The sequence below is a fragment of the Carassius gibelio genome, chromosome B7, assembly GCF_023724105.1.
Source record: "Carassius gibelio isolate Cgi1373 ecotype wild population from Czech Republic chromosome B7, carGib1.2-hapl.c, whole genome shotgun sequence".
NCBI classification, from domain to species: domain Eukaryota; kingdom Metazoa; phylum Chordata; class Actinopteri; order Cypriniformes; family Cyprinidae; genus Carassius; species Carassius gibelio.
The window spans coordinates 39,479,183-39,600,218 of NC_068402.1; the positions used below are offsets into that span (position 1 = coordinate 39,479,183).

The 121,036-nt window shown below is 37.7% G+C and overlaps 3 protein-coding genes, 3 long non-coding RNA genes and 1 pseudogene across 9 annotated transcripts; 3 read left to right on the forward strand and 4 right to left on the reverse strand.

Annotated features, from left to right (window-relative positions):
* Positions 1-57,624: 57,624 nt before the first annotated feature.
* On the forward strand, positions 57,625-63,305 carry LOC127962343 (E3 ubiquitin-protein ligase TRIM58-like). Of its 2 annotated transcripts, XM_052561916.1 has the most exons (8): positions 57,632-57,704; positions 58,595-58,634; positions 59,148-59,797; positions 60,500-60,595; positions 60,767-61,000; positions 61,195-61,342; positions 62,024-62,050; positions 62,163-63,305. In XM_052561916.1, the coding sequence occupies exons 1-8, from the start codon at positions 57,639-57,641 to the stop codon at positions 62,708-62,710; spliced, it is 1,809 nt and encodes a 602-aa protein (XP_052417876.1). In that variant the 5' UTR covers positions 57,632-57,638; the 3' UTR covers positions 62,711-63,305. The 2 variants fall into 2 exon arrangements, with proteins under 2 accessions (XP_052417877.1, XP_052417876.1); XM_052561917.1 differs by lacking the exon at positions 58,595-58,634 and having other exon boundaries at positions 57,625-57,704.
* Positions 63,306-71,651: 8,346 nt separating this feature from the next.
* LOC127962346 (E3 ubiquitin-protein ligase TRIM21) lies at positions 71,652-79,902 on the reverse strand. Of its 2 annotated transcripts, XM_052561919.1 has the most exons (9): positions 79,784-79,902; positions 78,529-78,663; positions 78,013-78,035; positions 76,261-76,857; positions 75,841-75,936; positions 73,692-73,925; positions 73,468-73,609; positions 72,684-72,710; positions 71,652-72,571 (listed from the first exon to the last, which is right to left on the reverse strand). In XM_052561919.1, exons 3-9 carry the CDS (start codon positions 78,022-78,024, stop codon positions 72,003-72,005), a joined length of 1,677 nt encoding a protein of 558 aa, XP_052417879.1. In that variant the 5' UTR covers positions 78,025-78,035; positions 78,529-78,663; positions 79,784-79,902; the 3' UTR covers positions 71,652-72,002. The 2 variants fall into 2 exon arrangements, with proteins under 2 accessions (XP_052417879.1, XP_052417880.1); XM_052561920.1 differs by lacking the exon at positions 78,013-78,035 and having other exon boundaries at positions 79,784-79,895.
* A 2,716-nt stretch (positions 79,903-82,618) lies between these two features.
* Positions 82,619-83,869, reverse strand: LOC127962606 (endonuclease domain-containing 1 protein-like; annotated as a pseudogene).
* A 1,467-nt stretch (positions 83,870-85,336) lies between these two features.
* On the forward strand, positions 85,337-88,289 carry LOC127962414 (uncharacterized). The gene is made up of 4 exons (XR_008154578.1): positions 85,337-85,582; positions 86,482-86,581; positions 86,747-87,697; positions 87,839-88,289. It is a non-coding gene; the product is annotated as an uncharacterized LOC127962414 (long non-coding RNA).
* A 138-nt stretch (positions 88,290-88,427) lies between these two features.
* LOC127962421 (uncharacterized) lies at positions 88,428-89,056 on the forward strand. Its single transcript, XR_008154585.1, has 2 exons — positions 88,428-88,556; positions 88,677-89,056. It is a non-coding gene; the product is annotated as an uncharacterized LOC127962421 (long non-coding RNA).
* Positions 89,057-90,916: 1,860 nt separating this feature from the next.
* Positions 90,917-93,812, reverse strand: LOC127962417 (uncharacterized). Its single transcript, XR_008154582.1, has 3 exons — positions 93,346-93,812; positions 92,526-92,625; positions 90,917-91,811 (listed from the first exon to the last, which is right to left on the reverse strand). It is a non-coding gene; the product is annotated as an uncharacterized LOC127962417 (long non-coding RNA).
* A 2,270-nt stretch (positions 93,813-96,082) lies between these two features.
* Positions 96,083-115,892, reverse strand: LOC127962350 (calsequestrin-1-like). Of its 2 annotated transcripts, XM_052561924.1 has the most exons (12): positions 115,386-115,890; positions 105,569-105,601; positions 103,448-103,541; positions 102,435-102,535; positions 102,261-102,372; positions 102,097-102,170; positions 101,574-101,704; positions 101,413-101,458; positions 101,270-101,324; positions 101,098-101,198; positions 100,656-100,730; positions 96,083-96,341 (listed from the first exon to the last, which is right to left on the reverse strand). In XM_052561924.1, the coding sequence occupies exons 1-12, from the start codon at positions 115,620-115,622 to the stop codon at positions 96,105-96,107; spliced, it is 1,296 nt and encodes a 431-aa protein (XP_052417884.1). In that variant the 5' UTR covers positions 115,623-115,890; the 3' UTR covers positions 96,083-96,104. The 2 variants fall into 2 exon arrangements, with proteins under 2 accessions (XP_052417884.1, XP_052417885.1); XM_052561925.1 differs by lacking the exon at positions 105,569-105,601 and having other exon boundaries at positions 115,386-115,892.
* Positions 115,893-121,036: the final 5,144 nt, after the last annotated feature.

Consider the following 121,036-nt stretch of genomic DNA (forward strand, 5'->3'; position numbering starts at 1 on the left):
TATTCACAAATGTGTTAGCTATGGAATTAAATATCTGATATTCCGATTGTCAAACACATGCAAGTTAAAGTGTATTGTTGTTTAAATACCTTTATAACGATCGAGTTATTTGAGCTGTATGTGCGATATAATTTTTGACACAAATTTTGAAATAGGCTTAAATCAAACACATTTTAATTCAGATTCTGTATATATATATATATATATATATATATATATATATATATATATATATATATATATATATATATATATATATATTTATATATATAAACGGAAAACGGAAAACAAAAACAACGAAAAAAAAAAAACAGCTGGCTGATCTGTTAACTAATGACTCATGCAGCCGTTCGCGTGGTTGTTATTTTTTTAAAGTGGAAATGTAGGCCTATTTTTACTCTGCACGTGACTGTTTTGAATCCGTGTTTAGACCTGTGTTTCCCCTGTGTCCGAACCGACCCGCACCCGTATCCGACAGAGTTGGATATTTTTCACCCGTTTCAGCCAAATTTGCGGGTCACCCGTCGGGTACCCGTGAGTACCAGAACCCGTGCAGGACTCTAGGGTGAAATATAACAATTAGGGGGAGAGCCAAACATTAAGATACTGGTGTGATCTGTCTAATGATTTTAAATGGACCAACCTACCTGGGACTTAAATTCCAGCATGGGAGTCGAAGGCGAAGATCCTTGGTGGAGAGCCAGACCCATTGACCGGGAGTGTAATCAGGGCTTAGCCCTCTGTGATGATCGGCCTGTTCCTGTACTCTGAGGATGGTGCGTTGAAGATGCACATGAGCAGTATTACAAGTTTCCTCACTTCTCTGAAACCATTCGTTTATGGCAAGTAATTCTGAGGGTTCTCCGGACCAGGGAAACAGGGGTGTTTGGAATCCGAGTACACATTGAAATTGTGTAAGGATTCTGTGCATATTCAGCCCATAGAAGAAATTGACTCCAGTTGTTCTGATTGTGATGGCAGTAGGAATGCAAGAAGCATGCAATTTCCTGGTTAAACTTTTCTACCTGTCCATTTGACTGTGGATGATATTGGGAGGGAAGACTGACGTTGATGTTGAGTTTTTTTCAGAATGCGGACCACACCAGGGAAGTGAACTGAGGACCACAGTCTGACACAATGCCGCCAGTGAGTCCATTAAAGCTGAAGACCTGTTCCACGAGTATCTCTGCTGTTTCTAAGGCTGTGTGTATTTAGTATTAAGAAGTTGTTCTAGAGCTGCTGGAACTACAGGCAGGGGATAACAGAATTTTACTGTCACCTTGTTGAATGCGGTAATCGATGCATGGTTGAAGACCTCCATCCTTTTTCTTTATGAATAAGAAGCCTGCTGAGGCCAGTGAGGTGGATGGTCTAATGTACCCCTTAAATAGTTCCTAATCAATGCATGCTTCATTGCTTCAGATTCTGGTTGTGACAGAGGGAAAATTCTACCTCTGGATGGGGTTGCTCCTGGAATCGTGTCGATGTCGGTTAGTGAGGAGGCAGTTGTGAGGCTTTGGTCTTACTGAAAGCTTTGGTGAGGTCATTATATTCAGGGGGTAATCCCAGCACAGGTGAGTTAGCTGTAGATTGGGCTGTTTGTGAAGAAGGATGAGATCGAGTGGTAAGAAGATGATTATGGAATGATCAGGAATTTGACCATTGAATAATTTGTTTGGTTGTCCATGATATCCGAGGAGTGTGTCTCTCTAGCCAGGGCAGACCCAGGATGATAGAATTTTGAGGATATTTGATGACGAATAGACTAATGGTTTCAGTATGAATTATGCCAGTTCGGAGACACAAATCTTTGTTGTGATGAATTTGACTTGTCCTGAGCCCAAAGGACATCCATCTAAGGCTTCCACTGCCACCCATGATTCACATGGAATAAGAGGAAGATTATGAGCATTGGCAAACTATGTAAATGCAATTTCCTGCTATCAATGTTATGGTATTAATGCATCCTTCATTACACTTAAGTGTTACTGAAACTTCTAGATATTTTATAGATTTGAAATTGGATCTCACCACAGGGGAGACTCGAGAGGTAGGATGAGTGGGGCAGTAAGCTCTCAGATGGCTGAACAAACCACAGTAGAGGCAAAGACGATTTTGAATCCTCCTCTCTCTCTTCATCAATGAGGTGAAAGGAACCAATCTGCATGGTTTCTGACTCGGCGGAAACTGTGGTTGTTCAAGGATGCACGGGTAGGTTGCAAGGTCACGTCGTGCTCGCATCAGATTGTCAATGTGGATGGAGTCCCTTGCTTTAAAGCAACTTGAGTGGTTCATCCTCCCATCCTGATTGTGCTGCAAGGGTGCGGAATGAAAGTTGATAATCCGCAGCTGTACTTCATCCCTGTCGGCGGAGCAAGTAATTGCTCTCTAGGTTTCTCTCTGCCTGCTGAATACTCGGTGGAAAAAAAATAATCGCAGAAACATTTCAGAAACCAATCAAATGATGGAAAAAACAGACGTTTCCCCTCTCAAGCAGCAGTGGCCCAATCCGAAGCTTGTTCAGTCAATAGCGAGCACACAAATGGAATATCTTCTGTGGGGTATAATTGAGGTTGTTGATTAACAAACATGGAACATTGTAAAAGAAAGCCCTTACATTTCCCTAATGAGCTGTAAAATTTCCAGGAAACGAGAGTTGGCAGACACAGAGTATGGGACTGGGAATTGTTTGAGATGGCACAGTTGGTGTAATGTTGTGCTTGAGTGTTGTGATGCAAAAGGCTTTTAGCATCCTCACCTCATCTCCTCCATGAGTAAGGGGAGTCGCTGCAGCTGTTGTTGATAAGACGCCAACATGTAGGCTCGGGCAGAAACCTCACTGGTGAGCTCGCAAAGAGCTGCTGGATCATTGTTAGGCAAAGTTTTCTGTAATGAAGGGTCAGAAGTGTGCAGATCCATTTGCAGCTTTAATAAAGTAATAGCAGAATCAAACAGGCAGTAATCAATCACCGGCTTTAGGAACAACAGAGACAATCCGGAAGAGCAAACTGTAATGGAGCGAGGGTCGAGGCAGGTGGCAGACAGGAAATAGTGAGTAGAATCCAACAGTATGGTCACAAAGACAGGCAGCAGAGAATCACACAATATCAAAAAGTCCAGGGTAATACACAAGTGATCAAAGTAACAGGAAGAAACACTAGCCGGGGCAACATAAGAGTTCACAATAACTAAAGCCGGGCATACACTGTGCGATTTCGGCAAGGTACCAACTCACACTGTACGAGTAGATCGCATGCAATGTAAAGCCAATCAACCGAATCAACAAGTAGGATCCCTCAGAACCTGGATGTTTGTGGCTGTTTCAGAATAAACATGCTTTCCCGGGATAAACGCACTGCTTTGGTGATATGCTCAATTCTGTGTGCTGAAAAAAAAAGGCCTCGGCGTATCTGGACGAACAGGTGGCTCGGAAGACATGGCCAATATGGTTTATCCATTTTGCAACATGAACTGGAGATAAGCAGGTGTTTTCTTCCTTCTTTTATTTGTATTTTTCTTTGCCATAACTCCATATGTTTTCCCTTCATCACTTCAGTCCACACTAAACGCCATGTTACCATGGTTAAGTTTATGGTTTTAAGCACGCGCAGTGAGGGAAACGCGGAAAATCGGTTCGTAGCCCTGCTTCAATAGTGCGATACCTCACGAGTTTAAATAGGGGAGCTAAGGGAAACACCCGTGCTAGCAATCAGTCCCAGGCACGAGGATTATGATAAATGAAGTCCAAGAAAGTTAGTACTCAGGAGAGGGTTTCCTCTGGTGGCGATCAGAGAGAGCCACCGAAGCCTGATTTGTGTCATACTAACATCAGAGCTGTGAGAAACAACCAGGAGTGAGGAAGAATGAAAGCCTGGAGGGAAAAGAGAGCAAAGAAGATGGTAGGTAAATGAAAAGAAAAGCTAATAAAAGTTTTTTTTTCATTATTATTATTATTATTATTATTATATAAAATATTTTTTAAGTAAAAAGTTCTGAAATTAAAAACAGTTAAAAGTTGTTTTGATGATAGCAGATGAATGATTAAATGATATTTAGGAGAAATAAAACACAGCACTTTTTTATTTCCTTGTATATTGTAACAACAAAACAAGAAGCTAACATTTTAGTATAAGGACCAATCTTGCTATTAATTAGTTTAGTTATTATGCATATCATTAGAATATTTGCTGTTTATTAGTACTTATAAAGCATATATTATACACAACCATATTCTACATCCCTAATCCTAACCAATACCTAAACAGCTACTTTATTATCTATTAATAAGCAGTAATTATGAATTTATTGATGTAAACGTCTTAGTAAGTTAATAGTGAGAACTGGACCTTAAAATCAAGTGTGAAAGAGTTATATTAGAAAATAGCATGTTAGTCTTATAGGCACAGACCTGTAGCGAAACTAACCACACATTTATGTATTTTCAGATTCTTATGATAAAGATCTATTAGTGAAACCACCGTCAGAGCAGAGATGAGAACTATAACCAAACTGAGCACAAACCAGCAGATAAAACTGATAATCAGTGGAAAACTGACAACCAGAAACCAGTCAAGAGCAGCTTGTTCTCACTGTTGAACAAGACGTCAAAAACTGAAGCTTCTTCAAGCACTTTGTACATCACAGTTTCTCCAAAACAATCTCCATTTGTAAATATTTTATGTTTTCGCAAAATGGTGGTTAATGCGTTTGAATTTGTATGACATGCTTTTACTCCAGTAACCATTAAATATTCACGGCTGGATGTTCGCATTTACTTTTTTCTACAGATTGTAGTCTTAATTATTCACATTATACAAATTCAAAAAAAGATAAACTGCCATTCATTTTTTGATCATACCAGAATTTTTTTTTTTTTTTTTTTTTTGTATGCAAAAATTATGTAGCCTAAATTTGTCCTTAGTGTGAATAATAACTAAATGCAGGTGAGCTGACTCTCAGTGAAACTGTCACCGTGAACATCTTCTAAACAGTATTTCATCTTTTGAGCCATCACAAACAAACAGATCAATTAAATTATAAAAAAATTAGGTAATTGAGCAACCTCTCACCTCTAAACCAAACCTGCATGAGTATGATATTTACTTTAATATGATCCAAAAACAAAAAACTACCAAAACATCTGAAATGGAGATAAAATGGTTTACTTAAATAAAGGACAGAAAAAGCACCAGCAAAGTGAATATAAAAATAGCCATTATATGACAATCTGGTTTCCTGGATGTGTGAGAGTGACGATCAGCTGAACATGAAGCTCCACAAGATATTATCCAAGTGATAACTGACCCAACATAAAAAGAGCATAAAATAAATAGATATCATTCAAAACATATCACCAATTAATATACAGAAAAACACAAGTTTGCAGAGAAAACAGAAGCAGTGTACAGTTGATATTTAACTGAGAAAATTCCCTCTGGTGCCACCAAGTGGTTCAAAAGGAGACCACAGACTCTTGATGCCCCCCATAAAAAGAGTAGTACTATTATATCCTTAGTCTCCTTAGACCCTGATTTATGGCCTGATTTATGTACGTCCAGTCAGCATTGACTGACAGGTAGTCATATGTCAAAAGTGTACATGGTCAATTTGGATTGATTTATGACTAAATGGCCTGTCTGTCACAGTGGTAGCCATGTCACTGGGTCCTGTCACCCTTGATTGACATGACAGAGGGGTGTGTAAATCGAAAGCTCAAACATGTCTCAGATTTGACTTGTGTTGTGTTTATAACTGGATATATGATGGTTGTATCTGTAACCAGAGCTGTGGGGGTTTCTGTGGAGTTATTTCCTGACCTGTTACCCACTTCCAGTCAGGAGGTGTTTGGGTTCTTCCTGGAAAAAAAATGGCTGAGTAAAAGTGAGTGTATTGACGCCTTGACAGGATCAATGTTTGTTTGATCAAAACGGTATATGTTAATACCTAGACACCAACAGTGTGGCTATGACTGGTCTACATCCACCTCTGAAAAGGAGGAGGATGTCTGGAGTCTTTCCAGGTGAGAATTTTATTTTTATTTTAGGAAATGCAACGGGAAAAAAGGAAGTACCGACTTAACATCTTAGAAACATCAATGTGGTCTTTTATGTAGGACACTAGGTTTTATGACTTCTATCACAAGTCAAAGAGAGAGAGAGAGAGAGAGAGAGAATTATTTAAATCAGCAACTAACCAAGCCAATGAAGGGACATAATTTAATGTTATCTGAAATTAATAAAATCAAACAGGCAGTCATTAATGTTAAGAAAATACTATCCATAATATGTGATGTGTAAAATGAGTTGAAATCTCACGTTAAATTTAAAACCAACTTTAAAACACACACACACACACACACACACATTGGGTTTCCATGTTCTATGGGACATCCCGTAGACGTAATGGTTTTTATACTGTACAAATTGTATTCTGCATCACCGTACACCAACCTTACACATGAACCTACTGTCATGTCCACTGTCTGATCACCCCGTTCTCCGGTGTGTGTGTGTGTGTGTGTGTGTGTGTGTTTCTGTATATGTCTGCATTTCGTGTGCACATGGTGTTTTGTTTTGGTTTTTATCGTTCGTCTTGCACCTATCTTTGGCATTCCTCCCTCCCCCTCATCACCACAGTTTCCGCTTCTAATTCGGATCGAGGGTCGCCTTCACCGCCGTCGTCAGCGCCTGGCAATTCGTGCACCCTGGAGGACTTAGGAGTCGTCATCAGTTTCCCCCACAGAAACCACTGAGCCTGAGCCTATGCAGGTGGGGCGCGTTCGGCTCACTCCCCAACAAAAGCAGCAACGCCTCGCCCTAGGACTATGTCTGTATTGCGGCAAATCAGGTCACTTCGCAGTGGGCTGTCCACTAAAAGTCAAGGCTCACCAGTAAAGAGGGGGATCCTGGTGAGCGCTACCCCTTTATTACATCCCCCCTCCTCTCGCACTCTCCTTCCTGTCTCTATTCAGTTTGGTGATGTCCTTAACTCCTGTACAGCACTGGTTGACTCGGGAGCTGAGGGCAACTTTATGGACCTCTCTCTAGCTACCCGTTGGGGAATTCCTTCCATTCCTCTTCCCGAACCTTTTCCTGCCCGTTCATTAAATGGCACTTCAATAACCACTGTCTCCTATGCCACTCCCCCTGTCAATCTTATAGTCTCGGGCAATCACCGTGAGGTGACCACGCTGTACCTTCTTGAATCCCGGAGTGCTCCCATAGTTCTGGGGCACCCGTGGTTGGTGCAACATGGCCCTCACGTGGATTGGTCCAACAACTCTGTCCTGTCTTGGAGTAAGTTTTGTCTCGCGTCTTGTCTGGGTGCTGCCTCTTTTCCTGTGTCTGTGTGTCCTGTCTTGCAGGTGGAGGCTGCTGATTTGAAGGGGGTCCCGGTGGAGTACCACGACCTGTGCCAGGTGTTTATTAAGTCCCGGGCCACCTCCTTATCGCCCTTATGACTGTGCCATTGAGCTCCTCCCAGGCACTTCTCCGCCCAAGGGTCACTTGTTTTCCCTTTCAGGCCCTGAAAGAGAGGCCATGGACAAATATATCAATGAATCCCTCAAAGCCGGTCTCATCCGACCCTCTTCATCTCCTGCAGGTGCTGGGTTCTTCTTTGTCAAGAAGAAGGACGGCTCCTTGCGTCCTTGTATAGATTATCGAGGCCTGAATGACATCACTATTAAAAACAGGTACCCCTTGCCTCTTATGTCATCTGCCTTTGAGTTATTGCAGGGAGCCAAGGTCTTCACCAAGCTAGACCTTCGGAATGCCTATCACCTTATTCGCATACGTGAGGGGGATGAGTGGAAGACAGCTTTCAACACACCCACGGGACACTTTGAGTACCGGGTCATACCATTCGGTCTGACCAGTGCCCCAGCTGTCTTCCAGGCCCTGGTTAATGACGTGTTGAGAGAAATGGTGAATCGCTTTGTCTTCGTGTATCTTGATGATATCTTGATATTCTCCCCATCTCTGCAGGTACACACTCAGCATGTTTGCCAGGTGTTACAAGGCTGCTGGAGAACCAGCTCTATGTTAAGGCGGAGAAGTGCGTCTTCCATGCCCAGTCGGTTCCGTTCCTGGGGTTCGTTGTTTCTGCGGGGGAGATCAAAGCCAACCCCTGTAAGGTAAGGGCCGTTGCCGAGTGGCCAGCTCCTGACTCTCGTAAAGCTCTGCAGCGGTTCCTGGGGTTTGCCAACTTCTATCGGCGATTCATCCGGAACTTTGGTCAGATTGCTGCACCTTTAACGGCACTCACCTCTCCCAAGGTACCGTTCAAGTGGAATACTGGGGCACAGGAGGCCTTTGATAGATTAAAGTCCCGTTTTATCTCTGCTCCTGTCTTGTCTATTCCAGACCCTGAACGTCAATTCATTGTTGAGGTGGATGCCTCCGATGTCGGAGTGGGCGCGGTCCTATCTCAGCGGTCGCACGAGGATGGAAAGGTGCATCCCTGCGCCTTCTTCTCCCACCGCCTGAGTCCCCCGGAACGGAATTACGACATAGGTAATCGGGAGTTGTTGGCGGTCAGGCTGGCTTTGGGGGAGTGGCGTCACTGGTTGGAGGGCGCGGCTCAGCCCTTCCTGGTCTGGACGGATCACAAAAACCTCGAGTATCTCCGTTCGGCCAGGAGGCTGACCTCCCGACAGGCTCGCTGGGTCCTCTTCTTTGGCCGGTTCAATTTCACACTGTCTTACAGGCCCGGGTCAAAGAATGTTAAGCCCGATGCTCTTTCTCGTCTCTTCGAGGCTCCTGGGGGAGGGGAGTCAGCAGACACTATCTTGCCCAAAGGGGTGGTGGTGGCATCCCTCTCTTGGTGACATCGAGAGACGAGTAGAGGAGGCCCTACTTAATGGGCCTGTGCCGAAGGGGGGCCCAGCGGGTAATCTGTTTGTTCCCACCAAGTTGCGCTCTGAAGTCATCCAGTGGGGTCACTCATCCAGGCTAGTCTGTCATCCAGGAGTCCGGAGGTCGCTGGCTGCCATCCGTCAGCGATTCTGGTGGCCATCCATGGCCAAGGATGTCCGGCAGTTCGTGGCTGCCTGCTCGGTGTGTGCTCAGAACAAGACTTCCAATGCGCCTCCCGTTGGTCTGCTCCACCCATTGCCCATCCCTTCCCGCCCCTGGTCACATTTGGCCCTTGATTTTGTCACTGGCCTTCCGGAATCCAAGGGTAACACCGTCTTTCTTACGGTGGTGGACCGTTTCTCTAAGGCGGCCCATTTCATTCCCCTTCCCAAGCTCCCCTCAGCCAAAGAGACTGCTCAGGTGATGGTTGATCATGTATTCCGGATTCATGGTCTTCCGGTCAACGTGGTCTCTGATAGGGGTCCCCAGTTTGTCTCTCGGTTTTGGAGGGAGTTCTGTCAGCAGATCGGGGCCTCTACGAGTGTGTCTTCAGGATTCCATCCCCAGACCAACGGGCAGTCCGAGCGGGCAAACCAGGATTTGGAACGTACTCTTCGCTGCCTGGCATTCCACAATCCCGGCTCCTGGTGTCAACCGCTGTCCTGGGTAGAATACGCCCATAACTCCCTTCCTGTTTCTGCCACAGGTATGTCCCCATTCCAGTGTTCTGTCGGTTATCAACCTCCCTTGTTTCCCACACAGGAACCCGAGGCTGCGGTCCCGTCTGCTTTGGCCTTTGTCCGACGGTGTCGACGCACCTGGAAGAGGGCCAAGGCGGCCTTGGCCCAGGCTAATAGGTGGACTAAAGCAGCGGCCGACCGTCACCGATCTCCTGCTCCCCGCTATGTGTGTGTTTAAAGGGTATGGCTCTCTACCAAGGACCTGCCTCTCAGGGTAGCCTCACGCAAGTTGGCACCCAGGTTCATTGGCCCATACCGGATCACGAAGGTCCTGAGTCCGGCGGCGGTGCAGCTCAAGCTCCCTACCACGCTTGGTCGGGTGCACCCTGTTTTCAATGTTTCCAGGGTTAAACCTGTGTTCTATTCCCCTCTTGTTCCATTTGCCCCAACCCCCCCTCCCCCCCCGTCTAGTGGATGGCTCCCCGGTCTATACGGTGCGGAAGTTGCTAGATGTCCGACGTAGGGGTCGGGGCTTTCAATATCTTGTGGACTGGGAGGGCTATGGCCCAGAGGAGAGGAGCTGGGTTCCAGCCCGGGACATCTTGGATCGGACACTTGTCGAGGACTTCTACCGGCGACGAGGTGAGCCCCTTCCTGCGGCGCCTGGTGGCGTCCGTCGGAGGGGGGGTACTGTCATGTCCACTGTCTGATCACCCCGTTCTCCGGTGTGTGTGTGTCTGTGTGTGTGTGTGTGTGTGTGTTTCTGTATATGTCTGCATTTCGTGTGCACATGGTGTTTTGTTTTGGTTTTTATCGTTCGTCTTGCACCTATCTTTGGCGTTCCTCCCTCCCCCTCATCACCACAGTTTCCGCTTCTAATTGTTTGACTCCGCTCACCTGAATTCAATGTCTGTTAATCTCTTGCTCTATTTATTCCCGTCTGTCGCGCCTATCGGTGCCAGATCGTTGTTCGTCTATAATCCCCGTGTAGCCACTTTGTCTGATCCTGCCAAGCCTTGTTCTGTCGTGCCTCTGTTTGCTGCTATTGGTTTTGTTTTGTTTTTCTATTTTCCCCTCCCTCATTTCCTAGACCGGGCACCGGCATTTTCCAGAAGAGTTTTTGCACTGTCGCTGGCTCTCGTGGCTTCCTCCCCTCTCCGCTATCATCGCGGCCGCGCCGTTGGGCGCCCCCTGCCGGGTGTTTTTGCAAGGACATTGAAGTCTCTTTTTCTGTTGGACATTTTTCCTAATTTCCCGGCATGTTTCTGTTCATTGGAGGAAGTTTTTCTTTTGAATTTTTGAATAAATTGGTCCCGCACTGTAACCTGCATCTGTGTCCAGTTGTGTCCCTGACACCTACCCCTTACAGAAAATTTCGTTCATTTTAAGATTTTCAAAAACACTTCATCCTGTATGATTTATACACTTGTTTCCTCACGGGGACAAAAACAATCCCCAAGGATTTTGGATATTGCCATCATTGTTCCCACTAACATGGGGTATACCTGAACCCCACACACAGACACAGACACAGACACACACACACACACACACACAGTAAAACTGAGTAAACTAAATTTTAATTATGAGCAAAATCGTATTTGTTTTTACTTTATGTTATGTAAGAAATTTTTGTAATTTAATAATCTATCCTGTAGATTGTGTGTACTGTAAAAGAACAAATATACATTTTACTTAAACTCAGTAAAATAATTAAACCTACCATTTTAAACATGTTTAAAAGATTACACACATTGTGTGTCACTAAAGCAAGGCACACTGTCTATTGTCTTAAAAAAAATTAATAACCTGATGACCAGCATTGTTTCTTCATATAATTTATGCACCCAAGTGCTTTTCTCACACAAGTAGAAAACTCTTTGGATGTGTTTGGCAAACACATCATTTCTACATCAGACTGAACTTTTCTCATTCGACAGAAATACTATTTTCTAATTATTTACCCAGGCCTATAACACCTTGTGTAAATGATCTTACCTAGAACAGAAAACATACACTTTGACTATTTGACTATTTTGTAGGCATCATGTAATGTTAAATGGTTTACTAAAAAAAATGTAAGCACCAGCAGCTGTGATTTTCAAAATGAAAGAAATGTACAAGCTAAGGATGTTTCAACTATTATCATCATTACCTTTTTACCCTGATATTAATTTTCTATGCAAGTGAAACAATATACAGTTCTCATACTATTTGTGTAAACAGCTGTGCTAAAACATTTATGACTAAAGATTGTCAAGGATGTGTCACATCTAAGAATCACAATGTTTTGTAAATTACATTTTTCTTACACCTCAAGATTTAGCCATATCAAGATTTTGGATGGCCGTTCACAATTTGTTTGTTGGACTGTACGTTTTTAGGCGATCTTTGTGTGGTGTCATCATGATAGCAATAAATTAAAATTAAGAAATTAAGTTACAGTTTTTCTCTTCGAGATATTTCTTTTAGTGCAACTTTGTGTCTGTCCAAAAAGTGTGATCGCATGAAGCATCGACACAAAAATGAAGTCTAGCTGTTTTACACTTACAACTATTACAACTTAAACAAATCAAACGGTACACTCATTTAAGTTTGAGCGCGTTAAAATTTCCACTCTCTTGTTGAGATACATTTTATCCATAACCTTTTGTGTATTCAAGTGATCAAATCACTAAGAAAGAGAATTTAGCAAGAAAACTAACGTTTACAACGCATATAGAATTCAGAATACAATTGTTAAAGTATTTTTTTTTTTTTTTTTGTTAAATGTTGATTTGTAAATGATATTTTTATTACTCCGTTAGATTTAGTCATCGTGTTCGGATAGCCGATGACACAATTCACATTTTGTTTTAAGACTCCTGTAAGTTCATGCTAACTCTCGCGTGGGAAAGAGAGCGGGGTGAGCGCATTCTATTCATTTAAGAAAAATGATTAAACATTTGCCCGAACTTTTTTATTATTTTGACAAAACACAACACAACAACATTAAAGAATGTTATCAGTTCCTACGGCCATCTTCTTTGATTCAAATAAAGCAACATCTCTGGTGTACGTGTTTATGTGCTAAACATCTTTGTTCTGCCAGATTTATTAGATGGACTACCGTTGTAATACAAACACATTTGAGAACTACGATGTTCTCACTTTTGTAACGGTTATAGAAAAGTTCAAACATAACTTTTGCATATGGATTATCTATGAGCAAAACTGACAAAAAAAAAAAATCACTGAATTATGAAATGCAAAAGTGTGTACGGCATTTGGCAAAACAGGATTTTAGCTGTAATGAGCACATAAGACAAAAAATGTCAATGTGTGACTTGTAAATATATATAATTTTATTTAATTTATTTATTCATTTTTACCAGAGATAGTTGACTGATCTGTTTACATGTTGTTTTGCAGTTTTCTGATGAAGAGTTTTCTCTGACTGTGGTCAAACATACAGTGCCTGTTCATAGGATTTTTTACAGCATAACTACAGCATAAAAATATTGCCTCTACATCTAGAGCTCTTGTTCATAAAGCTGATGACGATGTTCAAATTTTTATTTGTCGTACTCATTTGTTTCAACATTTCCGCTTGACATTAAAGAGTAGGCCTATGTGTACAACCCTTCGGTCAGATTTTTTTTTTTTGCTAAGATTTTTCTGCTTTGTCCATTTTTGGTGGATTTGCTAGAGGGACTGTGTCACCTTGTTGTAATGTGATTACATTTAAGATACATAAGATTGCACTAAATGCCCTTGAATAGGTTATAGACATACTCTTTTATACAGGAAATATGTATCAGAATAACAAATACCTAATAGTGAAATCCTCTCTTCTAAACTATTGTGAAAACTTTTAATGTTGGTCTGGCCCACCAGTCATGTAGCTTTTTCATTGTTTTTTAGATAAAGTCTTTTCTCAGCGTTTGGTCAAACAGGCAAAAACATGAACAAAATAGAGAACAAGATGATTAAATTATTGTCAAGAGTGTTTAAACTGAGATTGTGATGCACTATAGAGCTTTTTCTGGTCTACCTGTGTCACAAAGACACAGCCACTACCTCAACTTGAAAATGAGTCTTACCATCTTCTGTTCTGACAGTTATACTTAATACAAACCCGTCTATTACACTAAAGTTAGACATTAAAAGTCAAGGATGCCACAGGAACTGTTTCCTTTGTCTGTCTCTCTAAACATCACACTGGTAAATAAACCAGAGGTGACATGTAGAAAGAATTAATTGAAAGGGGCATGTTTTAGTCCATTATAGATGGTCTGCACAAACACATGTTTTAGATGTTTTAGGTATTCATCAGACTAACAGGTTTGATTCGGGAAACACACACGACTGGAGCTGTGTGTTGTCATGACTGTCTTTATAATTGATCTACTTTTACTTTTAAAACAACACATTGTGAAATTACGGTCTTCGACAGCATGAGTCCCTGAAATGTTGTAGTATATCTTTATTGTTTTCACAAAATATCTAAACATTTATCTATCTTAAAATATTAGTTATTACGCGTTTACAAAGTTGTCATGTCTGATGTTTACATTTTTAAGAACATTTGATATAATTTATAGTTTTTTACATTTTATAACATATATTTCACCAAACCTTGAGGCCTGAAAAATAGGTTTAGCATCAGTCGACATTTTAGCTTTTAGTCAGAAAATGCAAGTGAGCTGAGATTTCATTACTGAGATAATCTACATGATGTGAAACTAGATCACAGTTACATTAGAGTTTTGGGTTCTAGCTTATTTTGAATAGTGTTTGTTTCTGTTCCACATGTTTAACACTGCATTACTCCATTGTGAAGACATGTACTGTCTTAAGTGTTTTTCACTGTAGTAGTCCAACTCTGAAACCAGACAAAACAAAAATTAGCTTGAACCTTAGTTGTAGCAGAATTAAAATGTTTTCTTTTTATCTTTCCTTGATTTGTTCGTATTGTTCTGAACCATGGTTTCATTTTTAACATCACAATTTGTATTGTATTGTCCTGTGTGATTGTAAAAAGTTTTTTGTGTGAGCGTCTGTTTTTTTCTTTTGCAAACAGTACTGCTGTAAAGTTGGCGAGCTCTTTGTGTTCTCTGCTTTACTGTGTTTATATACGTCAGTATTCTTTAAATTTGCTCGATTAAATTAAGTATTTAACACAGTTTTGGGTAATGTGTGTGCGAATATAGAATGCGGCACAAGGATCTTTAAAATATTTTTTCTTGAAATATCCATGTAACACTCAGAATCGAGACTGCTTCTTTTAAATATAAAATTAACACATTTTTAATGTTTCTGTTGTTGGTTTATCTGATGGCTTTATTTTATCTTATCTCTCATATCTGAGCTCTGACCTTTGAATAATCTGACCTTTTGAATAATCTCCATAATTGTTAAAAGTATTAACAAAAATAAATGAAGTAAGCTAATTTTGTATTTTTTTTTCTCAGTAAATTAGATTTTCGTAGGAAAGTTAATTTATTTCAGTAATTCAACTCAAATTTTGAACTCGTATTAAATAAATTCAATGCACACAGACTGAAGTAGTTTAAGTCTTTAGATATTTTAATTGTGATGATTTTGACTCACATTTAACAAAAACCCACCGACTAACAATATCAACAAATTAGAATATGTTGACATTATAATAAGCTAATCAACTCAAAACACCTGCAAACGTTTCCTGAGTCTTCAAAATGGTCTCTCTTTGGTTCACTAGGCTACACAATCATTGGAAAGACTGCTGATCTGACAGTTGTCCAGAAGACAATCATTGACACCCTTCATAAGGAGGGTAACATTAAACATTAATTGCCAAAAGAAGCTGGATGTTCACAGTGTGCTGTATCCAAGTATGTTAACAGAAGGTTAAGTGGAAGGAAAAGTATGGAAGGAAAAGGTGCACAACCCATGAGAGAACTGCAGCTTTATGAGGATTGTCAAGCAAAATCGATTCAAGAATTTTAGAGAACTTCACAAGGAATGGACTGAGGCTTGGGTCAAGACATCAAGAGGTACCACACACAGACGTGTCAAGAGATTTGCTGAACCACAGACAACGTCAGAGGCATCTTACCTGGGCTAAGGAGAAGAACAAATGGACTGTTGCTCAGTGGTCCAAAGTCCTCTTTTCAGATGAGAGCAAGTTTTGTATTTCATTTGGAAACCAAGGTCCTAGAATCTGGAGGAAGGGTGGAGAAGCTCATATCCCAAGAATATATATATATACAGTACAGACCAAAAGTTTGGACACACCTTCTCATTCAAAGAGTTTTCTTTATTTTCATGACTATGACAATTGTAGAGTCACACTGAAGGCATCAAGGGCTATTTGACCAAGAAGGAGAGTGATGGGGTGCTGCGCCAGATGACCTGGCCTCCACAGTCACCGGACCTGAGCCCAATCCAGATGGTTTAGGGGTGAGCTGGACCGCAGACAGAAGGCAAAAGGGCCAACAGGTGCTAAGCATCTCTCGGGGAACTCCTTCAAGACTGTTGGAAGACCATTTCAGGTGACTACCTCTTGAAGCTCATCAAGAGAATGCCAAGAGTGTGCAAAGCAGTAATCAAAGCAAAAGGTGGCTACTTTGAAGAACCTAGAATGTGACATATTTTCAGTTGTTTCACACTTTTTTGTTATGTATATAATTCCACAAGTGTTAATTCATAGTTTTGATGCCTTCAGTGTGAATATACAATTTGCATAGTCATGAAAATAAAGAAAACTCTTTGAATGAGAAGGTGTGTCCAAACTTTTGGTCTGTACTGTATATATATATATATATATATATATATATATATATATATATATATATATATATATATATATATATATATATACAGTGGTATAACTTTGCTTTAAAAAGTGGTGGGGATACCGTGCAACTAATTTTACTAGTTTTTTTTAATGAATAACCTTGGAAAACCTTGATTTCTGCTTTGCAAAAATACATCAATGCTGAGGGGGTGCTAGATCAATAACAGGAAGCTGGTCAGTTCAGGGCTCCAGACTCATTTTACACACTGGTCGAACTTTCTGAGTTGGTCGCAAGAGCACGTTTTTTATTATTTTTGCTACAACATGCTATTAATCAATGCATGCTGATTAAATGTTATCATAGTTTATAGTTATCATATTAGTATCATACGTTTATAGCGGTTAACCCTTTTTTTCATCAGAAGTATTATTTGTGATTTGAATTTTGTGAACTGGAGTTCCTCTTTTGCAGTGTTATAAGCCCGGCTTCGGATGTTTTCACTTTCGACTTCGGTATCTTTTCAGGTTTTACAATAAAAGATAATTGTGTGTTTTTCTTACATCTATACATACACCTTTCACCTTTAAAGACAAAACAATAAAGATGGATTCATTGGATTCATTTTCATTGTTTTTTTTTATTCATTGTTTTTAATTAAAATGCACAACAACAATAAAACAGTAAGACTCAATTACTTACAAAACATGCCATAGGCCTACACTACAAGCTGTATTAGGCTATATAATTACTAATAAATTACAGAACGTTTAACAAACACAGAGGAAATCAAATGAAAATAAATAAAAGAGAGCTTCCATAGCATAATGTGAAATAAGCAGCAAAGATAAGCTTTTCAAAAAAAAGTAAAACTAAATTCGCTGCCTGTGACATTGCTTGAAAGGTTTTTTCTCTCTCTCTCTCTGGTGCGGTCTTTTACTTTAGCATGAAAACCATCAGTATCATGAAAACACATCTTCGCGCTCCTGCTGACTCGGAGAGAAGGGGGAGCACATAGTAACAAGGTTAGTTGTAACCTTTTTATATAGTCTATGGTTGTTACACACATGGTTTAAATATGTTTTAGTTTCCATATCAACATTATACATTAAAAAAAATGTGCACCAAAATTCAAAAATCTTTTGAACATATCACTGAACATTTAATAAAATTCTGGCTTAAGTAAATTTGTAATCTCAGTTTTCTTTATTAATGTATAATGAGATAAATCTGTTTAAATTTGTGCGTTAGTTTAATGACCTTTTCATTGAACAGTTTTAAACCTCAGTTACTGTGCGCTCTTGAAGAGTGTTTCATGGTTTTGACTGTAGTATCTGAACAAGACACGCAGATTGATAGCTGAATGGAGGACGACAGAGTTTAGAGAGAAGAGAAAGAGAAAAGAGTTTACGTGAACTTAAATTTAATGACTTCAATATTATTCTGTACCTCACATTGAACTATGAAACCGCTTCAGAACACTTGAAATATAGTGCACAAAAACGTTTTGGTGTTTTATGTTTTTGTGCCTTTCATGGAACAATAACACAGAATAGTACATGCACAATATGGGATTTGGAAAGTGCCAGGATCAGAGCTGATACCGATCCCGAGTATTGAGAGTGAGGAGTCACGTGCCGATCTGGGTTGATTTGGGCGGGGTCTGAGCCAGTCGGCCATTACGGTAGGAGACGCTTTTGGTTGACATGGGCAACGCCTTCAGAACTTCACATATGCTGAGACTAAACATTCAAGAGCTCTTTAATTTGTGTGCATTTATAAGTTCGGCGGAACAGAGATGGATCTACAAATATGAGAAAGAAAAGGAAGTAAAGCAATGCAAAAAGATAAGGCGAAAGAAAAGGGACCTTACAGGAACAAGCTTACACCAAGCGCAAAACAGCTGTATTTGGAGAAGCTCTCAGGCATCCAATATATCAACCCATACGAGCGCCCTGCAGCGGCACAGAGACCTGGACCATTTACCTCCACGCACACATATGGACATTGTGAATTATCTTGTTTACGTTGTAAGTTACTTCACAATGCAGGAGTTTAAAAGCCAAAAGTCTTTGTAAAGTTACAAGGTTTTCTGCTGTGGCTGGGTCCATCTACAAGCCTCGAGTTGGTGAAAACAGCATTTTACTGACCAAAGTAAGTTCTTCACATACATTTTAGCGTGTTGTAATTACATTGCATTTAGCAGACACTTCTTGACCAAAATGACAAAGTAATTAACTGCGACTGTTTCGTAAACACTAGATTGTAACAAGATGTTCAATGTAAACAAATGTTTCCAACTTGTTTTGATGTAGGCTTAAGCTGTGTATGTTTAGATATTTAGTTGTAATTTGATTTTAGCCCAATGACACATACTGTACCAGGTTTTTGTGTTGGGTGTTGGGGGCTTTAAAGTGGACAAACCAGTCCTAGGTTAGCTAGGTTAGTTAAACGTGTGATTGCAAGAGGTAAATGTCCTGGTTAGATTAAAGCCATTAACAGTGTGAATGCAAGGTGTATGAGATTCAGACAAGGCTGCAGACAGATGGTAATCTAAAGTGTAGACTATAATTTGAAATAAAATGGGCACATATGTATCGTGTGAGGTCTGGAGCAGTGACTTCCAGGCATGGTAAAACAGTGCGGATTTGCGAGAACCTACTCTAATACCGAGTTAACAACACACATTGGGAATCCTGGCAACATGACGGAGAGGGTGATATCGAAGGGAGGGGCTCTGTTCAATGACGACAACTCCTCATCCTCAATATGATCGATGCATCCCTAAACAGAACATGCACCTTCAGCAAGCACTGAGAACAGTCTGGAGAGAGAGACACGAGATCATATGAGACAGCAGCATGAGTGATTCTCCAATAACTCCCTGCGTTAAACACTGACCCAATGAGAAATGTGATCGCTTTCTGAGTTAATGTGACAGTCTGAGGTGTTGTCATCCACAACAGAAAGAGTGAGAAGTGAAGATAGGCGGAGTAACTTTATAGATGGAGCGTATCGCAGAGTGTTGAAGCCCTGTGATTAATCTTCCTTGTGATAATTTATCATCTTATTCTGCTCTGGTGAGGGAATTTTCATATATTAATCTAATATCATTCTGAAATTAATTGTTATAAAGCTACCACGTGTAAAAGTGCTAAATGGGTCACGAGACGAGAAAGAGTGATTTATTAGTGCAGCATGTTTTATATCTGTCAAAAGGTGGTATTAATGTGTCATTTGACATGTATGATTATGCAGGGTGCGATTTGCTACTGCGGTCAAGCCAGCCGCGGTTTGAAAGTACACGGTCAAGCCAGCCGCACTTTTTTTTTTGTTTGTGCGTCTAATCGTGCACTCACGGTACGGGTGCTGGGAGCGGTCAAAATAGATGTAAAGAAGCTGTCGTAACGGCGTTTCCTTTATACTTTTCTGATATTTTCAATAGTTCACGGGTGCCCACCCCTCCCAAAAAAAATTAATAAATCAAATCTGCATAAAACGTAATTTAACCCTTAAAAGAACTTAAAGGGACATCAGAATATTTATGTATTGCTATTTTATGTCATGATATAAATAATGCATTTTTTTAATGACTTGAACATTGAATTAATGTTTGTGAATGCATTGTTTTTGTACATTAACATTTGTATTTTACATTAATATACATAATTTATCAATATGTGTGTGTGTGTGTGTGTGTATATATATATATATATTTATATATATATATATATATATATATATATATATATATATATATATATATATATATATATATATATATATATATATATATATATATATATCAACATTGATACAATATGTATTGCGTATGTGTGCGTTGTTTGTGTGTATATGCTGTATTTATTTTCAAGTTAAAACTATTATACAATTTTTGTACAATTTAAAGGCAAATCACTCCAAAACTCAATGTGCATTCTCACTCTTTTCTCATAAAGAGCACTTACTCATAAAATGCTTTTCTTAAAAGGTTTGCTCCTTTTTCCAATTGATAACTTTTATCAGTGACCCAGAATATTACAGAATTAATTTGTTAAGTTATTTTACTGTATAGTGTTGGAGAAAATTAATGGCAAAATGACTCCAAAAAAGTGCATTTTAGCACTTCCACCGTTACCCATTTTCATACACTCATAAAAATATTTGCTTTATGGGTTTGCTCTTTCTTTCAGTGGATTCCTATTCACAGTCACTCTTACCATTGATGTACTAATTTTCAAATATTTCTACTGTATAGTTTTGGAGAAAACTAAAGCCAAATTCAACCCCAAGCATCTAAGTGCATAAGCTTTTTACACCATGTCCCATTTTCAAACATTTATAAAAATCTTTGCTTTATAGGTTTGCTCATTCTTTCACTTGATTCCTATTCACAGTCACTCTGACCATTACTGCGTTAATTTTCAATTATTTTTACTGTATCGTTTTGGAAAAAATCATTGGCAAAATCATGCCAAAATCAAAGTTTATTCTATCTGTTGCACCATTACCCATTTTCAAACACTCATAAAAAATCTTTGCTTTATAGGTTTGCTCATTCTTTCAGTTTATTTCTATTTACAGTCAATCTGACCATTACTGTATTAGGTTTCAAATACTTCTACTGTATAGTTTTGGAGAAAACTAAAGCCAAAATCAACCCCAAGCACCTAAGTCCATAAGCACTTTGCATCATGTCCCATGTAAAAAGCACTCATAAAAATCTTTGCTTTATAGGTTTGCTCGTTCTTTCAGTTTATTTCTGTTTACAGTCAATCTGACCATTACTGTATTAGGTTTCAAATATTTCTACTGTATAGTTTTGGAGAAAACTAAAACCAAATTCACCCCAAGCATCTAAGTACATAAACACTTATCCAGTTTTCAAGCACTAATAAAAATATTTGCTTTATAGGTTTGCTCGTTCTTTCAGTGGATTCCTATCCACAGTTAGTCTGACCATTAATGTATTAATTTTCAAATATTTTTACTGTATAGTTTTGTAAAACATAAATGGCAAAATCATGCCAAAATCAAAGTGTATTCTAGCTGTTGCACCATTACCCATTTTCAAGCACTCATAAAAATCTTTGCTTTATAGGTTTGCTCATTCTTTCAGTGGATTCCTATTAACAGTCACTCTGACCGTTAATGTTTTAATTTTCAAATGTTTCTACTGTATAGTTTTGGAGAAACCTAAAGCCAAATTCATCCCAAGCATCTAAGTGCATAAGCACTTTGCATCATGTCCCATGTTCAAGCACTCATAAAAATCTTTGCTTTATAGGTTTGCTCGTTCTTTCTGTTTATTTCTGTTTACAGTTAATCTGACCATTACTGTATTAAGTTTCAAATATTTCTACTGTATAGTTTTGGAGAAAACTAAAACCAAATTCACCCCAAGCATCTAAGTACATAAACACTTATCCAATTTTCAAGCACTAATAAAAATCTTTGCTTTATAGGTTTGCTCTTTCTTTAAGTTTATTCCTATTCACAGTCACTCTGACCGTTAATGTTTTAATTTTCATATGTTTCTACTGTATAGTTTTGGAGAAAACTAAAGCCAAACTCACCCCAAGCATCTAAGTACATAAGCACTTTCACACCATGTCCCATTTTCAAACACTCATAAAATTAGTTCCTTCATAGGTTTTCTCATTCTGTCAATTGATTCCTTTTACAGTTTTTTAAATAATTAAATCATGCACAATTTTGAAAAACATATACAAATCTTTAAGTCTGGACTAAGCCATTTACAGACAGTTGACTGATTGTTTTCATGTTTCCTTTCAACTTAAATTCATAATCCAACTACAGTAGAGATGTTATGTTTTACCTTAACACCTTAGAGCATTTCTAATAAACAACATTCATAGTTTCATTCAGCCTGTTCATCACAAGAAATTGTACATTTATTTCTGAAAATGAAGTTAAGACCAAGTGATTCATTTAAATTTTTGTTAGAAAGTGTAGTTTGCTTTATATCTTTCATATATCTAGTGAGATACTGTAGGATATATATATATATAAAAACAATTTGTGTATTGAAGCAATTTTATTTTATTTAACATAAAAAAATTAACTACACTAACAAGTGCAACTGACTTCACAAACTGTTTAAACAGAAAAAAACAGACATTCACAAACATAAATAAAAAGATGTATACCTGAGACTGTGCATATAAAGAAAATTGTAAAATACTTAAAGTACTAATAAAATTACTTCACACTTAACATTTGCAAAACTTAACTTTACATGGCTATATTAAAATGAATTGAAAACAATTTAAATACTACTGAAACAATAACAATTTAAATATTTAAAGCAATGTATATAGTAAATAGTAATGTAAATAGTAGTGAACCATACTTCCCATACACACATTTTACTTCCCACATTGGCTTAGATTTTGCCAGTACAATTGGGGCAGTGCCAGTCATCATCCCCAGTAATTGCATTTTGGGGTATCTGTGCACAGTTCGGATGATACCACCTCTTGCATGAAGTACATTCAACCATGACTTCATTGCAGTGTGCAGTCCTGCATAAGCAGTACACATTCACAAGTGTTTGTGTGGATTTTGCCTTGTTAAGTCTTGGCTCTGTTTTGAAAAGCATTCGTCCCTTCTGGAAAGAAGATACAAGTTCTGCTCTCAATCTACCCTCGCGTAACTGGCAGTTTTCTGGCCTCAGGTTACAGCATAATACAAAAGCAAATGCTATTGCAAACAAGCCACAGTTGCTAGAATTTGACTGTTGTTGGACAACAGGGTAAGTAACCAAAAATTGGTCTTCCACTGGCCTAAGCAACCAAGACAGGATTTGTTTTTCTTTGTTGTACATCACGGTTGACAGACTGTCGTATATGCAAACCTGATTTTTTGGGCAAAACAGGTTGCTAGCAGTTACCCAGTGGTTTCCCCCAGTGTGTAGAATTTGTACAAACTGCCCGCTTGGAGTACCCACAACACCTCCATTATGTAAAACACTGAATAAAAGAGTTGACTGAAAGCCATCGATGTGTGGGTACTCATTTGCAAGCAAGACGCAAAATCAATGTCATCACTGCTAAGCCAATGGTGTGGATGGAGTAAGGCAGTCATCTTGCTACCTTTTGGGGACTGTGGATTAATTTTTAATCTTTTTACTGAGATATTTTTGGAGGGGTCTGCTCCTTGCCAGCGTGGACCATAATTCTTGTTAATAGATTTTTTTGTACTGCCATGTTTGCTTGGGAGAATGTCAGTTTTCCGTAAAAGTTCCTGTGTAAAAAAAAAAAAAATATTTATTAAAGTCTGATAGATAGATACATTTAAATATAGATAGATAGATAGAGAGATAGATAATATAATACTTTATTACTATTATAATTTATTTTTTACTTTATTATGAACTATTCACTTTAACTATTCACCTTGTGAAAATGTTAATTTATGAGGACATACCTTATCTGGCTTGTTTCCAGTCAAACTGGGGTCAGAGACTGTCTTCTGTCCTTCCACTGGCTTCTGGCGGCCTTTAACTACAGCCTAAACAATTCACATCACATATAAATAAAAATAAATAAATAAATTTCTACTCCGAATACAGTGTTTGAAACAAAACTGAATGTATTCTACATATTATAATATTTATGTAGTATATTTTAATGTATAATACATAAAGTAGTCATGTTTTATTTACAATGGTAAGGAACAATGATGCATAACAATAACTTATATAACACTACAATACCACTTTGGCTGTCTTGAATGGAAAAGCCTTCTTAATTGGCGACACATAGATGCCTTTTTTGGAAGGCTACCTTTCTCTCCAGCGTTCAACATTTACCCTGTAAGTCTTAAATAAAGCAGATTCATCGTAATAATTATTTACTAAATATGTACATGTAAGTACCTTTACTGACAGTAAACATTTTGACAAACTTACTTTTCTCTTGCGTGTAGAGTCAGAGAACTCTTTTAAGAGAGCATTATGAGTATGTTGATAAATCTGTACAAAATCATCAAGTCTTGTCAGACGGCGTCTCTGGAATCTAATTTTTTTCCATTATGCCTTGTGTCTTGTTGTCCTCAGTGTAGTTCTACATTATTTAATAAAATAATGAATTAATTACATTTAAATACTACACATATTATGCATGCAATTTAAAAAAGGTTATGTATTAATTTCATAAAATGTTATCAAACACGCACTTGTGTGGCTAACTGACTGCAACGCATATAAAACTTGGACAAACTTTTGTAGGCAGGTCCTTTTCCATGGCGACCAAGATCACCTATATTAAAGTAACAAATTTAGACCTTGAAAAAGCATTATGATGCATACACTGAATACGATGATTACACACATGAATACACTCTACATATTATTTGCCAAGTGAACACACAGCTATGAATAAAATATGCCTCATAGTATTTCCTTTCAGTACAATGAGATAAATATATGTCAATGTAAGATGATAATTTTTCATTTAATATAAAGGCTGATAATAATTTCTGTATATGTCATTATGTAAACCCCACAACCTCACACCAGTCAATATTATAAAATAAATAACCACTTACCCAGCATGAGACCAGACCACAAAGGTGCCTGAGGTAGGAAGTATTTGACCAGGTTTGGCATGAATGTACGTGAATAATACTCATTTGGCTCCCCTTTTTCATCTACAGGTGCATTTGCCACTATTTCCTCAAAATGACTCTGAAATGTTGTGGGTCCAGTGGTGATCTGCAAAATAAAAACATATATGTTCAGTTTCTATGTCATGAAACAGACATCTGGATTATGAAGTGTAGTTCCTACTGTACAAGGAAAAGGGATGCTCTATCAGTACTTGATGCCATACAGATCAGGAATGACCATGTGTCATCACATAAAGCCAATACTACATGATGCTTCCTGTTGTGACACCTAATTTATCACCAGTACCCTAACATGATTGCACCTTAAAAGTATGATCATACCCCAAGATGAAACTATGGCATTACTACATTGAAGTTAACCAGAAACATACAGCTTGCACTGTACAAATCAAACAAACCTCCAAGTCATTTTCTGCATGGTCACTTCCTTCATAAAAGCTGATTGTTTGCATGCAGTTCTGAAGATTTTGGAAGTGTTTTTCCACGTTTTCACCACTCTGAGGGCTTGAGAACAGTACTGTCATGCTGGTAATTATGTCATCCATTTCCATCAGTGTGGCAGCACTTGTCAAGAGGCCAAAAAGATGCATAGACAGCCTGTAGTGTTTGGGGGAACTGACAAAAATTATGTTAGTTTCAGCGTGTTTTACATGTAGAATTGATACAGCTTAACTATATGCAGTTAAACTTAAATAAAAATAAAAACCAAACCAATATCCTAACACTACAGTAATTATAGTTATTTAATAGCACTCAGTACTTAAGTGTAATTACCATGTAACAAATGTAACAAAGACAATCATAAAATGTAACCTAACTTTTCTTTTAGGACAAAGGCAGCTGTTTGTCTTAAAACAAAGACTAGCAACTACTTTGAACTCTTTTGGTAATACCAACTTTTTGTAGTTTGTTATTGACCTTGTTAATTGTTTAAAGAATAATTTCAACTTAATCAATGACCATATGACTAAGCATTTATGACTACACAGAATTACATAAACATAAATGAATAAATAAAACGTACTGTTTCCTGCAGAACACTTTAGCATTCTTCATGATGTGGCTCAGGCAGCGATGAAGAATTGGCAGTTTGATAACATCTTTCAACTGTCCTGTGACAATGTCATAGTACATACTGATCAAGGCATCCAAAGGAAGTTTGCAAAAACTGTAGGCAACAACTTGCATCAGAACAAGCGACCCATCGCACATAATCATCACAGGCCTCCTCACAGATTTCCTCCCAAACAACTTGTAGTAATCTGTTTGAAATGACTCCATAAAAAATAACACTGATGCAGTGGTGTGTTGGCAGGTGACGTATGTTGCAACAGGTATAGGGGAGCCTCCTTTGGTAGGATTCCTCACCACCAGCTCATACACATAAAAAGGAGCAGATTTTCCTTGTGGTCTTTTAACAATGCTTCCTGTGGCGTCTAGATACACAATGTCATCCCTGCATCGTTGATGGAAAAGTCTTATTGTGTTTTTGGACCACAACATTACTCCTCTTGGGTGCAAGAGCACCTTTTGAAGAACTTCATTTTCATCATCTGTTTTGTCCTCCACCATTTTTTCCAAACTTAGGATTTAATTTTCATGCCTTCTGCATTTCTTCCGTGTGTTGAAGGCAATGTTTTTGAGTACAGCTGCTGTAGGTGCCTGGTCTCTACATCCTGACTCAAAAACCTCAGGTGGTATTTTGTCCAGACACTGCAAATGTAAGGCTCTTGGAAGCACTGATTCCAGTTGTTTTGCAAATAATTCTCTGTTATCAGCCCGTATGGGTCGCCTTCTCAATTCGTCCATACTGTGACACACCACCTCTCCCTGAAGTGTCACCCAGGCCTTACTTTCATCCTTTACAGTGACCTCCACACAAACGGGACAATCCAAAAATGTGCAGTAGCCTAGGCACTGAAATACTGGTCCCTTTTTTTTTGGACATTTTATTTTTCACTGTGTGCCTTTTAAAAGCAATGCTGCAGTATGGATGGACAGATTGTATTCCTTTTGAGATTACGTTTGTCCAATGCAAGTCTTTAAACTGATGTCCGACCTGTCGTTTTCTCAGATCTCTCCACTCCTTAGTGTCAATAAAAAAAAAAAAAAACATGGTTCTGTTGGCAGCTTATGCCAAAAAAAGAGATCAGCTGGACCACTATTTTCAGAAGATGTTTCTGATGCTTGACTACAATCCTGTCTTTCAGTAAGCTAAATGAAGAAAAAAAGTGTTTAAATACATTAATACATTAACTTTAGTGCAGTGTAAAAAAACTTTTCTTTGTCTTTTTTTTTTTGGCAAATTCTACATTTTGCATATACTTCAAAATGATTCTGAACATCCTCACGTCATTTAAAATTTAAGAAAAATAATAACAATAACAGTAATAAGAAATTGGCCACTACAAAATGCTACACAGACAAAGGCTTCACCTTAACTGAAGGAGACTCAGCCTCCACAGCATCCTTGGCCTCATACTCAGTGTTGCTGTCAACTGTCAATCAATCAATCACCTTTATTTATATAGTGCTTTAAACAAAATACATTGCGCCAAAGCACTGAACAACATTCATTTGGAAAACAGTGTCTCAATAATGCAAAATGATAGTTAAAGGCAGTTCATCATTGAATTCATTGATGTCATCTCTGTTCAGTTGAAATAGTGTCTGTTTTAATTTGCAATCAAGTCAACGATATCGCTGTAGATGAAGTGACCCCAACTAAGCAAGCCAGAGGCGACAGCGGCTAGGAACCGAAACTCCATCGGTGACAGAATGGAGAAAAAAACCTTGGGAGAAACCAGGCTCAGTTGGGGGCCAGTTCTCCTCTGACCAGAAGAAACCAGTAGTTCAATTCCAGGCTGCAGCAAAGTCAGATTGTGTAGAAGAATCATCTGTTTCCTGTGGTCTTGTCCTGGTGCTCCTCTGAGACAAGGTCTTTACAGGGGATCTGTATCTGGGGCTCTAGTTGTCCTGGTCTCCGCTGTCTTTCAGGGATGTAGAGCTCCTTTCTAGGTGCTGATCCACCATCTGGTCTGGATACGTACTGGATCCGGGCGACTGCAGTGACCCTCTGATCTGGACACAGACTGGATCTGGTGGCTACGGTGACCTCGGAACAAGAGAGAAACAGACAAATATTAGCGTAGATGCCATTCTTCTAATGATGTAGAAAGTACGGTGTTATGTGAAGTGTTCCGGTTCCAGTTTACCTAATTAATGCAGCCTAAAAATCCTTTAACGGATTTGGATATTAAAAGCATATTAGTATGTTATGTGTATGCCAGGTTAAAGAGATGGGTCTATAGCAACTGTAGCATCAGGACTAACCTGAGGAGACCACTTATATGTAGAGAGGAAAAATTTGTATACTACAATGTTAGGCCAATACAGTGTGCAAAGGGTGTTTAATTTACATTATGCAATATCTGATTTGGTGCATGCCTCTTAATATAACAACTACAAACTAAGTAAATTCTAAAATCTAAAAACCTGCAGCCTTGTGGAAGTTCATGCTGTACAGATAATGATTTTAATGATATATCCATGTCTGCCTATAATCAATCCCTCAATGAAATATTAAAACATTTCAAGCATGCATTTTCTTCATATGTAAATCTGTTATGAGGAGGGGTTGGGATGAACTTAGATGCAGACAGGATGTACCAAACACAGGATTTATTAAATACAAAAGGGGAAAACAAAACCCACGAGGGGGAAAACAACGACTAGGGCTGAGACTAAACAATTTAACAAGACTTGGTCAACACGATAAACAAAGACTCTTAACACAAAAACACTAACTTCAGATACACAAACACAGGACTCACAACGTCGTCTTCTTCTAGGATACAGGAACAGATAGAGACACTCACGAAATGGTAAACAATCACATTGTGGAACAATGAACCGACAAAAGACAGCACACTAGGGGAACTAAATAGGGGAACTAATTAAGACACAACAGGTGGCACAGATAAGGCAATCACGACAAGACTAGGATAACAAGGGGGCGGGGCAAGGGAACGAGACAACACAAGCACATGGCCCAAAGACAAGGCCATGTGCTTGTACACAAAACACGGGTCTGTCATGATCCTGTCTCAAGACTACAGAAAAGTCAGGACATGAAGGCAGAATCATGACAAAATCAGACATTTTTTGGTAATTCCCATTTTTAACCATTTAATTTTTTAAAGTTTACCACCTTTTCACATGAAGATTCAGACTGTTCCTCAGCACTGTCATCCTTTAAAGCTGTAGTCAGATTCTCCCAGGAACCCTGACAGTAGATATTACCAGAAAAATAAAGTAACCACTTGTAATAAAAAAGGCATTTCAATGGAATTTATTTTTATTTTTAAGTAGCAGAAAATACCTTCCAAAGATGTGCAGTGGTTTTACAAATTTTTAGTCGATTCACCAATGTGTTGGGAACTTCCAAGTCTTTGCAGACATCTCTCCATAACTCAGCTTCATTATAAACACTGTAGTCCTTAATTCTGGCCCCAGGTTTAGCAAATTTGCCAATGCTTTGCAATATTTGATCCAGGCTTTTCGAAATTCTTCTTGACTTTAAAAATAAATTGAAAAGTCATGCAAAGGTTTTAGGCAAACCACAAATATATTATATTTGTATTATTGTTAATCAGTTAAAAACGTGTCAAATTAATGTAATACTTACCTTTCCGAAGGTGGTGAAGGTGCAGGTTCTAAATTAAATGGACATACATATTTGTTTTAAAAAGCCACAAAATCAATCCATGGTGCATGCCTATCTGCCATGGCTCAATTATACATTTGCATTTTTGAATTAACCCCACAGTCCTCTGTGCAGATTTAGTCCGCTAATCCTCCTTGTCAAATATAACTTTGAGCTAAAGTTACTTATTTATTCTTTTTTTTTTTTTTGTCCAAAAACATCATAACATTTTTTTTACTACTGGAGCAAAGTTATTGGAATAAAATGAACAAAAAATGTATATTTAAGGCAATTTGTTCCTTAATGTATGAAGGTATATAATTATACATTAACTAGTTTTCGTTAAGAAAAAAAAAAAAAAAAAACATTTTTGTACTTATTTTGCTATATTATATATAATTTTACAGATACTTTTTGTTTCTCAGTGAGTCTGCATCTATGGAGGAGTGTCACGGAAATAGTATAAAATAATTCCATTGCATTTATTTTTATATTTTTTTATAATCAATTTTGCATCAATACCACAACCATACAGTATTTTTTGTAACCTGTAGAAAAATAATTTACAGATTTTTTTCTTTTAATTACTTGGATACAAACACATAAACCTAATATCATTTGTTCATTGAAGTGAAATCAGCTGTTCAAATTTACACAACTTAACTTTAAAATATTGAGTTGAGTGTCTATTCATTTTATTATAATGATCTACCAATGAATTCACAAAACTTTTCAAAATGCTAACTTTTGCATAACTTTTAGGCATAGTTTTTAGAAACAATACGACACATTGAGTATGAATTGAAGAAACTGAGGATTGAATATGTTCTATTATGAATAAATTCAACATTGCCTGTTATTGGGAGTAAAATAAGTCCACAAAATCCACATTTTGGCTTGCATTATTTGTTTTTCCTATGGTAATTGTTTTCTTTGAGGGTGACAGAGCTGGATGCTGATTAAAAAAAAACAAAAAAAAACAAGGAGGACAGTTTGAGAGCCCAGTGGTTAAGAGGGTCCCAGAACGATATTCTCGTGGAGGTTCAACTACCCCCCACTGAAAGTAAATCTGAGAGATCCTCAGTGGTACTGAGTTTAATCATGGTTTCAAGACGATCACCTTGAATTTACACTCACACCATAACCCGACTGAGGATTTTTTCTCCAAATGAAGATGGAAGATTTACAATAGGCACACTCAGAAATAAGTCCATCTTCTCCTGGCCATGGATGATGCGTGCAGTGACAGGAGACCAGTGTCAGGCCTGGATTCCAGTAACACTCAATTTCACATTTTACTGTACTTTTCAACTGTACTGTTGTTGGGTTTCTCTCTCTCTCTCTCTCTCTCTTTTTTTTATCAAAAATGTTTGCAAAACCTTTGTTGTGAGCTATTTCAACAATCATTTTAAGATTTTGTAAAATGCTTGCAATGTCTGTACTTTGATCTCTCTCCAAATATAGTATATTATTGTGATGTATGCATGCATAGAATCGTAATGAAACCTGCATACCATGTTGTGAACTATTTACATTATTGTACTGACAACTGCACACAGAAAGTACATGATGGGTATCTTGTGTGTGTGTTGTAAAGTAATGTTCCTATTCTGGTTGATAATAAAGTAGTTACTTGAACCAGTGATTCTGCAAATGCAAGGCTTTGAATGCAACATGCATTTTGAACAATGTAAAGAACTGTGTTACAAATAATGACAGTTTTGAGTTTTGTGTCTCCAGTTTTGAAAAATGTCATCGGTGACTAAATGATATGAGAAAGAAAACACTGTATTAATATTAATACAGATTAACATTAATAAATCAATTAATGAAACAATGTGTTACATAATGACTAAAAAAAAAAAAAAAAAAGTTATTTATTACTTGATCTTTTAATGGGAAAATAAAATTAGAAATTATGAAAAATTAATAAATTAAATTATAATGATAAAATAATAATCAATAAATATTTCACAATGAAAAGGAATGTACAACAACAACTACATAAAACACTATTCATTAAATCATATTTAATAAATTTCAAAATGCACATGCAAATTTTAGTTAAAAAAAGAAAAAACTGGATTCACACATTTTCAGGAGTGAATAAGGAATACAGGTTTAATCAGTTATTTTAAAGGCCAATTATGTTTCTAATTTGTCTTTTCATTTCAATGCTGCTTTTCAATTAAGAATCAAATGCTTTAAGTACGTGTATGTGCGCTTTACGTGCGTGCGTCATATATGTAACGTATATTATGTGTGACCATATACGTGTGTCACAGTTCTGCATTAGAAATAGGCTCGCTATGTTAGATCTTACCTCCTTCGAGCACAACTAAGTTTTACAAATCATCACACGATAATATTATGACAAGATAAGGTAAACTAACATGGTATTTTTTGTCAAATATATATTTATAGGCAATAGTAGACTAAATGTAACATTTACATTTACATTTAGCAGATGCTTTTATCCAAAGCTATTTATCCAAAAAAAAAAAAAAAAATGATATTGATTAAACAGCAGATAACCTTTGTAAAGGTTTATGACGCAGTATCTTATTTCATGATACCCTGCATGCTAATTAAATGTTTGATTTCCTGTGCCTGGGATTACTCATCCTTTAGTGCAGAATATGTATACTTCTCACTAACTTCTTATTAGTGAATAAATAACTGACATAATTCAAAAGCAGTCCGGCAACGCAACTAAAAGAAATGTCTTTTACATAAAACAATAAGTACTTTTCGCTAACAGTGCTATTGATCGATGCTCTAAGGGGTCGCACCGTCCCAGAAAAAAAAAGGGACTGACAGCATGTGATAGCCAATCGCTATCCTGGAAAGATGACTATCTGTCAGATTGGATAGTTTCACCTCCACCTTTGTACTGTAAATTAGATTATGTAGTATTAAAACAAGTTTTAGCAATGTTATAAAAGTCATTCAAAAGTAATTATGAAATAATAAAAAGAAAATTTAAAAATGAAATACCCTCTAGTCTCAAATATATACATTATATCTATATTTTTTAAATACTGTAAGATTATTATAGCCTGTTATAGTGTGCTAATGGTGATGGTGATGGTGGCTAATATTATTATTATTTGAGTGTCAATAGTAGAAAATGGTCATGTTCCTGTTTAGATGGTGATGTTCCTCATGCATCTGCATAACTCCTTGGTGTCATTCTGCCACAGCCTCAGCTGCAGCTTACTCCTATGTATGGGTAATAATACTATAATTTTTTATACGCACCTTTCAAAACTCAATGACACCTTATGGGCACAGTATTGACTAATTATCAGAATATTGCAACACAACCCATTTCTAATGAAGAATTTTAAATTACAAGAAAATGAAGTGATATGTGTTATGTAACGTGTTATGAAATTTCACAGTATGCACAGGCAAATATGTAAATTTTAAGCAATACAAAAAAAAGAAAAGAAAAAAAAAAGCAACAAATCCAGCAATAAAGTAATAGATGTACATTATTTTATTATGTGAGTGGATCAGTGTGCAGCAGAGATTCAATAAATGTCCACAGGTGCTGAAGCCACAGTTGACACTGTTGTGCAGTCTGATCAGATGTACGTGGATCCAAGTGCAATGCTGAAAGTGGTATTGTTGTTTAAGATCCACATAGTTGTTCTCTGCAATAAAAAGAGCAAATATTTTATAAACTTTTATCATTTATTACTTTTAAAGTTAATCTCAATACTATACAATGTAACAGCTCAGTCGAGGAAGAGGAGAAACAACGAATTAAGATTAAAGTAAACCTTAACACAGCAAAGCAAAACAATAAACAAAACAGCAACAAAAAAAGGAACAAAAATGACTTTGCAGGCACAATCTAGAACACAACAGCTGCCAGTTTAAGACCAAACTGAAATGTCTATAAAAATCATAGAACTAAGAAACTACAGTATTGGTGAGTAACTAAGCAAATAACAATTTCTCAAAAGGATTATGAACATGATCAGCTTGTATGGTTACAAAAATGTGAATGGGTCATGAATATGGGGCTTGATGTAAAAGGGATAGAATATACTTGGATGCTTGAAGTGACTTTAATGGTAAAATAAGCAAACCTATAGAGGAAAGACTTGTATGAGTGTTTAAAAATTGCAAATGGTACCAGTGCAAGAATGCACTTGTTTTCATTTCAGTGAAAAAATGTGAAACTTAAAGGAATAATTAGGGTGTCATGATCCGGCCACTGAACTTCCATTAATTCAGCACCAGAAGTCATCATCCACAACACAGACTCTCACACTACACAGTACACCCTGGACTACATTTACCATGCTCCACTGCACCAATCACATTCACCTGATAACAATCACACCATGCACTTGAGACCAATCAAACACACACACACATACACACACACACACACAGCACAATCATCAGACACGCTTTATAAGAATTGAACTTTCCCTCACACACTGTAGAGTATTGTTCTGCACATATCCCTCCCCTAGCAATAGCAAGCCATTCCGTTGTACTTTTGTTTAAGTTCATTGTTTTCATAGTCGTGTCTCTTTATCTAGTTTTCATAGTCTTGTTTAAGTTTATAGTTTTCATAGTCTTGTTTAAGTTTATAGTTTTCATAGTCTTGTTTCAGTTTTTAGTTTTCATAGTTTAGTCTTTTTCTTTCTTTGCCCTGTTACTTGTGTTTTGACCCTTAGCTCTGAATTCTGGATTAACCCTCTTGCTTAGCCCTCTGGATATTGTTCGCTGATCAGAGGCCCTTGTTTGCCCTTGGATTATTCTTGTGTCTTGGCCATACCATACCTGTTTGCTCCTGTTTCAACCCTGTCTGTGTTTAGATCATGTCAGGGAAAGAAAGCTTGCATATAGATCTGCACTTCTCATGTCTCTGTCAGTCCATTACACAGGGTGACTGTGAACAAAAATAAACTAACCTATAAAGGAAATAATTTTATGAGTGTTTGAAAATGGGTAATAGTCAGAGTGACTGTGAATAGGAATAAACTAAAAGAATGAGCAAACCTATAAAGCAAAGATTTTTATTAGTGCTTGAAAATTGGATATGGTGTAAAAGTGCTTATGCATTTAGATGCTTGGGGTGAATTTGTTTTTAGTTTTCTCCAAAACTATACAGTAGAAATATTTGATACTTAATACAGTAATCATCAGGACCACTAAGAATAGGAATGAACTGAAAGAATGAGCAAACCTATAAAGCAACGATTTTTATTAGTGCTTGAAGATTGGATATGGTGTAAAGTGCTTATGCACTTAGATGCTTGGGATGATTTTGGCTTTAGGTTTCTCCAAAACTATACAGTAGAAACATTTGAAAATTAAAACATTAACGGTCAGAGTGACTGTTAATAGGAATCCACTGAAAGAATGAGCAAACCTATAAAGCAAAGATTTTTATGAGTGCTTGAAAATTGGATATGGTGTAAAAGTGCTTCTGCACTTAGATGCTTGGGGTTGAATTTGGCTTTAGTTTTCTCCAAAACTATACTGTAGAAATATTTGAAACTTGATACAGTAATGGTCAGATTGACTGTAAATAGAAATAAACTGAAAGAACGAGCAAACCTATAAAGCAAAGATTTTTATGAGTGCTTGAAAATGGGACATGATGCAAAGTGCTTCTGCACTTAGATGCTTGGGGTTGAATTTGGCTTTAGTTTTCTCCAAAACTATACAGTATAAATATTTGAAACTTAATACAGTAATGGTCAGATTGACTGTAAACAGAAATAAACTGAAAGAACGTGCAAACCTATAAAGCAAAGATTTTTATGAGTGCTTGAAAATGGGACATGATGTAAAAAAGCTTATGCACTTAGATTCTTGGGGTTGAATTTGGTTTTAGTTTTCTCCAAAACTATACAGTAGAAATATTTGAAACTTAATACAGTAATGGTCAGATTGACTGTAAACAGAAATAAACTGAAAGAACGAGCAAACCTATAAAGCAAAGATATTTATTAGTGCTTGAAAACTGGATAAGTGTTTATGTACTTAGATGCTTGGGGTGAATTTGGTTTTAGTTTTCTCCAAAACTATACAGTAGAAATATTTGAAACTTAATACAGTAATGGTCAGATTGACTGTAAACATAAATAAACTGAAAGAACGAGCAAACCTATAAAGCAAAGATTTTTATGAGTGCTTAAAAATGGGACATGATGCAAAGTGCTTATGCACTTAGATGCTTGGGGTTGAATTTGGCTTTAGTTTTCTCCAAAACTATACAGTAGAAATATTTGGAACTTAATACAGTAATGGTCAGATTGACTGTAAACAGAAATAAACTGAAAGAACGAGCGAACCTATAAAGCAAAGATTTTTATGAGTGCTTGAACATGGGACATGATGCAAAGTGCTTATGCACTTAGATGCTTGGGATGAATTTGGCTTTAGGTTTCTCCAAAACTATACAGTAGAAACATTTGAAAATTAAAACATTAACGGTCAGAGTGACTGTTAATAGGAATCCACTGAAAGAATGAGCAAACCTATAAAGCAAAGATTTTTATGAGTGTTTGAAAATGGGTAATGGTGCAAAAGCTAGAATACACTTTGATTTTGGCGTGATTTTGCCATTTATGTTTTCCAAAACTATACAGTAAAAATATTTGAAAATGAATACATTAATGGTCAGACTAACTGTAGATAGGAATCCACTGAAAGAACGAGCAAACCTATAAAGCAAAGATTTTTATTAGTGCTTGAAAACTGGGTAAGTGTTTATGTACTTAGATGCTTGGGGTGAATTTGGTTTTAGTTTTCTCCAAAACTATACAGTAGAAATATTTGAAACTTCATACAGTAATGGTCAGATTGACTGTAAACAGAAATAAACTGAAAGAACGAGCAAACCTATAAAGCAAAGATTTTTATGAGTGCTTGAAAATGGGACATGATGTAAAGTGCTTATGCACTTACAGTATTGTTCAAAATAATAGCAGTACAATGTGACTAACCAGAATAATCAAGGTTTTTAGTATATTTTTTATTGCTACGTGGCAAACAAGTTACCAGTAGGTTCAGTAGATTGTCAGAAAACAAACAAGACCCAGCATTCATGATATGCAAGCTCTTAAGGCTGTGCAATTGGGCAATTAGTTGAAAGGGGTGTGTTAAAAAAATAGCAGTGTCTACCTTTGACTGTACAAACTCAAAACTATTTTGTACAAACATTTTTTTTTTTTTTTCTGGGATTTAGCAATCCTGTGAATCACTAAACTAATATTTAGTTGTATGACCACAGTTTTTTAAAACTGCTTGACATCTGTGTGGCATGGAGTCAACCAACTTGTGGCACCTCTCAGCTGTTATTCCACTCCATGATTCTTTAACAACATTCCACAATTCATTCACATTTCTTGATTTTGCTTCAGAAACAGCATTTTTGATATCACCCCACAAGTTCTCAATTGGATTAAGGTCTGGAGATTGGGCTGGCCACTCCATAACATTAATTTTGTTGGTTTGGAACCAAGATTTTGCCCGTTTACTAGTGTGTTTTGGGTCATTGTCTTGTTGAAACAACCATTTCAAGGGCATGTCCTCTTCAGCATAGGGCAACATGACCTCTTCAAGTATTTTAACATATGCAAACTGATCCATGATCCCTGGTATGCGATAAATAGGCCCAACACCATAGTAGGAGAAACATGCCCATATCATGATGCTTGCACCTCCATGCTTCACTGTCTTCACGGTGTACTGTGGCTTGAATTCAGAGTTTGGGGGTCGTCTCACAAACTGCCTGTGGCCCTTGGACCCAAAAAGAACAATTTTACTCTCATCAGTCCACAAAATGTTCCTCCATTTCTCTTTAGGCCAGTTGATGTGTTCTTTGGCAAATTGTAACCTCTTCTGCACATGCCTTTTTTTTAACAGAGGGACTTTGCGGGGGATTCTTGAAAATAGATTAGCTTCACACAGACGTCTTCTAACTGTCACAGTACTTACAGGTAACTCCAGACTGTCTTTGATCATTCTGGAGGTGATCATTGGCTGAGCCTTTGCCATTCTGGTTATTCTTCTATCCATTTTGATGGTTGTCTTCCGTTTTCTTCCACGTCTCTCTGGTTTTGCTCTCCATTTTAAGGCATTGGAGATCATTTTAGCTGAACAGCCTATCATTTTTTGCACCTCTTTATAGGTTTTCCCCTCTCTAATCAACTTTTTAATGAAAGTACGCTGTTCTTCTGAACAATGTATTGAACGACCCATTTTCCTCAGCTTTCAAATGCATGTTCAACAAGTGTTGGCTTCATCCTTAAATAGGGGCCACCTGATTCACACCTGTTTCTTCACAAAATTGATGACCTCAGTGATTGAATGCCACACTGCTATTTTTTTGAACACACCCCTTTCAACTAATTCAACTAATTGCCCAATTGCACAGCCTTAAGAGCGTGCATATCATGAATGCTGGGTCTCATTTGTTTTCTGAGAATCTACTGAACCTACTGGTAACTTGTTTGCCATGTAGCAATAAAAAAATATACAAAAAACCTTGATTATTCTGGTTAGTCACATTGTACTGCTATTATTTTGAACAAGACTGTATATATATATATATATATATATACACACACACACACACATTGATAAATTATGTATATTAATGTAAAATACAAATGTTAATGTACAAAAGCAATGTATTCACAAACATTAATTCAATGTTCAAGTCATTAAAAAAAATCATTATTTATATCATGACATAAAATAGCAATACATAAATATTCTGATGTCCCTTTAAAGGTGCCATATGCAAAAATTGAGGTAAAAATATCCATAACATGACCTACACGCATCAAAAGAATGAGAAGAAATAAGGGCGATGATGTCATTAAAAAAATGTCAAGTTATAGTGCTGCAGAGATATCAACCTTAATTAACATTAGCATTACTAGCCCCGGCCCGACAGGTGTCGTAATACCAGTTTCGGCCATGGGAGGCGATATGCGGGCAGCATAACCACCAGCCAACCTGCAATACACGAATAACTCGCACGGCTTGTGGGCGTGTACTTGAACCTGGTGTCAATCGTGTGGAAAGTACAGCCCACTAGTTCATTTCAGTTCAGGGAAGAGAGTGTCACCCGCTACAGGGAAACAACCGCGCTCGGAAACACAAATCAAATTAACATCGGCACTGCTTTTAATCGCTGGATACAACTGATGGACCTGAAAAAAATGAGGTTCGACTCCAAACTTGCAACATTTCTTTTGGATTGGTAAGTTAGATGCTGTTAGTATTTCGCTAGACGTTTGTTTGTTTGTGTATTTGTTTTCGGGAAGTTATAACATAGAAATGTATCGATTTTGAAAGCGATTTTGTGTTAGTTGTCGGTAGACTACGGCTCTGTGTAGTAACAGCCGCTCCACCTGAACCAGTGTTGCCAAGTCTGCGGTTGTTTTTCATGTCCGCGGTTTGAAGCAATCCCAATACCAATAACGTGATATTTAGCCCCTAAAATGCTAATTTTACCAGGGAAACCCTTCCCAAAAATTTATATTTTAACCCCCTGGAAGCAATTTTTATCGGGGAACCTCCCGGAAACGCGATTGGGCTAGTTTTGGACTAGTTTTAAGAAGCAACTGGGCAGGATTTGTTGTGAAAACCTGGCAACCCTGATCTGAACGCACAGGCTGGGGATATACTTCTAATTACAGGAGCGTCTTTACTGATGAGAGGTGCATGAAAATGGCATTCGATTTTTTGCACAGCCCTATTATTATATCATAACTAACCTGCTCTGTCTAGTCTGTTGGTCTCCGTGTCCTCTTTGCTTCGTGGTTTTTCTGTGCGTGAAAAAATTGATGTGTGGCGTGAAAGCGTGTGAAAAGAGCCAATTGCGTGTGTCTCACGCTGAATGCTTGAGAGTTGGCACATTAGTTCCCAAGCAGAATAAAGGACAGGTTGATTATTGCTGTTTAGCGTTTGTATTAATCTATGATGTGTCCCTGTTTGCGTACAGGGACATAAAAAATAAATTAAAAGTGATACGTGGACCAAGGTGTCTGAGATTGTTCATTTTAAGTAAAGGATCCTAATATTTCGTCCACAACAATATTTAATGAGGTTAACTTATAACTCCTTGTGGTTAGTCTGCACGAGATCAACAAGCTTGTTTGCTTTGCGGCCGCTTTAAATACAAAATAAGCATTCGATCTACGTTAGAGCGTCTGAGCGCTCACAAATCTTTCTGCAGCGTCGTGAGCAGAGCGGCAAGAGCGATTTTTGACGCTCTAGACGCCAGCGGTGTGAACGCACAGTTAGGCTTTCGGCTATGGCTGTAGTGTTGTTGTGAAGGTAGGGGCGGAGCATAGAGACTATGCCGTTTCTCGTTTGTTACTCTAGAGTAGACCAATTCACTTTATTGAGGCATACTGCCCCCATCTGTTATGGAATGTGGAGTATGACTTGATTTTTTTTTGCCAAACATTACAGATGGCACCTTTAAGTTCTTTTAAGGGTTAAATTACGTTTTATGCAGATTTTATTTATTTATTTTTTTGGGGAGGGGGTGGGCGCCCGTGAACTATTGAAAATATCAGAAAAAGTATAAAGGAAACGCCGTTACGACAGCTTCTTTACATCTATTTTGACCGCTCCCAGCACCCGTAGCGTGAGTGCACGATTAGACGCACAAACAAAAAAAAAAGTGCGGCCGGCTTGACCGTGTACTTTCAAACCGCGGCTGGCTTGACCGCAGTGATTTGCTGGGGGGGATGCGTGGCATTTCCCCCTTTCTGGTCAATGTATCCCTGCCTCTGCTTAACTATTTTTATCCCCGGTGGGGATAAATTTATCCCCCCTCAAAGTGATCAATGCTACTATACTAGTGGCGAGACGGATCACAAAACTTATCACGGATCCGTGGTTTGATTAAAGTAAATTTTATTTTAAAATGCGCGTTGGCTGGCTCTGATACAGCTGCCGTGCAGGCTCTCTGTATTCAGACTTGCTCAATGTCCCGCCCACGGCGCTATCTATCAACACTTGCGAGACGGTTGAAGCCGGTGTTCTGTCAATTTGTCCTACGCTGTCAGATTTTCCTACTTCTGTGGAAGATTTTTATTAGTAAGATTTTAATCAATCCAGAATAATCAATGTGAATCTAGCCATTTTTGTTGCTAGTTGTTTTTCCATTATAATCCTATAGGAAATGGATAGAAAGGAATATGCTTACGTGCAGGAATGTACAGGGCTAATGAATAACATATGGTTAGACATACATTAAGGACCTCCCCTCCCTAGGGACTTAGGTAAAGTGTAATCTAAAGGAAAAGTTTTACTATTTGGAAACGCCCTGTATAGGGTATATAATGAGATGCAACCTAGCATTTCGACAGAACTCCTTGCAACGAGCTCTCAACTTTGTTTTGCTTAAAATAAAGTCTTTTCTTCTGAGAGAAAAATCCCTGACTGAGTTTGATCCTTTGGAGAACCGGCAAAATACACCACAGATTTGGCACCCCAGATGGGACTGGAAAGGAGCAGAGTGGACGACTGCTTTTGAGCTGACTGATGAGCAACACACACACAGTGGTGGCCACCATAGAATAAGGTAAGCATTTTTGCTTATATAATTAGTGTGTGTTGTTGACTGGTCAGCTCTGAGTGGTAAGGACACTTAAAATCTGCTCTTCCAAATTTAGAAAAATAATATGATATCTAAATTGAAAAAGGGGTTTTACTCCAGAAGAAATAACTGCATGCACATATTTGGGTTATTAATAGGAAGGCCTTGGAAGGCAACCTCGATTTAAAACAAATATGGTGTAGGCAGAAAGACATGGCATGCTGTGTGTCTGTGTTTATCGGATAGCTGGGCCTAGGTAGGACAGTGATAAACGGATAAGCAGATTAAGGAATCGCGAGGAAAAGTCCCACGGATACCGCTTTGAGAATGTATAAGTGAAATTCTCGATGGACTGAAATAGGTGGGCCCTTAAGGAGCTCTAGGTGAGCTGTGTTTTGTTGTGTGGATGTATTTGTGTCCGGACAAATGAATGGGTGAACAAATAAATTCTGTGTTGGGTGGGTAAAAGTTGCGCACCATTCTTGGACCGTCACTTCAGGGTGGCTGGGTGGAGTTGGACGCAACTAGTATCCACTTGAGAGGGATGAATGTATTATGAGCCTTGATAATAAAAGGACAATTAATGACTGATTATCCCTTAGATAAAGGGAAAAAGTATGCAAGAATAAGCACTCTGGCTCAATAAAGAGTGCAGAAAGTGTGAATGAGGTTAGGAAAATAGCATCAATAAAGTTTGAACCAAGATCTATAATAGATTTTTGCATTTAGGATGTCTGTGTGAAAGGGGAGAAAAATTTCTGAGCCCAGTGCAGTGGGAGTGAGAACAAAGGAGGACGTTTCCACAGTAAAGTTGTATTACATGGGTGGAGCAAGAGGTGCTCTCCCCTCCTGGACCATCACTTGGGAGTGATCAGGTTACAGAGACTGGTGTTGAGAAAGGATAAGTGCAGGAGCCCTAAAACAATAAAGTTAACTGAAGGAAGGTTGTTTTAGAGAAAAATAAATACAAATGATCCAAGAAATGGACTAATATAGAGATGGCAGATATGGTGGAATATAGATATAATAATAAATTAATTAAAATAAGATATGCATTTATTATTTAATAACTTATATTAATAGATTAATTTAAAAGATGCACGTGCTTAAAACTTTAAATCTAATATGTGAATACATCTAAAATTTGTATCTTGTTATCCCTGGGACACAGTATGAAAGTTAATCCATTACGGAGTTTCAGAGATCGGGCTTGTGTAAATGTCAAAAATAAAAGAAATAACTTGTGCAATGTGGAATGAAAGCAAGATTGGGTGACCAAGTTAATAGACATTTTGATTCAAAAGCTATAGGTATTTTATTATAGGAAGGAAACTAGTTGCTTAAAGAATTAAATTTAATTATTTTATTTACAATAATAGGAATTCTTTTATGTTGGTTAGGAAACATTAATTCACAAATACCAGATTATTCTGAATCATGTATGCAAATTTAGAAGAAAAATGATGATTGAAGTCCTTATTTTACCATATGCATGTCATGCTGTTATAAAAAAAGGTTTATTTTATTTTATTGCAGTATATTTAGATAATAAAGGTAGCTGATTTCTGCATTTTGCAAAGAAGAAAAAATGCTTGCTATTTTCCTGCAATGAAGAACTTGCTTAACTAACAAAGAATAAGAGAACTGCTGTTTTCAACCAGATGATTTAGTTTTTATTAAGGGACCACTGAAAGAAGAGGTTGAAAAGTGAAAATTAGAAAAAGAGCTGATTGCTCAGAAACAATTTGGTCAGAAGTTACATAGGTACATTTGATTAATGCAGTCTCTGAGTGTTAAACTTTCAGATGATTTCTGGAACAGTGCCTTGACAAAGGAAAGCAATGAAATGGAGTCTGTCGAGGAATGGCAAAGCAGCAAACACAGCTGCAGAGAGAAGAAGAGGAAGGGGCTGATGGATATTCCCCTCCCCTCTTGAAAGAGAAGAACACACTTCAGCAAGGAGAAGACTGAAATTAAAGCAGGAAAAGGTGAATCTTTCACTTGAGACTTTTCCTGAGGTTGAAAAGAACATTATGAAATGCAAAACTCTGGCAGAAAGCAACCAGAAGCCAGACTGAGAAGAATCAGAAAAACAACGGAGACCGTACGCCACAACATCAGGTCTTTGAGTGCCATCACAGACTGACGACCCAGTACAACAGCCCAGGCTGATGAGGTCACCAGAAGGACTTCCATCCCTTCAGTGCACAGGTCCTGCATATTCAATGAACACTATAGAGACTGCTTCAAATGTTAATTATTTTATTTGATTATTTTATTTACTATGTTTTAATCTTGATTATTCACTGGTCTCACAGCACTTCCTTAAATTCTGTGTTTTAACTAACTTTCTCAATCTGCTTTTCAATAGGTACCAGTCCAGCCTCATGTCTTAAAGAAAAAATAATATTGTGACAGACAGAAGTGAGTACTTGACTCACCAATCAGATAAACATGGAGCTGGATTTGGCATAGTAAGACAGTTTCATTAACCAACTAGGGGAAAGTGCACAACTAAATACTTGACAACAATGCTGAGCTCTTTGGGAAAGAAGAAAATAAATTAATAAATAAAAAAGGGTATCCTGATGAACAATAGGAAATATATATATGGTTGAAAAAATAGAAATATTGGTCACTCCATTTTGTGTAAAGGTAATTTTCTAAGGTAAAACTGAATAAAATAATAATGAATAAAAGATTATTCCAAAGATCCAAAATCATGTAATCACATATACTGTCATCACTGGGGATAACAAAATGGAAATATTGATGGCCATGGATCCAAGATATGCAGAGATCTCCAATCCTCTTCTCAGAGTCGCTCATGAGCAATAACAAAAAAGTATTTGACTAAACTTTAAATTAGACAAACACATGACATTTGAGAAATGATAATTGGCTCTCTCAAATGCTCAATGCCTAGGCCTAATATTCTAAACAAATTCATCTAGGAGATTTTGGAAAAAGGAAGGAAAGAAAGAAAAGAAAAGTTTTTGGCAAAAAAAAAAAAAAAAAAGGGGGAGTGAAAGTGTGTGAAAAAGTATGAATGATGGTGTTGTATGGCATGAAAGAGAGTGTCTGACGAGACACTGAGGCAATTCAATCAATTTGCCCAAACAGCTGTATACAAATTTGAATGTGGGCCCACAGGGCAAACTTATGCCCAGAAAAATAATGACCATGGATGTATTTGGTTAAGTTTCCTGGTCAGTACCTAGGTCTTTGTTGTGGCAGAAAGAAAAACAGTGCCACACATGCGCAGCGTATAACATGGGAAGGCAGAGCGAAGCAAGCTTGCTCTGTCCACCCCACATCTAACTTTCTTTTCAGCATATCATGATGGAGCTGATTGTGTCAAAAGGATGAAATATTATCTTTCTGACTGTTAAAATAAATGCAGTGGGTTGAGTGTTTTCCAGGTCAAAAGGCCTATGCTACTGAGCAACATAGGCCTAGATAAAATATCCAGTGATATAGTGGAACTCAGTTTTCAAAACAAAAAGATAACTAAATAAGCAAATTGCTGAGAATAAAATTTAAATGAATTTAAAAATAGTAAGAATGACGAAAACGAAGTAAAACCACATTCTTTGTTATAATATAACAAATGGGTATTCACCCTTTTCTTGTAAAGACAGCACTGGATTGGTGAAAACTCAAAAAGGGGCCAAGACAGCCCTCAACCCACATTACATTTCCACAGGTCACACCAAGAAGGACGACTGGCAAGATGAACAAATTAGCATGCTTGATAACACTAACAAAAAATTCTTAAGTTTTCCATTTACAGGTGACAGCAGTTCCAGTAAGACCAAGGAATGCTTCGCTCCATCAAAGAGAACCAGTGAGAGTGCAGTTATGATCTCAAGGGAGAGCCTTGCATTAATCAGCAAAACGGTTACAGCGTGACACCTGAGTTCACATCTCTAACCTTAAAAGATGCCAACCAGCTTCAAAAACTCAACACAGCATGAAGTGAGGGATGAAGGGCGTGCTAGTAACGACCCACCCTTGCCAACGAGGGAAAGACCATTGCAACGACTCGCAAAGAGTCTCCCTGGTGAAGATAGAATGAGAGAGTGATGGGACTGCTACTGAGATCAACATACTTGGGTGCAGATATGAGCCAACAAATAGAAAAGAAAAGGTGGAAAGAGAATTTTAAGTAATGGTAGATGAAGAATTGGAAGGTTATGAGAAGGGAAATATGGATGTAGGAAGATTTGAAGGGAAAATAGAGCAATTGGATGCAACAAATAGAATGAAAAGAGCAAAATAGAAAAGCTCAAGATTTATGAATTGAAGAAGGAAAAGTATGTGTTATGTTAGGGGAAAATGCTGTATTTATAGAAGGGAGCATTTAATGAAGAACTGATCAAATTGAAAAGGCTAAGAATGATAGATAAAGAAAATGTTGGAAAAGATAATAAAATGTAAGACTGGTTTGATTTACAGTTAGGAGCATGTGGAGCATAGTTTATAATTAAATAGGGAAAGTTTTTAGGAATGGCATTAATGACAGGATATTTACTATTTTACTGTATACTTCCTATATTGAGGACACTAGTCAAAGCCACAGTTAAGCAAATTAAATTCAAAGATATCAAAATAATGGGAAATTGATACATAAGGTATCTAAGCTGAAGTTCAACTCTTATAATCTTGTGATATTCAATGTGTGATGTGATTTGTATTTGTATGTATTTTTACGCCTTTTATACAAAACTGTGATAACCAGGCAAATGCTGAACCAATTGCACATTCATGCTTTTAACAATGTCTACTATTAAAGAGGGGTTAGGGAGACTGGATCTTTTACTCACTCCATGTTAAAAAAGGAGAGAGATGTTTGGTCCAGTAATCCCTCAGAGTGGAATTTCATAATCTAGTCACTGGTGATAATACAATGTGACTTATTTAGTCACTAGGTAGTGTAAATAATATGACTGGATTATGGAGTAGCACTCTGGATAAGAATAATCAAATGTGAGACTTATTAAGTCTCAAAGGGGAGAATATGTGGAAGATTTTTATTAGTAAGATTTTAATCAATCCAGAATAATCAATGTGAATCTAGCCATTTTTGTTGCTAGTTGTTTTTCCATTATAATCCTATAGGAAATGGATAGAAAGGAATATGCTTACGTGCAGGAATGTACAGGGCTAATGAATAACATATGGTTAGACATACATTAAGGACCTCCCCTCCCTAGGGACTTAGGTAAAGTGTAATCTAAAGGAAAAGTTTTACTATTTGGAAACGCCCTGTATAGGGTATATAATGAGATGCAACCTAGCATTTCGACAGAACTCCTTGCAACGAGCTCTCGACTTTGTTTTGCTTAAAATAAAGTCTTTTCTTCTGAGAGAAAAATCCCTGACTGAGTTTGATCCTTGGGAGAACCGGCAAAATACACCACACTTCCCATTAAAACAGTTGGTAGTACAATTCCGCTGTAGTACAATTCCGGTCCGCTGGGCAGTGGAGTTGCTAACTTGAAGAATTTGTTGCTAGATTTAGCACCTTTTTTCCAAAAAAGCGACTAGCGACAAATCTAGCGACTTTTTGGGCAATCATTACTTAGTCTCTGAGACTCTCTGGTGCTGCCGCACGAGCGCGAGGTCTCTCTTTTCCAGCGCGAGTCTCTCTCTCTGCATCTGCTGTGTTCAGCGAGCACAGATAGGAGCAACACTTTCAGCTAAAAATAAAAAGATGTTCTGTTGCTTCTAACTCTATTTCATATTCTGTTGCTTCTAACTCTATAACTCTGTTTGCCAGTGATGTCACACATTCATGTGCACGCGCTCCACAAACTCAGGATCAAAGCCTGAGTTGACAAAGAAAGTTAATGAACAGCATCATGGTACCAACAAAGCCGGATTGGAGAGGTTTGGATTTGTCAACTCAAAACTAATCCTGTAACTCTGAATTTGTTCAGCTACCATCATGGTACAGGCCCCTGCTTATTAGCGCTTGTTAAACAACTAACTGAGGCATTACTGCCACTAGTGGTAGGATGGTGTATTGTAACTGTCTCATGGTTAACAGTGGTCTTCAATTGATAACTTTATTGGTCCCTCGTGGCCCACGGGTGAAAAACTTAAAGTTTTTTGCCACCCTCCAAGTGGCGGCCGCGGCCCTATGGTTAAGAATAGGTGACAACATAAAAATTGTGACAATTATTCAGGTACTATCAATTAACTGTTAATTTTTGATTCTTCTTCTTGAATCAAACTATAAATAGAGAATTTATCATACTCCTATATGAATCAGAATTTATCTGTGTTGACTATTCACTCATAGGTAGCATCATATTCTCTCTCCAGTAGACGTTCCTGTCTTCTGATACAACTGGTCCATACTGAACATTATTACTAGGTGTAGCAATCAGTCTCATTATGCGCTGCACACTACACACACAGGCACACAGCTCGGTTCCACAGCAATCACACTCCTGTGATAGGACTCATGGTAGAATAAGCTCAGTCCAGCTTCTCGTCAGCTCACCATGATACTCATCAAATGCTGTCCACGTAAAAGCAAAGGAATCACGAGAAATTGGCTTTATGTCTTTTACTCTTTCCCTCTCTGGCACTCTCCGTTCATTCGTCCGTCGCTTGCCCCTCAAGCTCTTACTATTTTTCTGCCCCTCGTTTTCACTCCAGTCACACTCACATCAGTTTCAGTCTCTAAAAGAAGAGAACTCTTAAAAATAAAAGTATGTGAGTACCTCCACATTCCCCTCTGCAAAACTTTGCCATATACAGGAGTCTTCAAGTAGGTCAGTTCCTAGAAATAGAAAACACAAAACAGATTCAGCAAAACAACATTTTCAGCATTTGTTTACATTTTCTTGTGGTGGGCAACATACACATTGACATTTTCATTTACTTGTTTTTGACCCTCTAACCCCAAATTACATAATATAGTAATCTTTATATTATACAGGCAATTTTCCCCATATTTCTTGTATAGAACATCTCAGATCAGGTACCCCATAGATGTCATTTTCTGGAGTTTCAGAATTTTCTGATTCTGCCTCTTGTTCAGGTTCTACCCCTTCTCTCTCACTTACACTACCCTCCTTCTCACATAACACTTCAGCCCCATCCTCCTCAGGTAAATCTGTGCTGTGAAAGTGTGTAGGATACAGAGTCTAAACCATGTCATGTGGGAGAGGGGAAGGTACAGTGTCTAAGCAGATCCCAGGGAACTACTTGTGGGGCCCCCTGGCTCAGTATGTATAGTAAATACTGGTAAATCTGCATGCACTGTTGCACTACCAAATACGGTACGGACTCCCACTTATCTTGGATTTTGTTCCGTCCCCTAAACTTATAGTAGCGAAACAATACTCTGTCACCAGGTGTAATGAGCGCTCCTGCAGCCTTGTGATCATAGACTCTCTTCCTTCTCCTGGAAGCTTCTTGGGCGGTATCTTTTGCAGTCTTCACTGCAGTCCTCAGTCGTTTATGGTGAGTCTTTACCCACTCATCCAAATCATCTGCTTCATTATAAGTCAGATCCCTTCCTCCTAAGACATCCATGGGTAGCCTTGCGTCCCGCCCAAACATTAAGTAAACTGAGGAGTGACCCATCGAAGAATGAACATGGCTATTGTAAGCCATCACTAGTTCAGGCACGTAAGTCTTCCAATCATTGTTCTTTTCTGCAGATAATGTCCACAGCATATTGTGCATTGTGCGATTGAACCTTTCATGATGTGCTTTTCCTTGTGGATGATAAGGACTGGTGCAACTCTTGCTGATACCATACAGAGCTCCTTGATTAAGCTTGCTATAAAACACCTCCCTTGATCTGAGTGTTGCCGAGGGGGACACCCATTGCAGACAAACCAGTATCATACAAGAGCTTTGGTGGTAGTAAGTGCTGTCTGATTTTTCGTCGGGGCTGCCACGGTAAATCTTGTAAACATGCCCGTAAGCACATGAACATTCTCATAGGCCCCTGCTGATCTCTAAAGCAAATTTTGGGAAACACGTCCTTAGCTAAGGTACATCTCCGACATTTGATTACCCATGCCTGTAGGTCATTGGCCATTGAGTGCAAATAATAACTCCCTCAAATCTGTTCAAATGTAGTACTACTTCCAAAATGTCCACCATGCTCATGCACTCCCTCATACACTTTCTCCCATAATGAATCTGACACTACCAACTGCCAAGTCTCCTCTCCATCTATAGGATCCATAGTCACTTGGAACAGCACTTCATGTCTTGGCTTCAGACACTCAAACTTTCTAGCTAGCTTCCTTTGCTGAGGTTCCATACCTCAGAAACTATGTGACAATAACCTCCTGTTCTCAAACACAGTCTTGTACATGTGCAATACAAGGATCCTGTCTGCCGGACTTGTAACAAACTGTAAAGTAGAACTCTGCTAACTGTGCAGCCCAATGCTGCTCTCCTGCTCCAAGGTTGGCTGTTTCCAGCGCGGAGGCTGGTGAACGGTCATAACCTAAAATTTTGCAAACACCACATACTCCTTAAATTTCTCGTTTACTGTCCATTTCAGGGCTAGTAACTCCAACTTGAATGCACTGTAATACCAGTCATTCCTTTCAGATCCCTTTAGACCTCTGCTCATGTAGGCAATGACATGGTCTATGCCCCCCCCCCCCCGATTCTGACTGAGTATTTCTCCAATTCCATTAAGATACCCCTCCGTAGTGAGTATAAACGGACACTGGAAGGTAAGCAATAATTGGAGGTGCTGTAAAACAACTCTTTAGTGTGCTGAGTTTGATCCGAAACTCTTCTCTCAAGACACATGGTCCCGATGACTTGCCTTTGTTACATTTTCCCACTAGAGCATGTAGGGGCTTGGCCAGCTGTGCAAATCCTGGAACAAACCGGCAATACTAACACATAAATCCCAACAGCTGTCTAACCTCCCTCACATTAGACAGTGAAGGCCACACATCCAAACACTGAACCTTGTTCTTGTCCACCTGAACTCCCTTAGAGGAAATTATGTGTCCCAAAAACCAGACCTCTGGCCTTAGATGGAAACATTTGCATGGCTTCAACTTCAGTCCTTGCTGATGCATCCTGGAGAAAACAAGCTCCAACTTCTCACAATGACTCTTGAAAACCACAGAGATCTCAACAATATCGATCAATATAGATCAACAGAATGTCAAAGGCCAGATTACATAATGCTGCTCCCATCAATCGCTGAAAGGTGGCCGGAGAATTGCATAAACCAAATGGCATCTGCGTCGACTCATACAACCTGAATGGTATTGTGACCACGGTCTTCTCGCAATCTGATTCATTTACCGACACTTGGAAGTAACCTGCTGTGAGATCCAGAGTGTAAAACAACTGTGCATTCCCCAAAGCATCCAAGGATTCCTCCACATGGTGAAGTGGGTAGGCATCCTTGAATGTGACTTGATTGAGTCTCCTGTAGTCACAACAGAAACAAAAACCTCCATATTTTTTATCACAATGACTGCAGGTGAGGCCCATGGACTGCGACTTTCCTTCAGTATACCTTGACTGACAAGATCCTACATATGTGTCTTAAACTCTTGGAAAACATGAGGTGGGACTCATCGGTGGTATGGCTTTATGGGCTGTGCATCTCCTGTAGGAATTCTATGTCTCAATGGTGTCATATCCAAAATCTGTCGCTCTTGGAGAAAAAGAAAACATCACTGTAACGTGCCAGCAGCAATAACTTCTCACTTTGCACCTCATACAGTCTATCCTGATTTACTGGCACTGGAATTTACAGTTGCGTGGGCTGATTCTCCATCTTAAAACTGCATATGCCGCTTAACTTGTAACTCGCCATCATTCTCTTCAAATTCCACCATTTGCTTTGGGACTACTTTCTGAGGCTTGGACACAACTGCAATCCTGGATGTCCTCATCAACCTGATAGTCTCCTGGCAGAGATTTAGCACTTTCTCTGTGACTCTTCCTTTTCCTGGGTTCGCATGCACATTGGCTACTAACAGTCCTTTTTGAAAGCTAACAGAATCTGTGCACTCCACCAGATTGTCACAACTTGCTTCCCAGGCACCTTAAAAAACTCTATCTTTCCCTCTGGGACCAACAAATTTATTCACTCTTGCAATACATTAGCATCTGTTCCTTTCCTGACTTTATATCCCACAATACTTACTTACGGTCTTACAACACTCGCTTTTATTTTTTCAAATTTAACAGCAGATAGTGGTATTTCAAAGACATGAGAAAACATCCTCCCTACATTGTTGCATACCTCTGTGTGGAAATTTATCAAGATACAATGCGGAGATTGCTTTATTCTTCCTTCTGTTAATTATGCGTTTCAGGTTAATCAGTCTACAGGGATCTTTTCATTCAAACACAAACCACTCAAATGCGCAATACTTTACATTTTCGGAGAGCTTATTTTGTTGTGATTGTTATTTAAAAGTTTATAAGGTTTCTGATTGTCAAACGAGACGCATAGAATTCTGAAAACTTGTAACTGTACAATTTAACGTAATGTAAATATGGTACATTTGCATTAATTAAAAGATTGGTGTTTGCAATCATGTGTGTTTATCAATATGTATCTGTTTTGTGCAAGATCTGCAGCATAATTCATTATCTGTCTATAAGCAGTGCATGTATATTTTAACATGGATAAAATAAATATTAAAATTATTAATATTTTAGTTATCATTTCATATCATTTTACAGCCCGTTTTTCCATTTAAAAAATATTTTGATGCAAAGTTGAGTGTAAAATATTAAAATATGTTGTGAAAATAATGATGAGACAAACTAATGTATGTGCACAATTGAGAACAGGACCTGAAGATAAATCTCAGCCCACGTCTCACAAGGTAAATATTTCATAAAAATTAAATACAAATGTAATACAAACATTTTAGAGGAATAAATAATTTGCACATTTACGTAATTGGTAAGGGAAAAATACATTATGTAGCTGCTGATTACACACCATGAGTTCAACTTTATTTTCGTGATGAGTAGGGATTAGTGTATTTCATTCATTTACCGGACCATAACACACACAAGTTTAAAATCCACTGGCTCAGGTAACATTTATAGTAAAGTAATATTAGCAGTGTAGATGTTATTTGCATTTGAAATGATATTACAAATCCTGTAAAAATATAAAATAAGTAATATTTGAATTTCACCGGTTCTCCGCACTGCAGTTTTAACACAACTGAAAGAATCTATGCACACACTTGCAAAACCGGAAATCCAAGATGGCGGAGATATGCAACTAGCCCATTGCAACACAACAAACACAAACTAATCCCCCGTTGGGTTGCAATGTGCTTTGGTGGAGTGCGGGAATAAACAATAAAGGTGATGTAAATAAATTAGTAATGCAGGTTTGAAATACATACCGATTTGTAGAGGTGATCCTCTCAATGACTGTAAAAAAAATAAATAAAAGCGAGATTCATATCTATCAATAAAAAAAAAATATTAAATTAGTCCAAATATTACTTCCACTAAGGGGTGGCTGATGGATGGATTGGTGGGAGTTTGATTGATCACGCCTGATCCGGTTATCCATGTGTCCAGCACGAAAGAATCCGTGGTGCCATCACAAAATTTGATAATAAGCAAAAGGCTAAACAAACTGATCAGGGGAGATAAGATGTTCACAGTTTAATTAGGCTACATTGCATCACAAACACAGACAACTTGAATAGCCTACTTAAAGTGTCAAAATCAGCAATAGGTGAATATCGTCCAGTGAAGGTGAAACAGTCTGAGGAGACCAATGAATATTTCATGGTACCGTCATGGAACAGGGTGACCAGAAGTTATCCTAGCGATCAAACGACGACAGAACAATGCAATATTTATATTATTTTTTAATAATATTTTTAATTCAATATTTTTTAAGTTAAAATCACTTTAAAACTAAATATTTAAAGTAAAGTACTTTAAGTAAACTCAGAATATTTAAAGCGATATGTTGATATGATATGATATGATAAAATGAGGTCAACTGGGGGAGCGCAGGTGTTGGAACAGGGAATCCGTTTGTGGACCATGGAGGCTGCCCATCATTCACTTACATAGGCATCACTTCCGTGGGCACATCACAGAATTTTTGGCGATTCTGTGAAACTGCCACAGATTTTGAGTTAAGGGGCCATGTTCATTTGACGGAATTCTGTGAGACCAGGTTGCTCTCTCCCAGCGCACACACCTCTCTCTGCATCTGCTCTGTTCAGCGAGCGCAGAGAGGAGCAGCACTTTGGGTTTAAAAAAAAAAAAACTGCATTTCTGTCATTATAATATTCATTCCGTTGTCAACAGAAACATTAAAATATAGTATTAAAAATGGTTTTATTAAGAATTTGGCAGCATTAAAATGCAGTATGTGAGCACAGGAAGGCAAGACGATCCGATGCACTTACGTCATGAATATGTTAATTAGCATATGACATCATCTAGCAACATTTAGCTACTTTTCAGGTGGGGTTTAGCTATTTTCCATTGAAAGAAGTTGGCAACACCAATACACATACTAATGGTGAAAGGAAGATTGGTACATGTCATGATACAGAATGAAACTGAATGTTGTTTTTAATTACCTGCTTACCTTTAGTTATGTTTTTAGGTAAAGGAAAGGGGATATTTTGGTTTGCTATAGAAAACTGTAGTCTAGCTAGAGTGAAAGAGCTAAATACAAGAAATGGTTAACTTAACAAGCTCATTACAACTCTTGATTCTTTGGCAATAATATAACCTATCTCTATAATAGGCATATTCTAAAACAACATCAATCCCCAAAGAATGTTGTTGTCACTGAACACTAAATGTCATAGGGTCCCTGTTAATGCTATTACCGTTGTATCCTTCAATTCATTGAGCAGATGAGATTGATATTCAAAGATATTATAGCAGAGAGAAAGAGTAGCAGGAGATTGGCAGGCCAGTTGATTCTGAGGGAGCCGGTTTGATTGAGGTCAGTAATGGTCTAAGTCGAAGGATTGTTTTGTTTTCTTTTAACAATAAGCATTTGTTGGCAGGTCTAGGCACTATGCACAGCCTAAACTAAATGATTTCATTATATTTATTATATGCTATCTATATTTTAACTAGGGCTGAGACGATTATAATCGTGATTAATCACATCCAAAATAAAAGTTTTTATTTACATAATAAATGTGTGTGTACTCTCACTGTGTATAAATATTATATAAATACACACACATGCTTGTATGTGAGTGCAAGGATTTTGCAACGCAAGTTACAAATATCTTGGGGGCTAAACCCCCGTCTTCCAATCCTAGTGAAGTCCCTGACCTGAACTGAGATTTTTGTGTTCATGCATTAAAATATAGTTGTTGAATATGGTGAATCTGAACTAAAAAACCTTCCTATATAAAATCAGCAAAAGCACTGATGTCAGTTTCTGTGTGTTTGTGAGTGATTTCACTGGTTTTATTCACATTCTGTTGTTCTTCTAGAATCAGTCTCTAAATATACAACAGATTCTCTGTGGAGATGTTAGAAGAGCTGATCATAACTTTGACTTCATGTCATGTCTCCTGTACATCAAAACCAATCCACCAATCCAGAATCCTTTCATCATGTCACTGAGAAATCAAGTCTCCAAACAATCGAAAACAATCATGTCACTTATGATTGTATGCATCTGTCAGCAGTATTGTTTTATATATTTGATTTCAAAGACAGTGATATCCAGTAGATGTCCTGCTGTTGTGTTCATCTGAATCTGAATGTGTCTCTCTATATATTCTCTCCGTCAGTGATCGTGATTGTTGTTGCTGCTGTGTTGGCTGTTCTGGTTACTGCTGTTATTCTTTGGGTGGTTCGCAAAAAAAGAGCTGGTGAGTATTTAGAGTTTACAGGCATTACGTCAGACAAGAGTTCTTAAAATATATAACTTTATGTATTTAGAGAGGCACAGTTTCGGTTTCATTACGGAAATTTGCTAAGATGTGATGTTAAATATATGGTGTGATCAAATTTTTGGCTTGAGTGAACAATAATCTACAAACTAACAAAGAAATAATAACACTTCCCTGTTTTTCTGTTGATGCCCACAATGGAAATCCAACTTCTCTTAACAGTTTGTATAAAAACAAAATGGTTTTATATAGCTCCAAAAGCAGTTATTTGGCTCGTAATCATAGAGGAACCACTTTTAGTGCTGATTGATTCAACAAAAGTTATGCTCCATAGTTGTTATTTGGCTTTTTATCATAAGGGAACCTCTTTTGGTACTATATGGCACATATTCCTAAAAATAAGACGCTTAATTAGCACATTTGTCAAAATGTGTTATACAGAACCGTTAAAGGTGTCATATATGACTACCATAGATGAGCCAATAAGCTTCTAAATTACACTTTTACTTAAAGGTTGCTGAACTTCTAAAAACTAAATAATACACAGAAGATCCATCCTTCAGACGCAGCCAAACATCCACCCTCTGTTCATCAACACCAACGTTCCCCGGGAAATACAGTAAAAAAAAAAAAAAAAAAAAAAAAAACCAAACACTTATTTTAACTGAAGTATTTGTATCAATACTGTGTGCCCCGTTTGTGGGGTAAAAGGCCCCTCTTTACCACATCATACATTTATAAGATTGTTTAATAAAATAAGTAATTTGAATTATTTATTTTCACATAAAATGTGTTGCTCCATTAATGTCCAATACAAATTTGCATTGTTTAATCTGCAATTATACATTTTAGGTAGGCCTTTAGCCTCAATGTACCCTATATTATATATACTTACATACTATATTTTAGAAACTTCTTCATCAGTATAGTGTGGGTGAAATGCAGCTCAATGGTCAGTTGGTGAGATCAGAGGAAGTTAACACCCACAGGATGAGCTGATGGTGTTAAAAAGAAGAGCTTTAATTATAGAGTGAAGAGAAAGACTGTCAGAAACAGAAAATGGCTGATAAGCATCACATGTTTCTGCTGGGACGGATCATTCTCTGTGCACTTCTCACAGGTAAAGACATCTGTATATGATCTATAAGATAAAATATGTGTGTGATGTGAATAACCATCTGTCCAAACAATTTTCTTTTCATTGAGCTGTTATTCACTATTCTACACTATTCTAATATATTCTTAAAAAAAATCTACCTTTCTAATATTTATATATTCTATTTTCTTTTCATTTTTTATACAATTATATTAAATAAATCGTAACACTAGCTTGCTCTTTTCCTTTTCTATTCTATCAGTTTTTTTGTTTATTTATTATATTATTTAAAATCCCATGCTACGTGTACTGTGTTAACCTAACTGAGAATTGTTATAGCACTTATATATCATTGCTCTTTTTGTTGTTTTTGATTGCTTCCACTGTCCTCATCTGTAAGTCGCTTTTGAAAAAAGTGTCTGCTAAATGAATAAATGTAAATGTAAAGTGTTATCTCAGGGTCATGTGGAGTAAATTCTGTTTTATTATCTAATGTATGTTTAGAATGTTCATATACTGCTGTCACACTCAGAAGTCTCTTGAAAAGCTCTATTTATGTCAAAAGTATTATAAAGTGAACTCTGCTGTATTCCAGAAATCAGGTTATGTGACATGTCTGGGTTAGATTATGAATACGTAAACAGATAATTCAACTTTAGGATGCAAAACTGAAATAACGTTCAGAGTATGTAGCCATTCTCTGCACATTTCTGGCTCTGGAGCAGGTTTTGTTCTGGGATGAGTTTACTTTAGATGTATTCAGCACATGTGCATTTTACATTTTGTTATTGTTTTGAAATGCAATGAAAACTTTATTGGCACCAAACTTTTGAACAGTTGTGCACTTTGGTTCACTTTAGCTCTGTTACTGTTAGCATGATGCTAAATTACAGTTCCACAATTGTTTAACTTGTGAATTAAAGTATAGAATTGTAACATTTGCTAAAAGCCACACTGTAACTCAATCAGTCATTTAATTGTGTTTGACCCATTGAAGAAATGTATGATGTGAGCTGAATGTTTATGTGCGATATGGCAATATGTATAAACAAAATGGATAATTAATGAACTGTATACTGTAGTCTCCTATATATTTTCTGTATTCATTTTTATTATCATAAATACATGTCATATTATCATTATAATATTTGGATAAAGGTTTCTCATAAGTTTCTTTTCAGATCTTTTTAATAAAATTCATAATATTAACTTGTCATTCATGCCTTGAATCGATATATAATAGTTGAGCATAACTGCTAAAGAAAAGCAACTTGAGTGAGTGAACGGTTAATATATCCTGAGACTAAAAGAGCCTGTATGTAGTCAGGGGTGTAAAAGTGAAACCAGGCTATGGGGGAGGGCTAAAGGGGGATATTTCGGGCTAATATGGGGGGGGGGGGGGGTCAGCTGTCCCGCATGTCACTGCTGTCCAGACCAGGACGGTCATTGTGGTCAGTGGCTTTCAACTACAACAGACTGCTGGTGAGTCTTCTTGTAAAACACTGTAACTCAGTCAAAAATGTTAGGTTCAGTGAAGACGTTTGAAGAAACTGCATGTTCTGAATGTCATTTCAGCAAATACATAGCTAAGATGTGTGTAAAATGACGTATGTGCTAATTTAAGCATGCTCAAAACATCTTGAAGGTCTTCTGTTGCCAAATATTATTAATGAATAATTATTGCCAAGTCAGCAAACGTGTTTAATAACCGGCATTTAAAAACGTATAGACTAAATGGTGCTATGGATCCAAAAAGGAGCAGGAGTCTGGGAGGCCTTGTATTTTTGGAGTGATGTTAATCTTTGGTCCTATGAATAGCCAGGCTTTACATATTCCTGAAGTCTTTCTGTTTCAAAGACTGCTGCATGTTGCTAAGAGCACAGGGCCCTGAGCCAGCAGGATTGCTAATTAAATCCAGATGACTTTGTATATTTAGCACACTGCAAAGCTGGCAATAATGCCACCATGTATGCTTAAAGAGGACTGGATAATTCATCTGCTGTTGTTTTTTAGGATTTTGTTCTAGTTTTGTTCTAGTTTTATGGGATAAAGTCAACATGAGTTTAAAACTTTCTTACTTTCTTATAAAACATTCATGGTCTTAATGTGCACCATTTATCATCCATACTACTCCATTTTAATGTTGTGAAAGGACCCTAATTTATAGGGTACTGCTATAGGTAAATCTTAGCAAATAATGAAATGTAATAAACTAAATGTGCAAGGTGTCGATCATCTAGAGTGTGAACACTGTATTTAAGCCCTGTTCCATTCTAACATCCTCCCAATATAACCAATTACTGATGGATAATCTCAAATACCACCCTACTTGATTCCATTTTTGTCATAACATCAGTATGTTTTGCTCTTAGATACAACGCATTATGGAAGTAAAATTGGCTGTGAATGCAGGTTTGTGTTGACTTCTACAATCTATAAGTGTATATCATCCCTGTTGTTTACAAAACCAAATCTCTCCATATTTAATTTTGGTTTTTATTTGATCTTTTGTGATAAATGAACACTACTGGTCCCCCTCTATGTCTGTCTGCAGGGTTTACAACTATTAATAAAATATATTAAACAGGTTGTGAGTAAACTTCATAATTGTACTGGATCATCAAACTGTAATTTTGCAGTAGCACCCCACATCAATCTTAAATGCAATGAATGGGTAAAAAAAGATTCCACTTAAGAAACACTATGTCCATTTAGGTTAATGCTTTATCTTGGGACATGCTTGAGTAAGACACTCTTCTATCTATAGACATTATATATTAAAATAGCCTGTGCATAGCACTTCATCATTTATAACATAAGATTATGACCATTAAATGAAAGTAAATTGACAGGATATATTATATTTATATAGTTGGAAGTCTACATCTATTTGCAGGGCACATGTTTGTCCCTCTGTTTCTACAGGAATGGCATCTCCCACCAGAATGTTAGCAGAGGAGCAGGTGCACTGTTCCATCTGTCTGGATGTGTTTACAAACCCTGTCTCGATCCCTTGTGGACATAACTTCTGCATGGCCTGCATTGGCAGCTACTGGAAGTCCAGTGCCCTCTTCATGTGTCCGATGTGCAAAAAGACTTTCTTCAAACAGCCAGACATCAGCATCAACACAGTGCTGAGGGAAATCGCTGAGAAGTTTAAGGAAATGAAAACCAACCCAGTCGCAAACATTCAGAGGACAACACAACCGGACCCAAGACAGAGCCCTGTGGAACTCCCCACAGAAATTCCTGAACTGATTCCTCCTAATGGACCATGGGTTCAGGTGGTGTCCTGTGATGTGTGCACTGGCCCTCAGCGACAGGCAGTAAAGTCCTGCTTGGTGTGTTTGACATCTTACTGTGACGAGCACTTAAAGACCCACACTTCCCGCTTCACCAAACACAAGCTGATCGAACCTGTGCAGAACCTGGAGGACCGTATGTGTAAGAAACATGAGAGGTTACTGGAGCTGTTCTGTAAGAAGGATCAAACCATAGTGTGTGTGCTGTGCACAGAGATGGACCACAGGGCTCATTACACTGTTCCTGTTGAACGAGAGTGGACCGAGAAAAAGGTAAATGTACCACCTATTATGACAACAGCTGTTTTTATGGGGGCCAATTGTCTTCTTTTGTCCACTATATATAATGACCAAATTGATGACACTGAAGTGCTTGGATTTATTGCAAATCTCAGGGTGGGCTGTCTGCCACTAATAAGCATAACACAAACAGTATGCAATTCCTATAATGCTCACATATCAGTTCACAATTGTGCCCCTATTTCTCTCAATAATAGCAAGACTGAGGTTTTAAAGTAAATTATAAACAAATTAAGTAACAAAATGTAACAGGCTGCTTATAAAAAAAAAAAAAAATTGCATTACTTACTACTTGAAATTTGTTAAAAAGTTCCATTATTCAGTTATTGTCAAAAATTAAATTAAAACAAACAAACAAACAAACAAACAAATAAAATATATTGATTTAAAAGGACTAAATGGCTAAAGGCATATACCCCTTTCCCCTCCACTGAGTATTGTGCATCACTGTGGAGCACAACAGCCAAGTTCCAGATCGCATAATGGCATTTAACCTTAGAAAATGTAAGAACATTAAAATCATGGCAATTTCAGCTAATATGTACATTTTCAGATGGTGTATAAAATACATAATTTGGTATTTGCTACTCACACAAATTAATTCAGTTGTTGTAAATAAAGTTTGTTATTCTAGATGATATTTTCATTGTTTAAACAATACATTGTGATTGACAGGCCTTGTTGAGGAAAACTGAAGCTGAAGTTCAGCAGATGATCCAGGAGCGACTGAAGAAAGTGGATGATATCAAACACTCCATAGATTTGAACAAGGTATGTTTAATGTTTTATGTATGTCTATGAAAAAACATTAAGATTATATATATATATATATATATATATATATATATATATATATATATATATATATATATATATATATATATATATAATTTTTTTTTTTTTTGACTGCATTGATAAGTGTGCATCTCTTCCTGATCACAGAGCAGTGCTCAGAGAGAGATCGAGGACAGCATGCAGGTGTTCTCAGACCTGATCCGAGCGGTCCAGAAGGCCCAGGCCGAACTGGTGCTGGACATCGAGGAGAAACAGAGGAAGACCGAGAGCTGGGCCAACGGACAAATACAAGAACTAGAGCAAGAAATAGACGTTCTGAAACGGAGGAACACAGAGTTAGAGTATCTCTCACAAACTGAAGACCACATTCATTTCCTGCAGGTGGGGTATTTTTACCTCATGCTTGTAATGTTGATCAATTGACACAATCATTTTAAGTGTTACGTATAGGCATAAATGTATCAATGATGATACATCGATCAATAAGAGCCACCACATTCAGGGGATGTTTTATAGAATGTTTTATTCAAGGTCTGCCAATCTGCTATTTTAATGTCCATTGTCTTCTCCTGCAGAACTTCCCATCGTTGATGTCTCATCCACACACTAAAGACTGGTCTGAGACCTGTGTGTACGCGGATCCATGTGTGGGCTCCACCAGGAGAGCTGTGCTCAAACTAGTGGAGACTCTTACTGAAGAAGTAGAAAAACTTGCAGAAATAGGTACGAACTTTCACATCATTCTATTTCTGCACAGATACTTTCTGTTCACCACAGCATGAGGCACAGTTATAGGTCAGGTTGGTTGTAATCATGAAGAATTATGAAAAGAATAAGTGTGCTTATTTGCTATGAATGTGCACTTGTTGTGTCTTTAATATCTTAAAAGTATATACAAAATATAAAATTAAATAAATAAAAAAACCACTGTAATTGCAGATAATATCTTAAGAATGTAATAAAAGGCCTTTTAAATACACTTAAATGGAGACACTTTCATAACTTTTTTTAACACTTAAGTACAATTTTAAAGTGCCCTTTGTAACATAAAATGAAATGTTTTAATTTAAAGTACAGTTTATATAATGTTGTGCTTTAAAATTTTGTGCATATTAATGTGTCTACTAAAATACAAAAACACAAACAGAATAAAAGTGTTATTCGTTACATTTAAAAATTAATGCATTTCAAATGCATCATATTGCAACTTAATAATACAAATATTTTTATAAATGTATGATACAAATTTGAATAGAAATCACACGCCTTCATAAACTACCATCAACCATCTTAATAAAAGGGTATAAATACAGAGGTAAAGAAGATAAATTAACAATTTGAATAAATAATAATATATATGGTTATTTTATTCATTAATCCATTTATTTTTGTCATCATAAACAGAGCTGAAGAGGGTTCAGAAGTACTCAGGTAATGTTTTCTTCTACGTTTGATCTGTAAAACATCACTAGTCCAGTGTATTTATCTAGGCCTGGTCTGTTTGGTTTTTTGTTCACGTGTCTGCTGTGTGTTCCCTATGAAGTGGACATCACCTTTGACCCGGACACAGCGAACCCCTGGCTGCAGCTGTCCGAGGACGGCCATCAGATGCGTCACCTGGGTGCGTGGCAGGACCTGGCCGACACACCTGAGCGCTTCGATACGGTGGTGATCGCTCTCGGCCGTGAGGGACTGTCCTCGGGACGCTGGTACTGGGAGGTCCAGGTGGGCGAGAAGGACGACTGGTACATTGGTGTGGCCCGGGCGTCTGTCAACAGAAAAGGACGGATTTCGGTGAGCACGGCTCAAGGCTACTGGGCTCTAGCCATGAAGAAAGGCCAGGAATATCGCATTTCTTCCTCTCCACCTCTCTTGCTCTCCATCGAGCCCAAGCTGAAGAGAGTGGGAGTCTATGTGGACTACGAAGAAGGACAGGTATCGTTCTACGATGTACAAAACAAAAGTCACATCTACACATTTATGGACTCATTCAAGGAGAAACTCTTCCCGTTTTTCTACCTCTACTGCAGCGATAAGTCCTCAGACACCATGATGATCTGTCCTGTGCAGGAGCACACTAAACAGTGCTGAACAGTGACTCTATACCATTATTATATGTGCTTGAGAACTGCTTTCTTTAACTTTTTTCCTACTTATTAAGTGTGACCCTGGAGTACAAAAGCAGTCACTGGGGTATATTTGCAGCAATAGCTAACAATACATTGTACGGGTCAAAATTATAGATTTTTCTTTAATGCCAAAAATCATTAGCAAAGATCATGTTCCATGAAGATATTTTTTTTAATTTCCTACCATGAATATATCAAAACTTCATTTTTGATTATTAATATGTATTGCTAAGGACTTAATCTGAGCAACTTTAAAGGCAATTTTCAAATTTGCACCCTAAGATTCCCGTTTTTCAAATAGTTGCACCTTGGGAAAATATTGTCTTCCTAACAAACCATACATCAATGGAAATCTGATTTATTCAGCTTTCAGGATTATATATAAATCTCAATAAAAAAAATTAGAATAATAATTGACCCTTAGGATTGTTTTTGTGGTCCTGGGTCCCATATGGATATTTCTACAAAGCAAATTTAGTCAGTTTTTTTTTGCATGACCACACGAGATGAATACAGTGATATTTCTCAAAAAATAAATAATAATAATAATTAAAAAAAAAAAATTATATATATATATATATATATATATATATGTATATATATATATATGTATATATATATATATATATATATATATATATATATATATATATATATATGTTGTATTGCCATGTAAGCAATTATGACAAGCAAACAGAGCATACAAAACTACAAAACAAATGAATTAGTATTATCCATGTTTACACATATGTACTTGTTTGTGAATAACTAAAATGGAAATAAACATGTCAGTGAAAGCATTTTTATTAATACGTTTTTGCGAGTCTAAACCCCTTGCCACAAATCAAGCTATTAAACTACCAATTCAAGTGTCACTTGCTACTAGAAAATGTACAATATCAACAATAAATTGTATCAAATACAATGTCAAATAAGTAGGAAAGGAATGAAGGAAATGCTGAAAAATATTAAATTAAATTCAAAATAATGGATGGTCAGTATAGATGACCTTGTAACCATTGTTCCTTGAGTAGAGAATGTGCCTCTAGAAGCTTGCGTTCTGAAAGTGAATGTGGCTTGATTGTTCATCCCAAAGAAGCATAAAGTCATTTTTATGGACTTTTAAATTAAATGTTCCTCCTGGTGGAATGACCTCCTCAACTCAATCCGAGCAGCTGAGTCCTTAGCCATCTTCAAGAATCAGCTTAAAACCCATTTCTTCCAATCTATATTTGACCCTGTAACTTTATCACTCACTATTCTAATTCTATGATTAAAAGAAAATCTACCTTTCTAATATTTTTGTATTCTATCTATTTTCTTTTATTTATTATATTATTTAAAAGCCCTTGCTATGTATAATGCGTTTAAGTTAACTGAGACTTGTTATAGCACTTATATATCACTGCTCTTTTGTTGATTTTGATTGCTTCCACTGTCCTCATTTGTAAGTCGCTTTAGATAAAACCGTCTGCTAAATGGCTAAATGTAAATGTATATAGGCACTGGGAGAACGTCATTCATGTCTTCATCTGAAGCTTGCGTCCGAAGTGGGGAAGAAAAGCTAGAGGACGCAGTGTCTTGGTCCTTACTCAGGGAACCACGATTACATTCTTTACCTGAGTCACTCCCATTTTCAAGGGAACTTCAAACTGCGTCCTCTAGTGGTCACTATGGGGAACAGTATACCCACACCACCATGCTGAGGGGAGTGCAGCCCAGAACCCTGGCAAGCACTAAGTACCAACTCTACCTTTTCCATGGGAGTTGCCCCTGGGACATTAGACAGCTGTCTGTGACATTATCCCTTACGGCCAAATGCCTAGGCTACATACCCAAACTTACCTGTTAGGGCCAGACTCCTGGTCCCGGGGTAGAGCTCAAGGCTTGGAATTAAGATAGATTCATTTAAAGGGATATGACCAAGAGTGTGAAAGTCAGGACATTTGCCAAGTATGGTAACCCATACCTGCTCAAGGGCACTTCAGCCATGGGTATTGAGGTTGGAAGATAGCTCTGTTCATTAACTCTCCCCACCAACAACTCCTGCCAGCACAGAGACTCGAACCTGCAACTTTTGTGTTACTAGTCCAACTCTCTAATCATTAGTCATTTTGTGCTCAAAATCAGAAGGGTATGCGTACTGCAAGCTAGCCAAAGCCCAGCACATCAGATAAGCGACGGTTCTAAATCACCAAATGCTGCTGGTTGCCAGGTGCTCTGGGGAAATTCAGAGAACTAAATTCTCACGTGAGAGGAGAACTCTGAATTCAGGAGGAGAGTAGTACTTTATTTAGAACAGCCCATGGAGTGAGGAATTCCACTCCTCAGAAGGGGGGAGAACTCGCTCACAATAGCCCTGCATCTTAAGGGAAGCGATGCTTGAAGTGTATTAATAAAGACACACTGGTTGAGTGGAGCCCAAAGAACCAAGGTTTAACCAATTTGAAGAAAGGGAACAAAGATGACCCCTACCGTATAGGATTTCAGAAAGTGCACAGAGTCTTTTGTGCACACTTACCACTTATGTGGATTTTAGAAAGTGCGCAAAGTTTTCAACGTGTACACTTACCACCATGTGGATTTCAGAAAGTACACAGAGCTTAGAGTGTGAACATGCATAACAGAGGTGCTGTACCGAACAGGAGAGGCAAGCTCAAATACAGTTCTCTAAGTAGAAGGGAGCACTGCATTACACAAGAAAATTTTCAGAAATGCCACGTACACTTCCTGCTCAATGCCTCAGCAAGAAGGGATATCCAGGTGACCAGGAACCCGCTTAGAGAAACCTAGCCAGACATCCGAGAAATTATTGCAGTGCCATGTCGGGGGCCTGATGATCAAGAAGGATCCCACAGAAGCAACAGAATAATAGTACTCACCCACCCTGGTTCCTGCACTGGAACCCCACTCAAGGGGCGACTCCCTAACCTCGGTCAGGTGGAGACCTGGTGGCTATAGGGAAATTAGGAAGGGGAAGATAAAGGCAGATGTAAAACCCACAAAGGGAACAATCAATACTCAATTATTACTCTGATTCAGATGAAAGCACTGATGCCTAGTCTGAATCACCTCCCTTAGGTCTTGCCTACCTTCCTGTGACCCGCGATCCCTCCTACCCCTACCGGCAAGTGGGGGAGGAGTGTGAGCCACGACATTAGCCTTCTGTACCAGTCTCTGGTCCTCAGACCGAGATGGACCAGGACCCCTATGTTGTTCAGGCTCAGACCTAGACCATCATAGAATGAAGGATTTGGAGGTCGCTGATCATGCCTTTACCTCCCTGAACTTCTCGACTACCGTCTCAATGGAGGTACTGAAAAATTTGAAAGGCGAAACCGGAGCATTGAGAAGAAAGCCTTTCTTCCCAATATTTGCCAGGTTCACACACAGATTCCTCTCTGTTACTAACGTAGCCGCCATAGACCTGCCCATGGTGGAGGTGGCCTCTATCATGGAGAGAGAGAGATCTGTGGTGTGGCACAACTCAACTTACACCCTAAACGGGGTAAAGGCCCTCGCCTTTTTCCAGGACTTCCAGCTGATCAGCCTATTAAGGGGGGGAAGTCGTGGCCGGGGAAGTCGTGGCCTAATGGTTAGAGCGTCGGACTCCCGATCGAAGGGTTGTGAGTTCGAGTCTCGACCCGGACGGAATTGTGGGTGGGGGGAGTGCATGAACAGCTCTCTCTCCACCTACAATACCACGACTTAGGTGCCCTTGAGCAAGGCATTGAACCCCCACCTGCTCCCCGGGCGCCGCAGCATAAATGGCTGCCCACTGCTCCGGGTGTGTGCTCACAGTGTGTGTGTGTGTTCACTGCTCTGTGTGTGTGCATTTCGGATGGGTTAAATGCAGAGCACAAATTCTGAGTATGGGTTACCATACTTGGCTGAATGTCACTTTCACTTTCACTTATTATTATTGAAGCACCTCCATCGTGTGCAATGAAGCCACAGCCTGATCTGCTGCTGCGTATGCCTTGCTATTTAACTGAGATGTATCCTGAGGGGGCTAAGATGGCAAGGAGGGAGATTTAAGAGAGTACGTGTCCCCAAAAGAGAGATAGCTAGCCTGAGTCTCTTCTACAGGGGGCATCCTCTCTTTCGCACATCGTCTTGATTTTGGCATAACTCGAAAGCTGAAACTGATAGGTGCGAGACAAAAATGGCCTATTCCATTCCTTTTTAATCTCTATATGGTGATCAGGCAGAAATGGAAGGCTAACCTGAGCTGTAAGGCAATGGTCAGAAAGATAGCGCTCGTCGAGACGACCTTGTGGCGTCACCTTGCTCGCACGCTTCCATGGTAAGTCCAACTTTGCATGATCCATAACCTCCAACAGCTCTTCATATGCAGGGCAGGAGGATCGAGGAGGCTCAGCCTCAGATTCTACACCATCCTCAAGCATCTCCTGCTCTTCCTGAACCCAGCAGAGCACTAGCCTCTGGATTGGAATGTGTTCCAATAATAATATCATCTTCCAGCGGCTCTGGGCGACATATCGTCCATAGGCGACAAACTCCTCAGCCAGATCCACCTGTGATCCCCACGAGCTCATTCTCCTCCATGCCTCAGCAGCAGCAGGTCCTGAACCACGGGAAGCAGATGGCTGCCCCCCTTTCCTCGAAAAGAGAGACAAATGAGAGCGGAGCTTTTTATTTTAAAAAACACCCGCAATGCACGCATACTGCTCCCTTATTCTGCACTCATCTGCTTGTCTGTGAATAGAATGCTTTATTAAAAATGTTTACCAAGTTTAGTAAAAAAAAAAAGAAAGAAAAAAAAAAAACCTTTTAATGCATTAAGCCACGTTAAGCGTAGAAGTCCTGAATCCTTCCAGCTGATTGAAAATAAACAGCTCAATAATGGTCACAATGGGTTTCGGATAAGATACCAATTTAATATAGTAATTTAATATAAATAGATGGTACATTATAATTTATCTCAATATTTGGCCGCAACGACTGTGCAACGTGATCTCATGATAATACGTGTGTATTTTTACGTTAAATGTGTTTCTACCACACGTATATTTACTTATGTTTTCATGCACATAAAAACGTACAAATTTGACGTATTTATAGCAGTAAAACGTACAAATACTTATGTGTTAGCAGCTAAAAAAACGTAAATAATCTAAAGTAAAGTGTGAATGTATATGAATTCCCATGTATTAATATTAAAATTGTGGCTTTAATGATTTAAATCTGTTGTATTTAATGGTCATATCAATACATGTTTTTATTGAATTTATTGAAAGCAGTTTACTCATCTACTTAATAGGAAATAACATTTCTGTGCATGCTGCAAACTCGTTTCGGGGGATTACATAATGTTAAATGAGACTGCACTTTGAAACCTTAAAATTAATCAAATTTATGTAATTGTTTAACCATCTTGTAATATTTTGCTGTGCGATTGTCTCCTATCAAATGACTGACAATACAACCATAGATACACAAAAGCACAGCATAAAATTACAAATCACATCCATTTTATTTGTTTGCTGTACTCCATATCTATAGAATCCAGATGTTTGCAAGGAACATATCCAAATTCAGCCCTTTTTCAATCGATCTTCATCTTTATTCTCAGCAACAGCGACCGTCACAGTCTAAGCCCACGCTCGTTATGTTTCGAATTTGAAAATAGCGCCAGTGTGCCACACTCGAGAAATGTTACGACATTGTTTACGTCACTGATATCGAACGCTCATTGGTTCTCACCTAATTAACATTCTGTATAAAATGGTTCGGTTTAGGTTCGGGTGGGGTTTTGGGATCTTACATTCATCAAAAAAGTATATAAAAAGGGAAAATATACATAAAAAAAAAAAAAAAAAATCAGATACGCATTGAAAAGCAGATTCATGAGCATATTTCTATGGATAACTGACTGTTCAGAGAACACGTTCTATCTGTAAGTATTTGAGGTTATTTTTACGTAAATTTAGATACGTATCAAACCTGTAATTACGTCCAGATAATACGTAAACGACACTGTAAATACGTAAAGGCACATACGTATTGGACAGTTTTAATTTATGTCTAAATATGTACGTTTTTATTGTGAGATCAGGCTGGGCTGTGAGACTAATGCAATAAAATAAGAGCATGATGCGCATGAAATTGCATTTGTTTCTATGTAAGTCTATGCTTGGCAATGTTGAAAAGAAAATGTAAGTTTCATAAAAAATACACACAGCAGACACATTAGACTACTGAGGTGTTATTTATCAACTGCATTACAGATAATTATATGTAACAATAATTGTCTTGTCATGTTATACAAATTAAAACAATAGTGATACATCCTCTTCATTTCCTTTCCCATACTCTGATGATATGAAATAATCAAATTCATAATTCATTCTTCTATCTGAAGACCTGATCCTCCCACTGTGGATAATCAACCCAATTCATTTATTAAATGTTGTGGGTTGTTCGTCTGTTAGCCTAAAGATCAGCTTAATTTAGCAAAGCAATCATTTCAGGGACATGGCGAGTTACAGGCTAATGTTTTTTTTTTTTTTTTTTCTTGTGTGCATTATAATAAAGTCTTTTTTAAAACTGCACAGCGTCTTTAGCTCTTTAAACAACATACTCCTTCCTACACCATCACGTACGTCTATGAGAGATGATCGAACCAATCAGAGTAGGATCTGAAGCCGGGTGCTTCTCTTGACAGCTGCCATCTTTAGGCTCAATACACCATATATTGAAACAAAATACAGCATTATCATCAGACTTAGCTCTTGTGTTTATATTTATGATACATTTTCTATTTATCAAACTACTGTGTTTGATATTTTTACCAGTAGATGGTGTTGTCATCAAACCTATCAAGTTGTTTCTGTGATTCAGACTCTTTTCTTGCTCTGCCTTGACAATGCAACTTCATTTGTTCTTCATTTTTAAAAACACATTGTTTCAGAAGAACTTGATCATTAATCCTTGAACACAAGCTGAAAATATTTTGCATTCATTTTGTGAGATACAACTGGGATGGAAATGAAAAAGCAAATAACGTTTTTCACTGTTAAAAGGGAGTCTGCACCAGGCTTATACTTTCAGCTAATTTGAATTGTAATTAATTTTTAGCAACACAACATACTGCCAGCATCTGATTGGGAATAATCCTCACTGGTGAAAAACGTTTTTCATTAAAGCAGTGTTAACAGCTCAACACAGTTCAGTTGAAGAGCAAAGGAAAGCCGTCAACGATAGATACTCAATGGGTTCATTACAAAAGCAGATGAATATATACAGTATATGTGTGTTTGTGTGTGTGTGTGCGTGTGTGTGTGTATTCTGTGTGAAGTGATTTTAGTAATAGTTTATGCTTACTTCTGAGGTGACAGAAGGTTTCTTTGATAACACTGTTGTTCCAGGATCAACAAAACTGTGAACTTTCAGCTGAACTGACAAAGTGAATGTAATATTTTTTTATCATGATGTTGCAAGATCAAACCTGACCTGACCCTGAGGCAGGTTTACCCAGAATCCATCATTCCTTTCCTGCGGCTGCCACACAATAACTGTGTGAGGAGTGTCAAGGCCTGGCTGACTCATCTTTCTCTTGAACTCTTTAATTACACTCAAATGCTGACATTTCAAATGCTTTCATCTTATGATCAACTGTTTTATCAAACCTCTCCCCATTCAAATATTAAACTCAAGCCCACATTTCAGAAAGTGACTAATGCAGGCAGTTATAAATAAAAGTCATTGTTTTTCTGAGAGCGCTCAGCACTGTTTTCTCTTGAACGAGCAAACTCTTCGCTGTGGATTTGCGTGTGTAAGTCACTCATCTGTCCTGCTCTCGGAGAGACTATAAAATCAATCAGACAACTGAATTAGTACAATTATAGCCATAGGCGACTGTCTACAAATTGTAATTTGCAAATCATTCAATTTAATTACAATTTAGTTATTTACTTTTATATTTTATTAAAGTTCTATTTTGACCCATATAGCAGGTGATTTATTTATTTATTTACTTCCATAATAATTTGGGGAGGGGGCAGAACAATATAATTCTGCTCAGGACACCTTCAGCCCAGAGACCCTCTCATGGGACACTGCACTGCGCTCACAAAAGTACATGTTTGCATTTGCTTTAAAGCCCTACTGGTTCTTTACATGTTTTATGTGTGTGCTGTTCTGATGTGACGTCACACTCAAAGCATGCGCACAAAAACCCTTCAAACAGTGCCTGATTCCTGAACTAAGATATGTTTTGTCAAAAACACAAGGTTTATGTACAGCATCAGTTGGTTATGTTTAATATGAAAGTAAACAACTGAAAGAAACAGATGCATGTCTGTATATCAGGTGTGTGTAGGTCTTAAAGGGACAGTACTGCACATGCTGCCGACTGTAATTAAAGGGACAGTTCAATACTCTTGACTGAAAAACTTTAAAACACTTGCTTTAGTAGGATCAACGTATATTGTGTTTTATCTTTAGTTGTTCACTCAACTTTTTGAATGCTTCTGCTAAATACTATTGTACCTGAAAATAAAACAGTTTATTCTTATTTGTGTATTATGTGTATTTGTAATGTGTATCTTTGTTCTATTTTTTTTTTTTTTTTTAAATAACAAAGATAAAATAATGACAAAAAAATATATATTTTGTTACGTTAATATAACAAGCTTTGTCTCTGTTATAGGGACATTAGTTTGGCTGTAATGCTCAAACACTAACATGACGATCAATCATGATAAAATCATGAGATTTAAAAAAAATAAATAAATAAAGAATAGACATTTTTGCAGTATCGCCCAGCCGTTTCATGTCATGGGACCTTTACAGTATATTACAGTAGAATACAGATTTTAATTTGTAATACTATTTCCCAATATGACTATTTATTTTTTGTCTTATCAAAAAACACAATCCATTTTTTCCCTGTATTTTATTAAATAAATGCATAAATGCTACATTTCACATTCATATACAATTGCCTAGTTTAATAATTGCATTGCCGTTTCACAGATAGATAGATAGATAGATAGATAGATAGATAGATAGATAGATAGATAGATAGATAGATAGATAGATAGATAGAACGTTTAATAAAATAGAAACATCATATTATTATAAAAATAAAAATAAATGCATTTAGAAGGACAGCACCCTGTTCATTAAAATATTCTTAAAAAAATACAAATTCTAAATACCACACTAAAGAAGAAAACAAAGACAGAAAAAAAAGGGAATCATGTCGTTCTCACTGAACGCTAACATCCTCACACCTCATGAGCTCTTGAGATTTCGGTTTGACTGAGAGGAGAAATGACCAACGGGCTCGAGTTGGTTCCGTCAGCGTTGGGATGAGGATTGAAGTACGGACGGATGGCTCCGTCAAACTTGCAGTGTTTGAACGAGTAAATGTGTGACTTAGCCTCAATATCATAGAAGGAGACCAGAGCCTCCTCACAGTCCACAAACACTCCCAGCTTCCGGGGTTTGGAGGGGAGCTGAAACTGGATCGGAGGGTCTTCAAAAGCTCCGTACATGCTTTGAGCACAGAGCGTGATGGCCCAGTAACCCTCGCTGGGTTTGTAGGACACTTTACCTCTCCGGTTCGCTGTATCGCTCACAACCCCCAGCTCCCAGCCCACTTTATTCCCCACCTCCACCACCCAGAAAGCTCTTCCCGAAGTGATGAGAGGTTTCCCCAGGACTCCTCCGACCAGGTCGAACCGCTGCGGGCCGCCCGGGATCTCGTGCCTTGCTCCGCTGTCACACACCTCTCTACCGTCTTCAGACACCTCTAAGTTCGGATGCGCCGTTTCAGCGTCCAGAGTCACGTTTACTGCACAAAGACCAGAGATTCTCAGTTACTGCATGTGTGAGATTCTGCAAAGAACGAGAGATCTGTAAACATGCAACGACAAGAACTAGCTCAAAAACTGTTTCACACATACCTGAGAAGCTGTGAATCCTTCTAATTTCTGTAAAAATAAATAAATAGTGAACAAATTTATAAATTTAATTTACAAGTATGAGACCATAATACACCTTGACACTGTTCACTTAATTGTTTTGAATTTGCACTTTAAAAGTATATTTTAAAACTATACTTGCAGATAATATGATATTAATAGATTAAAATGCTACTTAAGTGACTTAAAAAGAACTTGAAAAACACTCATGTTCACTTTTAAAAAGTTACCTTTGTAAAAATGTCACATTAAAATGTTTTACTTTAAAATGCATTTTAAAATGTCAAAATAAATTGCATTAAAGTATATTTTAGTGTATTATAAATGCTTCAGGACATTCAGCGGTACTTATTTCAAAGACAGTAAATGTAATTATGAGATTACATATGAAGATTTAAACACTATAAGTTCAACAAAATTACATTAAATGTATACTGCAATGCATTTTAATTTAATCGCATTTAAAATGCAGTAAAGCATCTGAAAACAGCACTGAAAAAAAAAAAAATCGGCTCAAATTTTTATATTGACTGATCCCATCTAGTTTTCAATTGGCCAAACTGAATTAGTGTGAATTTAATTTTATGAATGTAATAAGGTCAACTGAAAAATTTAGGTGTAACCAGTCACAAACAAAATGAAGAGTTAGACAGGAGTTAAAAAACTAATTTTTATTTTTACATTGAGTGTAGTATGAGTTTGGATAAGTCTATACAAATGCCATTTCTGAGCGATTGCATCACCACGTTCAGATATAATCTCTCACCAGCAGCGCAGAGTTTCTTCAGACGTGTGTCGATCTCATTCCTTAACTCTGCATTTATGTTGCTCATTGGGCCAAAGTTTAAATCGGTGTCAATGGAAAGCGTCCAGTCATCTGAGAACTCAGCTGGCACGGCCGGATAGGACTGAGAAAGGCCAAAACACACATTAAACTTTTAGTAAATATACTATAAGTTTTACTTCAGTTGTTAGTCAAGTTTGACTAACCTGGATGAAGAGGATGTCATCTTCCTCATCTTTGGTGCGATTCAAAGTCTCGATGGATTCCTTGTACTTAAGAATGTCTTTTTGTATTTGTTGTGTCTTCTCGTCCATCTCTTTCTTCAAGCACCTCCTTCCTTCCTCCAGAGGAGCGAGCAGCTTCTCCTCTGTGCTCCTCAGCGCCTCCATCAGTGCAGCAAACACCTGCTGTATCTCCTGCTGCTCCTCCTCTAGCAGAGCCTGTCAAGAGTGAACGCATGGTGGACACAATTACATGCATTTTCTAGGTCTGGAAAACTCTAATAGGATTGACTGGCTTTACATCATTTCTTTGAGTCTGGATCAGTGTTGTTATTAAATCTAAATCTGAAGAAAAAATTATCTTTGAAAATTAGGTCAAGCCAAATGATATGAAAAAAATAATATGAAAAAAATCTAAAATGTAATATATAATTCATTTATATGTACATACATTTTAATATACACTATGATTACATAAATGTGTCAGGCTGTGTTGTTTGCTGAATGTGGCAGGGTTTGCATTGTAAATCAGCTCATTGTCTTTTCCTTGTCTTTTTTGGAAAGCTAGTTCCCTTTCAAGGGAACTTTGAACTGCATCCTCTAGGGGTCGCTATGGAGAACACCTCGTCGTGACCCGTGTCTGAAGCATACATTGAAAAAACAGCTACAGCCTCTGACGTCACTCCCGCCGTGACCATAAACAGGCACCGGGAGAACACGTCATCCTCTTCTTCGTCTTCACTGACTGTTCTGTTTGAAGCGTGCATCTGAAAGAACTGGTAAAAGCGATCTTTCTCTCTATATCATGGCGACTACTAGCAAGCGTTTAGACAATGTGTGCATTAATGTCGGCGTTAGTCAGAAAAAAAGGCAGCCATCTGCTTCCCGCGGTTCAGGACCTGTCCCTGCTCAGGCACGGAGGAGAATGAGCTCGTGAGAATACAGGTGGATCTGTCTGAATGTTTTAAAGAGGGATTTTCCCTTTCGCACCATAATGGCGGTTCTGGTAAATGGTAAATGGTAAAGTTCTCCTGCCCTGTGTATGTAGAGCTGTTAGAGGTTATGGATCGCGCCACGGCAAAGTTGGACTTGCCATGAAAATGCGCTAACAAGGTGACAATGTAAGGACATTAAAAAAAGAAAATATGAGACTGAGTTCTCTGTTTTTTTTTCCCCCAGAGTGCTTCAGTATTGTTTCCACTGATCGAGCAGATGACTCTCAATCATACTGTTTTGAGATGCACCATTCCATCTATGAGCTGCTCTGTCAGAGTGCCACGAGACGCCCTCCTTAGAACAGTATTTGGAAATCCATGCTATGGTAAGTGTGCACGTGAAGTCTTTGCCCACTTTCTGTAATCTACACTATGGTTAGTTTGCACGCTAGTTGTCTGCGTACTTTCTAAAATCCTATAAGGTGAGGGCTTGGCGCGATTGCTTCGTGCCCTTTCTTGAGTTGGTAAAAGCCCCATTCATCTTGGGCACCACTCCAGCTATGTATCCTCGGATACCTATCTAAACAGGTTGTTGCTTCTAGAGAACTGTTGAGACAACTCTTTCAGCAGGATTTTGCGTAAGCTAGCGGTAACTCCTGTGTGACAGGAAAGACAGGGTTCTTAGCCGTATCCCTTTAAAGGAATCTTCCTGATTCCAAGCCTTCAGCTCTACCCCGGGCCGTGGCCCTAACAATTAAGTTTGGTATGTAGCTTAGGTCTTTGGCCGTAAGGGGTACTGTCACAGACAGACGTCTAAACTTCCCAGGGATAACTGCCGTGGAAATGGTACAGTAGGTACTTAGTGCTCCCTTCGAAGGGAATGTCTCAGGTTACGAATGTAACCATAGTTCCCGTTGTAGGGAAGGAGACACTGTGTCCTCTAGCTCCCTGCCATGCTTCGGACGCAAGCTTCAGACGAAGAAGTGAATGACGTGTTCTCCCGGTGCCTGTTTATAGTCACGCTGGTAGTCACATCAGAGGCTGTCGTCGGCCAACTCGGGGTCACGATGAGGTGTTCCCCATAGCACCCCCTAGAGGACGCAGTGTCTCGTTCCATACTCACTCACTTCATATTCATGCATTTTCCAAACTGCTTGTCTAATTTTAATACATATTTGCATATTTTGTTCCGTATGTACCTGGTGTTTTGCAGCTGATTCCTTAAGCTCCTCAAGTTTGTCTTCCCTCTGATTGATCATCCTTTCCATCACTTCAATAGTGTTTTGCTGTATGGCCTGTACAAACACACACAGACACACACCACGCTTTCTGAGTACACAATTCATATAAAATCAGAAGGTTACAGAATTTATATTGTAAATCAGTGTTATTAAAGTATTATGGATATAGCATTATAGTTTTTGCAAAAAAAAAAAAGTACAATATCATTGTTATTTTCTTTTTTTATTCTTTGGATAAAAGCATCTGACTAATTTAAATGCTGCTGTTTTTTTCACACTTAATAGAATTTGTATTTGTTCTTTTTAGGGAACGTTTGGAACACCCGCTCAGGTGAGAAAACTGATCTGTGTTGTTTCCTGACAGCTGTGTGTTCTCACCTGTCTCCTGCCTCGCTCGGCCTCCACAGGTATCACGTCTCCATCCGTCTTCACACACAAGGTGCAGATGCAGCGCTCCTCACATCTGCTGTAGAGCTCCAGAGGTCTGCCGTGTGTATTGCATGCTCTCTGATCCAGCTTCACCACAGGATTCACCAGCTTGTGGCCCTTGAACCTCGGCATAGACTGGTGAGGCTTCAGGTGCTCGTCGCAGAAGGAGAGCGAACAGATCAGACAGGACTTCACGGCTTTAAACGTGAGGTGTTCGTCACAGACGTCACATGGAATCGCATCTCTTTCTCCACAGAAGAGGTCTAGGTTGGGGAGCTGAGTCTGGTGAAACTCTTGCAGCAGGGCTTCGATCGCTTCGTTCACGGAGGGTTTGGTGGTCACCAGCTCCTGGCAGAGAGGGCACTGTGCGTCGGACCTGCTGATGTGCTTGTCCAGACAGCCCTTGCAGAAGGTGTGTCCACAGCTGGTTGAGACCGGATCTGTCAGCAGGTTTTTGCAGATGGGGCACTGAAGGTGGCGAGAGATGTCCACGGGTGTAATCATTGTGGTTGTGTTGACTGGTAAACTCAAGGATAGACCGAAGAGCTGCAGCAACATCAACAACAATAACAATAACTACAGCTGAAACAGCAATTATGGGCCAAGCACAAAAGAAGCGAAGTGAAAAGCTAATCAAACATGATCGAGAGCATCAGAACATGGTCCTGATTTGATATACCATGTGTCAGTGCAATAGGTAGAAGTGTTACCAAGATGCTGCATGAAACACTGCAGCTCCATTATAGAACAGTTGTCTATGAGTTACAGTAAAACAAATGATCACAAACACTCTAGGAGTGTGGTTTTATTTTATTTTTTGAGCGAGATGACAGACAGCAAAATGTACAACTTTTAAAAAATGTTTACTGCTGGATTCTGTAGGATCCAATGAAATCAGATTTATTGGACAAACAGATTTATTGGCTGCAAGCCAGCAGTGTTGGGGTTTACAAATAATGTGAGTTATGTAATCAGATTACTCTTTTTTTAACTCATTATTTTTTAATTGACAAGAAAATACCTGAGTTAATTTCTTTTTTAAATAAGTAACAAGAGTTACATTGTTTTCCCATGCTGAGAGAAATCGGGAGTAAATTGTGTGAACATAGTTTTAGAGTAAATCTCCACATTCATTTACTCATCATACTTGCACAAACACAGATTCAGCATTCCTCAAAATGAATAAAAACTGTGAAAAGCAAATTCAGAATATGACACAAACCTGCAATAATTCAATATGTTAAATAGCACAGAAATCTTATACGTATTCAATCCCATTTTATTAACCAGTGCCTTTGCTGCTGACCTTTGATCTAATTCAACCATAGTAATAAGCAAAAATGACTTTAAATAAACATAAGATGTGTATTATTATTATTATTTTAACCCATCACCTTCAGCCTGAGGAAATTTAGGGCTTTTACATTTTCCAAAAATATAGCTTATATAACCCCAGCCCAGATGAGTAAAAGTAATGCAAAATAACATAAGCAATGCAATAAGTTATTTTTAGAGAGTTATGCAACTCTGAAATGCATTACTTCTAAAAGTAACTTTCCCCGAAACTGCGAACCAGGATCCCCCCTCACTTGTCTATGATATTCTGGTCTGTAGATCCCGTCGCTCGAGTGATTTATGTCGATTATTGTCTGACAGGTAGGCTACATGAAAAAAAAAGAAAAAAGAAAAATAATTTCTTACCGCAGCACCCATGGCACGAGAGACTGAAAAAACAGCAAGACGAATCATAAAGATGCGTCTCAAAGACATTTGAAGCACACAGAACAACTAGTACTTAACCCTTAAACCTCTGGTGGCATTAGTTCTGCTTTTTGACAATCAAATGAAACACAATATCATGTCAGAATAACATTTCCTTTTCATTTTGAGGAAGTAGAGGTTTTCCAAAAAGAAACCTGACAGATGAATAATGGGTGTTCCATAATTTTCTAGCTTTAAATAAATACAAAAATAAAATAAAAAAATCAAACTTTTATGATTTTGTAGTAATAATATATTTATTTCCCTTGTGTTATCCAACAATCTTATCTTGCTGATTGCTTGTGTGATGGATTAGAAAAGTCCGATTGGACGAATCATGTTCATCACTGAAGTTTGATACTTTTTAATACAATAGTACACACAATAGCATGAGCTACAGTAAGAGTGACCCTAGGCTTTGCAAACACCAGTAATGATCAGGAGAGTCAGACTTACCTTGACGGGGTATCAGCTCTGGATTGTCTTTAATTTCTGCTTCTCTCTCCTCCTATTTATGTACAGTACAGTTTCGTTTCTTCACAATCTCTCTCCATTGGCATCAACTGTAATTCCAGGAAAAAGAAACCCCTCCTAGAAGTTACAACACTCCAGTTTTACATTAATTTGCATAATTTGCTCAGGGTGTGTGCATCACAGCTTTTGATATACATGCATTTATTAAATCAGAAGCATCACATAACCAGCATCCAACATATTTTTGACATTCTTTTTTGTCATCAACCTGACACTTGTTCACTTTTTTATTTCACTGTTCTCTTTATTTTATAAAAGCACACATTAACGTTGTTATTATTTGTGTATACAAATAAAAGTAGCCAGATTCGATTGATGTATTGCTCTTATCTGTATAATTAAAACTGACGGAGTAATTTAAGCTCCTTTGCTTTGGACAACATTATAAAGGCTGAGAACAACACAAGTGCTACAGCTGTGGTGTCAAACTAGACATGTTGCAACCTTTTAACAATCCATGACGTTTCAAAGCAGTTTTCCAGGACATTAACAATGTAAATGCAAGTGAAAGTGAAACCTATGAGCATTTCACCATGAAATGAAAGCTTCTGGGGAAATAAAACTAATATGCAGAATGTGAAACTGATGAGTGATGAAAATATATGTGTGAGCCTTGACCACAAAACCAGTCTTAAGGGTCTTTTTTATTGAAATTTATACATCATCTGAAAGGTTTAAGGTTATGATCTGACAATATTTGGCTGAAGTACAAATATTTAATAAATCTGGAATCTGAGGGTGCAAAAACAAATCTAAATATTGAGAAAATCACCTTTAAAGTTCTTAGCAATGAGCCAGAGCAATGCCATCTGTCACACTGGTTATAATAGATCGGACTACATAGGAATAATAATAATCACATTTTACCAAACACTCGAATCAATGTAATGTTAAATACTGCCTGAGCTCTAGTAAAGACTGGGATGAAGGTGTCCCCTTAGTTTTATTTGGCCTCCGTGAGACTGTTCATGGGTTTAGTCCGGCAGATTTAGTGTCTGCTCAACATTTTAAAAGAAGGAATGCGGAGTGAAGATGAGTCACCAAAAGAAAACACACTAGATTATGTAAGCCATTTTAGGGAGCAGTTACACAGTCCCAGACAGTTACCCCCTGCATAGGATGGAGGGGTATATAGACAATTTAGGTTTTGCTAAATTTGTAACCAAGTTAGACTTACTGCAGGTAACTGGATAGGGTAACAGCGGATGATTTTCTCCAATATAAGGTCATGGCATTCGGATTACGAAACGCTCCGGAGTACCGAACTGTAATGCTTACCTTCCTGATCCAGTGCCTTATTCCTCTGGTTGGCAAGAACATCTGGCCCTGCTTAGGCCAGTGTTTTAATGATTAGCCAATGCCTCTTTACTGATTAATCTTGCAAAATGTGAGTTTGGAAAGGCCACCCTAACATACCTGGGCAAGATAGTCGGTCAGGGTCAAGTCCGGCCTGTCAGTCCAAAAGTCTCCATTATTGTTGAGTTTACAGTGCTCATGACTTTTTATCGTAATTTCTGCCTACATTTTTCAACCATTGTACATACTCTTACTAGTCTGTTGAGTCCTGCCATAGATTTTGGCCCAATCCCAAATCTACTCCTTAGCCCTTCCCCTTTCCCCTCCGTTTCGCGCGTTCACGTGAAGGGGTAGGGGTGTCTCAATTCTCTTTTGGTTGGAGGGGTAGGGGTAAGGGGAAGGGCCAGATAGCCCTTCAAACGAAGATTTTTCGGGACCACACTTCAAACGAAGGGCTATGAATTATCTCGGCAACATGGCTGCTACAGCGAACAAAAAGACACATGAATGTAAGCTTTTTTTGGCATAAATAAAGATTTTAACGAAAATTATTCATTTGTTTTATGTTACATTCAATTGTGAGTTCATATTAATGGTCATTTTACTCAAAGAAATGTTTGCAAAAAATCGCTAATATTCGTCATATCATTAAAGACTACATGATAGTGCAACAGCATATGTCTGATCAGGGCGATAACTGCTGTAGACACTGATGGAGGATAATCCCCCAATAATCAGAAATCGCTAAACCGTTTTCTCAAATATTGCCCATTCGAGAGAGAGAGAGAGAGAGAGAGAGAGAGATGAAGGTTGCGTTTATTCGCGTCTGTGCGTTTATCTTTTTAGACTGAGTTTACTTAAAAACATTTATTGTATCCTCTCTTCATTGGAAAATATAATGTAATGATTCAGTATTTAAACTGTATTTAATAAATGTCGTGGGGCAGCGTTGACAAGTTTATTTTCTCCTGGATGTGTGAGCTGCGCGATTTCCGATATGTATGTGTGTGTGTGTGTGTGTGTGTGTGTGTCAGTTAGCAGCTCATTAATACAGAACGATAATTAAAGGCTCTAATGACCACCAGTATATGTGTGTATTATAAGAGCTAGACGACGAATGATGGCGTGTGACGTCATGGTAGTTGTGTCCCAATCCTTAGAGGAATATTTTCTCCCCTACCCATGACACTCTGGTGAAGGGGAAGGGGTATAAATAGAATTGGGATTGGGCCTTTGTGTGGTCTGAGTCTTGACAGCAAGCTTTTGACAATGTGAATAATTTACAGAACCTGTACTCAAAGAGCTGAATTTTTCCTGATTTTTTTAACGTGAAGTTGCTGCTTGTGCTTTAGATGCAGGCTCCATGCTCCTTCAGGAGTCGGGATCACCCTGTTCGATATTTTTCACGGAAACTCAACAAACATCAGATCAATTACTCAACCATTGAAAAAGAAACTGTAGGACTTCTTTTAGTTTCACAATGTTTGTAAGTGTATGCTGGCTCGCCTCCGTTACCTGTGACTGTATTTACAGATCACAACCCATTGGTTTTCCTGTCAAGAATGTGATGGTCCTTGACTGTTCAACATTATAACTTAAATATAAAATGTTAAAAAGGTGTGAAGGTCACGTGACACACACTGACCTCATGTGGGGTCATTCTGATGTATCACACACACTCAGGAGAGAGGGCCACCCGCTGTACGGGTTTGGTTTTGTTTTAATGTAGTTAGTGAAGTTTAGGGCATTATTTTTCGTACTGTAATTTTCTTTTGGTAGTTACTTTACAAAAAGCTAGCTGTTTGTTTTATTAATTTCTTTTATTTGGCAGCTCTCGTTCTCTCCCATCCTACCGTTATTTTTGTTTTGTCATTGTTATGTTATTTTCCCGTAAATATTGTAAATACTTTCACCTCACTTTCACAGCAGTGCAGTAAATAGCTCAAGAATAATTTCTGGAAAGATCTTTCTCTTTATTTTGCCGGCCAGCATTCTTGTAGATGTACTGTATACACACATATATGATATTTTCCCATTCTCCCTCAGATACACATAGCTCAAGCAAAGAAAAATACAATAATAATAATCATAATAATAATACTAAATAAATAAAAGCCGTCCTTGAATAAGCCTGAATTCTGCCTCTGTCTCCATCTGCTGGTAATAAATATGATGATCAACTGCAAAAAGATCTCAAAACTGATCTGAAACTGTGCCCCCAAATCATGCATCAAAGACTAGCTTTGTTTATTTTATACATGCATTGTATGTGTGTGTGTGTGTGTGTGTGTGTGTGTGTGTGTGTGTGTGTGTGTGTGTGTGTGTGTGTGTGTGTGTTTATTTCTGTATTTACAACTTTGATTTGAAGAAGATGTATATTATGAAATGTATGTATATATTGAAGAAATGTACAGTATATTAAAGTTTGAGAACCCAGTTAGTTATGACTGTTAAAGCAAAAAGTGGTACAGCACTCCCAAATCTCGAAATCTGAGCTGTGAGGAAAATATGAATTTAAACATATTTCTTAAGTAATTCAAGGCTTTATAAAAATGCTAGTGCTGAAATCTGCGGTGTCAGTCTCTGTCTCCATCTGCTGGTCTGAAATCAGATAATCAAGCAGAGATGGACGTGTAATGCACAGTAGTACAGTCATGCCTGCTGTTTCAGACTCACACAAGGCCACGAGTCCGTCTGGACAAAGAGGATGGGGAACTGGAAATGTGGCCTAATTTACACATTTCTATGATCTATCTATGGAGTTTCAAACACATATTTCAAGGGCAAATATGAAAGAAGAACAAAGGTACACAAGAGGAACATATCAACAATCTCAATGAACTGCATCACAGGTTTATTCCCGCCCACGTTTTCTATTCGTTTTTTTTTTTTTTTTTTTATCTAGGGCTGGAAAAATTGAAATGGGATTTGTACCTTTGTAACATTTTTAGAGCTTTTTGTTAAGATCTTCTATTGTTAAAGTCTTCACTTTGCCTTTCTCGTCCGGTCCATAGTAGCCCAACCCTGTGTACTGACCATCCTTCAGACAGCAGGTGGCTCTCCAGAAATACTTTGACACATAGACTCTATTCTTCAGTTTAGGGACGTCCATGTCAGGAACTACACCAGTCACCACATACGCCTTATCACAGGAGTTCAGGTCTTTTATTACTTCCACCTCATGTGTCCTCCATGTGTCACGATTGAAAGTCAACTTCTGTGGAGCTGCGTTGGTCAGTGTGGCAGATGATTGTTGGTGTGGAGCACAGGATAGAGATGACCTCTGTCATACTTAGATTTATGATAGTCGCTGTTCAGAGCCTGATTAGTGCCAATATTGTTACCATTACCTTGGGACAACATACATTTATCATTGGTAGAATGTACATCCAGCTAAAGGGATTGAGGAAAAATAATGTTAAATAAAACTGACTTTTTAATACATCAAACACTTAAATACACCAGTTGTAATATCTCAAAATGACAAACTTCACCTTTAATCTTACTCTGGTAATATAGATGTGGACAGCATTTACCTGAGGTTCAATGTACCAGGCGTCACATCTCCCAATGGTTCTGCTGCGGTTGTACACATACGCCGAGAAGACGGGGATCTTCAGACTCGTGCTGTACAAAGTTGCATAAAGATAAATTGGCTGAGATTTGTCATCCAGAAGACACTGACAGATGGGTTTGAGAGAGACGTCCTCTGGTGTGAAGACAGGAGCGGTATTGTCCAAGAAGAACTGTCTGCAGTTACCAAAATTATCTACAACTTCACTCATAGTGAAGAAACATACAGAAAAAGTAACAGAAGAAGAATGAAATGTCTCATGGTGAATCTCTGAAATTGTCTGTTTGCCTGAAAACAGAAGAGAGTCTACAGAAAGGTCCTTTATATAGTCGAAGGGAAGGGACGGGAATCACATGATCGTCATCTTCCTTGATGATTACATTCTGTGTACATTTTGTGAATGCAAAGTTCAAATTCATATTTTCCTGAAATTCTAATATTTAAGGTTCAAGAAAAGAAATGCAAGCCAGACCTTTGCTTGCTTTGCTCCAATTAAAGGATGGATTAAATGAAAAGATAAAATGAATAATAGTAATACTTATAATAAAATAAAGGGACAATCATTCTTTTTAAATTATTTATGCTTTTATTTTACTTAATTTTTCATAATTTCATAATTAAAAACTATTATTAAAATAATAAGAGTCAATTAATGAAATAAATAATAATAATGATAGTAATGATAAAGTCAAAGTAGTCAAAATATTGAAAATCATGAAACCAAGAATAATGTAATATTGGATTTGTGGAAATGATTATTAATCTGACTGAGAACTGTTTAAAGTATTTCATACACAAAGACGAGACAAAGCTACTTTAGATGGATCATTTGGCTAAACACACAGAAACCATCTGTATCAACACACCTCAAATGTATATTTGAACAGGATGCAGTAATTATTCTCTTTATTTCATACTACAGGGAAATGAAGTCCACACAGAGGCGTATACTGATGCTCATCATGTGACCGGGGACCAGATCACATCTGCAGCTTATTTTAATCTAAGAGTGTCATTATATAAGGTGATAAACTATTATCACATACAAACATTATCTGGATATCTGAAGATCTGAGTTCACAACATTTATTAAACACCCATAATAACGTGCAACACAGTGTATGGTATGTCTTTAATAAACCTACACTGTTAGGAATTGATGTAATTTTTACAATAAATTTAACAACAACGCACTGTATTCATGTTTTTGTTGTAAATTCAAATGCATGATGGGAAATTAACGGACAGTCCTGTAATATTATTGTAACTACACCGTAGAAGCATTTTTTTACAGCCACCGCATAGCATTGTGGGATCGCTGCTGTTTGACTTTTGAAATTACGCGGCCAACGGACGGTACCAGAAGTGTTTTAAAAAAAAATTTGGAAGAAAGAACATGTCTCAGGTATGTAACATAAAATCTGTTTTATAAGTCTTTATATATTAATACTGGTGAACAAGAACTTTACCCAGAAACTATGGACTTTGGGCTGGAATTCGGTGTGCTTCCACCGCAGCTACCATGATCTAAATAAAGTTATGGGTAAAAAAAATGCCCCTCAGAAAGTCCCTGCTCGCGAGGTACTTGTTCAAAGGTAACGTTACTGAACTTTCGGGAGTGGCAATGCAGCATTGTAATTTCAACCGCCATTTCTTTTGATAATTTTTAAATGTAGTTGTTTAAAACTCAAATATGTGGTTTATTTATAAAGACTGCGCTTATTTAAGAATATGTTTCGCTGATGTCGGAGACGGTGAGCTCCACGCGATCAGCGAGGTCTCTTTAGTGGTTAAGAATACAATATATTTTGTTTTGGGTAAACCTAACAGGTAATCTTTGGTCTTTATTCAGTTACAACCCATTCTCACTCCAAAGGCGTCAAAAACCGAAGCATGGTCAAGCGCCCCTAGCGTCACTCTTATGACGCCAAATGTGCCTCTCGGCGTCGACTATCGAAGCACTACGACCTTCATTGCTTTCAATGGGAAACTTTTGGCGTCAGAATTCGACACGAGGACATGAGATGTTTATCGCTATGAAATCACGTTCAAGAAGTCTCATTCAGCACACATCGCGCGATACTTGCTATCAGTTCCACAGTTTGGGTGAGTAGTCGTATATACGCTCTTTTAATGCCTTTTATCAAATGTATTCTGTCTTCTTTATTAATCAGATTAGTGCCATATGTTTAATCGCTGTATTATATCGGTCATCCGCGGCTGTCTTTGAGTTTCATTGCGTTTAAATAAATGAACACAGCTGCTAATTAGTGTGATTAAACTCTATCTGTCACGTGACGTGCCATAGACCTTCGATCCGTTTTATATTATTATTAATTTCAGGATCAATGATGTAAGTTGTATTTGTAGTAAAATCATGGTAATCACGACACAATAATAAATGAAATGTGAAGTTAAAACACAGTAAATGGGACATTAGTAACTGTAACTGTAGTTTTACTATGATATATTAATAATCAATACAACAATACAATAATCACCAAACCAGCTATGTTTGTATCACTGTAATGCTAGTGTTTTTATGTGCTTTTATATGACAGATATCACAGTAATCATGTGTTCTGTACCATGCTTTTAATACCTTTTAATGTGAATCCAAAAAAAAAAAAAAAAATCAAATTAAAAATAAATAATAAAACATGTATTTTTCCATCTTGCAGTTCATTCATATCAGTTTATATATATATATATATATATATATATATATATATATTTTATATATATATATATATATATATATATTTTATATATATATATTTTATATATATATATATATATATATATATATATATATATATATATATATATATATATATATTTTATATATATATATATATATATATATATATTTATTTATTTTCATATATATATATATATATATATATATATATATATATAAATATTTTGCTCACAGATCATTATTAACATTCTGTATATAATTCAATTTTATTTTCTCTCCCCTTTTTTATTATTTATATTTTTAGCTGAAAAGACGTAAAGGCAGTCAGCCCAGTGGTGTTTCTGGAGAGGGATTCCTTCAGAAATGGAGAAGACAGAAAGCTGCGGAGGCAGATATTTGCAGCAGTAAGTCTGTGATAGTTTGTCTCTTTTATCAAAAATTCCTGCTGTTATAATTTGTACAGCATTTGTTGTTTCTTAAACTGTTGCACTGTCCAAATACCCACACTTGCCATCTTTTCACTTGACCACTTGATTACTTATTTGACGTCTTTCCTGTATTTGGCCTAGTGTTCGAGTGAGCATGATGACCACAAGTGTGTGTCAAACTTTTCATGACCTGATGACTGTGTTTCCCAATCCTGATCCTGGAGAACCCCAGCACTGCACGGTTTTGGCGTCTCTCTTATCTGCCTTGGAGTCTTCACTGATGAGCTGATGAGTTGAATCAGGTGTGTTTGATCAGGGAGACATCTCAAATGTGCAGTGTTGGGGTTCTCCAGGACCAGGATTGGGAGCCACTGCCTTATGGGACACTTATGTGTTTAAAGAGATTTTTAATATCTAATTATCAATATTTCACATACTGTACATTGGACAGCTTTCCATGACCTCTTGTGAGATCTCGGCAAAAAGTCTGACGATTTATTCCAAAACATGATGCATGATGGGATACACTAAGCTTTGTATAGCGCTCCGGAGCAGTATTGGAGAGGTTTAGTGTGTGTTAAGGACGCTGTGCTTTGGCATTATTAAGACCGGGGACAGTCTTGTGCACACACTGTCACGTACACACACTCTCAAGTGGCCAAGACTGCAAGTGTGGGTATCTGGACAGGGTCAAAGTCTTAAAAATGATCCCTAAACACATCACAGTCTTAATAATCCAGTTTAACACTTGTATGATATTGTACAAGCCCCAGGACGGTCTCATCTGACACTATCAAAAGAATTCATATGACTATAGCTTGTTATTAATTACTTGCTTTCAATAATGGATGCATTTAACATTTAATTATACAGCATCTTTACAGAGGTGTAATGTACAAGCTGCACGTAATTAATAATATGTCCTTCCTTCTGTCTTACAGGATTTTTTCCAGATAATGCTGTTCTTCTTTTTCAGGTCTAAAATATCGAGCTCAACAGCTATTTTAAGAGCCAACCCTCACAAACCTTCCTAAAACCTAAAAGAGCTATTACTGAGTCTCAGCGAATCTTGCCATGATCAGCTCTTCCCAGGTACATTTGTTTAGAATATTTTTTAATCAACATTTACTCATCAAATGCTCTGGTCTGAATCTTACTTTAAATTAACTTAATTATGTTTAATGAGCAATATTAATTGCACAGAGAGTAAGTAGAGATTTTCTTGTTTCACAGAAGAGAAGGAAGACCAAGGAAATTATTTGCTCAGGATGAGAAATGAAGACGGCCATCGTGTGCTCAAACAAACAGAAGTCCTTTGGTATGTGTGTGTTGAAGCAATGTTATACAACATTTTATGATGATCTCTCACAGAACTGGTCATGTCAGCCTTGATTTCGTTTTATACTATTACAATTACAGCATGTTAGCAAAGTGTGACTGGACATTTTTAATATTATGTTTTTAAAAACACACCACCTGTTTTAAAAGCAGACAAGTATCATGAAATTGGTTTAGTTGATATAAACACCAATTGACATTATTTCATTGTTTTGTAAATGTTATGTTATAAATTGTGAATTGATAGTTGATTGGTTTGAAGCCAGGCCTTACACTGCACAGACTAAAACACATTTGTGAGAGAAGTCAGGAACTTTGGAGAAAGATTCTAGAGGAAGAAAACACATTTACTGCAACAACAGATTAATTCTAGAGTCTCTGAGAACTACACATGCTAATGTCTCATGAGCAAGACCTTTGCTTCTGTAACTTTTTCTTAATTATTGCAGAATGACATATTTATTGCAGTATTTTTATTTGTACAGATGATCTCATCAGCCAAATTAGGGGTTTTGACCAAGTGATGCTCTTGAAAGGAGAGAAAGAAGAGGATGTGGTAAATTCTCTTCAGAGAAAAAGCTTCTCAAAAGGTCTTAAAGCAGCTTGAAGAATGGTAAGTGTACAGTACTACAAGGGTCATAGTTGCTCACCCTGCTAAAACCACACAGAACATAAGCTGCGCTCTCTGTCCATTAAACAACTTCTTCTGCATTGTGTGTTTCACTTTGACCAGGTCTGGGATGTTAGGACTGAGAGATCCTCTGGCTGAGAACAAGCTACACCACATCAGTGCTGGATATCAACCACAAACTGTTTCCAGACACGAGAGAAGAAGAACACGATGGGGAGATGAAACCAGTTTAGATGTGATGATGGGAATCATTATTTTCTGAAACAGTATCACATGTCTTATATGTATCACATGATCTGTATCACAGTTGACTGGATGGGACTGTGTGACTTTTAAGGACATTTCATCACTCATCCGTGTGAACTGATTTATATATGAGGTTAATGTATCTTTGATGATAATTATTTTCATTGAATCTTATTTGTCTTGATGCTACTTTATCAACTTTATAGTCTATGCTTCAATAAAATGAAAATGGTGAATATTGTGTTCTGAAGATTCTTGGTAAATACATCATTTTACTAGGTAGGCTCATATGTGTTTATTTTAGACTTGGAAAAACGACATATTAATTATTGGGATTATTTTTTTATTTAAGACATGAACATTTTTGATCGGATTAATAACATCTGGGACATCAGTACACCAGAAAGTATTTTTTTATATTTTAGTAACAAATATGCACATTTTTTGTGAAATACAGGGAGTTACAAGATTAATTATTCTGCATTACAAGATGGTGCCATGGGCTTTATTGTTACAAACACTTAAGGGATAACTGAGAATGTAGCAGGAATGATCAACGTGGATCTTGTACTGCATTAAAACCAAGAGCACACACATTACTGATGTCCAGCACCTGAGGAGCAAGATACGGGGGTGAGGAGGACATTTTTACACTGATTTCGGCTAATTAGTTATATATAATGCTAATATATATATATATATATATATATATATATATATATATATATAAATTAAAATTCTTAGCACTACATGAATTTGTCCTTGTGTAATAGTGAAGTATCACAATGTGTATACATTGTCCTTGATTACTGCTTTACAGTGGGGAATAGATAATGGCAAGTTGTTGCAGGTTCATCCATTATATTTCTTGCCATTTACTTCAAAAATCAAAGAAATAATCTATTATTTTCATTATTAAATCATTTCTTTCTAATTTTTCCATGTTTCATCAGATGGCCTCACAATGTCCTGTCAAAAGGTATAATAGCCATGATGAATAGAATAGAAAACAGAGGACTGTGAAAACTGTCAGATATAAATGTGACTCAGCTCAGTTTGTTGTTCATGATGAGGAGAATACATATATGTAGGTTTTACTGCCCTGCTACCCCCAGGGGCCCAGTAGCACCCCCCGGAAGAGCCCAAAACTGTGCATTTCAAATGGCTGTAAATCAGAGTCCAATTAACATATCAAAGAGAAAATGGGCAGGATTATTACTTATGCTATGCTGATAAAATAATGTTGAGCTCAGTTTTCAGAAATAAGTGGAAAGCTGGCATAAAAGCATTTTAAATATTGCTCACTGTAAAATACCACATTTCAGCCTGCCTCTCAAATATATCACAGATGTTTGCACAATAAACATATTTAGATATCCAGTTTACCTTAAAATAAATAATTTATTTAGTTTCGTTAATAAAAAGTTTTAAACTACATTACCCACAAGCCTCCGTCGTTCTATCTATAGAAAGGCAACACTAGGGGGCTGTTTTTTGTAGTTCATTGAAGTTATGCTTAGGGTTAGGATTAGGATCTCGCTAAAGATGTCATTTTTGTCAAGATAGCAACACTTCATTGTTGACTTAATATATTACTAATGTGATGATAGGAGCAAAACATACTTTTTAACATGATGCGCTGTTTAATATGGGTTAAAAGATAGTCCAACCACAGACTGTCCTGAAAAGTCATAGCCAATGGCATCTAAGCTGAGCAGCAGCGTCACACTTCCTTATCCATGTATGACAGATGTCTTTCGTTTTTCGGCTGAAGGGATAGATTCGGTTAACAATAGATTAAGCTTGCTACTTATTAGATTCTGTTTTATTAACGTCTTCACCTTCCTCCGTTGTTCAGCTTGACAAAAATCGGGCAATATTGATGTGCACATGCCCAGCAGTCGCAGTTGTATCCAACAGATAGATTCCTCTCATTAAATATAAGACACATTTTTAAGATTTGTATTTTTTTTTTTTTTTGACCAAAGACAAATATATTTACTAATCAAATGACGTGCTTCTAAAATTTACATTGTATATTACATTGTGTTTTAAAATTAAAATTGTTCACATTTGTGTTTCTGTGATTTACCATTCTCTACCATTTGAACCCTAGGAATAAAAACAGAAATTATAAATGAATGAATGAATGAATGAACAAATAAATACATAAAGCATAATAAACATGCATATTTTTGTAAGGATCTTCCATTATTTATTGATATGTCAAACTCATTTAAAGACAACATGCCCAAATTACTACACTGCATCCTCTGTCACCAAGCTCGTTTTTGCCACCATAAAGAATAAAAAGGCAGTTATGTTGTAAACATTAACTATTTTCAGTATGCAAATGAAAATGCTTTTATTAAAAAACAAAACAGTAAATACAGTATGTCTTTCAGAGAACACTGGAAAAAGATCAATTTTATTAAAAAAATTAAATTGACCAAAATGTTATACAACACAATGTAAATGTTTCAAACTCACAAAAAACACCATGAAGACATAAATGTCAAGTGTGCAATATCATCTATAAAACTCAATCAGCACAGCATCAAATAAACACTGATTGTCTGAACAATGGAAGACAGAGAAAGTGTTCAGGAAAACAAACACCTGCTAGCTTTGACAATAACATCATGAATTCACTTCATGACTGGAGCTAGGGGATGACTGTGTATGAATATCTCCTTTACTAAAACTCTTAATTAAAGTCTAAAAAGTTCACTGTATGAAGCTTGAAAAAGAGAACAAAATGCTTTATCAATACGAAAAATACTATTTTTAACTATTGTTTTCATCACTGGTTCTGTAATGTATTCATTATGAGCTTATAAATAAAACAAAGTTACATCTTCTGCAAAAATCTAACCACTGCAAAGTCTAATCACTGATCCAGGGACCATATCTGTGTGTGTGGGGGATAAAGAGTTAACGAGGTGAGTCCTTGTGCATGATGGAGAACTGCAGTGTTATCCTCAAACAATCCTGTAAAACAGAAATATTACATTACATTCAACTTATACATTACACTGTGTTTTGTTTAGACCATAAAAGCAGCCTCTGTAAAGATGCTGTAAACTTAAATGTTAAATGAATCCATTATTGAAAGCAAGTAATTAATAACAAGCTATAGTCATATGAATTCTTTTGATAGTGTCAGATGAGACCGTCCTGGGGCTTGTACAATATCATACAAGTGTTAAACTGGATTATTAAGACTGTGATGTGTTTAGTAACAGTATGTGAAATATTGATAATTAGATATTAAAAATCTCTTTAAACACATAAGTGTCCCATAAGGCAGTGGCTCCCAATCCTGGTCCTGGAGAACCCCAACACTGCACATTTGAGATGTCTCCCTGATCAAACACACCTGATTCAACTCATCAGCTCATCAGTGAAGACTCCAAGGCAGATAAGAGAGACGCCAAAACCGTGCAGTGCTGGGGTTCTCCAGGATCAGGATTGGGAAACACAGTCATCAGGTCATGAAAAGTTCGACACACACTTGTGGTCATCATGCTCACTCGAACACTAGGCCAAATACAGGAAAGATGTCAAATAAGTAATCAAGTGGTCAAGTGAAAAGATGGCAAGTGTGGGTATTTGGACAGTGCAACAGTTTAAGAAACAACAAATGCTGTACAAATTATAACAGCAGGAATTTTTGATAAAAGAGACAAACTATCACAGACTTACTGCTGCAAATATCTGCCTCCGCAGCTTTCTGTCTTCTCCATTTCTGAAGGAATCCCTCTCCAGAAACACCACTGGGCTGACTGCCTTTACGTCTTTTCAGCTAAAAATATAAATAATAAAAAAGGGGAGAGAAAATAAAATTGAATTATATACAGAATGTTAATAATGATCTGTGAGCAATATATATATATATATATATATATATATATATATATATATATATATATATATATATATATATATAAACTGATATGAATGAACTGCAAGATGGAAAAATACATGTTTTATTATTTATTTTTAATTTTTTTGGATTCACATTAAAAGGTATTAAAAGCATGGTACAGAACACATGATTACTGTGATATCTGTCATATAAAAGCACATAAAAACACTAGCATTACAGTGATACAAACATAGCTGGTTTGGTGATTATTGTATTGTTGTATTGATTATTAATATATCATAGTAAAACTACAGTTACAGTTACTAATGTCCCATTTACTGTGTTTTAACTTCACATTTCATTTATTATTGTGTCGTGATTACCATGATTTTACAACAAATACAACTTACATCATTGATCCTGAAATTAATAATAATATAAAACGGATCGAAGGTCTATGGCACGTCACGTGACAGATAGAGTTTAATCACACTAATTAGCAGCTGTGTTCATTTATTTAAACGCAATGAAACTCAAAGACAGCCGCGGATGACCGATATAATACAGCGATTAAACATATGGCACTAATCTGATTAATAAAGAAGACAGAATACATTTGATAAAAGGCATTAAAAGAGCGTATATACGACTACTCACCCAAACTGTGGAACTGATAGCAAGTATCGCGCGATGTGTGCTGAATGAGACTTCTTGAACGTGATTTCATAGCGATAAACATCTCCTGTCCTCGTGTCGAATTCTGACGCCAAAAGTTTCCCATTGAAAGCAATGAAGGTCGTAGTGCTTCGATAGTCGACGCCGAGAGGCACATTTGGCGTCATAAAAGTGACGCTAGGGGCGCTTGACCATGCTTCGGTTTTTGACGCCTTTGGAGTGAGAATGGGTTGTCAGTTAATCTATTAATATGTTAAAATGAAAAAAAAAAAAAAAGACAATAGGCTACTGTTTGATTAATATTTCGTTTTATAGAATGTAGGCTTACACATTTCCCTGAACTTCATTTCTGCGGCTATTAATATGTTTAACGAATGAAAATGAAAATGAAAGGAGGCAGTGGTGTTTGATATCATATTGTATCTTATTAAATGTCTTTGGAAGGGACAACTGTGATCCGGCCCCACAACAGCCTTCTGAATGAAGACCTTCGCTGTCTACGTGTTTAACTAACAGTATCCTAAAGAGGCCTCAAGCACTAAAGGTTAAACGGTTTAAACACTTATAAAGAAAATAGATCATTCTCATATCACAACATCCCATGAATCACTTTCTTTTTGTTCAGTATTGTTAGGATCTATGATACTCTATGCATTGATGTCAAAAGACAGGTTTCCATTCAATTCCTTTGCACCTTTTAAGCGCATTCGTAGAAATTTGGCAAATAAACCCTATCCATCAGCTGTGTTATGTAAATCAGAAATGGACAGGAGAGTAGTCATGAAACGCTGAGGGATCAAAACTTAAGGGACAACTTAAAACAGCTGATAGAGTTGCAACAAATGTGCATTTATGTTGCATTTATTAGCGAGTCAATCCACGTAAAAAGTTTTATTCACATTAGAATATTTTATGTGAATTTGAACCGTTTCCATTCAGGATTTTTGTTTTGCTTTCAAAAGGTTCAAATGTGCATTAAAAAGCTGGATGGAGACAAAGCTATTGCTATTTAGTGTCTAACACAGAGTTGGTATTGCCCTGCAAGACATTTATGTAAACACAGAAAAGTCTGACAGACAGCAGTTTAACATTACAATTTTCATTAAGTAAATTTTGGGGGTTAAAGTCATTAGATGTGATTTTACTTTCTCCTTTCTCTTTGGAGTGTTACAAGCTCTTGGTGAATGAAGAAGATCTGTACAGGGTGGCCATATGCACTGTTCATACGGGACACGTCCCCGCCAGGATTTTAATATTGCCTAAAACATCCAGGTCGATCGAGAGCTAAAGAGAGCAGAACAGACAGCTCCTTATGCTTTTGAAATCGCTCCCATGTGTTTGTTCGTCCGTTTGAATTGAAGCGTTTCTTTCTCTAAAAAGGGAAACGACTTTGTTTGGCCTTCCAAAAGAGAACACGACTAGAAATCATGTTTATATCACGTTTATAATGGGTTTTGACATTATAATGAAATAAACATTATAATTAAATAATTATGGCTCGTCGCTTCGGCCGGACAGTATGTTAAGGGGCATAACATTTCAGTCACACGATAGATAGATAGATAGATAGATAGATAGATAGATAGATAGATAGATAGATTGCAGTATTTTATTATATTTTGATATAACAATATAACAATATATAACAATATATATATATATATATATATATATATATATATATATATATATATATATATATATATATATATATATATATATTTTTTTTTTTTTTTTTTTAATTACAATATTCAACTGTAATTGTCTCCTGTGAAATTACAGGGAATTCCTGGCAACTGAGTTGCAGTAAATATACAGTAAAATAAAATAAATCACAGCATTTTACTGTAATAATGCTACTATAATCACAGTAGCACTGCTGTATAAATATATTACTATATTGTATTTAAAAAACATATATATGTATATTACCTGTATATTACTTGCTGTAAATTCACGGCAATTAGTTGCCAGGAATTTCCTGTAAAATTACAATAAATGTTTAACAGTGTTAATATTTATTATCAATTATTGTCCGGTTGTTCATTACTGCACAATAATTATTTTGTATTTAAATTAGAATATAGTTATTTCAGATGTCATAATTTAATAAATATATTCATTTGAAATTTTAATGAATACAAATTAATATGCACGTTTTTTAGAGAGTTATACAGTATATAGTCAAGTGATATTTTCTGTATAGACTTGGAAACAATATGTTATTATATCAAATATTGTGTAAGATTAATCTGTTTATGTTGTGGAGCTCAGCACTTATGAATCACGCAGCGTTTCAGTGTTTGCTTTACGTGCAGAGGAACTGATGACTAGCATCTACAAGAAAATGAAACTGTGCACGCAATCTTGAGAAAACACACACACACTCACACACGCACACACATACAAATATTACAGCAATGAAGATACTTAATAGATGACTACTTTTTTTTTCATAACTTCTTGTTGCATCTATGTTGGAACAAAAAAGAAAACTTAAAAAAAAAGATTTTTTTTGTTTACTTTTTACTTTTATTTAAGACTTTCCAGTGCGCATCATTTACTCTGCTGTAAAAGTCAATACAAATATCAAAATGTTCTCAGTAGATGTATTTCATTGGCAGAGAAACAGGTGAAGAGAAATTATGTTTATTTTCGTGAAGAATGAGAGGTGACGAACTAAACAACGAGACGAGACACAATCACAGGACCACTCAGATTGTGAACTCTGAGATCATTTATTAATCCTCATCCTCCTCATCCTCATCATTATCATCCTGATCGTCATCATCATCATCGTTGTAGTCGTCATCACCCTCATCATCTTCCTCATCCTCCTCTTCATCATCATCATGGTGGTAGTCAGTTTCGTCTCCAGGGTTGATTCTTCCAGACATCACGTCTTCGATCCAGGTGTCGAGCTCGTCTGCGGTCGGCATGTTCTCTTCATCATCCATCTCCATCCACACACTGTCAGCCTGAGAATCACACACACACACACACACACACACACACACAAGATTTCACTAATTCATATCAATCTACCACGAGATTGTGCTGGACACACGCTTAATAATCACAAACATCCAACACCTCCGTCCAGCAGAAAAGAAGCTGTGCTTATGAAGTACATGACACATGACTGAGTCGCTTTACTGTAGAGAATGACTCGATTTTACCTGCATGAGTTAACAATTACTTTATAACAACTATAATTCAATTATTATTAAATCGATCAACACAAAGATAAAATGCATGCGCTCACTGGTCAGAGTTTCATTCCTGTTTTGTATATGTGTATAACATATATTTAAACAATATTTCCAGAATATCAACACGATTGCACATGAATATACTGATTCTATACAATAATAAGTTAATACATTTATATTTTAGATGTAATATTGCCTTTTTTTGCTCTGAATCCGAAAAAGTTGGGACACTGTACAAATAGTGAATAAAAGCAGAATGCAATGACGTGGAAGTTTCACATTTCAGTATTTCATTCAGAATACAACATAGATGAGATATCAAGTGTTTACAGGTTTTTGGATTAGTTAAACACTAAAATTAAAAGTAGTACAGCAAAACCCTTACACTCAAGAAGCTAAACATCAGCCCATATTTGCACAAATATAAGCACACTGTCAACCTCACATTTGTTGCAAAACTCTACACACTTAACATACATTACACACAAAAATCTATCATGTAGTCACTTCCTTGCAATACCAAAGCACTGACTGTTAAATTACCGCTGGTTCAACTGGTTCAACACAGTCATCAGGTGTGGAAACACTTGTTTGCTTAATTGTAGACACACCAATCAGGTGTATAAGCAAATAAACAGTAGTTCTGAGGCACTCACAATGAATACATGTTTAAAAAGCCTTTATTTAAACTTTTGGCATGTTTCGGCCTCTGTGGCCTTCTTCAGGGCAAATTCTACATGGCAGTCTCTAGACTGCGTGCTATACATCTGTATGTGGTCACGTGACCTGGAAGCACAGGTGTTCATCTGCACAGGTATCACCTGACAAGAAGCAATTACAACTAGTTACTTTGGATAAGACAAGTCAAACAGTCAATATTTAACCAGTTCCCACGTCAAGCTAATTTAAAATAATCAATATAAATAGATACATCTAGGAAGAGGTTGCTTTGTATAAGACAAGTTACAGAAAGAAGTTACATTGTGAAAAAGATATAATTTCATTTTATGCTCTAATAAATATGTGCTTTAATATAATGTGTTTAATATCTATGTTTTACCACTTTCCATATCTAGATACAATTTGAAATGTCAATATAGATAAATAAATATAGCAAAAACATTGACATGTGCATATAGTCAGATACAAAACAGGAGAAAAATCCAATTCCAAGTTTAGACCAGGGTATTGATCAGCTTTTAAAGTATAAATCCAAAAGGATTCTCTTTGTAAAAGCTTTTTAAGTCTATCTCCCCCTCTTGGTGATAATGTAACATGTTCTATCCCAAAGATTTTTAGAGTATCGCTACTTCTGTGGTTCGCCTCTTTATAATGTAGAGCCATAGGATATTGATGGTTACTTGTTCTTGTAGCATATTTGTGCTCTGCTAATCTTTCTTAAACCTTTCTTAAAAGCTTGGTTCTCCCAATATGAAAACAGACACAAGGACATTCTAGTCTATAGACAACAAATGAGGTATTACAATTAATAAATGAGTATATACTGTATTCACGATTTGATGTCACATCTATAAAAGTATTGGACTTGACGTATTGTTACAGTGATTACAGTTTCCACTCTTACGGTTACCTCTTTTTGTGCCTAGCCAAGTTTTATTCTGTACAGGAGGCATGTAGCTTTTCACAAGACTATCTTTTAAAGTCGTAGCTCGTTTAAAGGTGATAGTAGGTACTTCCGGCAGTGCATCTCTTAAGATGGTATCACCTTTTATTATGTCCCAATTCTTCTTGATTATTTGCTTTGTCTTATTGGCTTGACTACTGTATTGTGTAGCAAAATAAACTTGGTTTGGCTCTTGTTGTCGCCTCTGTTTCTGAACCAAAAGCTGTTCTCTACTAATTTCTTTAGCTTTTCTAAGGTCTTGTGTTTATATCCTCTTTTCTTAAACCTTTGAATCATTTCTTGAGCATTTTTATCAAAAAGGTCTTCAGAGTCACAAATGCGTTTAATCCTTTGAAATCGGCCAAAAGTGATATTCTCTATTAACCGAGGTGGCTTTCTGCCCTCAGTATAGTGTACCGATCAGTGGGTTTTCTAAACACGGACGTGTGCAATTCACCTGTCATCTTTCGATATCTCCAGATCTAAGGAATGGATATTTGTTAGTGAGAACTCTAGACTCGGCTTCAAATTAGAATTTGTGTTATTAAGATATGCATGAAACTTTAAAAAGCAGCAGGTGAGTTCATCGGTCTTCAAGCTCAATGGAAAGAGTCAGAGAAAGAGTAAGACGAGGAGGAAGAGGAGTCAACAGAGGAAGAGATGGAGGCCATGCTGGAGGAAGAGCAAGACAAGAAGGTGCTCAAAGAGGACCGAATCTGACAAATGAGATCCGCACAACGGTCAGGACAAGGGGAAGGCCTCCTATGTTCACGACTGCGGCATGATTACACAGAGGTATGTACTCACTTTAGCATTGTGATCTTGCAGACTGTCTCATAATCTCTTACTGTACTGTAATATGTATACTAGATCTACACTGAACTACACGATTCTGCCTGACACTGTTCTTCAGAGAGTTTTACGAATGGATGGAGAGGAGATCCAGCATGAGTTCATTTACTTAGATGAGGCTGGGTTCCACCTGACGAGAAAACGAAGGAGGGGAAGAAACATCATTGGGCACAGGGTATAGCCAATGTCCCAGGGCAACGAGGGGGTAATCCTCCACCATCATGCCCCTATGGGCACTCATACTTACATTCTTGGACCAACTGCACAACATAACCGCAGCTAATCAAATTGATCATATGCAATACATTGTTGTCTGGGACAATGTGTCTTTCCACCGCTCTGCTCTGGTTCAGAACTGGTTTCAGCAACATCCACACTTCACCGTCCTATATCTTCCACCATACTCTCCATTCCTCAACTCTATTTTCTCAGCATGGCGGTGGAAGGTATATGATCTCCGTCTCCAGGCTGAGGTTCCCCTCATCCAAGCCATGGAGGAGGCCGGGGACCAGATGGAGGTAGCAGCAATGCAAGGATGGATTCGTCGTTGTGTAAGCTGCCCATACCACACACACTCATGCAACCCCATACCATCAGAGATGCAGCTTCTGAACTGAGCACTGATAATAACTTGGGTTGTCCTTGTCCTCTTTAGTCCGGATGACATGGAGTCCCAGTTTTCCAAAAAGAACTTCAAATGTTGATTCGTCTGACCACAGAACAGTTTTCCACTTTGTCACCGTCCATTTTAAATGAGCCTTGGCCCAGAGAAAACACCTGCGCTTCTGGATCATGTTTAGATATGGCTTCTTCATGACTTATAGAGTTTTAGCCAGAAACGGTGAATGGCACGGTGGATTGTGTTCACCGACAATGTTTTCTGGAAGTATTCCTGAGCCCGTGTTGTGATTTCCATTACAGTATCATTCCTGTATGTGATGCAGTGCCGTCTAAGGGCTGAAGATCACGGGCATCCAGTATGATTTTCTGGCCTTGACCCTTACACACAGAGATTGTTCCAGATTCTCTGAATCTTTGGATGATATTATGCACTGTAGATGATGATAACTTCAAAATCTTTGCAATTATTCTCTGAGAAACTCCTTTCTGATATTGCTCCACTATATTTCGCTGCAGCATTGGGGGAATTGGTGATCCTCTGCCCATCTTGACTTCTGAGACACTGTCACTCTGAGAGGCTCTTTTTATACCCAATCATGTTCCCAATTGAAGTAATAATTTGCGAATTGGTCCTCCAGCTGTCCAGCTGTATATGTACATTTATCTTTTCCGGCCTCTTATTGCTACCTGTACCAACTTTTTTGGGAATGTGTAGCTCTCATGAAATCCAAAATGAGCCAATAGGTGACATGACATTTCAAAATATATCACTTTCAACATTTGATATGTTATCTATATTCTATTATGAATTAAATATAAGTTTATGAGATTGGTAATTATTAAATTTTTTTACTCACAATTTGTACAGTGTCTCAACTTTGTTGTAATCAGGTTTGTTGTTCCAGACAAAGCAAAAAGTTTTGCATCTTGCAGCAATACATAGCAGTGTTATCAGTGGCATGAAAGATAAATGATGTGCTTACGTCCTCGACGTCCACCACACCGATCTGAGGAGACGAGAGGTCGATGCCGAAGGTCTTCTCCCAGTACGGCACCATCTGAGGGGTCAAAGGGTCAAAGGTCAAACTGAGGTTCACATACATGTAAGTGATGCATTGTGAGAAGCTGCATTTGTAAATGAAAATCCACTCAAACTAAAAAAATATATATATTTACATACTCATTAAACTCATTCAGTGGTCAATTATCTCCAGTAGAGGGCAGCAGAATCAAACAGACATGATCATTATATTAATTGTAGGTATTATGAAAATATGTATCCACTATATCAACAACAGCTTAATGGCAAATGTAAAAATGACATTGATAATCTATAAAGACACAATGCTATCGATACATTGTTCAAAAATATGTTCTTGGAGAAGGTGTGTTTAATGTATACAGTATTCTAGAGGTTCGTCATACCAGAGGAAAGTCGTCAGGATCGATCCAGATGATGCTTAAGTCTGGGTTCTCTGTGTTTTCTTGAGCCACTTCCTTCAGGATCTCCAGGAACTCATAACCGTCTGGTAAAAGTCAACATTCAGTCATTTGGAGTCACACACAAACCCCTCAGAGACTCTCAAACTGTGTTTACCAGGGTCAGACTCCTCAGCGAAGGCCACGATGTGCTGTCCGTTAATATCATCTTCCTAAAACAGACACAAATCATCAAGTCATGACAACTGCTCAATATTCCTGTTTCTGTAGTTTTGGATACTGGACAGAGTTTGTTTGTACCCAGATCTCATACATGCTGTGGGGCTCCAGCTTTCTTAGAGTTGGCCTAAAATGAGAAAAAAAAAACAGAACTGCAGATATTATACAAGCCTCCTTCTGAGAGGACTTCTGAGGACTTCTTTCATTTTCTCTCCAGCTGTTGAGCACAGGTCAGAGTTCACCTGTCGTGCTCCTCGATGAAGCTGACGATCTCGTCCTCCGTGTAGGGTTTCCCAGGGATGGTGACGGGTTTGATCATGAAGGGCTCGTAGAAATCCACTTCATTCATATTCAGGTTTAATTTCTTAGCGATCTGGAAACATTCAGACATAAGCAAGACCAGACACAATGAGTACAGAGATCATTAAAGGCTTCTAGTCATTACAAAGTATACAATAAACCTATTTTTCTACCTAACTGTATATTTTATGTGTAGAGAGACAGAGGGTCTTTTTACATTTACATTTATCAGACACTTTTATCCAAAGTGACTTACAGTTCATTCAGGCTAAACAAATCTTTTTTTTTTTTTTTTTTTACCAGTATGTGTTCCCTGGGAATCGAACCCACAACCTTGTGCGGCTGCAAAGCCTCTACCACTGAGCCACAGGACCATCTCACTGTATTTTGTACTTGCTTTAAAAGGCTATTTTCAACATCATTCAGTAACCACATATCCATTTGTGAATGAATGAATGAATCTACCTTTGGCTCAAATGTGGCAAAGAACTTGATGAAGGGATGAAACTCTTCAGCTGCATCATCGTACTCAATGAAGTCTGAGAAATAACAATGTTGTTATTATGGAAGCTGCTTTTTACAAGTTTAAGAGTAATCAGAATTAGGTTCATGTGTAACGGCATGCTAACGTGAAGATTTGTGGCTCTTGAAGTAGCCCATGAGTTTGATGTCCTCCTCGATGTGATGAAAGCCTTTGAGCTCTCTGTCATTACTGATGATCTCCACAGGCTCCTCGATCACCTGACAGAAGAAGAAGCGCTCAGTCAGGAATCAATGACCTTTAGATGATGATGATCACTCACGTCATAGAGGAACTCCAGCAGCGTGTCGGCCGCCAGCTCTCCGTCGTACTCGATGATCTCGTCATCTGCAAAGATGTAGATGCTCTCCAGCTCCAGCAGACCTGACAAGAACACACCATTCAGAGTGGATCAGGAGATTGAAGACAGATACTATATCAACATGATTTACCCAAGAACAACAGTCTTATCAGCCAATCATAATCCCAACTCTTAACTTCAAAAGACAACGCTTTGATAATAATAATGTTGTTCTAGTATCAAAAAATACAGATCAAGAACACGTCTTATTTATGCAAACTGCATAAAACAACAGATCAAGAACACAATCATTTGCTTATTCATGACTTCAACCTCTTAAAGATCAGTCTGCTCCTCAAACAAAAGCTGCACAAATATAGTTTTCAAGTTATAAATAAAGATGATTAGAATACTGTGTTTATTTGTTATCATTTGTGAAATTTACCACCAATTTCCAAGTAAAAATCATTTCAAAGCAAATCCTACACCAGTTTTTATTTATTTTTTCTCAGTGAATGGCAAGATTTCAGAAAACTGCACAAGTTGTATTAACTAGTGTTATTGTGGTGTTAACACTTAACAGTACGGCCACGTTAATTAACATTAGTTAATGAATTAACTAACACCATGAGCAATGCATGTGTTAACGTATTTATTTATCTTTGTTAACAGTAGTTAATAAAATTACAGCTGTTCATAACTGAATGACTGAATGAGTGATTATTGGAGTAATCATGAGGCTAATACATAATGAGTTGCCTAACAGTGTCATAATTAATAAATACTATTGCAGTTTTACTTTCACATTTTCTCATTTAATTCAGTGTGTCACTTGTTTGTTTGTGAATATTTCTGATTGACTAGCAGTTTTTAAGTGAAAATTATCTAAAGTAAATCCGTCACCAAATGTTTTTCAGTGTGTGATGAAACAGGAGAGTGTAAGGAAATACAATTAGAGCAGGAGTCAGACAACAGAAGATAACGGTTCATATTACCCAGCTTCTTAGCGACAGCTCGGTCTTTCTTTGAGTCCACCAGACCGAATCCAATGTCCTCATCGTCGAAATCATGGAGCACCTGCGCAGCAAGCTGCAGGAATCAGAAAGAGTTAATGTACTGTATACAAGCGTAAATCAGAGTCTGTCAGAGCTGAACAAACAGCGCATCAATGCAGAGCCTTCAGTCCTTTACTAGCAGTGTTCAGTAAAACAGCCATAATGCAGCCATTAAACACACGACCCAATGAGGCGAAGACACCTCTCTCTCAGACTCCGTACCCGAAGCCACACGAGACTCAAGGATGTCACAGCTAACAGCAGAAGTGCTTCCTCTGCACTTTCTAAATCTGTGTGAAACCGGAGCTGAAGAGAGACAAGGGATCTGACCACGGGCTCGTCAAAGACTGGACGTATGGACACAGGTGTGATGTGTGGTTACTGTCCTGTGTGCTGTCGCTTGGGTCAAACACACACATAAACACACGCATGTGACCGATCTGCAGTTTCTCTCGTATACACACACGCTTGAACTATCAGAATATATAACATAACAGACACATTCAACACATTAAAAACATGAGGAATATCATACATCTCTCATTTACCTTCAAGAGTCAAATATACTGCAGCTTCCTTTAAATTCCACCTTAACAAACTCATTTGACCCTTTATAGGACTTGTTTTTGACTTCACATATCACAAGACCATAGCAACCCATTACATATCACAAAATCTAAATCGATTTACTCACAATCATGACATGTATACCCCATATTACATTTGAGTGAAATAAAAGAATAACAAAGTGAGAAAGACGTGTGCTTAACTGTATTTTATGTGCACATCAAATTTGTATATATATATATAATATATATAAAACCTGTACTTCCAGATTATATAATATTTAATATTTAAAAGGCTACTTCAGTGACTTAAAGAGAGACTCTTTCATGAGTGAACACTTAACACACTTAAGTGAACTTTGAAATAGTTTTACTTGAAATCCTTGTTTCACATACACATTTCAATGTGCTGACTCATGCGTTATTCAATATTACATTAATATATACAGCTAATATATTTTAAATGCACTACATTGCAGTTTCATTGGAAATGTATTTAAACACAAGATATACTCATTTCAACTGAAATGTCATTAAAGTGTAATCATCTGAAAGTGCATTAAAATCAGTACATTAAGAAATTACACTTTAACCATATTTCAAAGATGATATATTTAATGCTGAAATGATAAAGACGTACTTAAGTTCTACTTAAGTGAGTCAGAAACTGAAATTATTGAAATAATATTCATGCATTTTCAATTAATTGTAGTAAACGTGCAGTTAAGAGTGTGAAAACATTACATTCAGAACATACTTATATAGTATTAAACTATGATACTCATTTTAAAATGATGCTAAAGTGTGCTTCTTTCTGACAGAAGGGACAGTGTGTGATCGATGTGGTATGACTCAAGTCTTCTCTAGTCACACGATAACAAGCTGAAATCCTCACATCATGCACATATTTCAACTTGATGCTTGAAAATAATGTCATCGATGCTGACAGATGTCGCTGGTTTCGACTAGCATGAGGGTGAGTGAATGGTGAACACTTTCATGATCAGTGCGTTTTCATCCCTGACTGTAATAAATCAGCACACAAGCGTCAAACACACCACATTCACAACCAGACACTTCAGCTTCATTCCTCCACTCCTCCGTCAGAGTTTGTCCCCATCTATCTGAGCGCTGTAGACGCCGGGACAAGCTCTGCTCCTCTCCGGGTGAGCGTCACATTCACAGTAAGCGGACAGATGTGTTAATGGCAGCTGGTCACTCGTTGTCTCGGTCTCACAGGAAGTGCTATCCTGTGGAAACTCACTGTGACAGCTCTCACAGGCCACATCCAACACGTCTGAAGGAGCATCATTCATTCTCTCCATGGGTCTTACAGACCGCTCACATGTCATAAAGGGCTTTAGGGTGGACAGCCCTAGCGAGGGGGAAGGATGCTGTTCAGATATTTTGGATGAAGCTTTAGTGACAAGCCAGACTTGAGAAACACAGAAGAAGAACAGATGAAAACACAAGTCACCTGAGGACCTACACATACCTGGTACGTCAGGGCCGCGGGACTCGTTAGCAGCTGCAGAGAAAGGTCAGGGGACTTTAGAGAGGAGCATGAAATTACAATTACTCTGCTTGCTGCTATCACAGTTATGTCAAATGGTGAAGCACAATAAAGCCCAAACTTCTGGGTATGAGAAAACTAATTTAGTTTGAAATGTTGTGAAATTGCTTTGTGCACGCTCCTGCAATAAAGGTGCAGGAGTTACTTTATAACAATTGCTAGTGACTAAATAATTACACTCAAAAAGGGTAATAAACATTTAATTAACTATGACATTATTAAGCAGAAAAATGAAATAGTATTTTCTTGCAAAATGTATTAATTTCTCTATAATTGCAACTTCCAAAAGTAATTTATTTACAGTGTAATACCATCAACTCTGTTCATGTTTCACACAGTGGCAGATTGTCAATTAATAATGTTTATTTTTGTGCAGATCCTTGCGCATAACTATATGATGAGCTGAAAACACTTTTACTATAGTGCCTGATCTGTAAACGAACACATGAAGATGTTTGCAGCACATAAACTTGCTCAGGAGCGCACCCGGTGTAGCATTGCTCCTGTGATGCGAAGGGCTTGAGAATGAGTCCTGTCAAACATGAAGCAAAAAACCACACGGTCTTCAGCATTTATCTGATGCTTGCTACCATTCAGGATTTGGATTGGGTTTAGTGTGGATGGGACATTATTTTTAAACATGTAGATTCACTTCCAAACTGCATGCAATAACTAAAAAACCTTGCCAGTTTCACCTGTATCTCTTTGAGATAAAACTGTGAAAAATACCAAACTGTTCACTATTCACAATTAATATAACCCCCACCACCCCAATCCTTCAAAGGTATCTAGACAATTAAATAATAAAACCATTTACACATTTTTGTTAGATTCTGAGATTATTATTATTATTATTGTAAAATAAGCATTGCTCTGAAGTATGCTGAAGTATGTTTATCTGTGAGAAGGGGAAAGCTGAAATGATGTGTTCAGACAGAGAGAGAAGCGTAGAAACCGAGAAAAAGGGGCATTTCTTTAAACATCTGAATCATTTTTGACACAGTCGTGGATGTTTTGTGTCGAAGGACTGAAAGGTCGAATTCAAATGACTGTGCTTTAGATGGTAAAGAGAAACTGAATTGCCCAGTGGACACATTTCCCATCAAAATGTTTTATTCCTTTTATTCTGTGATGTTGAACATGACCGGAGAGGTCTGACCTTCACTTTAGAAGTTAATGGGTTCCGGAGAAAAATATAAAAATCTTTAAATATCTAAATGTGTACCAGAGAAGGTCAGCTCCATCTAACCTTAGAGACATTTTGAGTTCGGCAGCTCAATGTTAATGTGTTCTTCTGTCTCTCGCTCTCTCTGTGTGTAAGGACTTTAAACATTCAAGGTTTCTGAAACATCTTCCAAACTTCCAAGCAAGACTTCACCAATCCAACACTGAAAAATAGTTAAAGGTATGCACATTTCTTTGAATTCCAGTTAAATCCTTACATTTTCACTTGAATTGCAGTGTTGCATCTTCAATTTAAATTCAGTTCAATTTCAAGAACTGCAGAGAGAGGACGCTGTAAAGCAGCTCAATCTTTAATCTGATGAACCAAAATTTAGGATCAACACTTCAGTGAACATTTGCCGTATGAGTCCGCTTGGGAAATATGAAACGGCTAGGACCACAGAGCAAGACATATTAAAATCATAACTACTTCCTGAAGGCACTGAGACGATATCTACTGAAGCTGGAAACATTCAGCGCTCAATCACTTTCACGTTCACTTTATTCTCCTCTGTCAGTCAGCAATGCCCTTGTTTTACATGATTATTATATTATCACATACCTGATGATCCTATTCATGTGTTTCCTGCCAGAGATTCACTGTTTTAAATTCAGTTCTGGTTCAGGTGTGAAGAAGGCTAGGGAAGACGAGGCTTTTCTGCACACTTCACACACAGTGGAAATACAAGAAGCTTCAATAAATGCACGAAAGACTTCATAGTTAATATACAAATATACAAGTTATTTTATTATGGAAACAAGACTAAAATTGCAATTAAATGTGTAAATTAAAATTAGTTTCTACATCAAATTGAGTATGACGGACATTACAAGACATAAAAAATGAAGGAAATTAAAAAAGAATATCAGAGCGACATGATTGGTTAGAAAAACTACAATTCTGACATTTTTTCTCATGATTGTGAATTTATATTTCACAATTTGGACTTTATTACTAAAAATTGTGATATTATGTCTTTAATGCAGACTGTTTTCCCATCTCAGAAGTTTATATATGCAGTCGATAGCTCACCATTGAAAGTTTCGTTTGAGACACTTTGTAAATGAGACTTTGTTTTCAGTCAGTTCTTGTTTTATTAAACTGCATCTGTTTTCTCGTATACTGTGCCTCCAGCTGTCACACGTGATGTCGTCGCGTCGTACTTTAAAGCCCTGACAGCAGTGGATCTCAGGTTTCTGTGCGGCCTGAGATCCTCGCAGTCGATGCTGGAGAGATGCAAGTGCTCTTCAGAGAGTGATTCAGCTGAATATGAAGTCATGAAGAGCACACTCTCCACAGCAGTGATGGAAACACACAGAGAAAGATAATGAAGCGTCTGATTACTCCTTCATGAAGCCTCGACGGAGGCCAGATGCACCCTGTCCGTCTGGTTTACAGCTGTATGAAGACTCACGTGCAGATGTGAACGTGATTATACCGACGGGTTAACAGAAAACCTGTCACATCATTGACAGGGGAATTATGAAACTGTGTAAAAACATACTCTTAAAGTGTGTGTATAATGAAATCTATCATTTAGATCGTATTGTAGATTATTAATTTATATCTTACTTCTGGCATTAAACTTCTTTCATGTCATGACTGCATCTGACTGAAAACAGTTTCAGAGCCTTCATTAATATCAAGATGAAGGCCTATATTTAATATCACTAAAAGATAACAATCCTGTCATCAACGCATGGATCTGCTTGTGCCAGAACAAACTGAACAAAGCAGCCGTGACTGTGTGATATTAGTGGTGAAAGGCTGTATTTGTGTCGGGGAAACAGCCTGTGTCTCCTGCATTAATAACTCATATGTGCCCTGAAGCACTCAGAGATCATCACGTAAGTCTCCACCATGAAAGATGCACACGGCTGATCTGTATGTGAAGAGAACAACACGACGGGTCCAGACCGTGAAGGATGGAGGATTTATATGGAGCCAGAAGAGTCTCAATAAAGATAAATGCACACACTACAGTCACATATGCACACATAGGATTCATACATGCACACACATAATTCATAAATACACACACAGGATACACAAATGCACACAAAATTCACAAATGCACACACAAAATTTAAAAAGCACAGAAGATTCACAAATGCATACAAAATTCAGAAATGCACACAAAATTCAGAAATACACACACAATTCAGAAATGCAAACAACATTTACAAATACACTCAAGATTCACAAATGCACAGGACAAGATTCAGAAATGTATTTCTGATGCACACACACATATATCTTGATTCACAAACTGCTTGCGGTCTGTGAACTTCACTGCATTTGTGTGTGAATTTTGAGACTCCTCTGACTTGGCTCGACACACAAATGCCTTTTTTTAAACAGGGAATGATCTGCAACCAATCAGATATCTCCCTTGTTTTAGCCAATCACAAGAATGCACCCCACGTGGGGGATTGTTTACTTATAAGCCAATCAGCGAACGACTCACTTTCCTCAGCGAACGACTCACTTACCTCACACAGCCGGCGACTCACTTTGCGCAGCGAACGACTCACTTTCCTCACGAGTCACGCAGCGAACGACTCACTTTCCTCACGAGTCACGCAGCGAACGACTCACTTTCCTCACCCAGCGAACGACTCACTTTCCTCACGAGTCACGCAGCGAACGACTCACTTTCCTCACCCAGCGAACGACTCACTTTCCTCACGAGTCACGCAGCGAACGACTCACTTTCCTCACCCAGCGAACGACTCACTTTCCTCACGAGTCACGCAGCGAACGACTCACTTTCCTCACCCAGCGAACGACTCACTTTCCTCACGAGTCACGCAGCGAACGACTCACTTTCCTCACCCAGCGAACGACTCACTTTCCTCACGAGTCACGCAGCGAACGACTCACTTTCCTCACCCAGAGAGCGACTCACTTTCCTCACGAGTCACGCAGCGAACGACTCACTTTCCTCACCCAGCGAGCGACTCACTTTCCTCAGCGAACGATTCACTTTCCTCAAGCAGCGAAGTTGAGCGAACGATTCACTTTCCTCACGCAGCGATCAACTCACTTTCCTAAAGGCTGGTTCACACGGCAGGATAATTGGGCCGATTTTAGCCCCGATTCAGCCCTTCCGACAATCTTAGGATGCTCCGATTATCGTAAAATAATCTGATCAAATATTCCTGCCGTGTGTGGTGTGTTAAGACTAATCTCCTCTGCTCGGAAGAATGTCGGGACTGCTCCGATCTCAAATCGGGGATATCCAACATGTCGGATTTATTTTGCCCGATTTCTTCTCGTGTGTGGTGTCCCCCGAGGACAAACAATCACGCAGCCTGTGGACTGTGGCGTGTAGCCAATCAGAAAGCGAGGTGACGAGGCAGTGATAGTACCGGGAAACAAAATCAAAACAGCCGGCGTATATAATATAACAAATACAAATAAAGTCGATGGGCATAACTACATCCACAACTGCAGTCCACCAGAGTACATGGAAACGAATATATGAACGTTTATTTCAACGGTTATTAATCTGTGTAGTACGTAACAACATTTCTATGAGATAAAACAACAACTTATCTCCATATCATGATATAGTAGTCCATGCTCGCGTCGTCTCCACCTCTTTGACCATCGCCTTTTCTTATTTTTCTTATGTTTTTTTCTCCGTTAAAAACAGCACAAACTATGGCCACTGCATCCTCTTTGTCCGCCATGATTGTTTACTCTAAAGTCACGTTTGATCTCGAGGGATTTTGCGAGATTTCCCGTCTGACCTGGGAATGCTCGGGAGTCAAATCGGTTCGTGTGTGATGTGTTGATATTGCCGTGTGGCTGCACACCACACACGGAGCGACCAAAACTGTTAGACCCGTGATTTTTTATCGCCGTGTGTGGGGTCTCTCAGGTTTGGAAAATCTGCCGACAATTTTAAAATCGTCCCGTGTGAACCAGGCCTAAGCGAACGACAGCCGGAGACCCACTTTTCGCAGCCAGAGAGCCACTTTCCTCTCGCAGCGGACCACTGACTCTCTCTTCATGTAGGGACTGAATATTATAATTAAAGTGACTTCTATATTGCATCCAAAAGAATATTTAGATATATTTAAATATTCAAAAAGGTTTAAACATTTTTTTTTTTTTTACTTTCATTAAAATATTTCAATAAAATGAAATAATTGCAAATTTATGAATCTTCTGCAGTCACTGGGCTATATGTATTGAGACATTTTTAAATTTATATTTAGTAAAAAATAATAAAAAAAATAAACCTGAATTGTAATCTAAACATCTGTATTTTCATACAATTTAATACAATTGCTGTGTGAACACGTTCATGTGATTGGCTTATAAGTAAACAATCCCCCCACGTGGGGTGCATTCTTGTGATTGGCTAAAAGAAGGGAGATATCTGATTGGTTGCTGATCATTCCCTGTTTAAAAAAAAGCATTTGTGTGTGGAGCCAAGTCAGGGGAGCCTGTGCAGCCAATGCAGTGAAGTTCACAGACCGCAAGCAGTTTGTGAATCAAGATATATGTGTGTGTGCATCAGAAATACATTTCTGAATCTTGTCCTGTGCATTTGTGAATCTTGAGTGCATTTGTAAATGTTGTTTGCATTTCTGAATTGTGTGTGTATTTCTGAATTTTGTGTGCACTTCTGTATTTTGTATGCATTTGTGAATCTTCTGTGCTTTTTAAATTTTGTGTGTGCATTTGTGATTTTTTTGCGCATTTGTGCATCTTGTGTGTGTATCTATGAATCCTGTGTGGCATATGTGAATGTAGTGTGTGCATTTATCCTTATTGAGACTCTTCTGGCTCCATAGATTTATCACGTTCAAGGAAAACGTATAGTACAACCTGGATTGATCTGATCTGATCTAAACCAACTTAAACAAAGGCAGCTTAACCAAAGAGGTCTAACATGGAAATGATGAGATGTTCTCTGTCTTTACTGGCCACCTTACAGTGATGCCAGAAGAACCACAGCAAGAGTGTTTCCTTTGAGCTGTAAAGTTATCTTGACAAGTGCCTTTTCAGTTTCTCAAAAACTATGACATGAAGATGTGTAGTGGGTTTTTACCTTCTCATAGAAATCTAAGATATATTGAAATCATGGCGGAGAGCAAAGCATTCTGGGAACTTTGAAGGTTAGTATGTTTCTTCAAGAGAATTCAGTTTTGTGAAGGAAGTGCAGGAGGTAGAAAACAGGTCTGATAGCTTTCGATTACAAAAACTGAGCTTGTTACCCAAAACTAACTGAGAATTGACTTTTCCGTCAGAATGAATGCTTGTTTATAAGCATCCTCTGCTTGTTCTGAACTCAACCTGATGAAGCGTATAATGTCCATAAAGATGTTCGTCTCTGTGTATCAGAAGGAATACATTTGTGCTTCTAGCAGATGCTTCTAGTGACTTAGAAAAGAGGAAAAGAGCAACTCTTACTGTACATGACCAGCTGATAATGTCCAGAATTTGTGCTGATTTATGGCTGAACTGGCGATGATGGTTTGTAATGTGAGTCCCTGAAACGACTGAAATAATGATTCGACTGTGGTTTGGCTGAACTTCTCTGCATTAACTCAGACCAGTCACTGAATCTTTAAATTCACTAAATGTGAAAGTCATTTTCTGACATGAATAAGAGATATGAATACATCCCAGCATTATTCATCATTAATAATAAAAGTCACACACTGAGGACAATCAAAACAATGAGAAAGAAACGTATTAATTATTAATAATAAAGTGTATTGGTTTTCTTCCATAAAAGAGTAGTTTTTGTGTTGTTGCTCCATGATATGCGAGAGTTGCCATGCTGTGCTGAATATTTCAGACGCTCTAAATCTGCCGCACCATTTTGCTGATTATGTAACAAGAACAACAAGTTTTGTTATTGGCAGACTCAAATAAAGTCTGTCTAACATGAGAAATGATGCATTTGTGAATCAGCTCACAGTGCTGCTCTTGGCTACAAACGGAGAAAAGAAACCACAGTGCACTTACAGCTCTCTTCCACAGCTCGATTTGAGAAACGAACACTGTGTAGTTCACAGTGAGATTGAGACGAGGTGTTGGTTTTTGTTTCCAGCAGCTCTATCAATGGCCAGATCCACTAGATGGCACACTTTCAGCTTAAACTCAAACAAAGTTTGTCTTGGATTGACAGCATATGGACAAAGACAAGGAAAATGAAGCAGAAACTTGGTAAGTGAGGACTAGAAGAAACAATCCAGAACTTGCAAGAGCAGAACGAGCAACAGAAGGACAGAGCGGCTCAATGTGAGGACATTGGTCATACACGCTAAAATTAGCCGCTAGCAGACAGAGCCCAAGATAGCAGCAGTTATTCTGGTGGTGGCTTAAGAAGATCTGGATGTCACTGATTCATCTCAGTTTCTTCATTGCCAAAGCCACCCATGTGTTGCACTAGGGTTTGGTAGGGTGCTAACCAGATATTGTCATATTCCATCACCGCAACACTTCTTACTATTTACATGAAGAGCATGAACATATGCTGAAAGCAGCAGCTTGGACTCATATACTGTAGGAGTTTCTTCACCATGGCATCTGTGAGCTGGGGATTTTAAAGATGCATAACCAGGGGACAGTTACTCAGAGTCAGATGGACCGAGCATCATGTTGAGACTCTCTAGAAACCTAGTATAGCTTGATTTAGAACAGGACAGAAAACATCCCCGCTTTACCCTCTTTTCCCCCACTTTTAAATGTGTCTGAGAGTCAGATGAGGAACGCACTCGCCCTTACAGTCGTCTCCTGATGTGACAGCTCATAGGAAACATCCAGAAATCACCACACCACACCAGCTGCGCTAGTTTAAGAGATTAAACACACGGTGTCTTCAAACACTGCATTCTGATGAAGACGAACACCAGGAATAACACACAGCCAAGCTCAATACTGTTAGCTACAAGACACATTGACCTGACTGAACGGGAATAAGACGCTGTACAATGAGTGCCGTAATGTACAACTTTATAAGAACTAAGGACAGAAATTTGAGGTAAATTCTCAAAAAAGCATTAAATATATCTTTAATTTCTCAGTCTAAATGGCGAGTCCATGTCAAATACTTCAACTAATAGACCGTACTCAATTCCTTTGAATCTGAGTCGTCACATTTCCACTCACAATATGTTTAATTCGATCATGAGTAGCATGCACTCAAGCTAAAGTCACTGACTGATGATTATGCACATAAGCAAGCAGCATATTTGTTTATAAGCATATAAGTGTGTGTTACTTAGAAACATCAAGTAAATAATTCAATCGGTATTATGTAGACATCACATCAGCACTCATCTGAACACTTGATACACAGTGACTGTGGCGTTCTGTGGTCCGTTTTTGAGTTTGAATGTGTCATTTTGAGTAGAAAATTAACTTCAGATGTAATAAATAAAGAAAGAATTTGAAAGATACTAAACCTAACAACAAATGCTGTCAGTACACGGAGTAAGAACAGCTGGAAAAATCATCCTTATTAATTACACAAGCCCAAATTCCTTTGGGGATTTAACTTGATTTGTTAGTTTTGTAGCTTCAATCACTGTAAGTTAACTTTGGTAAATCACTTTGGATAAAAACATCAGCTAAATGCCTTGTCATGTTGAAACCTATTGGTTTTCTTAGCTTTCTTGAGGTAGATTAGAGAATTAATATGGATATACTGTATCAACATATTTTGTTGCATTAACAGCCTCAGCTTCTGGTTTCATAATGTTTGACCTCTATCACAACTGTAAAGGACATGTGAAAGCCAGTGTAAGAGAGCCTGAATACTGACAGTGAGAGTGGGATGAGAGACCTTGAAGATCTGTGGCCTGAAAACTGCTGATGATGAAATAACAGACAGAAAGAGAGTCAGAAAGCACTTGCTAGATTGGTGACTCTGAGAGAGACTGACAGCAGCTCAGCTGACCTGAAAGAGGACACTGCAGCACGCTGAAAACACCAGCCCCTGCACGCTTAAAAATACAGATCTTTACTGACCTCTGTAGTGCACTGAACCTTTCACACGCATGGAGACTTTCTAGTGCATAAACGCTTCTTTGTTGCTGAAAAGCATTGTTAAAATCTTCGGCACACAAAGAAAGAAATGTTTCATTTGTGGCTCCTCAATAGGATCACATCAAGGGAGCCTTGACTAGTGTACAACAGCTGCGACTTTATTTGGAAAACTACTTGTGCACGGTGCACATTTCTTAATATGAAGCCTAAAAGGTGTTTTAATGTCACTTTTGATGAGGATTGTATCAGGTCTTTCCGTGCAAGATGACACTGAAGTACACTTGCATTAGTTCCACTTCAGCTTAATACGTTATACTTCATTATATCTGTAGTTGGACTACTTTCACACAATTCAAGTGCATTAAGTACAGCTGTTCCAATTCATCATGCTTGAAGTATAAGTATATCAAGACTGGACTGAAATTCAAGCCCATCATCTAAAGCCCAGTCCATGCATCCACCCGGACGTCCCACTCATTCTCTCTCACGGTTTCCACGCACCTCCAGAGCTAGCTCCTCCACTTCAAACTGCTTCCTGGACATGCGGTCCTCTCCCACAGGCTTGTGAAGGTAGATGACCATGACATCGTATCTCTTCATCACAGACTTGTAGTTCTTGATGGTCAGCTGATGGACGCGGTCCTTGCCGTCATATTCGGGGAAATCCAGGCCCTTCTCGCTCCAGCACAGATAGCCAAACGTTAGCAGAACCGCCAGCAGCACCCAGCCCCACTTCATGACACTGTTCTGAGTCACTTGAAAGGTTTACAATTGACTTGATCTTTACTTTGTTCCTAACTAAAGCCAAACTATTAGGAACAAGGTCCAATTCGTGCGTGCACCACCCTCTCTTGCTCCCTTTTAAAAAGACACATGTGCAGATTGACTGGTGTATGCCTCTCGGGGGTCGGAGGTTTGGGATGACGCCAGTCCAACAAGAGACATGCTGACCGTGGGAGGAGCCGTGACCGTTTCACCTGCTGGGAGCAACAGGATCAAACCGAGCGACATGTTCACTGAAGACAGGTACTGGGCTGGCCACAGGATTCCAGTGCAGTATTGAGTTTAGCTTTGACCCTTGCTAAAAATAAGTTCCTGTTTGGAGGCTGAGAAGAAGATGGCGGCTCTGCGTACTGTGTGTTGTGTCGCTGCGCGGTCGAGCTGGCACAGATGAAGGGTCCAGTTTCACTCTGATTCTGCTGCCCAAAGCAAACACACCCAAAGCATTGTGCTCCGCTGGGATTTATCAAGAGAGGAGTGATCTCACAATGCCAGTCGTTGCTAATTATGATTTCAGAACAGTGCATTCTCAGTTCAGGGTCATATGCTGGATTTACAGGGAATAATGCATACTGAACAATAAAAGTAATGATAAATCCATGAGCCGAAATCATGCATGTTTGAGTTTTGTGCATAGATGCATTCATGAGAAGCAGCTGGAGATGAAGCAGCGAAACAGTCCCTCAAATATTAGTTTACAGAGTCAAAGCATTGAGCTGGGATATTAATAAAGTTTGACACCTGACCCCAGCTCTTATATTTCATGTGCTGCAGGCTGAAACTCTTGAGTTATGTGTGGGCTGCTGAAGTGGATGCATGGACTGGAACAATATATTCATATATATATTTCTGTTCTTAGACACATGTCCTTTGACACTAACAGAACATTAATAGAAATATGAAATCTGTGCCAGTGATGATGTCATAATGCATTTATAGCTTAACAACAGAAAGATTAGTGCATGTGTGTGTTTGTGTGTGTGTGCGTGTGTGTGCGCGTGCGTGTGTGTGTGTGCGTGTGTGTGTGCGTGCGTGCGTGTGTGTGTGTGTACGTGTGCGTGTGTGTGTGTGTGCGTGCGTGCGTGTGTATGTGTGTGTGCGCGTGCGTGTGTGTGTGTGCGTGCGTGCGTGCGTGTGTGTGTGTGTGTGAGAGAGTAACAGTAGAAAGTACAGTGATACCTCACACATCCAAATGTTTTGACAGTGCCCTCTTGTGGCAGGGTCTTTAATAAGCATCAGTGGATTATTTGACATTTATGCATTGTCTGTCAACTTTATCTAAATCCTCTTGGATTGCATTCACATACTCTGAATCACTGGAAACACATTAAGAGCACATTTTTTATTTGATTTGGACCACAATGATTGCATCATATATTATTGTATTATAATATATTATAATTAAATATTGGGAAACTGATTGTGTGCCACCAGAAATAAGGAGCCAGAAACAGCACCGTGAATATTAATACAGAATAAATTTAATATACTTCAGCTTCTGCCTGTGTGCATATGCTCTCAGAAGAGCACTCATCTTTCTCAGCAGTGACAAAGTGTTTATCACGTAATGCATCGCATGCAAACACAACATTTGCCCAAGACTGCACTACTGGCACAGTGTCAGGAACATATGCAGACATTATACATAAGAAAACCTGACGTGTTTACTAATGGTCAGACAGTCGATGGGTTAGACACAGATGTCCGTCTGCTGCAGGTCAGTCACAGTAAGAAACACCGGTCACTAATGTGCACAAAGACACAAAAGGGCTGCAATGCTCTGTTCATATTCTCTCAGAAATCTTTTAGTGGTGAACCTCGTTGCTTGGAGACTGCGAGCGTGACGGACTGCTCGCTGAAGCTGGTGTGTGCTGATGGTTATTGGTTTGAGTCTCTCCGGCTGTTTGAGGTGAGGGTCATCTGAAGCACCAGAGGCAGTAGTTTGACAACTGACCATCTAAAGACCCGGTTGACCCTCTATGCATTTATAGAAAAATGTAAAAAGCAAAGCAATGAAACACAACTAATACCAGTCCTAAACCATGCTCACTTTATACTGGAGCAGACATCTGCGCTCACATTAGCAGCTGCTTGCTCCCGAGTCTCTGACGAGGAACGGTTAAACTGTGGCTCGGCTCTAGTCTAATTGGGAGGGTAATTATGGTTTGACACGAGCAGAGAGCAGAGTTAATTAACCACAGTCATGCAAATGACATTGAGAGCATACCGGGAATAACACCGCCTTCAAGTCTGATCGCATTATAAGAGGCAATAAACATCATTTCACTGGGACACTCTGGAATTACAACTTTCTGAGCTTGGTTTTGATCGTAATAAATAAAGCTGTCATTTTGAATGTTTATTTATAATAATGATTTTTTTATTATGATTTTATTTTACATTTAATTTAATTAAATTTTGTATGGTTGTCCACACTGTAAAAAATTTCACGTAAAATCAACAGTAACTTACTGGCAACAAATAGCCAGCAAGCTTCAGTATTTTATTCCACGGTAATATTACTGTAAACCTGACTACAGTAGTTCACAACATACTGTATAATAACTTACAGTATATTTATACTGTAAAATTAATTACAGTTCATGTTTTTGCACTGTATTTTAAAATACTGTAAAGTTACTATGCAGTATAATTGATTACGGTAGTTTTTATATTCACATATACTCATCTATACACAACATATAACTAACTACAACCTGTTACATGCTTAAAAAGAATGAAATATAAAGGCTTGTATGCAAAAAAAATTTCACACAGTTATATTACTGATTATTAAATGTCACGTAAATTATGACAACACTCAGAAGTCCATTTAAAAACTTTTATTACAATTTAATTCATTAAATGGTGAAAACACTCTCCAGACTTGACAGGGCCAATGCAAATCCCAGGTTTATGCTGCCTATAGAGAACAAAACACAAAAATTAAGTTGCACTACAGCTTGACCGACATCAATGTGATAAACAGACTTGAAAATGACTTACCTCTTTATTAACTCATCAGCACGCTGCAATGTGGAACAACATACACGCTGAAAGAAATGAAAAACATATTCAACACTGCATAGACCTACACAGAGATATTCGTTTCACCATGCATCCCCAGATGTGGAAGTGAAAGAACATTCCATAACCTGGCATGTCATATTAACACCACTGTGTGATTTGTCAGCACTTGGTGTAATCACTGCATGGTTACGATACATATGTGTACGAAGGCCAACGGCAGTTTTGAAGTTACATGGACACTGGAAAAATCCACAAGAGAATCTATAGTTTGCAAGATTCCTGTGTTCCTTAGCAAGTCTGACAAATTCTGGAATAGACTTTACAGAGTACTGACACACTTTGCAAGATAAAGGCATTTCTAATCTTATTTCCAAACAATTTTAACTTTAGATGCAGTACTTACCCATCCACATCTGGTGACTTCACCAATGATTTTTACCTGTAAGACAAAGAGAAACATGGATCAGTTAAAACATAAAGAGGTTACAAAACAATTCCAATATATAGAGTCAAATTAAATAATTTGAAAAGAAAACAAATCTATTAAATCATTATTATTTATTTATGTACCTATTACAATTAATTTGAGATCTCTTGGTGTCCTAACAGAGACCCGATTTCGAGGGAGAACCTGATTTGTCACAAATAAGAAATGAGAAGCACCCAAAGTGACAAGAATACGGGGATTATAATAGACATTATCGTGAATATCAAACAATATCAAATATACAACTAAATTATCCGCAGTGCGTTGGCAGTGGCTGTATTCAGATATTAATGCACTTGAAGAAGTTAATGAAAACGAGTGAGCAAAATCATGGGAACGTCTGGTCTGAAGAAGGACTATACCGAGACGAGGGAATTAATCCGGCGCGACTTTCACTGCCTGTGTATTCACTTTACATGAATACATCGGTTGTACTCACGCAATAAATGCATAATATAACTGAAAACACTGTGATTGTCCCTTCAAGTCGTGCATAACATTAGTGTCGATTTCGAACATAGCTTTAGGTTTAGGCGCATAAGGCCTCGAACGCGACAGGACACACGCACACGGTGAAAGTTACACACAAATGTTCAGAAAGAAGAACATTTCGATTACTTTGTTCTAAACTTGAAATTATTAACTAACATTAACAGCAAACCTTGTGATAATTAATATTTGGTTAACGTTAGAATGTTTGTGTTACAGACTACTATCAAACTCACCACCGATTATTTAGTGGTAACGTTAAAACGAATATATTCCCTTTGGGGTGAAACTTTTTGAAATACACATCTTTAAGATATTGAATAAAATTGTATATCTCACCTGACTGGTTCTCGTTGGTCTTGTTCATCCTCAAAGGCTCAGAAAATGAATTAGAAAATGAGTGCAGGCTGACGGTTTAGATGATTGGTTGCCAGGTATATCGCGTACGATTCCGCTCTTTATGTAATTAGTGTGTTTAATAGAAAGCAAAATAATAATATTAAAAATATATCATGGGAATTGATTTTATCTATTTACCTAGCCTATATTTTTGACATCTACATCTCTACAACTACCTCCCACCCACAAAATTGTTGGCTATAACCTACGAGATTAGGTGGGTTTTGTGTCAAAATCTGGCAACCATAAAGATACGCAATTAAAAAACACCCACATAAATCATTCAACTTTTTTTAACTATATGCCAAATGCCTTAATATATGGGTTACCATATGAAAGATGTATTATAAAATTCCTTATAAATAAATATATAATTAATACATAAAATTCCTTGTAAACTGGATTATTACTGTCATAAATTTAACAGTAATATAAGGATTACTGTAATTATTTTCCCACTCTATTGTTTTTTTCAAAGAATAGCATAAATTGACAGCAACTGTCCTGTAAATAGTTTCTACAGTAAGACAAAGCTGGAAATACAGCAATAATACTGCAAAAGTTATAAAATTGACAGCAACTTACTGTAAACTGTTTCTACAGTAAGCTTTCTCTGATAATACAGCAATAATACTGTGAAAACAACAGAAATCGTTTACAGTGCAGTTACATGAAAAAAAAAAAAAAAAAAAAAAAAAAAAAAGTAAACTCTACTAAAGAAGAACAAAACAGTTTTTCAGATTACTGTATTTTTCAGACTATAAGTCGCATCAGTCTAAAAATATGTCATGATGAGGAAAAAAAAACATATATAAGTCGCACTGGACTATAAATCACATTTATTTAGAACCATGAACTAAGAGAAAACATTACCGACTCCAGCCACGAGAGGGCGCTCTATGTGTTCAGTGTAGACTACAGGAGAACTGAGCAGTATAGAGCGCCCCCTCGCGGCTGGAGACGGTAA

Coding starts and splice junctions, on each gene's coding strand:
- LOC127962343 (XM_052561916.1), top strand. CDS start 57,639: ATGTCACTGCTGTCCAGACCAGGACGGTCATTGTGGTCAGTGGCTTTC. Junction 58,635..59,147: donor AAAATTGGCTGTGAATGCAG/GTTTGTGTTGAC, acceptor CTGTTTCTACAG/GAATGGCATCTCCCACCAGA. Junction 62,051..62,162: donor GAGGGTTCAGAAGTACTCAG/GTAATGTTTTCT, acceptor TTCCCTATGAAG/TGGACATCACCTTTGACCCG.
- LOC127962346 (XM_052561919.1), bottom strand. Junction 73,610..73,691: donor ATGACATCCTCTTCATCCAG/GTTAGTCAAACT, acceptor GGCCTTTCTCAG/TCCTATCCGGCCGTGCCAGC. Junction 72,572..72,683: donor AAGGATTCACAGCTTCTCAG/GTATGTGTGAAA, acceptor GTCTTTGTGCAG/TAAACGTGACTCTGGACGCT.
- LOC127962350 (XM_052561924.1), bottom strand. CDS start 115,622: ATGAAGTGGGGCTGGGTGCTGCTGGCGGTTCTGCTAACGTTTGGCTAT. Junction 102,373..102,434: donor TGCTGGAGTTCCTCTATGAC/GTGAGTGATCAT, acceptor TTCTTCTGTCAG/GTGATCGAGGAGCCTGTGGA. Junction 102,171..102,260: donor CAAGAGCCACAAATCTTCAC/GTTAGCATGCCG, acceptor GTTATTTCTCAG/ACTTCATTGAGTACGATGAT.